Genomic DNA, 144,179 nt, shown 5'->3' on the forward strand with positions numbered 1-144,179 from the left:
CACCAGTTTTGAATAATTAGATTATTTAGTTTCCAATTAATTTTAAATTTGGCTTTACATGGACCCTTGTAAGTATACTTTTTAATGCATTATGACCTGAAAAAGTTGCATTTATTATTTCTGCTTTTCTACATTTATTTGCAATATTTCTGTGTCCTATTACATGGTTGGTCCTTGTATATGTACTAGGTACTGCTGATAAGAAAGTATATTGATTTTTACTTCTACTCAGTTTTCTCCAGATATCTATTAACTCTAATTTTTCTAGCTTTTCATTTACTTTCTTACTTTTTTCTTATTTATTTTTTGATTTGATTTATGTAATTCTGAAAGGGGAAGGTTGAGATCTCCCACTAATATGGTCTTACTATCTATTTCTTCTTTGAGCTCCTTTAATTTTATTTTAGAAAACTCAATGCTATGCCATTTGGTGCATAAATGTTTACTAACACTATGTAAAGTGATATTATATATTCCATTGGGAGAAAATGAAAATAGGAAAGTATATAAAGAATAAATATACATAATAAATACAAAATAAATAAAAGGTAATTAAAAGTTTATTTTTGGAATAAGGGCTCTGATAGTTGGTGGATTATAAGGATAACTAGCATTTATATAGCATTTCAATGTTTGTAATATATATATGTATATATATATACATATATATACACACACACACACATACATACAAAGCTACATGCATACATTTTTTTTTCATATTGTGAGGAACATGTCCTAAGATGGTAGTGGAGTCCTCTCATAAGCCCATATAATAGAGTAAAAAGAAAATAAATTTGAGTTATTTCATGTTCCTAGGTTAAACTCCTTTTCCTACATCCATGTCAGCAGGACATGATGAGGAACATATGATAGGTTACTCTTTTAAGAGGCTAACAGGTCAAGTTATTTTACTTTAGTGTGAATGATTGGGGTTGTAAATTGCCTTTAGTTCAGCTGGCTTCTGTGATGAGATTCTAACTCTAGGCCAGCCAGTGGTGAACAAGGGGAGGTACTGATTTGTGTTAATAAAATGGAGACTGTATGCTCCTATTCCTGGTCTTTGCTTGTTGGCTGTAACACCTTTAACATTGGCTCATGTGTACCCCCTCTTCCAAAGATTATATAAAATAGTCTTTGCCACATTAACACTGAGTTCAAGATTCTTTTGAGTAGGTGATCATTCCTCTCACATATAATTAAGGAAACTGAGGTTGAGAGGTTTTAAGTCACTTGCCCAGAATCATAAAGCTAGTAAGTGTGTGAAGTCAGATTAGAACATTTCTTATTATCAGATCTAACTTTCTATTTGTATCACTAATTGTCCTATTGGGAAGAAAGAAGAGAAAGGAAGGTATGGAAGATAAGAGATGATATAACATGATTGAAACAGAGAGAAGGCAGAATGAAAAGATCAGTAATGTATAATGAAACTGGAAAAATATGATGGCCAAATTGTGAAGTGTTTTACAAACCAAAGAGAAAGGCCCTTATTTTATCCTAGTGGCAATACTAAACCACTGGATTTTAATGAATAATGGAGTGACATGGTCATATCTATGTGTAGCAATACAACTTTGTAATCTGAGCAACAAAGGAGGGATAAAATTGAGATATGGAATACAATTAGAAGTATTTCACCAATAGATCAAGTGATAGATGAGGGGAATATAAATTAAAGTTGTCACTATGTGAATAATGAGAAGGGGTCAAATTTCAGAGATTTTGCAAAGCTAGAAATGACAAGATTTGGGAACTGAGTAAATATACTGTATGAAGTATATGGAGAAGCCAAGGGTAATCCTGAATTTATAAACCTGGCGCCCTTGTCATTTTTAGGGGATTTTAATAAAGGATGGTATTTAAAGGTCTGTTTTGGATATGTTTATTTTCAGATATCTATGGGATATAAAATTTAAAATATCCAAATGGGCAATTAATTTTGTAGCATTAAAGTTAAAAAATGTGATGGAATACTATTGTGCTATAAGGAATGATGAACTGTTTGATTTATATATAAACTGTTAAGATCCCATGTACTGATAGAGATTGAAATTAGGAGAATCAAGAGAACATTGTAAACAGAAACTGAAACACTGTAGAATGATCAAATGTAATAGACTTTGCTACCATGAAGATGGGATTAACTCTCCCATGCCTACTTTTAGATTTAATCACCAGAAGCATAAACACCCCCACTTTACACTTAAGTGGGGGAGGTCTGCAACCCATGTGCTAAAGTGGGTGATAACTTAGAAATGACTGACTGCCCCCTGGGCCGACCTAAGGAAATTTAAAAAGTACAATTGGTTCCCATAAAGTGGGGGTAGGCACAGGAAGTGATGAAAAGAAAGGTCTTTAAAATTAGTTGCAACTTCCTGTGAGTGGTTGTTCAAGCCCTTTGGAGGTTGTGAAGGCTGTGAAGGCTGGTGGAGGATCGTTTTGGTGAGACTACTCTTTACTTTGGATTGGTGAGTGGAAAAAGCTGATCTTCCTTTCTTACTTCCAGAGAGATTAACACCAGATAGGCCTCCCACTCAGAGGCAGCATGGGTGATAACTAATTGACCTCTGGGTCCTCCAGCTGGACTTCTGGTACCCTGTTGGAGCAAGCCAGGCACTGGAGCAGATAATCAGCTCATTAAGCTACATTTCTTATTCTACCTTCTTTCTCATTTCTCTATTTTTTACTCTTTCCCTCTATTTTATCAAGAAATACTGCTAAAAAGTCATTTGACTTGAGATATATTAATTTTAGTAATCACATTCCCATATATTTAGTCCAACCTTAATTTTTAACCCATACAATACTAGTAATAATGCAATTATCTAGAATAATCCCTAGAGATTTATGATAAAGAATTCTATCCAGGTCAAGAGAGAGAACTATGGGAATAGAAACACAGAAGAAAAATACATGATTTGTCACTTATGTATGGATATATGATTTGAGCTTTTTGTTTTAAAATATTATTACAAAAATGAATAATATGCAAATAGGTATCAAGTGATAACACATGTTTTAAAATAAATTTTAAAAATTATGTTCAAAATCTGTAGCTGGATTTATAGATAGATGAGTCATCTGACTAAAGATGATCATTAATCTCATAGGAATTGATGAGATTACCAAGAGGTAAACTATAGAGAGTTAAAAAAATAGATCTTAAGATGAACCTTTGGGGCATAGAGTGTGTGATTTGAATGTTACAAAAATAAATTTAAAAGTAGCAATCAGACAGGTCAGATGTTAGGTAGAGAGAGTGGCATCGTGAAATCTCAAAAAAGGCAGACTCGTTGGAAAGAGAGGGTATTAAGCAGTGTCAAAAGTAGCAGAGTGATAAGAAAAAATGAGAGCTGAAAAAAATCAGAAATGGCAATAAAGAGATTATTGTTAACTTTAGGGAAAGTAGGTTTATTTCAATTGATGAGGTCAGAAGCCAGATTGCAAATAGGTGGGAAGCAAGTGAGAGAAGAGTACGTGTGCTCTATGAGTGTGTAGGAGGATAAAAAAAAACCCTCAAAAACTTTATTCACCAGGGAACACTTATCTTTTTGAGAAATGGAAAGAGGTGACAGTCAAGGGCAATACCATTTTAGAATATGCATTCATTTGTAATACACTACAGAATAGGTGGCAGAAAATTATGAGCAGTAGCTCTTTCTAAAACAAGCAAAAAAAGTGGAACTGGTAACAAGTCTATAGAAATCTTGGCATAAGACCTAAATGTAACATCATCCCAAGAGAATTCATAGATGTAATTGGCAGGAGGACAAGTAGATGTAAATTGGAACAAATTTGTCAACGTTTCTATAATCTATTTTCATCATCAGTGACAGAGGAACCATCACATATGGACCCTAACACCTCATTCCTTTATATACCATATGAAGAAATAGCAGTGGCATTTAGGAATCAGAGTAAGGAAGATTCCCTGAACCAGATCAAATATACATTGAGGCAATCCATGCTGGAAGAAACAGTCTTCCAAAAATTGAAGGATAAACTGTACTCTATATGTCAAAAAAAGGGAAGATAGTAAAAGAAATAAAAAAAAGGTTGATATCATTGCTTAAAAAGCAACAAAGAAACTATCAATAACTATATATAGAACAACTTTTTTTGTCTTTCTTGGTTATTTATTAAAATAACTTACATGTGTACTGAAATTATACTTATCAAAATATAAATAGGGATCAGAGATAGTTCTTTAGGGTTTTATTGTAGTTTTTTTTTTTTTTTGTGGAGGATCTATAGGAAAACATGAACTAGAATTGCAAAGGACAAAGTGAGAATGTGTTTGCATCAAATGAAAATTGATTTGACCAGAGATTTTCTGAAAAGTTCTGTTCTGGTGTTAAAGTATAATAAATAATCTTAAAATATTAAGGTGTAATGCTATTTAAAATTTTTGAAGCATTATTTTATGACAATATGGAATTCATTTTTTTCAAGGGTTCAAGGTGTTGTTGACAATAAGATACAAATTAGTTGCTTTTCCCATGTTGCTGCTCCATATGTTATTTCCAATTTACTAAGAAATACTTCTGATTCATTGACTTCTATTTCACTATTATTAACATGAATTTGTATTATTCATCTTTATTTCTTATATTCTAAGACTTGTAAAATTTTCTAGATTTTTCAAGAAAAATAATTATTACACATTCTGGTGATTCGTGTGAGTACAAATAATGCTGCTACATAATATACTTGAATATAGTATGATATACTTGAAAGTATTGTGATTTTTGAATTCATATGCGAAAGACAAAAACAAAATATCATAAAGACAGTGACTTTTTCATGATTGTCATTGACAATAGGGGATACATATGAAAAATGCTGATTTGTCAAGTTAATAATCAGTGAATAAGAATCATGGCTTGCACCCTAAGACTTTTAGGGGTCTTGCCCCCATCCCACCCCCCAACTTAGTATCTTGCCCCAGAGGAACCCCTCCCCCCCCCAGACCATGTGCTGTGCCCTTCCCCAACACCAAGTGCTGGCTCTGTCCTGCCTCTCCTTTACTCCACATAGGGAAGGGAGGACGTGCTCTCATTGGACTAATGGACAGAGGGCTTGGCAAAGTGAGGAATGTCCTCAGCAAGAGTAGAGAGGGGGAGGGGAGTGGCCTAAGATCTCCACTCCCCTCCAGCTCTGCTGCCTGTGAGCTGTCCACCTTACCCTCTGTGCACTCCCATTGTGCTTCTGGGTAGAGGGACTGAGGATATGAAACAAAGCCATCAGACATGGTGGAGAGGGGAAGAGGAGCAGCTCTGGCAGAGTACCTCTGCCTTTCTAGTAACAAACTCTGGCATAGAGGGGTGACTTGTGTGCCCACAGAGTGTACTCTGCATACCATCTTTGGCACCTTGTCATAGGTTCGCCATCACTGCCCTAAGAATATGAGCCCATAGCCAGGGATAGATGACCTCTGAGCCCATTTGTTGGAAGCCTTAGCAATCTAATTAAAAGGCTTTAAAATTAAAAGGGAAGAGAAGATGCTAAATTGCCTATGTGTATCCACCAAGTAATATACTGTAGAGAATTACTACAATAAAGGAAGGAAACCATTTGGGTGAAGATCACTAGGGAAAATTTTTTTTCTCATAATTTCCCATGAGCCACCTGGAAAGAAAAAAAAAAACAATAGATGGTAGATGAAAAGTTCATGAAACAGACCACACCTGTCAGAGAAGGATGAGGTAAATAGTGGTGGGTGGTTTTAAGTTTTCAAACATCTGCCAGAACATTTTGTCTTTCCCAAACATAGCAGCTAATTCAGAACTTTATTTAACACTAAATTCATACTTGAACAGGAGGAGGAAAGAAATAGAAAAAAATCTGTAATGGGTCTAAATCTCACCTAAAAAGAGTAATTTATTGCTATGATTGGAATTATGGAAATTCTGAGAGGAAGTCAGTGCTCCCTTCCAAGTCTTATGATTGAAGAGAGAAAAGCTGAAGATTATGTGCCCTAAATGTTGGGAGAATATATTTCCTAGGAAAGAGAGAGAGTATCACTGTCTTTTGTATTTTTTGTATCCCCCCAGACTTACTACAATGAATGACACATAATAGGTACTTAACAAATGTTTATCATTTGAATGATCTCATAAAGTAAAATTCTATAGGCTGGTAAAGACAGAGCAAGACAAGAAGAAAGCTCCCAATAATGAAATTTTGAAGAAACAAAGAGAAACAGTTCAATTCTTTGCAGTGAGAGGATACTGCAAGGAGACCATGCCCAAACCATCAAGTATATTATACTCTATTCAAGTCTGTTATGTAGCAGCATTATTTGTATTCACATGAATCACCAGAATGTGTAATAATTATATTTCTTGAAAAGTCTTTAGAAAAATGTATAATTCTTGGAATATAAGAAATAAAAATTAATAATATAAATTCATGTTAATAATAGTGAAATAGAAGTCAATGAATCAGAAGCCAGAAGTATTTCTTAGTAAATTGGAAATAACATATCGAGCAGCAAAATGGGAAAAGCAAGTAATTCATGTAAAAGATTAAGGGAAGGTATATATGTTTATTTTTGCCCTATCTGTATATCATAGAATAGAATGGGAAAACAGAGACAAGGTTTGAAATCAGTTTATTCTTCCCAGTAAACCAGCTGAAGTCACAAAATTTTTTCTGCAGCTCTTGACTCTGGAATTCTTATTCATCAGCTGAGAGAGTCTGTAGTTACAATGACAATGACCACCAGTGGTTGCCACACTCACAATTTTGGTAACTTCAGTCAACTGCTAAAAGTGAAATGAAGCAGTACTGGTTGCATAACAATCATAAAGTTTGGTTCTGAGAGCAGTAGAAGGAAGGAAGAACAAAATAAAACTTCAAACATATATATCACCATGTATAGATCCCATTATTTCCTCCTCTGAAGCATATCTTTTTCTGTTATTATTTTCTTATGTTTTTATTATCTCATCCCTATCTCTTAATAATGATCTTCATGGACTGTAATCTTTCTCCCCACATAAGTTGACAACTCATCTCAACATTTATGAAGCTCTTATTATATCAGGTGTCCCAGAAGTCTTAGTATAGTTTTAAGCTTTAGTCATTATTGATATTTAATTTAATTATAAAAAATAATTAATAGTTACTTTGTAACTATTGAAATTGTTTTATTTTTTATGTATTTTTAAACTGTATTAATATAATTTATTTCTAGGGATCTCAGTTCCTCCTTCCCCTCCCCACACTACAGAACACATCATCTGGCAAATAGATATTTATATATAGATTATGTGTACATTCTCTGTCATAATTTGCTTATTGTATCTCCTTTTATGCCTAGATAATATATCCATGTTGATCTTTTCTTGGTGAATAATATAAGATATTGGTCTTTGCCTAGTTTTTGACAAACTTCTTTCCAGCTAACCCTGAAATTTTTACCAACTAGTTTGATATATCCTGGATCTATACTTTTGTCAAATACAAGGTTACCATAATCTTTTACTACTATTTGTTTGTTGTATCCCTATTCTACCTTTCTATTTCTTAGCCAGTGTCAGATATTTTCTATAATTGGTTCCTTATGATAGTTTAAAACCCTGCTAGATTTCCTTGTTTTAGACTTTATTATTATTATTATTTTCTTGATCCTTTATTCTTCCAAATGAATTCTGTTGTTATTTTTTCTAGCTCAATAACACAATTTTTTGGTAATGTAATTGTGATGGCATTGAATAAGTAGATTAATTTAGATAGGATTGCCATTTAAATTATATTGCCTCTCATCATCTATGGACAATTAATATTTCTCTAATTATTTAGATCTGATTTTATTTGTGAAAAAAGTATTTTATAATTATATGTCATGTGATTTCTGGGTTTGTTTAGCAGGTATGCTCCTAGATATTTTCTATCTGTGGTTATTTTAATTGGATTATCTCTATCTCTTCTTGCAGAACTTTGTTAGTAATCTATAAAAATGCAAATGATTTATTTGTGTCTATTTTATATTATCCAACTTTACTAATATTATTGATCCTTCCAATTGTAATAGTACGATAGAGAGAGGGTGCTTTAAAATGCTAGGAAAAGGAAACTTTACAGGAACAGGCTAAACAAGCTTAGTGGAGTCTGGACATGACCAAAAGTGAGTCAACCCCTCCAAACTTTCTTCTTTGACGTTTCATTTCTCCCTCCTATTACAAAACTTAGAAACAGTCTTCTGTATACTAAATAGCTAATTTATTTCTTGGGAAAGAAAGACAGGGAGAGAGAGGGGTAGAGGGAATAGATGGGAGGTCCCTTCATCTCTTTTCCCTTTTAACTGTTGAAGGTTTTTGTTACAAAGTCTCTTCAGAGAAATGGTTTGACTTTCCCCAAGAGAAAGTGAGTTTAAATCAGCAGAGGTCTTCAGCGGGCAAGACCTTCTGCTCAGCCTGGTAGAAAGGGTATTGAAAAAGCACTGGTCCTCCTTAGCTCTTGTCAGAGTCTCTGGTGAGAGAGTGAGTGAGTGAGTGAGTGAGTGGCCAGACTCTGCTCTGGCCAACAGTTTTCTCCTCCTTTGAATCTTCCAATAGGATTCTCGAATTCTCCCTAACCCCACTGGTTGAATGTTCCATCTGCCTGGCAGGGATCCATCTTCATTAAATTTCAGGTTTTACTCTGCTTTTGGCCCTTCCTCCTTGAATACACTACTAACTTTTTAATTGAATCTCTAGGATTTTCCACTTATACCATTATATCTAAAAAAAAAAATTATATTATTTCTTTGCTGATTCTGATTCTTTCAACTTAGTTTTCTTCTCTTATTGTTAATGCTAGCATTTCTAATGCTATGTTAAATAATATTGGTAATATTGGATGCCCATATTTCACTCCTGATCTTATTGCTAGGCCTTCTAGCTTATCCCCATTACAAATACTATTAACTAATGTTTTTTGGTATATACTTTGTGTCTTTTAAAGAAAATATCCATTTATACTTATACTTTCAAGTGTTTTTTTTTTTAATAGGAATGTTGTATTTTATAAAAAGCTTTTTTTTGCATCTATTGATATAATCATATGATTATTATTTTGGTATTAACATAATAAATTATATCAATAGTTTTCCTTACATTGTCATCCTTGCATGTGCATCTTGGCATAAATCTTGTTTGATAATAATATCTAACCTTTTTGATTGATTGTCATAGACTAATATTTCATTTAGGATTTTTACATCCCTATTTATTAATGAAATTTGTCTAAATTTTTTTTCTATTTTTTTCTTTTTCCTGATGTAGGTATCAATTCCATGAGGTTTTTCCCCAAATAGAAGTTTGGTAAAATACTTTGATGTTTCAAATAATTATTTATTATTAAAATTAATTGATTTCTAAATGTTTGGTAGACTCCACTTATGAATGCATCTGGTCCTAAGAGTTTTTTGTAGAAAGTTCATGTATGCTCTGTTCAATTTTATTTTCTAAATAGGATTATTCAGATATTCCTGTTTGTCCTCTGATAGTCTAGGCAGTTTAGATTTTTTGTAAGCATTCTCCTATTTCACTTACATTGTTAAATTTGTTTTCATATAATTTAGCAAAGTAACTGAATACTTACTTTAACTATCTTTATTGGTGACATATTCACCCTTTTCATCTTTACTCCTAGTGATTTGTTCTCTTTTCTCTTTTTAAAATCATACTACCCAATGGCTTAACTATTTTGTTGATTTTGTTGTTCATAAAACCAACTCTTGAATTTATTTATTAACTCAATATTTTTTCACATTCATTTTTATATCACCATTAACTTTTTCGACTTCTAATTTGGGGTTCAGTTGGGGATTTTTCATTTGTTCTCTAACTAGTTTTTAAAGTTGAATTCTCTATTTATTGAATCTGCTCTTTCTTTCTTTTATTATTATCATTCAGAGATATAAATTTTCTTCAATTATTGCTTTTACTATATCCCATTGGTTTTTGTATGTAATCTCATTATGATTATTCTTTTTAGTGAAATTATTTTAATGACTAATTCTTTGATCTATTCATTCTTAAAGATTGTTATTTATTTAGCCTTCTATTAATTTTAATTTTGTGTTTCCATGGTCCCTTGTTACAGACAATTTTTATTGCATGATGGTCTGAAGAGGATGCATTAAATATGTCTGCTTTTCTATATTTAATTAAAATGTATTTATGTCCTAATATATGTTCAATCTTTGTAAAGGTATCATGTCCTGCTGAAAAGATATTCTTTTCTATTCCCATCCATTAATTTCTCTGCAGATATCAATCATATTTAACTTACCTAAGATTTTATTCACATCCTTATTTTCTTTCTCTTTATTTTTTGTATAGATTTATCTAGTTTTGAGAGGGCAAAATTGAAGTCTCCCACTATTATTATTTTATCTATTTTCATTTGTAACTCATTTAGATATTCCTTTAAAACATAGATTCCCTAACACTTGGTGCATATAAGAATAATATTGATAATACTGCATTTTCTATAATAGATTTTAATATAAGATCATTTCCCTATTTATCTCTTTTGAATACATATGTGTGTATATACATATACATATATATATATATATATATATATATATATATATATATATATATATATATATATATGTATATATATAGCGCCGTTGCCTGGGGTGTGGCAGCTGCCACATGCTAGCAGCTACTGGGAGCCACAAGTGAGAGCGGGGTATCAGGTGGGGGTCATAGGCTGGAGAACTGCCCTAGGAGGGCACGACAAGCCCTCCATACCAGAGATACTACCCTTCCCTGAGCACCCCATACACCTTTCGACAGGCTGGCTAAACCTTGTGAGGGTAGCCATCGGGTCATGGACCCCTGGTGAACCAGGGCCTTGCTCACCCAGTATGTGAAGACTGCTTCGGCTGAACAGACGGAAGAAACCAATAAGAAGGTTCAACGGCTGAGAGGGCGACGCAGCAAAGCACTGTGGAGTGCTCAGGGCATGTTGGAGCACAAAAGACAACACAGCCATCCAATGCAGCTAAGGAAGTCTCCAGGTGTAACGACTTTTCGTGCCACTGGATCCAGGCTTCCAACTCCGAGAGAGTGGGACTGTCTCTGTGCATCGGCTTTTCCACTTAAATCTCTTTCACGCACAAGTATCTTTGTGCACACTCATCTATCCTGACCCTGTCCACCCTCTTCAAGACCTGCGGTGATGGGGGAGTGATGGTGCAACAGGTGGAGGTGACCACTGGCAGTTGTAGTCACGATCCTGCACGTAGGTGGCCCATGAACCAGTGGTTGCTCAGCTCTGTAGGGCAGCAGGGACATTCAGCAGCATCCTGGGCGACTGAGCATCCCTCTCTAGGACAGCACTGCTCACCCTAATCAGGGGAGGGGACTAGAAAAGGTGTCCCAAACATTGCCTGCCCTACAAACACGCCATCAGCATACCGCGGCTGGTGGGTCATCCCTTTAAGTGGTCGAAATCAAAGAAAAAAATACAAAGAAACTCCTACTAGGAGCCTGGAACATCAGGACATTACTTGACAGAAAGAATACCCCAAGACCTGAGAGAAGAACAGCTCTAATCAGTAAAGAACTGGCGCCATATAACATCGACATCGCAGCCTTAAGCGAAACACGCTTACGAGAAGAGAGATCACTCGGCGAACCCACCACTGGATACTCCTTCTTCTGGAAAGGTAGAGCCTCAAATGAAGGCAGAATCCACGGTGTTGGCCTGGCCATAAAGATCAGTTTGCTCAAACAGCTGCCAGACTTCCCTGTGGGCATCAGTGAGAGGCTCATGAAGATCCGTTTGCCTCTCAGCAAATACCGGTATGCCATAATCATCAGCGCATATGCCCCAACACTGACCAGCACAGAGGAGACCATCAAGCAGTTCTACTCTGACCTGAGTGCCATCCTGCACTCAGTGCCCACAAATGACAAGCTGATACTACTGGGAGACTTCAACACCCACGTTGGCCAGGACCATGAAAGATGGAAAGGAGTGCTCGGCAAACACGGCGTGGGCAAAATGAACAACAACAGCCTACTGCTACTCAGCAAATGCTCAGAGTTTGAACTCACCATCACGAACACTGTGTTCAGAATGGCGAACAAATATAAAACAATGTGGATGCACCCACAATCAAAACAGTGGCATCTCATTGACTACATCATTGTATGCCAGCAAGACATCCAGGATGTAAAGATCACCAGAGCCATGAGAGGAGCTGAATGCTGGACAGACCACCAATTGGTTAGAGCGACTCTTCAAATGCGCATTGCACCTCGTCATCCAAAATGTGCCCAGACAGTTCGTGCATGTTACAACATGAGTCGTCTTAGAGATCCATCTTATTTGCAAACATTCCAGTCCTGCCTGGACAACAAGCTGTCTGCCAAGGGACCACTCACTGGAAGCTCAACCGAGAATCGGAACCAGTTCAGAGATTCAGTGAAGGAAACATCAAAGGCAGTCCTAGGCCCCAAACAACGCAACCACCAGGACTGGTTCGACACTGCTATTGAAGACCTATTGGTCAAAAAGAACAAAGCCTTTATGGAGTGGCAAAATAACCCAAACTCTGCTCCTAAAAAGGACAGATTCAAGTCTCTCCAAGCCACAGCACAGCGTGAGATCAGGAAGATGCAAGACCGATGGTGGGAAAAAAGACAGAAGAAATCCAGCGTTTTGCTGATACGAAAAACTACAAACAATTTTTCAGTGCCCTGAAGACTGTCTATGGGCCATTAAAACCCACCACCACTCCCTTGCTATCCTCTGACGGTGACACTCTCATAAAAGATAAAAAAGGCATCAGCAACAGGTAGAAAGAACACTTCAGTCAGCTTCTCAACCGACCCTCTTCAGTCGACCAAAGCGCCCTTGACCAAATCCCCCAAAACCTCACCATTGAACAACTTGACATCCCTCCTTCAATAGAGGAAGTCCAAAAAGCCATTCAACAAATGAGTGCAGGCAAGGCACCCGGTAAAGACGGGATCCCAACCGAGGTGTACAAGGCCTTAAAGGGAAAGGCGCTCCAGGCATTCCACATAGTGCTGACCAGCATATGGGAAGAGGAAGACATGCCCCCAGAACTCAGAGATGCCTCCATCTTAGCCCTATACAAGAACAAAGGCGCACGAGCAGCCTGTGACAACTACAGAGGCATCTCACTACTCTCCACTGCTGGAAAGATCCTCACCCATGTTATACTCAACAGACTCCTGTCATCTGTTTCAGAGCAGAACCTGCCTGAATCACAATGTGGCTTCCGACCAGATCGCAGCACCATTGACATGGTCTTCACGGTGAGGCAAATGCAGGAAAAATGCCTTGAGCAGAACCTGAGTCTCTACATTGTCTTCATAGACCTGACAAAGGTGTTTGACACAGTGAACAGGGACGCATTGTGGGTGATCCTCAGCAAGCTCGGTTGCCCAGCAAAATTCGTCAAACTGATCCAGCTCTTTCATGTCAACATGACAGGGGAAGTCCTATCTGGTGGAGAGACTTCCAATCGCTTCAACATCTCCAATGGCATGAAACAAGGCTGGGCCCTCACTCCGGTACTATTCAACCTATTTTTCACCCAAGTATTACAACATACTGTGATGGATCTAGACCTGGGTGTCTACATCAAATACCGACTGAATGGCTCACTATTCGACCTTTGCCGCCTGACTGCAAAAACAAAGACAACAGAGAGACTCATCCTGGAAGCTCTCTTCGCAGATGACTGTGCTCTCATGGCCCACCAATAAAATCATCTTCAAACCATTGTGGACAGGTTCTCCATCACAACAAAACTGTTTGGCTTGACTATCAGCCTCAGCAAAACAGAGGTGCTGTTCCAACCCGCACCAGGGAGGCCAACGAGATCAATGCCAGGATCCAAAAGGCCAGCCAGGCACTCGGGCAGCTGTGCTGCAAAGTCCTCCAACACAGTGGTGTAAGCACTGGGACGAAGCTCAAAGTGTATAATGCAGTGGTCCTCAGCTCACTCCTGTAAGGTTGTGAGACATGGACACTGTACAGGAAGCACATGAAACAGCTGGAGCAATTCCACCAATGATCCCTCCGGTCAATCATGAGGATCCGATGGCAGGACCGAATCAGCAATCAGGAAGTCCTCGACAGAGTCAACTCCACCAGCATCGAAGTCCTGGTCCTCAAAGCCCAGCTACAATGGTCTGGACACGTTATCCGCATGGACCCACAGCGAATACCAAGAGAGGTATTCTATGGTGAGCTGTCAGCTGGACTCAGGAAACAAGGCCGACCAAAGAAAAGATTCAAGGATCAGCTAAAGTCCAACTTGAAGTGGGCTGGCATGACACCAAAGCAACTAGAACTCGCTGCCTCTGACAGAAGCAGCTGGCGAGCCCACATTCACCATGGCGCCACCACCTTTGAAGATGAGCGATGTCGACGTCTTGCTGCTGTGCGTGAACGCCGACACCAGGCCACAACTGCACCTCCCGTAACAACGGGCGTCCCATGCCCCATGTGCCACAAACTCTGCTCCTCAGCCTTTGGACTCCAAAGCCACATGAGGGTACACCGTAGATGAAACTGCACAGAGACAATCGTCATTCTCAGTCACCGAGAGACTTATATATATACATGTATATATATACATCATACATACATATCCACATACAGACACATATAAGTTTTCAACTTGTCAGGATGATACTCCTGTTTTTTTTTAGCAACTGGGGCATCTATATCCTGCTTCAGTCCTTTATTTTTGCTCTATGTATGTCTCTCATATTAAAGTGTTTCTTGTAAAGAACATGTTGTCAAACATTGGTTTTTGATTCATTCTACTCTCCATTTTTGCTTTATGGGTGAATTCATCCCATTCATGTTCAAAGTAATAATTTCTAGTTATGTGTTTCCCTCCATTCTGTTTTCCCTCATTGTCCTTCTCTTCCTTTGCTTTTGCCACACAATTCCATTTTTTTTTCTATTCCTAGATCCCCTCCCTTATCCTCTCCTTTGCCCTGTTAAATCTAAATCAACCCACCCTTTTAAGAGTCTTTCACTTATCCCTACTCCCTGCCTCTTACTTATTCTATCTCCCCCTCTAAAAGTCCTTTCCTTACACTCATTCTATTTAATTCTTGATATGAATTCACTTCTAAAAATGCCTCAATTATCTTGTGTCTTGTAAGGGGGAAAAGGGATTAATTTTAAATAGTTAGATTTTATATTTTAAGAGTGTGGTCATCAAGAAGTTAATTAATTCCAAAGAGATTTTATTTACAATTTCATTACAAAATGTAGAAAGAGTGAAGCAAGAAATCAGAGAGAGGATAAGGTAAGATATCTAGCCTCAGCACTAAGTAATTTATCTGTGCCCCACCCCCACCCCCACCCCCCATGCAGGGAGAGTTAGTTTTAGCTGGCCTCAGCAAAGCTGAGGACCTTGGGAAGCCTTTTTCAAGAGTAGGTCTTTCCTGAGGCTGGTGTCTTCAGAGAAAAACCAGCAGTTGAGAGTCAGCCTTTCATTCACCACGTGTCAGTCCAGACAGCAGATTCTTTATCAGCTTCACCAGGAAACAAGGTCTCAGGTCCAATAAGCACTCCAAGGAATGAAGAATTTTTTTTTCTCTCACAGGAAGTGATAGCTCCTTTTAAAGACTCTTCCTTAGCATCACTTCCTGTGTCTTCCCCTAATTTTATATCTATCAATCACAGTTGACACTCTATTCTAGGATTTCTCAGAAGGCAGTCAGTTGATTTTGATTCATCACCCACTATCACAAACTTGGATCACAACCCTCCCCCACTCAAATGTGAATGGGATGTTTTCCCCTTTGGTGATTAAATCTAAAAATGGGCTGATCTCCATACTCAACTTTTAAGTAGGGTGTTTACACTTTGGGGGATTAAAATCTAAAAATAGGCCTGGGTTACAATTTAATTCTTCACAATCAGGGGAGAGTTAAGTATTTTCATTTTCACAATCAGGGGAGAGTCAAATTTAATCTCCACAGCCTAGAGACTCTCCCTTATCCCTCAACCTTGCCCTCTCATTTCTTGATATGTACTCCTTTCTAAGCATTCTTCCATTTTCAAATCCGTTTCCCCCTTTTCTACTAAACTACACTCCTCTTACTTGCTAAATCCATCAGTCCCTTAAAGTGACTCAGTCTCCTTCTTATCTTATCCCTTCTCCTTCTTGTTATTCTGTATGATAAGAAGACTTTTAACCTTCTAGTTGTCTATGTTCCTTCTTTAACCCAGATCTGATGAGAATAAGCTTCTAATACTACCAGCTCTCCACCTTTTCCTCCCCTTCTCTGTGACAATTCATACACTCAGGCCTCTTTTAAGTGAGACAATTTTTTTAATTTTCATTACATTCAACTTGACCTCAAGTCTATGTAGATATGCTCTTTCAAAATATCCAAATAATGATGTCATTCTTAAGACTTATTGATAACATTTTCCCATATAACATGTAAACAATTTGACTTTGTCAGATTCCTTATAATTTGTCTTTCATGTTTATCTTCATATGATTCTTATTGATCAAATTTTCTACTGGGTTCTGGTATTTTCCTAAAGAATATTTGAAATTACTGTGATAGACTTAGCTACTCTTAGCAATATAACAATCCCAGAAAATTCTGGGGAACTTATGATGCAGAATGATACCTACTGCCAGACAAAGAGCTTTGGGGTTGTAATGCATGTGAATTTTCACTGTAGTTTATTTGGGTTTTGGTTTTTCATGATTATTCTCTTACAAAAATTATCAATGTAGAAATGTGTTTTACATGATAACACATGTATAACCTAAATTGAATTGCTTGTCAGCTCCAGGAGAGGGAGGAAAGAGAGGAAGGGAGGCCATTTGGATCATACAACTTAAAAAACCTTATGCAGAAGTTTGATATTTCATGTGATTGACAAAATAAAATATCTTTGTAATATAAAAGAATAGTTGAAACTCCTTTAGTTCTTTAAAAATCCATTTTTACACTATGTGATTATGCTCAGCATTCCTGGGATTGTTATTCTTGGTTGTAAATCCACTTTCTTTTCTCTTTGAAATATTGTGTTCTATGCCTTTCATTTTTTTAATGTTGAAACTGCTAAATCTTTTGCTATTCTGATTATAGCTCTGCAGTATTTAATTTTTTTCTTGTTTCTTGTAATATATTCAATTTAAATTGGGTTTACAAAATTTAGCAACAATTTTCCTGTAAATTTACATTCTGGGGTCTTCTTGAGGTGATGGCAGATGGATTTTTTCCAATTTCTTTTTTGCCCCTTAGTCCTAGAAATTCTGGACAATTATTTTTAAGGATTTCATTTAAAATTATTTTTATCATGAAAAAATATTGATTGGTGTTGTAAGAGCATACTCATACAGAACAAAAAATCCAAAATAAAACTGTGAAAATACTAATGCAAAAGATAGGATGCTTTCATCCATATCCATGCAAAACCAACAATACTTTTCTCTGGAGATGAATAGCATTATCTATCATGTCTTACAGAATTTTCCCAGATCATTGCATTACTGAGAATAGCCAAGTTTTAGCATTTGGTAATCATATGAAATTGCTGTTACTGTGTATAATGTTCTGGTTCTGCTTATTTCATTCTGCATCATTTCATGCAGATGTTTCCAACTTTTTTCTGAAATCATCTTGCTTATCATTTCTTATAGCACAATAGTATTCCATTACCAACATGTACCACAATTTCTTCAGTCATTTCCCAATTGATGGGCATTCCCATAATTTAAAAGTATTTTTTTTTTGCCACCACAGAAAGAGCTGTTATAAATATTTATATTCAAGTAGGTCCTTTCTCCTTTTTTTTTATCATCTCTTTGGGATACAGACCCAATAGTGGTATTTCAGAATCAAAAGGTGTGCATTGTTTTATAGCCCTTTGGGAATGGTTTTAAATTGTAGTCGACCCCTGGTGAACCAGGGCTTTGCTCACCCAGCATGTGAAGACTGCTTCGGCTGAACAGATGGAAGAAACCAATAAGAAGTTTCAACGGCTGAGAGGGCGACGCAGCAAAGCACTCTGTAGTGCTTAGGGCGTGATGGAGCACAAAAGACAACATGGCCATCCAATGCAGCTGAGGAAGTCTCCAGGTGTAATGAGTTTTCGTGCCAATGGACCCAGGCTTCCAATGCCAAGAGAGTGGGACTGTCTCTGTGCATCGACTTTTCCACTTAAATCTTCATGCACAGGTGTCTTTGTGCACAAAAACGCACAAAGACAATCGTCATCCTCGGTTCGAGAGACAACCAACAATACACAAATACATATTTGTACATGCACATGCACTTTTTATTGAATCTATACACTAAATGAGGAAATTCTTTTAAAAATATTTTATTTATCTACTATATTTTTCCATGATTATATGATTCATATTCTTTCCCTCCTCTCTTCCCTCCCCTCTCCCAGAGCTGATGAGCAATTCCACTGTATTACAAATATTAATAAAATGGAAATGGGTTTTGAACAATGATACATGTTCTATTCTATATCTTTCTCTATTCCCCTCACCTGTCTCCCAGCCAACTATTCACAAAAAAGCCCCAGGTGAGCTCTGCCCCTTTCTGTTATTGACATTCAGGACATTCACAGACATGAACCCTGGTGCAACTGTGGTATTTGAAAAATGTTGAAGGACAAGTTGGCTCTCCAGGAGGGGGAGGGAATAAGATCCTCCTCAACACAATAGAATTCCATCACCATCAGATACCACAATTTCTTCAGCCATTCCCCAATAGATGGACACCTACTCATTTTCCCATTTCTTGCCACCACACAGAAAGTAGCTATAAATATTTTTGTACAATAATTTTTTCCTTATTACCTCTTTGGGGTACAAACTCAGCAGTGGTATTGCTGGACCAAAGACCAAGAATTCTTTGAAAGTCCTTTGGGCATAGTTCTAAATTGCCTTCCAGAAGGGTTGGATCAATTCACAGCCCCACCAGTAATGAATTAGTCCCCCAATTTTGGCACAACCTTTCCTACATTTATTATTTTCCTTTACTGTCATATTGACCAATCTTCTAGGTGTAAGGTGGTACCTAAGAGTTATTTTGATTTTCATTTCTCTAATCAGGAGGGATTTAGAACACTTTTTCATGTGTTTATCAAGAGTTTTGATTTATTTGTCTGAAAACTGCCTATTCATATTCCTTGACCATTTATCAATTGAGGAATGGCTTGATTTTTTTGTACAATTGACATAGCTCCTTATAAATTTGAGAAATTAGACCTTTGTCAAAGGATTTTGTTATAAATATTTTCCTCAATTTGATGCTTCCCTTTTAATTTTGTTTGCATTGGTTTTGTTTGTACAAAACCTTTTTAATTCAATGTAATCAAAATTACTCAATTTACATTTTGTAATATTCTCTCTTGCTTGCTCTCAAATTCTTTCCTTTCCCATAGATCTGAGAGGTATACTATTCTATGTTCACCTAATTTATTTATAATTTCACTCTTTATATTTTATATTTAAATCCTTTACCCATTATGAATTTATCTTTGTATTAGGTGTGAGATGTTGATCTAAACCTAATTTTTCTCATAATGTTTTCCAATTTTCCCAGCAGTTTTTTTTCAAATAGTGAGTTCTTGTTCCAAAAGCTAGGATCTTTGGGTTTATTTTACACTATCTTGCTCAGGGCATTTACCCTAAGTCTATTCCATTGATCCAACCTTCTTTCTCTTAGCCAGTGACATGTTTTTTTGATGACCACCACTTTCTAGAACAGTTTAATATCTGGTACTGCTACATCTCCATTATTCACATTTTTTTATTAGTTCCCTAGATATTCTTGATCTTTTGTTCTTCCAGATGAACTTTGTTTTTTTTTTAATTGTATAAAAAATTTTTCTTTGTAGTTTGATAGGTATGGCACTGAATAAGTAGACTAATTTTGTTAGGATTGTCATTTTTATTATATTCACTCATCTTGAGCAATTAATGTTTTTTCCAATTATTTAGATCCAACTTAAGTTGTGTGAAAAGTGTTTTGTAATGGTGTTCATATAATTCCTATGTTTGTCTTGGCAAATAGACTTCTAAATATTTTATATTGTGTAAGATGATTTTAAATGGAGTTTCTCTTTCTAACTCATGACACTGTATTGGAAATATATAGAAATACTGATGGTTTATGTGTATTTATTTTATATCCTGCAACATTGCTAAAGTTGTTGATTATTTTTCATAGCTTTTTAATTGATTTATAGGATTCTTTTAGTACACTATCATCTCATCTGCAAAGAAATATTACTGAAGAAAATAATTTCTTTAAACTTAGAACTGTGCAAGTGGAAGCTAATTCCATGTAACATCAAGAAACAATAAAATAAAGTCACAGGAAGGTATGAAATAAGAGAAAATGTGAAATATATGTAAAAACTGAACTTAAAAATATATTGTGAAGAATAATTTAAGAATTATTGGCCTTCTTGAAGGCCTTGATCAAGAAAGATTCACTAGGCCTTATATTTCAAGAAATTATAAAAGGAAAACTGCCCTAATATCTTAGATCCAGAGGGTAAAATAAAAATGAAAATTGCCTGCCTCCTGAAAGATAACCCAAAATGAAAACTCTTGGGATTATAGCTAAATACCCCAGCTTCCAATTTGAGGAAAAATATATTACAAGAATCCAGAAAAAAATCATTTAAATGTTGTGGGTTTATATTCAGAATATCCCATAATTTAGTAACTTCTACTTTAAGGGAGTAGAGGGTTTGGAATATGATATCTCAGAAAGCAAAGAAGCTAGAATTAAAACCAATAATCACCTACCCAGAAAAACTGAGTATAATCCTTGAAAAGAAATGTGAATATTTAATGATGTAGAGAACTTTCAAGAATTCTGAATGAAAAGATCAAGGTTGAATAGAATATTTGACTTTAAAACAAAAACTCAATAGAGACATAAAAAGGTAAACATGAAAGGAAAACCATAATTGACTCAATAAGTTTAAATCATGGATGGGTGACACATGTAACTCCTAAGAAATTTGTTATTAGGGCAGTTAGAAGGAGTCTTCATTGAAGACATAGGTGTGAATCAGTTATGTTAGGATGATCTAAAAAAAATGAAGGGATGAGAAAGAATGCACTGAGAAAGTAGGAAATAGGGAGGAAGAATAGGGAAAGTAATATCACAAAAAGAATGCAAAGAAGAGCTCTTATGATGGAGAGAAATTGGGGGAAAGGTAGCAAGCAATGAGTAAGTGTTACTCTCATCAGAACTGGTTCAAAGAGAGAACACTATAGAAACTTTCAGCTGGAGAAAAAATCCATCTTACTCAACAGGGAAGTGAGAGGGGAAGAAGAGAAGAAAAGGAAGGAAAGTGGAGAAAGGAAAATAGTGTTTAAAAGCAAAACAAATTTTTGAGAAGAGACAAAGTTGAAAATAGATAAGGATAGATAGAAAAAACTGAATAGAGGGAAATTAACAGTAATCTTGAATGTGAATGTGAATGAAATGTACTCATGAATAAACTGGAATTGTATAGTAGAAACCAAAAATAGATTGATTACAAGAGACATAGTTGAAACAAAAACATATACATAGAGTTAAAATAAGGGCTGGGGCAAAATCTATTATGCCTCAGTTGAAGTAAATAATAAAAGCAAAGAAAGCAATCAAGGTCTCAGATGAAGAAAAAGCAAAAACAGACTTAATTAAAACTTAATTAAAAAATGAAAAAATCAATGAACCCACTGAAATCATAGACAGTGAAGTAATATTAAACTTTTCCCAGGCAGCTTTTCTGCTAAAAGATTCATTTTCCAAATACATAAAGGATGTATTGAAATTTATAAAAAAAGAATAGCAATTTTCAAATTGATAAATGTTCAAAGGGTATAAAAAGGAAGTTTTCAGAAGAAATCAAAGCTGTCATATTAAAAATTAAATCATTATCAAAATAAAACAACTCTGATAATGATTAATTGAGAATAATTTAATTATCAACAATTTAAAGATATAGAACAACTCCAAAAGACTCATGATGAAAAAGGATATTTACCACCAAAAATAAAAATAGGGTTCAAATGCAAATTGAAACACACCCCTCTTCATTTTATTTCCTCCAACAATTTTTTCCTTTAGTGTCTTGTTTCACAACATGATGGATATGGAAATATATGTTATATTATAAAATATGTACAACCTATATCATATTACCTGCCCTCTTGGAGAGGGGAAGGGTGAGAAAGAGGGAGAGAACATGGATTGAAAAATGCTAGTATTAAAAATTGTATCAACTTGTAATTTGAAAAAAAAATTTGATCTACCACTTCACATCTATAGGAAATAAAGTGCTGGAAGAAAGTTGGGAAAATAGGTACACTGCTAAACTGACCCAACCTTTCCAATTTGGAAATATGCATAAAGGACTCTAAAACTGTTCAAATACTCTGATAACAGCAATGCTGCTACTACTAGGCCTGAATCACAAAGAGATCAAAGAAAAAAGGGAAAAGGACCAAAATATACAAAAATATTTATAGGAATTATTTTTTATTGCCAAATAATGGAAATTTAAAAAATGTTTAAATTTGGAGAATGACAAACACTCTTCAGCATGTTATTGTGATGAAATACTATTATGTTATATAGATTGACAAGGTTGATGGTTTCAGAAAAATCTGGGAAGATGTATATGAGCTGATGCAAAGTGAAATGAGCAGAGATGGCAGCTGGGTAGTTCAGTGTATTAAGAGCCAAGCCTAGAGATGGGAGGTCCTAGGTTCAAATCTCATCTCAAACACTTCCTAGCTGTGCGACCTTATGCAAGTTACATTGCCTAGCCTTTGCTGCTCTTCTGCCTTGGAACCATACACAGTATTGATTCTAAGATGGAAGGTAAAGGTTTTTAAGAAAAAAAAGTGAAGTGAGCAGAAACAGGAGATCATTGTAAACAGTAGCAAAAAGATATGATAGATGATTGACTATGAATGATGTAGTTACTCTGAGCAATACAATGACTGAAGACAATTCCTAAATAATTTTTGTCTAAATTTTATTTTCCACCAATTACCTGTAAAGACAGTTACTAACATTTTAAAAATGATTTTGAGTCTCAACTCCTTTCCTCCTTCCTCTGACCCGCCTTCCCCACACCCATTGAAATGGTAAATGATCTGATATATATTGGCATGTTCAATCATATCAAACATTTCCCCATATAATTCTTATATGAAAGGATGCTTGAACAAAAAACAAATAAGAAAGGAAGTAAAAAAAATTTTTTTGCTTTGGTCTCCATTCAGAATCCACCAATTCTTTTTCTGGAAGCAGATGGGATTTTAAAAAAAATCATAAATCCATTGGGTTATTTTGAATTGTAGTATTGCTGAGAATAGAAAAGTTATTCACAATTGTTTATTGTACAGTATTCCTATCACTGTGTACAATTCTCTTCTGGTTCTAGTTACTCTGTTTCAGTTCTTGTACATCTTTCCAATTTTTTCTAACTTCTTCTGGCTCATCATTTCTTACAACACAATAGTATTTCATTAAATTCATATACTAGAACATACTCAGTCATTTCCCAATTGATGGGTATCTCTTCACTTTCCAATTCTTTGTCCCACAAAAACAGCTTTTTAATTATATATCTATATCTATCTATCTATATATGTATATGTATATATATATGACTTTCATTTTTTTTATCTCTTTGGGATGCAAATCTAGTAATGGTATTGTTGGGTCAATTGTTGGGCTGTTTTATAGTCCTTTGGGTATAGGTCCAATTGCCCTCCAGAAAGATGAATCAGTAAAAACTCCTCAAACAGTGCATTAGTGTCTCAATTTTCTCACATTCCTTCCAAGTTTTGTCCATTTCCTTTTATGTCATAATAGCCAGACGGATAGGAATGGGTTGGTACTTTATATTTGCTTTAATTTGCATTTCTCTAATGAATGAATTAATTCAATTTTTCCCCAATTATCTTTAAAATATTTTCCAACATTTTAAGAAAAAAAAATGGTCTCAAATTCTCTCCTTTCTTCTCACAAGTACCTAAGGTGGTAAATAGTTTCATATAGATTTTTACATGTGCAGTCACATAGTAATCCTTTTATGGAAGGAAACTTGAAACAAAAAAATAGGACAGTTGAAAAAAGTGGGGTTTTTTTGGTCTATATTTAGACTTCATCAGTGCCTTCTCTGGAAGTCGATGGCATTTTTTTATGAGCACTTTGGAAATGTTTTGGATTATTGTATTGCTGATAATAGCTATTATTCACAGTTGTTCAATTTATTATAATTCTGACATTGTTTACAAGCTTCTCCTGATTCTGTTCATGTCATTTGCTTCAGTTGGTGTCAGTCTCTTCGTGATTTTCTGAGGTCCTTCTGCTCATCATTTCTAAGAGCACAATAGAATATCATGATAATCCTATACCAGACCTTGTTCAGTCCTTCCCCAGTGAAAGACAGGAATACCAGGATGCAGGAAAATGGGATGTGTGGCAGAGAGAAAAAGCAGATTTGGCTGGAAAGGCAAGAACAGAATGCAGAATTCTGGGCTGGTACAGTTAACTGGCAGCTAGGAAGAGGAGGGGGAAGAGTTAGAGAGGAGTGAGCTGGCCACAGCTGTGGGCCTGGGCATCCTCCCTACTCCAGATCTCAAGCAGGACTTGGAGTCCTGCTTCAGCCAGCAATTCCTTCATCCCAGAGACATCTTTGCGATCCTGTGAAGGCTACAAAATACCATCTCGATTTCTTCCGTGGGCTTCTTTACCTCGGCTCTCATCAACCTGAACTTGTGGTGACCCCATCGGTCTGGTCCCTAGTTCCTTTTCTAGCTTCTATATTTGTTCTTCCTCCAAGACTTTTTTTGGTGGACACAGACTAGGCAGTTAGGTAGGTTTTGAAAGAGATGGAGAAGAAGACCAGGTGGCCCCAGCTCTGCTGGAGGCTGAAGCCATCCTTGCTAATCAGGGAGATCTGGGACAGATTTTAACAGCTTAGAGAACTTCCTAGGCCACCATCCTTCCCAAATTCCCAATTACCAACTTTAATAAATCTACCTTTCAGGGAAGTCAGATCACATTTGTTAGAGCTCCAGGCCAGAAGGTAGCCATCTTGTCCTTAGGCCAGGGAGGAGCAGCTAAAACAACTTGAGACTTAACAAACCTTAAGTAAGAGTAAAATGACCCTCTTACACCAATGGATGGGTCCTTCCTTTCCAGTTCTTTGCACCCACAAAAAGAGCTCTCTTTGGGATATAAACCTGGCAATGAAATTTCTGAGTCAAATTGTATGTGCTAATTTATAACTCTTTGGGCATATATCCAAATTTCTCTCCAGAAAGTTGAATCTATTCAAAACTCCCCAAACAGTGCATTAGTGTCTCAATTTTCCTACATTCCCTCCAAGTTTTGTTCATTTCCTTTCCTGTGATAATACCCAATCTGATAGGTGTGGGTGGTAACCAAGAGTTCTTTTAATTTACATTTATCTGATTAATAATAATTTAGAGAATCTTAAAATGACAGTAGAGAGCTTTAATTACCTTGCCTAAGAATTGTCTATTCATATCCTTGGATCAATTGGAGAGAATTCAAGACTCAAAATTCTTTTTATTTTCTTTTTTAAATTATTGCTAAGTTCAGTTTTTTAAAGTCCTGGGAATTGTTTTCAGTGTAATTGGGGGAAAAAAAACATGATAAAATTTAAAATTAAAAAAAAGGTAAATCCAAATGAGATCTCACACACTGGGTTTTGATCTGCACTATTGCAACTTTTCTCTATGTTCTATTTATTTATATATTATTTATTCTATTCTTGTAGGTCCTACACAGATATTCTACAGGATCCTACTTTGCATTAACATGTTTACTCTGATTTATATGTTCTGAAGCTTGGGGGTTGTTTCCTGTGATCTTGCTGCATGTTTAATGATAAATGTGTATGATATGTTTCAGATGCCCAAGTATTAAGGAACAACTAGTATCTTGAGAGGGTGCCAATTTCTTTTTAGGGCTGCTTTCATCTTTTTGTGTGCATGTGCCACCCAGCTGTCACCTGAGGCTCCAAGAAGATATATTATGAACAGCGACCACACCATGGTAAATCATCATGGATGGTGAGTTAAAACATATTAAGGGTCCCTCACAGGTCTCAAATCTATTAGATTATTTTCCCCAAGCATGTGAGGACTTCCTTGGGCAGAAGGGAACCTGATGAGATCAATAATGGCCTTAATGGCCATCAAGGCTGATGAAACAGGTACTGTGGAGTGCTTAGAGCCTGGTTGGATATTGAAGAAACCAAGTTCATCAGCTATCTTATGAGGTATCTCCAGTCATCTTGCCTTTTGTCTTGACCTGGAAGAGAACTTGGTGTAATTCTGGCTCATTTAAATCCAATTTATACTTGATTCAAAAGAAAAATAAATAAATAAAATAATATAAAAAAATAATATAAAAAAATAAGTAAATAAAAATTAAAAAAGGAACAATGTTTCCTTCCCTAAATATCTTTCTCATATTTCCTCCTTAGTCCTAGTATAGTTATCACATACAAAAGAAAAGCAGAAAGTCTCCAGAAAAGAATTTTACTTTTGGAAAGAGTGCTTAAACTCTCACTCTTAATTCTGATACTGATTGTCCTGTATAGAAAGAACTAGAATGTCAAAGTAGCAGAAAGAATCTGAATGTCATTCATCCTATTAACCAAAGTATCTATCTGAGCATACTCTAACACTTCCTCCTCATTTCCTTTACCTGAGTAGAACTACCTTCAGTTCATTTTTCTTTAGGTGTGGAATTGGGACTTTTCTTTTACAAAGAACTCATTCCCTCTTATTTTGTGGGGGTATGGCTTTCTTTCAAGCTTCAGGTGCTGAATGATAAGGCACCAAGGAAAGAAAAAAAAGGAAAATGTCTGCATTTTTCTCACTTGTAGCCTGGGATTATAAACTCACCATTTTAAAATAATGTAGCTGGTTGTTCAAATTTTTTCCAAGATTTTAGCAGTTCAAACAGACAACTTTACACAATGGTTTTAAATTGTTCCAAGCTCCTCGGTCAGTTGTCCACTGGTTGTCATCTCTAATCAAAGGAAAGAAGGGCTCCATGGATAGAGAATACTAAAAATGTGTGAATTTCAGGGGTGATATGATCTTGTAGGAAAAATGAGGTTCTAGAGAAAATGAAGTGCATTGAAGTTAAAAAGTTTGATTATTATGTGTCTAACAACTTAAATACCTCTTTAAAGATTTTCTACCCCATCTTATTGGTAAGGCTAATAATCTGGGGCTTTATTTGAAATTCCACTAGTTAGATACACTATTCCCCCTTTATCTGTTGTTACACTTCCCAAGGTTTGGGTGGCAGGATGGAACAAAGGCCTCCTCTCTCCAGGATGGAGGTCCACTGGAGGAGTACAAGTTAATTCTTCTGCTTTCACTTAGATAATTTTTTAAGGTTTTATAGGAGTGTGAAAGAAAATTTAAAACCTTCTTTGTTTATTTTAAGTTAATCAATCAAAAAGTTGAAGTACCCTTCCTTTCACACTTTTACTAGAAAAAGTTCACACCCCCAAAGATCACAAGCACTGCCCAGGAAAATTGAGAGGCTGTAATTGGCTCCTGTGAAGTGAGAGAGAGACAGGAAGTTATGAGGAGAAACTGCTTATAATAAGCCAGTTCAAGGACTCCTGGGAGCAATTTTAGGAGAAATTAGGCTGAAGGGGAAGCTTTTTCTGAGATTCATTCTGGGAGGCTCTTTACGAAAATACATTCAGCATTTGTGAGTCAGGCTAAAGAAGGCTTCTGTGCACAGATTCGGTGTTGTGAATCAAGCTGAAGAAAGAGGCTTATGCTGGTGAGACCCTTGTTGAAGAGGCTACTGGACTTCCAAGTGGAGATTAGACCTTTCAGGGAGCAAGCTGAATTTCTTTGGATAGGGTGGTACGCTAGGAAATATTTTTGACTTCCCTCATACATTTCCCTCCTTTTACTAGATTTATATTAAATTAAATTATTAAGAGCTACTAACAACATTTTTTAAGAATTGAATTTTATATATGGTGACCAAAATTCTTTTTTATTATTATTTTTGTCAAACCAAATTTTTAAGTTTATATTTGGCAACCAATTTTAATTATTACATTTGGTAGACCACAAAGGTTTGATGAATATCCTCAATTTTCTTCAATTTTCTTCACTTTTTATTATCCTTAAGTCAGGTCTTTAGTAGCTAATTTGAAATAGACAAAAAGGGAAGATTAGCCACAAGCTACAGCTATAAAGCCTATTGGAAATACCTAATTTTTTTCTGCACAGAACAGTAAGAAATATTTTTTTATTTCCCCTTTAACTGAACAATTGAATGCTTGCTGCTGCCTGGTAAACCAGGTTTTTTTTAATCAACAATCAGACCTCTCAGGGCTTTCACTTGGGGGGTTGCTTTCACCTCTCTTGTCTATCTGCCTCCTGGGCAGGATACTCTGCCCCCACAAGCTACTATCTTGCAGCCCAGAATTCCTGAGTATTAGAGGGAGTTAATAAGTTCAGCTCAGTTTTTTCTTATTAGAAAGTATTAATTATTGGGCTAAATTAACAAAGTTTAGCCTTATCTTGCTCCTGGAAGTCTATGTTTTCCTTTTTCTGAGCCTCCACATCCCTCTAGCATTAACTTAAGTGGGAGGTGGAACACTGGGGAGAGCAGTCAGAGAGAGCAGCAGTAACAATTACTAAAACTGTCCCTTAACTTTGAGAAGCTTTCAGAGCCTCCTAAGGGCAAAATCTCAACAACCCACAGCCTGTGCTCTGTACCCAAACCCTTTTGCCCTCCCAGGCTAGTTCAGTGAAGTGGCTCCCTGCTCATGTGGTCATTGAAACATGTGCTTGTGAAAGTATATGGCTGCTGGTGTTTTACCCATAGGGGGAAGGGAAAAGAAAAAAAAAAACTCTTCCAAACCTCTTAGAAAAAATTTAGGCTATACCTGGAAATTCATCTCCTTATAGTCCCTCACCATCTAAGCCTATTAAGAAAATAATTTCTGCCTCACCTAGTCTGATTCATCCCTCGACCTGTTCAATCCATTTCTCATCCAGTCCAACTCATTCCTTCCCCTGATAAACCCATTCCTCAATCCATCCCTCCTCCTGCTCAACCCATTCCTCCCCCTACTCAACCCATCCCTCCCCCTTTTCAAACTAACTTTCACTCCACCCAACCCTACCTGACCCATCTCCCCCCCTCCCCACTCCTATCACTTCTACACATCCCCTTACCCACTCTATTGCATCCCAAACAAAAAGCAAAACACCAGTAATTGAAAATAATTCCATTAAATTCCTCTTCCCCAAGGGAAATACTCACTCTTAATAGTGGAGATGTTGGGACCATTAGGCATCAAATATCTTTCATTCCACAAGATATTGAGAGATTCAGGATAAATCCTCCTTCCTTTGAAGATGATCCCATTGTGGCTATTAAAAAAAAAAAAAACCCAAACAAACCAACTTGAAAGTATTTACTGCACTCATGATCCCATGTGGATTGATGTGGAAAATTTGCTGCAAGCAAATTTGTTTCTCTTGTTAATAAGTCCCAGGGAAGGAGACCAACATCATTGGCCAAGTGAAGATCTAAAATGGATTTTGAATATAGAAGAAGAATACTTACAACTATGTCAGGCTATGGAGGCATTACTAAAAGCAACGAGAGCTTGCTCCGATAGGCCCGGTACATAGACTAAATTTGAAAATTTAAAGCAGAAAAATGATGAAAACTCCTCCCAGTTTATAGATAGACTTATGGATCTGGGAGGTAGATATACAGACCTGGATCTTTGTAGGGAAAGAGTTGTTAGACAAATAAGAAGACAGTTTGCAAAAAAATAAAAAAAAAACTGTTGTAAAGTAGTCAAACACTATTTTAAGGCTAACTGCCCAAACTGGGCTACTATGGATCTTGAGGAATTAAGAAGAGTAGCAGTTTATGTCTTTAATACTCATGAAAAGAAAGATGAAGATAATAGTGACTTAGTGGAAACATTAAGGAAGGAAATAAGAGCATTAATGGAAAAAAATTGAAAAAGAAAAAGGAAATGAAAGAGTGACCATAGCCCCTTTGCAGGAATCCACAAATCAACCATTAATGTGTTACTTCTGTGCAAAAAGGGATCATGTAATGATAAACTGTAGGAAGTGGAATCAGGTATACAAAAATGTAAATTTCAGGAATAATAATAACATTAGGAATAATTATTATTATTATGGAAATAATAATTGAAATGAGGTAAATCAATACTTCACACCAAAACACCCAAATGAGGTTCATCCACATGGTACTTAGTGCAGGAATCCCCCTCAGTATGGGAGACCGTAGAGGCATGACCAAAGGAATCTAGAAAAATCATGGTACTGTGATAAAAAGGATGGAAAGGTTTGCAATTTGCGAAACTGTGCAAAAACTGAAAAAATGCAAACCTAGGTATGATTGACAGTGGTGTGTGACCATGGGAGCCTGAGCTACAGGATCTGGGAAGATTCCATCTTGTCCAGCTGACTTTCTTCTGGTCTCCTGAGGAAGTTGAGAGGAAGGTATGAAGAGGATTTTCCTGTTGAACTGAGGAAGAATTCCTGTATCTAGATCCTGGCAGTATTCAGTCTCACTTGGACATCAAGACTTGCTTGAACGTCTAACAACAACAGATCCTGGCTCTAACAGTTTTTTTGGATTCCTGCTGAGTAAGATTTTGGAACTTGGTTAAGTTTTAGTTTAGTAACCTAGTTAGCATAGTTAAGTGAGTTTTTTTATTAAGAATAAGCATAAGTAAATCTCTAAGCCCTTATTCCTTTCCCTTCCAAAACAATAAAGTAGATTTTTATGTTCTTTTTTTCCTCTTGTCTTTTCCTTACCCAAAATCCTATCTAAACACTTTGGCTGAGTCAGCTAGGTTTGAAGAACCTGCATATTGTATTTATTTGTTGTATGATTGTATTTCTCAGTGTATTTAGCTAGCTAGGAGCTTAGGGGTTTACATAGAATTCTGAGGGTTGGCTTCCTGAAGGGGTTACTGAAGCTGCACCACAGACCCTGGCATCCATCTTGGGGCAGCCATCTTAAGAGAAAAAAAAACTGTTTTAATTGTTTGAAATTTATTTGTGTTGTCTTTAGTTTATGTACAATATACATTGTAGCAATAATACAATGGGATCTGGCATGTCTGTAGACATGTTTACAATGTACTGTTTTTGTTCTTTGATTATTTTCTGTATGTACCATATTTTGTGTTTCTGGTGTTCCCTAATAATTATCATTATGTATTTTCTATGGACTGTCGGAAACCCCTAATGGATGTTAAGCTATGTGACATCATGGCTTATGTACCTCTGGCTGTAATCTGTGCCTGTGTGGTCTATAAGTCTTGTGTCTCTGTGTGTCTATTTGTTAAGCATCTAAAATATCTGGTGACCTGATTTAGAAGGGATGACATGAAAATGATGGTTTTGCAAATGAAAATGCAAATGAAAAATTGATATCCTTGAGAACTTAGTAAATTTGAATATGACCCAAGGCTTTGCACAAGATACCAACAGAGTAAACAATAATGGGAAAAACTTAACTAGGCTAGATAAAGAGGAAGCAGCAGGAATAATTTCTTTGTGTCCACTTAGAGATATGCCAGTGGTAAAACAAAATGAAGTCCATGAAGTGAAAATACATGAGATTTTCCCCAGAAGACCTTGAGTCCATCAGGAAGAAAACACCACTTTTTAATGATGAACCTAATAGGGTGATTAAGGAGATGCATAGGGCAATTGATTTGTATGATCCAGACTACAATGATTTTGCCCTACTGATGAAGGAGGTCTTGACTAAGAGATAAAGAAAAGGAATCTCAATGAGTTTGGAGGTGAATTTTAAGCTTTCAGACTGTTCCCTCCCAATAGTGAAACACTTCTATAATACATTTTTTTTCAATTTGTACTCTCCTCCTGAAACTGGACCACAGATAATACTATTATGAAAGTCCATATACAAGTTGGACACTGTTTTAGCTGATATGTTGTCATGGAATGTTAAGTATACATTTTTGAATTTTTAATTGTATTATTGTTTTTCTTTATATTTTAATAGGATCTTACCTAGGCATACCCCAAAGCCTTAGACTATAGAAACCTGCCATTGATTGTTAAATATTATGTGACCTTGACTAATAATTGTGTCTGATTTCAGAAGAAGGGATCATCACAAAAGAGCCACTGCACAGTGCCAAGAAGCACAAGGTGAAAGAGACCCTGAATACATGCAGCATTGATGAGAATTTGCACCAAGACAGAGGACTTGTTTTGAGGTTTCAGGAAATGGCTATCTGACACCATCAGACGCTAGACTCCCTGTGCCAGATTTCTTACAAGTACCTTAGTTTGGCTGCCACTTTGACTCCCCTGTCCCTAAGAGTGAAGGAAAGATCAGACCAGGGAATCACATATTTTCCCTTTTACTTCAAAATCTAGTCCTAAGTCCTTTTTAAATTTCTCTCTGTTCTCTGTTGTCCTTTAAGTTCATCTCCAAAGAAGTCACTTGAAAATGTTTCAGAGGAATAACATTTATTCCTAAACACTCAATGTCACAGAGTACAACATGCAAATTAGGATTGTACTATTTTAACCTGCTATCATCAAGAGACAGAAAAAAATTATACTAATTTATAACATGTATATTTATATACATAATTCTATCTCAATCATAATATTGTTTCTTAACTCTTGAACTACTCTCCTGCAGATTTTAGCTAAAGAGAGTTATTTAATATTCTGCAGGTAAAATATTATTGGCTCTGTAATCATAATTTGTAGATTGAAATCCTAATTCCATCACTAAGAAACTCTGTGGTGTTAGGCAATTGATTTAATATTTTTGAGCCTCAGTGTCCTAATATGTCAAAGGAAAAAAGTGAGTTGTTTCACTTATTAAGATGTTAAGTTGTTAACTCAAGTGTCTCTCTCTGGGCAAGACTGGTAGGTCAGACTGGAATGCCTCAGACCTGACTTTGAGATAAACTCAATTTGAATTGTTTTGAATATAACAAAAGGGTTTATTTTGAAAGGATTAGAACAAGGAAGGGAAGGAGGGCCAAAGAAAATTCCCTAAACTATAATTCACTAGATCTCCCCAAAATACTATTAATCCCTCAGGGGATTCCCTTCTGACTTCAAGCTGCCTATCTCTACTCTGTCTTTCTCTGAACCCCAATATTCCTATCTAGCTTTCCTGTCTATTGTCTCTCCAAAATAGTTTGGTAGAGAAATATAGTTCAAGATGCTTTGATAGGGTGGTGACAAAATAGCAAAGTCACCCTCAGGGCTCCAGCCTAGAGGCTGAAGATTTCCCTTGATGAAAGACAGTTGGTAACTTCTCGGGTTGTCTTCTCCTCAGTAATTCAGTTATTAATTTTGTAGCAGTCCACCCCTAGCTATGGGCAAGGGGAACAGTTGATATGTACAGATTGTCTTAGAAGAGAGCATGCTCAGGCTTGAGCATGCTCAGTATTGCACATGGCTGGGAAAGCCTCTGACCCTTGACCCCAGCTTCCCCCAGGTTAGGCGGGAACACAGGTTTCTTTGTGCTCACCTGGTTAAGAGAAGCCACACCTATACCTTGTCATTAACCAATGAGAATCATCCCTATGTACTGTGTATATTTGCATATCAAAGAGATTAAATAGGGCCCAGACAGCTCCGCCTCGCTCTCTTCTGCTCTTCCTCCCTTCCAGCTCGCACTGATGGCTGTCCTTGCTGGAGCCTGGCCTTGGGCCAGGCTCCATCATTAATCTTTCTCTATCATCTCTCCGACCTGTGTGGTATTGAATCTGGATCTCTGGACTGGTAAAAGCCTTCGGAAGAGTCCCTTGATCAGAGCTTGGCTGTGGCTTATTGATAATTAATAAAGACTCATTCCTGCCACCTCATATCTCTACTTCGACTCCATCATCCCCCTCATGGTATATAAAACTTCTATCCTTTCTCTAGCTTCCTACCTTAAAGCTTCTCTCTCCCTCTGAGGAAGCTTTAAATTTGAAAATGGTATCAGGAGTACAAGGAGGCAGCAACAGATGTAATCTGGTGAATAAAATCTTTCTTATAGACCAAATGACGAATTGAGAGGAACCTCAGAGGCAGGGTTCAATGGCTTCCCACAGAAATTCAGTTAGTCCCCTCTGACAGAAGTGGTCTCTCAGCTCCAAAAATACAGGAACCAATGAAAAACTTCCAGTACACTGGCCCTTCTTATAAAAATCGCCAACATTGTTTGGAACTTTATCCTTGTGTTCTGTTCATGAGCTCCATGAGCCAACCTGAATTGCAAAAGCAAGATTCTGTGTCTTGCACACTTCTCTCTTCTTTTCTATATTTTAATACAAACTGTGGAAGAAAATACTTCCAGTATATATGTCACTTGAGTATGGAGAGGAAAGGCATTCACGCATATTAGAGTACCAAAGAACCATGAGTAATTATTAGAGAAAGTATATCTATTTAACATAATATTTCACAATTATATGGTAACTCAAGTTTCATAATGTACTTGTGAAGGTTCACAGTGTGAACAAGGTTCCCATGAAAACTTTTGGGAGATATGTAGGGTCAGTACCATTACTGACATTTTTAATAATTGAGTTAACAGACTCACAGGTAGTAGGAAAGGCAAAATGGTATAGAGAAGCATTAGTTAAGTACTGGCATGTGTGCCAGGCAGGCATGGGCAGAGCTGTTCTGTATCCCCCTCTTGCCAGTGCCCAAGAACATTTTTTTTGCATGCCTCACTCCTCTCTCCAACTGCCCAAAGCAAGCACTTCTTCCCTCTGTTCTCTGGGGTAATTTGAGAGGCTCACAGGCAGCTTGAAGTCACAATTTGGGACGGAGACTCAAAAACATTCACCAATGCTGCTAAAGAGGGTGGACTATTGGAACTGGAATTAAGAAGATCTAGGTTCAAAGCCCTTCTTTAATATGTAATACCTACGTGAAACTGGGCAAGTGAGTTACCTTCTCAGAGCAAATTTCTTTATCTTTAAAATGAGGATATTATTAGAACTTACCTCCCAGGCTTTGAAATAACATGTGTATGATATTATATATGTAATCTTTGGTTTGATATCACTATGGATAAATGGATTTACTTATTATTTGCTGTGTGCATTCATTGTGATACAGGCATTTGGTAGGAAGGGATCACACATTTGATATATAGTTTGGGGCACATTCCCTGTTAAGGAATAGCTAATGAATGCAGTTTAGAGTTAAAAATTATTTCCCTCTTAGACTAACAATATGGGGCAGAGCAATATTATTAGCAGATATAACTGTAGTCTTGTAGATCTTTTTATCTAAGGAAAACAGAGATGCCATCTGTCCTCTGGCAACAACCTTCTTGGAGGAACCAAAGTCTCTCTTGGAAAAGGATGGGGGAAGAAGATTCTAGAAATATCTTTTTATGCCTCCCTGCAATGTACATCTATTTAGCCCCATGTGAACACTAATAACATGTAGGTAGCACAGTATACCACTTACATATAAAAGTACACATTTGTTTATGCATGTGTATTTGCATTATGTTTATATGTAGAGATGTGTGTAGTGCTTTGCAAACCTCAAGAGTCTCTTTTCAAAAAGGCTATTGCCTTTTTGGTATGGAGACTCAAAAACATTCACCAATGCTGCTAAAGAGGGTGGACTATTGGACTATGTAATAGCTAACTATTAGACACATAATTTAATCCACAATTTTCCTAACAAGTCTAATTTATTTTCCAGTATACAATGTTGACTCTCAAATTCCATGGTTATTAAATCAGTAAAATATTCATTCCACAAGGAACCAGAAGCATTCTAAATAAAATATAATACATTAAAATGATATTTTTCTGTAAATAATGCAGGATTGATTTAAAATAGTTTAGCTTTGAGACATACATTACTTTTACCTTTTCTCCAAATAATTGGGGGTTTACTGCAGTCTGATGTGAATGGTACTGCAGCACAGAAAGTAATTGCATTATAGACAAATGAGAAGACTGACATTTAAGTCTGAGTGTTAAGTCAATTTGAACATAAAAATAGATAATATGCAAAGTAGAGTTTTAATTATTTTTCTATTTAGAATATTTTTCATGGTTACATTATTCATGATTTTCCCACCCCTCTTCCTTTTCCCCTCTCAGGGATGACATGAAATTCCACTGAGTTATACATGTATCATTGTTCAAAACCTATTTCCATGTTATTCATATTTGCAATAGAGTGATCTTTTAACATCAAAAATCTAATCATATCCCTACTGAACTAAGTGACTGATCATTTGTTTTTCTTCTGCATTTCTATTCCCACAGTTCTTTCTCCAGATATAGATAGCTTTCTTTCTCATAAGTTCTACTAGATTGTCTTGGGTCATTGCATTGCTGCTAGTAGAAAAGTCTATTCTATATTCTATTGTGCTATAATGAATCAGTCTCTGTGTGCAATGTTCTTCTGGTTCTGCTCCTTTCACACTGCATCAATTCTTGGAAGTCTTTCCAGGTCACATGGAATTCCTTCATTTCTTTATTCCTTTTGGCACAATAATAATCCATCACCAACGTATAACCTATATATTAGGTTATACCTATATATTAGGTTATAACCTATGCCCTAATACATGGTCAATTTTTGTGAATGTACCATGTGCTGCTGAAAAGAGGGTGTGTTCCTTTTTGTCCCTATTTATTTTTCTCCACATGTCTACTAACTCTAATTTTTCTAAGATTTCATTCACTTCTCTTACCTCTTTCTTATTTATTTTTGGGTTTGATTTATCTAGTTCAGATAGAGGAAGGTTCAGGTCTCCCACTAGTATAGTTTTTCTATCTATTTCGTCCTTGAGTTCCTCTAGTTTCTCCTTTAGAAATTTGGATGCTATGCCATTTGGTGCATACATGTTGAGTACTGATATTTCCTCATTTTCTATTCTGCCTTTTATCAGGATGTAATTACCTTCCGTATCTCTTTTAACTAGATTTATTTTTACTTTGGCTTTGTCAAATATCATGATTGCAACTCCTGCCTTCTTTTTATCAGTTGATACCCAATAGTTTTAGCTCCATCCTCTTACTTTGACACTACGTGTGTCTACCTTCTTCGTGTGTGTTTCTTGTAGACAGCATATGGTAGGATTTTGGTTTCTAATCCATTCTGCTATTCACTTGCGTTTTATGGGTGAGTGCATTGCATTCACATTCAGAGTTATGATTACTAGTTGTGTATTTCCCAGCATTTTGATTTCTACTCCTAGTTCTGCCTTTTCTTCTTTCACTATTTCCATCTACAACAATGTTTTGTTTTTAATCAGTCCCCCTAATTCCCACCCTTATTTACTTCCCTTTATACCCCCTTCCTTCTTATTCCCCTCTTATATTATTTACAGTCTTTTTACACTACCCCTCCACACTCTCCCTCCCTTATACTGCTTCCCTCCCGACCAATCCATTTCTTACCCTTCTACTTCCCTATAGGGCACAAATCATTTCTCTGCCCCAATGTATTTGCTTTTTCTTCCCTCATTGAGTCAATTACAATGCACATGAGTTGAGTATTTCCTATCTCCAACTTCTTTACCTACCCTTCCAGTTTTTTATTTTTTGCTCCCTCCTGCCATGAGCTTCTTTGTGACATATAAATTTACCCCCTTTTGTTTCTTTTCCCATTTCTTTTAGTATTAACTCCTTTTTAAGCTCTCGTTGTATATATATATATATATATATATATCTTGCTGCTGAGTATGAATGCCGACACCAGGCCACAACTGCACCTCCAGTAACAACTGGTGTTCTGGTGTTCCATGCCCCATGTGCTACAAACTTTGTGCCTCAGTCTTTGGACTCCAAAGCCATATGAGAGTACACTGTAGATGATAATGCACAAAGACAATAGTCATTCTCGGTCACCGAGAGACTACCACTAATCTATATACATATTTATATCTTGGCATTTCATCCAAAAAGTATGTCACTGTTCCCTCTAAGTGTAATTCTTCTAGCTGCCCAGGTGATAATAACAATTTTTAAGAGTTACCAATAACCTCTTTTCTTATAGGGATACATATAATTTTAACTTATTGGGTCTCTTAAAAAACGGTTTTTTTTGTTTTGATTTTCTTTTTTCCTTCTTTCTTAATTACCCTTTGATGATTCTCTTGAGTTCTGTGCTTGGGCATCAAACTTTCCTTTCAAGTCTGGTCTTTTCTTTACAAATGCTTGGAATTCTTCCATTTTGTTGAATGATCACACTTTCCCTGGTTAACAATAGAGTCAGTTTTGCTGGATAGTTGATTCTTGATTGTAGACCTAGTTCCCTTGCTTTCTGGAATATCATATTCCATGCCTTTTGGTCCTTCAATGTAGATGCAGCCAGATCCTGTGTTATCCTCACTTTGGTTCCATGGTATCTTGATGACTTCTTAGCAGCTTGTAATATTTTTTCCTTGGTCTGATAGTTCTTAAATTTGGCTATAATATTCCTGGGTATTGTCAGTTGGGGATTAAGTACAGGAGGTGATCTGTGGATTCTTTCAATCTCCACTTTTCTCTCTTGTTCTAGAATATCAGGACAGTTTTCTTGGATAATTTCCTGTAGTATGATGTCCAGGCTTTTTCTTTTGTCATGGTCTTCCGATAGACCAATGATTCTTAAGTTGTCTCTCCTGGAATAATGTTCTAAATCTTCTGTTTTGTGAATGAGATGCTTCATATTATCCTCAATTTTTTTTTCATTCTTTTGATTTTGTTTTATAGTGTCCTATTGCCTTGTGAAGTCTCTTGTTTCTAATTGTTGTATTCTGGTTCTTAAAGACTAGATTTCATCCTTGGCTTTTTGGCCACCTTTCTCCTTCTGGTCTGATTTTCCTTGGAGGCCATCTTTCATTTTCTTTGCCTCATCTTTCATTCTCTTTGCCTCATTTTCAAGCTGGTTGATTTTGGCTTTCAAGACACTATTTTCTGTTTCCAGATGACTTATCTTACTTTTTAAGTTCTTTTCCCAGTGGTTTTCATCCTCTCTTAATTGTGTTTTGAATTGTGTCTTGAGTTCTTCCAGAGCCTGTATCCAATTCACTGGGGTTTCTGTTTATTTTCTTGGTGTTCCCATATCCTTCCCTGTCCTGTTTTCTCTTTGTTCATTGACTGTATAAAAGCTGTCAATTGTAATTTATTTTTTCTTTTTCTGTTGTTTGCTCATATTTACCCCTTCTTTACTCCCTGTAGTTTCCTGAGCTCTTGTTTCTCTCATTTTTTTGTGGTTTTGGACTTTTCCTTCACCTTCACCCTTGGAGCTTTGTTAGCAAATCTTTCAGAGCAGTCTTTGGGGGAAGGATGTTGAAACTTGAGATTTGCTGCCCTCTCTAGGCTTTGATGGGATTAAGTACAGCAGTGTGTGTGTGTGTGTGTGTGTGTGTGTGTGTGTGTGTGTGTGTGGTGGGGGGTTGGAGTTTGAGCTTCCCTGCCCTCTGAAATCTTTGGTGGGATTAAGTCCAGCTGGGTTGCTGGATATGCCCTGAGACCAAAACCTCGTGAAGGGGGCTTCACAATATGGAGTTCCTCTGCTGCTCCAAGTAGGCTGCCTGCTCTATACTCCCTGTTTCTTTTCTAACTTCTTCCCCACTGCCTGTTTTGGAAGCTCTGAGCCTGGCACAGCTTTACCCACAAGGTACTTCCTCTATATCAGCACCTTTGCCCACCCAGAGGTTCCAACTGCCACTGGAAGCTTAGAGGTCTACATGGTGAAGAGGTCCTGGAACCTTCCTTCTTTCTTCCCCTTAAACTGGAGTGTTCTTGAATTTCGGTTTTGGGGGGCATACCTTTTAAGTTGAGCCCAGCAGGAGTGTTCCTTGGCTCTGTCTTGTTAGGTTTGATTTTCAGTCCACTAGGACCATTTAGAATGTAATAAGTAAAGAAGGGTTTTCAGAGGTCTGAACTTTCACTGCCTCTATGCTGCCATCTTGAATCTGCCTACTCCATAGCTTTTAAATGGTTTCTTTCTAGCAGTTTGAAGTATTTTTCCTTAGTTTGGTAGCTCTTGAATTTAGTTATTATATTCCTTGAAGTTGTCATTTGAGGGTTTCTTTCTGGAGGTAATCTGTGAATTCTTTTAATTTCAATTTTCTTTTTGTGTTCAAGGGTCTCTGAGTAATTATCTTTGATAATTTCTTGTAACATAATGTCCAAGGTTTTTTCTTCTTTATGGCCTTCAGGTAGTCTAATAATTCTCATATTGTCTCTCCTAGATCTATTTTCAAAGTCATTTTTTCCCCATATTTCATGTTTTCCCTTTTTTTTTCATTCCTTTGATTCTGCTTTGTAGTTTCTTGATTTCTCTTGAAATTAGTTTCTAGATGGTGTAAGGTTTGTATTAAATAGTTCAACAAAGTGAGGAGAGCAGTTTAGCAGAAACTTTGTTTAATTTAAGAAAGATATACAGATATAAAAGTAGAGATTATAAATCTTATACCACATAAATATGCCTAAAATTCCCAATACTACCTAAAATTTCCTAAAACTCTCTCTGACTTCTCAAAATAGATGCTTCTAACTGGCACACCAAGCCTAATCTACTATAGTCTCTCTATAAATTATTCACTAACTACCAACTCCCTAAAATAATATATAGCCACCATGCACTCCTTCAATCAGTTTTCTATATCAGCCCAACTGTCAGCAACCACTGCCAGAAACTCCTTGTCTCAGAGACTGACTTCTTGTGCTCTTGAGATCTTAGAGGTAAAATACCTCCAACTATCATTGGCTGCTTCCTTATCTCCTCAATCACCAACTGTTCCCCCAAATATCCTGTCAGAGGGAAGGCTACTTCCTCTACTCAGGTCCTGGTTTCTTTCATAATGGAATCTTCAGCTCTGACTCACTGACTCACTGAACCTGTCAGTTCTGATATACTTAGAAACCCTGCTCTCTAGACTCTTAAGGAGTCAGAGGGAGATATTTAGAAAATCCCTTTAATAATGATCAATCTCTTGATATCATTAGTTTCTAGATGGTCAATTCTGATTTTGAAGGCCTGAGTTTTCTGTCAGTTTTTTGTTTTCCTTTTTAAATTGGCCCATTTCTTTTTGCTATCATTTTAATTTCTCTTTCCCACTTTTCCTCTGCCCCTCTTAATTGTTTTTTCAAGTCCTATCTGAGTTCTTCCAGAGTCTGTGTCGAATCCATATTTTTCTTTTGGACTTTGTATGTGTTTCCTTTGATTTCACTGTCCTCTTCTGTGTCTTGTACCTTGTTCTTTCTCTCCATAAAAATTCTTTAGAGTTAGGTGCTTTTTTTGTTGTTTGCTAATTTTTTTATGTTTGTTCATTCATTGCCTACCTTTTCAGTTTTTCTTTTCTTGAAAGTTGTTTCACACTATCTCCTAGTTGGTTCTTTCACCCCTGTATTCATTTTGTGGTAATATTTTAATCTTGTCAGAGGAGATTCTCATGGTGGAATGGAGCAGCTCTGGAACACTTTGCCATATTGGCTATACCCCCAGATATTCAGTTTTTTAAATGAGATATTTTATAGCTTCTTCTATTATTTCATTCTTTTGATTCTGTTTTATTGTTTCTTGTTTCTCATGAAATCATTTGCTTCTCTCCCAACTCTAATTTCTAAAAGCTAAATTCCTTCCATGACCTTTTGATCCTCCTTTTCCATTTGTTTTATTCTACCTTTAATTGAATCCTTTTGTTCACCATATTATTTTGCCTCTTTTTGGCAATTTATCTTTTTAAGTTATTTTCTTTTTGTTTTACTTTCATCCCCCTCCCCATTTTTCTTTGACCTGTCTCATTTGATTTTTTAAAAATTCTTTTTTGAGTTCTTTCAGCTTTGGGACCAATTTCCATTTTTCTTTGAGGTTTTGTGTGTGGCTACTTGGATGTCATCATCTATTGATTCTATGCTTTGTTCTTTGTCTACATAGAAATTTTCTATGGTTAAGTGTTTCTTTTATTTTTTGTCTATTTTCCCAGCATTTTTTTTTGCTTTTGTTCTTGAGAATTCTGAAACCTACTGATTCTTTCTCCTATATTGGTGGCTTCCTGTGAGCTATTTTGCCCTTGGGCTAGTTCTTCATCTCAGAGTAGTCTTGAAAAGGCCAAGCACAATGAACTCCCAGTCCTCACTGCAGGGTGATACCAGGACTTGGGACATCAAGGAACTGATCTCGGTTTTGGAGTGCTGTGTTGTGTGTGTAGCCAGGGTCCTGAGTTTCTGAAGTTGAGCTATGCCCAGGCTTATAACCTGGTGCAGTAGGTGAAAATGGAGGTTGGTAGGTCCTTCTCTGTGTGTAGTCATGTTTCCATTTCCCCGTTATTACATGAAAATAAACTCTCTCTGCCTTCCTTTCAAGTTGTATTTCTCTAGAGAGTCCTCTCATTTCATCTTGTTATTTGTTTTTGATTTCTACCATTTTTTCTGCACTTTTAAAATGTTGCTTTGGAAGGATTGTCAGAGTGGTTTCAGTTTTTGATGCTACCAAGCTATTTTTGAAAGAACACTGTGCTTATGACTAACAATTTTTTTTCTTTTCAAAATTATTCTAGTTTTTACTTAACATGTTTTCAAAAGAAATATAGTTTATAAATAGTTTGAGTCCTGGGTAGTTAAATGTTAGTTTGCTATATTAATTTGTTTGCTAGATCTACAACTTACCTGCAATGTTCTGATTGCCCAAGTCATTCTACTTTTGTCTTCTTTCCTAGGTACTACTGCATTGTCCAAATTTATTGATGCCTTTTTGTCAGACCTCATCTATTCTGAAGATACAATAAGTAAACCATGAAATAAGTTAATTAAAGTGTCCTAAATGTGTCATTTATCTAGATAATTTTCTAGTTTTCTGACTTAAACCTAAATTGAGTAATAAATAGTTAGAGTTTTAGGCAATTCAAGCAAGAACTATGGTGAAAACTTTTTGAGACAATAGAAATATATTCACCCATTAGATAATATCACAATGTGGCTGCCTATTTTGTTTATGCATTAGACCAATTTCAAAAGAGGAGAAGACTGGGTTAAATAATGTGAAATTCTAGAAGCAGCTGGTGACATAACAGGACCCTGAATGGGCTAAGTTCGAACCTAACCCCTGAAACATCAAATACAAGGGCATGGGAGTTATTTCACTTCAATATGCCTCAGTTTCTACAAATACAAAATGGAGGTAATAGTGACACCTATCTTATAGGATCTTGGTGAATATCAAATGAATATATATTTTTAAAGATTTAGTACAGTATCTAGAACATAATAGACAGTAAGTACATGCTTATTCACTAATCCTTCCTTCTTCTGTAAAACTTGGCATTAAATTTACAAACATTTTCAGAAATGTTTCATAAATCTAATAAGTAACTAAAAATAGCCCTGATTCTTGATTCAACAAGAAGTGACATTAAAAGTAAATGTATTTGTTACTCTAGGCATAACTAGATTAATTTCCAATAAAGTAATCATAATGAACTTCAAACTAAAACCACATCCATAGGATTTGATGCTATTCTATGACTGACACATGAAAAAATCATATGCTGATCCTAGATGTGCTTGTTGGGGAGTGGCAGATTTTTAAGTATAATATTCATATTTCTGTCATTAGGAAGAAAATTACTAGAAGTTAGTGTGAAATTTTAGGCCTCAAAATATAACATCTTTATATTTAGATTTAGCTAGCTGAATATATCCTTCCAAAGGTCTTTCCCAACCTTTGTTTTGCTTTGTCTGCTGTGGAATATTTTTACCACAAGATGGCAATATTTTCTCATTTGGCTGCATACAACTCACAGAAGACTTGACATAGGTTAAACTATTAAAAACATTTGTGCCCCCTAGGGTAAAATAAAATATCTAATTTTGTTTTTTTCTAAAAAAATAATTAAAATATTATTAAATATACTCATAGGCATATTACTGTAAAAGTCATAGATGATGAGAGTTTAAAGAAAATAAAACTTAAGTCCTAACCAGAAGCTCTTCTGCTACTTCTATTATATTCAATGATTTTTTTTCTCCAAATATATAGTGCTCTTCCAGTCTTCTTATAAACCAATAGGTTTTTTTGTTTGTTTGTTTTTGGTATTTTGTTGTCAACATCAGAAATCCAATGTGGTATACTGAATTCCAGGAAGTCAAAAAGAATTAAATTTTATTCAGCATATCTGTAGAAAGTGATCTAAATCTTCATACTGTTTCCTATACTTTGGAGGGGTACCATATATTTGGGGAATAAGAAATGCACTTCAAATAGTCTTATTCATTTTGTTCAGCTCTTTGTCAATTAAACTATTGCATAGTTGTTAATGTGCTGTTTCTATTAAATAAAATCCTTTAATCCCCAACTTATGCTAAGAAATCAAATAATAATAATGTCTACTCCACCAAAGCCCCACAAGGAAAGAAAGAGAGTGGCTAGACATGGAACTCCCCCTAATTAATATCCTGTCTACGTCAGCATGTAAGGATAGGACAGAAGCAGGTGCTGGAAATCATAATTTTGTTGGGGATTGTAGTATTGCTGGGGATTGTAGTTTTGAGGGTAACAGATTCAAATTATACAATCCCCCCTGAGGCCCTTTGGAAGACTAGTCTCCCCAAATGGATCTTGTAAACATAACCAACTTATAAATTACAATAATTTGGGGATAAAAGGGAAAGAGGACAAAACCAATAATTACTAGGCACATTGACAAAAAGGTAATTGGGGGGAAGTCCCCTTTGACATTAGAGTATACATACAAAATAAGTGTGTTACGATTTCTCACAGTTCAATTTCATTACAATCCAAAGTTCATTCTGGATCTTTTTGTGCAGTGTGAGGTTTTTGCAGGCATCTTCATGGCACCTTCTCCAAGCAGTTCACTTCCTAGATTTTGAGAGTTAGCAAGTTTCTTAACTGTTATAAAACTAGAATTTTATGACAATTATATTATTCCTTTTGAGGAGGGTGTTGAAAAACATACATATCAACTCAGGACACATTGATTTTTCACTAAGAAGACAGTTTTATAAAAAAAACCCAGTAGTATGCCATGTATACTAAGTATACCAAGTATAAATGAATTCAAGAAAACCTTTTGGGTCTAAAACATCACCAAGAATCTAGATCATGCTGGTGAAGGTAAATTAAACTGAAGAGTTAAAAACCATCCAGAAGCTACTTAGGCTTCATGGGAATTGCTCCCTCTTGGGAGTCATTCAGGAGAACCACACCCTAGGAAAACCATCCCAGCTCCTCTGGTATGAGACTATAAAAGCCTTAAAAGTCATGTTTTATATGTCTCATCCATTACAGTTTTACAAATGCGGAGGTGGGGATTAGTGCTTTAACACTTAACTTTAGCTACTAAATTGACCCTTACCTCTTGTTACAAACAACTCAAAGGTGCTTTTATAATGGTATGTTCTCCAGTCCAGTCATATGTAATCAAGGAAGAATGACAAAAAGCAAAGAAAATATGAAAGGTAATGAAAATGGATCCAAGAGAAGTAGATGGAACCATCATGAACCAACAGGGGAAGAATTCCATGGAATTCTAAAGAGGATTCAAAAGGAAAAGCTGTTGGCCAGAGGGAGGACTGGGTACTCTTTGACTTCTCTCCTCACTTCTCTTCTGACTCTCTCACCAGAGACTGTCTAGAGCTATAGAGAGCAGAATTGGGTTTCCACATACCTTTCCTACCTGGCTTGTGCTGAAGAAGTGTTACTGCTTTGTTCTGAAGATCATCTTTTACCATCATTTCATTCTTGAAAAGATATTTGATCTCTCATTAAATATAGATATAGACAAAGTAGGGGTAGGGTCTATCCAACCTCTCTGTTCTGGCCTTTCCCCCCTTTTATCTCTTTGCCATAGAGATAAATTAGCCAATTAGTATATCAAACTAGCTTTGAATTTTGTAATAAGGAGGGAAGATTCAAAATCACCTAGAAGCAGAGTTGGGAGGGGTTTGACTCATTCTGGGTCAGGTCCAGACTCCATTAGGCTATGGTGAAGAAAGAGGAAGTGCTATACTCTAACCAGCCCTTACAACAGCTGGTTTTGTGTTTCATAGTGTTGGGAAGGATTCCTCTCTCAATCCCACCAATACACATATGATGAGGTACAAATAAAGAAAATATAACAGCACATATAGCTAATTGTCAAAACACAGTAACTTAAAGTGGCATAGTGTAACAGAACTTAACAAACAAAATAAAATCTTAAAACAAGCAATCAGCAAATACAATATATGTGACAGGATACAGGCACTGAATTCAAGTGTCCTTTTTTATGATTCTGATACAGAAACTTCCATAAAACAATGGAGTCTGAAAAGTCTTAAAAAACCACTTCCAGGCTCTTTAAGGTTCCTTCTCCTCCTCAGGACCATTATCCATTTAGATTCCTTTTCTCATACCTCTGGGATTTTCCATAGTGAGGGAGAATTCCTCAATGAACATAGTGTGGAGGAATCTCATATCAGATATATTGTAGAGACTGAGCAAACCAGAATGGCAAGGGGGTATGGGGAGACCAATTTCTCCCTTGAATCTCAGGATTATTCAAGCTAATTGCAAGGACCAGTGCACCCAGGAATAGTAGGAATAAAGGATACCCTACAACTAGGAGATTTTTGAGATAGGTAATGCACTACTGCCCTTTCACCAAGCGGGCCATGCTTGCAATTCTACTTCCTGTTTGGAAGAGTAACCTCCCTTCTATTTTCCATTTCCCTTAGGGGTAAAACCTTAGGGAGAAGCTTGCTTCCCCTACTATATGGATAGGGAGTTTAGAGGGGAGAAGCTCTCTTGCCTAAGGGAAACACACCTGGGCTTTCAAGCCAAACAGTGAGCAAACATTCAGCTGTTGGAAATGTAAGGGAAAGACGGATCTATACTTTCCAAGTCTCTGGACTTGGAAATCCAATGTATATACTGTCTACATCAGCATGTAATGACAGGAAGTGAATAGGGTGCTGGAAATCTTAGTCTTGCTCGGGATCAGAGTTTTTAGATTAATAGCTTCACATTACACACAAGCATTGCTGTGGAACAAGCCAGACATAAACAAAAAATTTAAAGTCCAAATATAATTCACAAGAGAAGCCCAAAAAGGTTTAAAAAATGAAGAGAAAATTTAAGGGAATCAAGGACAAAATGCAAGGAAAAAGGATTTCCATAATTTTCAAAAATTATTCTTAGTAGTAGAGAAGATAGAAGGAAATTACTCAGAAAGAGGGTGGAGAAGTAAGCTGATTATGATTATATGATGTATATGATGATATATGATGACATGATGTATATGCAAATGTGATGATATGGCATAATATGTATATATGATATGATATATATGCATATGAATAATAAGTAAAAATTAATCAAGGACTGAAAGAGAGGTTTGCACTGGAGTTAAGGGAAGGAAGAAATAGAATGGGGCAAATTATATGACATAAAGAGGCCTGAATAATCATTATAGAGAGGGGAAGATAAAGGTGGTGATGAGCAATGCTTAAACTTTACTCTCATTGTAACTGACTCAGAGAGGGGAAAACAAATATACTACATGGTATAATAACCAAATTAATATTCCTACCCAGATATATATTTTATAAAGTTTATTAGAAAGAGTAGACAATCATAGTTTTAAATCTCACCATTCCTCTTAGTAACCTGACCACAAGTTGCCTAGCCTGCCAGTCCCTTCCTCTTTCCCCCTTACTTGCTGCTTTTTTCCCACATTAGTTAAAAAAACCCAAATCCTCAAGCCCTGGTCAGTCACTGCCCCCTCACTTTTATCACTGTACAGCATGTATATGGATGCAAGCTGGCGTAACTGTGTTATATGAGCAATGTTGATGGACAGGTCAAGCTACTCAGGAGGGGGAGGCAATGAACTTCCTTGACATTGTGGGGTACAGAATTATATTGTACTCGACTCAGTGGGGTATAGCAATCTATCTTACCCCCACAGAGATGTAGAAGGGGAATAAGACATGGGAAGAGGGAGTTAATTGGAGGGAAAGAGAAGTTGAGGGAGCACATAAAGCAAAATACTGGTGAGGAGGAAGAGAGAGAAAGAGAATAGAGTAGGATTTAAAGTAGATAATATGATGAAGGGTAATACACAGTAAACATAATGATGAATTTGAATGGGATGAACTCAGCCATTAAACAGAAGCAGATAGCAGAGTGAATAAAAAACCAGAATCTCTACTGTGAATTGTTTACAAGAAACATATTTCAGGCAGAGTGATACACACAAATTCAAGGTAAAAAGCTGGAGCACAATTTATTTGGCATCATCTAAATTTTTTTTAAAAAAAGGAGTAACAATCAGAATACCAGACAAGGTTAAAGTAGAAATTGATCTGATTAAAAGGGATAAAGAAGGAAATTTCATTTTGGTAAAAGATTCTATAAACAATGAAGCAATTCCACTGGGTTATAAATGTATCATTGTTCAAAACCTATTTCCATGTTATTCATATTGCAATAGATTGATCTTTTAACATCAAAAACCTAATTATATCCCCATCAAACCCTTAAGTAGATCATATGTTTTATTTCTGCTTTTCTGCTCCCACAGTTCTTTCTCTGGATATGGATAGCATTCTATCTCATAAGTTCCTCTGGATTGTCCTGGATCATTGCATTGTTGCTAGTAGAAAAGTCTATTACATTTGATTGTGCAATGATGTATCAGTCTTTATGTGTAACATTCTCCTGGTTCTGCTCCTTTTGTTCTGCATCAATTCCTGTAGGTCTTTTCAGTTCACATGGAATTCCTCCACCTCATTATTCCTTTCAGCATAATAATATATTGTCACCATCAGATACCACAATTTTTTCAGATACTCCCCAATCGATGGACACCTATTCATTTTCCAATTTTTGTCACCACAAAGAGCTTGTCTATAAATATATTTTTTAGTATTTTCCCCTACTATCTCTTTGTGGTATAAACCTAGCAGTGGTATTGATGGATCAAAGGACAAACATTTTTAAAGCCATTTGCACATAATTTCAAATTACCATCCAGAATGGTTGGGCCAATTCACAACTCCACAAGCAGTGTATTAGTGACCCAATTTTGCCACATCCCCTCAAACATTTATCACTTTCCTTTGCTCCCATTTGGCCAATCTTCTAGGTGTGATATATTACCTAAGTGTTGTTTTGATTTGCATTTAAGGAGGGATTTAGAAAATGTTATCATGTGTTTATTGATAGTTTTGATTTCTTTACATGAAAACTGCCTATTCACGTCCCTTGACCATTTGTCAATTGGGGATTGGCTTAATTTTTTCCTAAAATTTACTTAGTTCCTTATATATTTAGGAAATTAAACTTTTGTCCCAGAGTTTTGTTATAAAAATGTATTCTGAATTTGTTGCTTTCCTTCTGATTTTGGCCAAATTCATTTTGGTTTTACAAAACCTTTTTTAATTTGATATAATCAAAGTCATTCATTTTATATTTTGTAGTGTAACCATGGAAAAAAATACTCTAATTAAGAAAAAGAAAAAGGAAGTTCTTGACTATTATATCCATTTAGAAAAAAAGAAAAGAAACTTCCCTGGCAAAGAGATCCAGGAGAGACAATAGTGAATTATTGAATGACTTAAAATCATGATTAAAAAAGGCAAGACAACCTATTACAAGAAATTATTAATCAAAAGTGCCTAGATAGTCTTGACCATGGCTTTAAATAGATATTGAAAGAAACATACTGTACTGAATCCCCCTATGACAAATTGTAAAAATGTTATAGCCATGTATAAAGGCTCCCAGGGGTAAAGGAAAAAAATACTTCAAGCAGACAGAAAAAACCACAATTCAAATAGCATGGAGTCCCAGTCAGTATTATATATCAGAATGCTGCTAGATCTGGCAGCATTTACTTTACTTCATTATTTCAAGGGAAAGTCTCATCATGATATAAAATATAAGATTTCCAAGATATCCTGATGGAAAGACCAGACTAAAACAGAAAATTGATGTCCAAATGTAAAATTCAAGAGAAGCATAAAAAGTAAATAAGGGGGGGGGGATCTCATGGCTTTAATAAAGTCAAATTGCTTATATTCCTATGTAGAAAGATGATATCTTTAACCCTTTAAAATTATCATTATCATAGTAGTTAGAAGAAGTATACATGGAAAGTGTGGTAGTAAGCTATTTAGGATTATACCTAAAAAAGGAAAAAGCTAGAGGTAAAAAAGAGGATTGCACTAAGAGTAATTGAAAGAGAGAACTAAATTGGGATAAATTATGTAACATAAAAAGGTATGGGGAGGAAAGATGAACTATTACAATGGAGGGGAAGATGAAGGTGGTGATGAGTAATACTAAAACCTTATTCTCAAAGGAATTGATTCAGAGAGGTAAGAACCTCCAGATTCATTTGCTATAGAATCTAATCTTGACCTATAGGGAAGTAGAAGAGGATTAAGGAGGGTGGTTGTGGGAAGGGGAGTAATATAAGGGATGGGGAATGGGGGAGTAATTAAAAGCAAAACACAGGAGGGAAGGAAAAAAGTAAAAGGAGAAAGGACAGGATTAAAAGAGGAAACATAGATTTTAACTATAACTGAATGTAAATAGGATGAACCCACACATAAAATGGAAGTCCATAGCAGACTGAATTAAAACCTGAAATCCCATCATGTGTTGTTTTTAAGATACACATTTGAGGCAGGTAGAACCACAGTAAAGAGAAGAGGCTGGAGCAAAATCTATTGGGCTTCAACTGAAAAATAAAGAAGTAGCATTCATGATTTCAGACAAAGCTAAAGCAAAAATAGATATGATTAAAAGAGTTAAGGAAGGTCATTTTATCTTGATAAAAGATAGTGTAGACAATGAAGTCATATCAATAATTAATATATATGTACATATATATGAACCAAATGATATTACATTCAAAATTTTAAAGAAGAAACTAAAGGAGTTTAAGGAGGAAATAGTAAAACTATACTAGTGGGGGACCTCAACCTTCCCCTATCAGATTTAGATAAATCTAACCACAAAAAGGAAAGAAATTGAATGAAATTTTAGAAAAGTTAGATTTAATAGATATCTGGAGAAAATTGAATAGGCATAAAAAGGAATATACCTTCTTTTCAGTAGCACATGTTATATATATACAAAAATTGAGCACATATTAGGGCATAAAAACTTTACAACCTGGGGGGGGAGGAGGAAAAGAAAATGATCTTTATTTCTAACGAATAATGTTTGAAAATGACCAAATAAAATAATATTTAAAAGGAAAAAAAAACAAAAAAACTTCACAACCAAATCCAGAAAAGCAGAAATAATAATTTCATCTTTTTCAGATCATACTGTAATAAAAAGTATAATCAATAAAGGTTCATTGAAAGGCAAATTAAAATTAATTGGAAACTAAGTAATCTAATTCTTAAAAACTGAAGGGCCAAAAAACAAATCATAGAAACAATCACTGATTTCATTTAAGAGAATGGCAATGACAATATATCAAAATTTATGGACTACAGACAAAGCAGTACTCTCAGTAAAATTTATATCCTGGAGTTTTTATATCAACAAAAAAGAGAAAAGGGAGACTAATGAATTAGGCGTGCAACTAAAAGAAACTAGAAAAAGAACAAATTAAAAATTCCCAGATAATGATGAAAATTGGGCATCCAAAAAATCAAAGGAGAAATTAATAAAATTGAAACTAAAAGAAGTATTGAACTTAAATTAATAAATAAGACTAAGAGCTGGTTCTATGGGGGAAAACACATAAAAATAGAGGATTGGTTAATTTGATATAAAAAAGAAAGAAGAAAATCAAATTAACAGTATCAAAAATGAAATGGATAATCTCACCTTTAATAAAGAGGAGAAATTAAAGCAATCATTAGAAGTAATTTTCCCCAATTATGAGACAAAAAATTTGACTATGTGAAATGGATGAATATTTATAGAACAAATTGCCTAGATGTGAGTCTGTGTACCTATTGCATGTGTGCCAGATGGGGCTGTCCCCTTCCCCCTCTGCACCTTGCCCAATGACATTTATTACATCTCCTGCCCCTCTGACCAGAAGCCTAATTGGAGCCCTTCTTCCCTTTCCTGTCTGTGGTAAACAGGAGGCTCACATAACATGTAAGAGTTGCAGTTTGGGTACTCAGTGTCTAAAAGGTTCTCCATAGCTGGTTCATATTAACAAAAGAGGAAATAGAATACTTAAAAAATCCCATTTCAGGAGAAGAAATTGAACAAGATTTCAATTGAACAACAAATATCCAAGAAAACTCTCCAGGGTCATTGGATTTACAAGTGAATTCTATTTAAAGAAAAATTAATACCCATCCTATACAAACTATTTGACAAAATAAGAAAAGAAGGAATCCTACCAAATTCTTTTTTTGACACAAATATATACTGTTTCCCAAGCCATGGAGACCAAAAATAAAGAAAGAAAATTATAGACCAATGTCCTCAATGAACATAGATACAAAAATCTTAAATGAAATAGTAGCAAAAAACTACAATTTATCAAAAGAATTCTTCAATATGACCAGATGGGATTTAAACCAGGAATGCAGGGCTGGTTTAATATTAGGACAACTATTGACATAATTAACCAAATCAATAATCAAATTAACAAAAATCACAGGATTATCTCAATAGATGCAGAAAAAGCCTTTAATAAAATACAACACCTATTCATTCCTATTGAAAACAATAAAAAGGATTGAAATAGAAGGGCCTTTCCTTAAAATAATAAGTACTATTTAAAACCCTCAACACGTATCATCTGAAGTGGGGATAAGTTAGAGGCCTTTTCAATAAGATCAGGAGTGAAGCTAGTATGCTCATTGTCACCACTATTATTTAATATTGTAGAAAAAATGGTAACTTTAGCAATTGAAAAGAAAAAGGAATTGAAGCAATTAAAATAAGCAATAAGGAAACTAAACTATCTCTTCTTGTGGATGACTTGATGGTATATTTAGAGAATCTTACAACATCACCTAAACAAACTAGTTGAAATAATAATTTCAGAAAAGTTGCAGGATACAAAAATAAACCCACATAAATCGTTATCATTTATATGTTTCTAAAAAACACAGCAGCAAGAGTTAGAAGGAGAAATTCTATTTTAAATCATTGTAGACAAAACAAAACACTTGGGAATCTATTCACCAAGACAAATACAGGATTTATCTGAACATAATAATAAACTGTTTTTTACACAAATAAAATGAGATCCAAACAATTGAAAAAATATTAATTGTTCATGGATAGACTGATCTAATATAATAAAAATCAGTTCTACCTAAATTAATTTACTTGTTCAATGTCATAGCAATTAAACTACTGAAAAACTTAGTAGAATTAGAAAAAAATGAATTCATCTAAAAGAAGAAAAGGTCAAGAATATCAAGAGAAATAATGAAAAAAAGTGAAGAATGGTGGTCTAACATAACCAGATCTTAAACTATAGTATAACAGTAATCATCAAAATAATCTGTTACTGGCTAAGAAATAGAAGGGTGGAATAGTTTAGGGATAAATGACCTCAGCAATTTAATGTTTGATAAACCAAACAATAGCAGCCTTTTTTTACATAAGAACTCACTTAACCACCTTACACCTAGCAGAGTGGCCAATATGATAATAAAGGAAAATAATAAATGTTGGAGAGGATGTGGCAAAATTGGGATACCAATGCATTGCTGGTGGAGTTGTGAATTGATACAACCATCCTGGAAAGCAATTTGGAATTATGCCCAAAGGGCTTTAAAAGAATGCATGTTTTTTGATCCAGTAGTTCTACTACTTGTGTTTGTATCCCAGAGATTAAAAAAAATGGAAAGGTTCTGTTTGTACAAAAATATTTATAGCTGAACTTTTTGTGGTGGCAAAAATTGGTAAATGAGGTGTCCCTCAATTGGGAAATACCTGAACAATTTGTGGTATGTGATAGTGATGGAATACTATTGTGCTAAAAGGAACGATGAACAGCTTGATTTCTATAAGAACTGGAAAGACCTACATGAACTGATGCAGAGTGAAATAAGTGGAATCAGGAGAACCTTATACACTGTAACTGAAACATTGTGGGATGATCAAATCTGTTACTGAAAGCAATGCAATGGTCCAGGACAATGCTGAAGGACTAATGAGAAATACTGTTATCCACATCTGGAGAAAGAACTGTGGGAGTAGAAATCCAGAAGAAAACATATGACTTCTTACTTGTTAATATGAGTATGTGATTTGGGGTTTGGTTTTAAAAGATCACTCTATTACAAAAATAAATAATATGGACATAGAATTTGATAATTTATGTTTAATCCAGTGAAATTGCTTGTCAGGTCTGGGAAGGGATGGAGATAATAAGAATCATGTAAGCATGGGAAAATTTTAAAAATTAAAACTAAATAATATTTACTGTTACTGAAAGCAATGCAATGGTCCAGGACAATGCTGAAGGACTAATGAGAAATACTGTTATCCACATCTGGAGAAAGAACTGTGGGAGTAGAAATCCAGAAGAAAACATATGACTTCTTACTTGTTAATATGAGTATGTGATTTGGGGTTTGGTTTTAAAAGATCACTCTATTACAAAAATAAATAATATGGACATAGAATTTGATAATTTATGTTTAACCCAGTGAAATTGCTTGTCAGGTCTGGGAAGGGATGGAGATAATAAGAATCATGTAAGCATGGGAAAATTTTAAAAATTAAAACTAAATAATATTTTTAAAACCTCACTATTTGACAAAAACTGCTGGGAAAAGTGGAAAACAGTATGGAAAAAATTAGGTTTAGATGAATATCTCACACCCTATATCAAGATAAGGTCAAGATGGATATATGATTTAATCATAAATTAATATTATAAATAATTTAGGGGAATATCAAATTCTTTACAAGTCAGATCTATATAGAGGAGAAAAAGTTATGTCAAAACAAGAGATAGAGAATATCACAAGATATAAAGGGAATAATTTTAATTATACTAATTTTTTAAATTGTACAAACAAAAGCAATGCAACCAAGATTAGAAGGGAAATTTTATAACAAATTTCTCTGATAAAGGTCTCATTTCTCAAATATAATAAGAACTAAGTCAAATTTGTAAGAATCCAAGTCATTTCACAATTGATAAAGTATCAAAGGATATGAATAGGGAATTTTGGGGACAGCTGGGTAGCTTGGTGGATTGAGAGTCAGGCCTAGAAATGGGAGGTCCTAGGTTCAAATCTAGCTTCAGACACTTTCCAGCTGTGTAAGCCTGGGCAAGTCACTTAACCCCCATTGCCTAGCCCTTACCACTCTTCTGCCTTGGAACCAATACATAGTATTGACTCCAAGATGGAAGGTAAGGGTTTAAAAAAAATGAATAGGGAGTTTTCAGATGAAGACAAACTCAGATGAAAAAATGTTTTGAGTGCCTCTTGATTAGAGAAATGCAAAATAAAAAACTCTGAGATACTACCTCACACCTATCAGACTGGCCAATTTGACAGTAAGGGAAAATGATACATGTTGGAGGGAATGTGGTAAAATTGGAACACTATGCATTGTCAGTGGAATTTTGAACTCATCCAACAATTTTGGAGGGTAATTTGAAATTATATGCTCAAAAAGTTATAAAAGAATGTATACCTTTTGATCCAGTAATCCAACTAATACATCTTTATCCCAAAGAGATAAAAAAATGTTAAGGACATGTTTATATAAAAATATTTATAGCTTTCCTTTTTTTGAAGCGGTGGCAAAGAATTGGAAGGGATGTCTCTCAAATATGGAAAGGCTTAACAAATTGTGGTATATAATGATGATATAATATTTTTGTGCTTTAACAAATGATGAACTGGATGATTTCAAAAAGAGCTGGAAAGACCTATGTGAAGTGATGTAGAGTGAAATAAGCAGAACCAAGAGAACATGATGCAGTCAGTTACTGCAATATTGTGTAATGATTTAAATGTTATAGACTTCTCTACTCACAGCAATACAATGATCCAACACAAATCTGGGAGGCTCACTAAAAAAAAAGCTATCTACCTGAAGAGAAAGAACTGCTGGAGTAGAAATACAGATGAAAACAGTTGATTTATCTCTTATTTATTTTGGTATATGTTTTGGGATTTTGGTTTTATAAGTTTATTTACTTATAAAATAAATAATATGGAAATATACTTTGCATGATAATATATGTGTAACCCAGATGGAATTGCTTGTCAACTCAAGGAGTGGGGAGGAAGAAGGGAGAGATATAAGATGGGTCATATAGCTTTGGAAAATTTATATAGAAATTTATTAAAATTTAAAAAATATAAAAATTTGCAAATTGTCCTAACCAACTTAAGACAATTGAAATGTATTAAATTGCACTATATATCTTAAAACTCAAACCACTTCCTTTAAAAAATGGAAAAAACTTGATACCAAGTTCCTCATTGCTTCTGTTTTAGTCCATTTCTCAAAATAAAAAAAAGTATTACCTTTACCCAAATATACATGCTTATTTTTTTAGCTTTAAGCATGGAGGGAAAAGAAAGCAAATGAATATACTGCTTTCTAAAATCTCCTAATTAGAAATATATTTTTTCAACAGAACACTTGGGGTGCACTGAAAAATCCAAATTGTTCCTAATCAGCACTTTCCCCCTTAATGAATAGGGCCAATGAGTTGATATTAAAATGTGCATTTATAAATAGGATTCTGCAGACATGTGACATCACACACCTGCCTGATAGCTTTAAATTGCAAATGCAGCTCTTTTTCTCTTTCTACATTTTGTATGTATTTATAGAAATTGATTGAATTGTTTTTTATATAAGATAAAACTTTTAATCATTTTTACCACTTTAAACTTTTTAGTACTCTGCCTTAACAGAAAAGGGAAAACTACTTCTAGGGTTCATAAATCAGTGTATTAAATTTGCCCTGAAACAATCTGATAAAGTATTATTCTTACACAGATGATGCAGTTCCAGACTGTAAAAAATGTATTTTACTTTTCTAAAAATGCCTTTAAATCCTTATTCCAAAGCGATCAATTTAAAAGCTATCTAAAGAAACTTAAGCTGGGTCTACCTGCAGCAAACATACTAATTCTGACCCACAAAATCTGGTCAGATTGATTTACTGTGACCTACCTAAGTGGTGTAGATCTGTGGCAGAGCAAGAGAAAGACTGGTTTTGTTCTTCCGATGCCATGAACTACTTGGGAAGAACAGCAACCAAATTTATTTTCTTTCTCTTCTATTTTAAAAATAATTTTTCTTGATGTATTCTAGTTCTTACATCACCAGTTATCCCCTACCCACTCTTTTCCTAGCCAACCACATTTATTTTCAATCATAATACTATTTCTACTCACTATGGAATTTAGGAGTGTATCTTTCAATAACAAAAATAAACTATTAACTCTGAATTTTAAAATCACTACCTCATTCAGCTCACCTGTTGTGTGAGGGAGAGGGCGATAGGAACTGTATAAGAATGTCTCATATCCAAATATAGGTAGCTCAGAAATTTAGAAGGTCAGGTATTCATGTAGTAAAAATCTTTTTATCCTAGTAACCACTACTGATACAACAGAAAACAAGAATCGTCGGTCATAATCTTAAGAGAAATAGATGGCAAGCATCACAGAATATAACAGCTCAATGGATTTTAATGTTCACCATACCAAACTACATTGTTTTATAAAGAAGGAAATATATACCACAAAATTCAGTGAAATGCCTAAGTGCATGTAGATAAAAGTAGCAAAGTGGAAACTGGACCATATATATTTCTTGATTTCTAATCAAATATACAATTTTTATATTCCTTTATTTTATCTAATTTTATTAAATTTTATTTTTTTCAATTACATTAGAAACAATTTTGACAACTTTTTTCTGACAGTTCACAATTCAGATTCTCTCCTTCCTCTCCCCCCCTCCCCACTTCTGAGGTGGTAAAAGTCTGATATACATTATATTGGTGCTTTCATGAAACACATATTTTCACATCCTCCCATATTCCCCTTATTGTGACAGGAGACATATTACACATACAATACAAATACACAATACATATTACACATACAATTCAAAACTCAGGAAGGGAACATAGTGAAGGATGGCAGGTTTTGACTTATTATCAGATTCCTGTAGTTCTTTCTTTGATTGTGTATCATGTTGTTTTTTTTTTTAATAAGTCCTTTGGGATTATCTTGGAATCTTATTCTGCTGATAACAACTTAGTCCTTCATAGATGATTGTTGTGCAATATTTCTGTTACTGTATACATAGTTTTCTTGGTTTTGCTCTTTGTACTTTGCATCAGTTTATGTATGACCAGGAGTTTTAAAAAATATTCTGTTCATCATTTCATATATATATATATATATATACCATTATAGTCAACTTACTTCTTGCTCTCTCTATATATATGCTCCTATTCATTGGGCTAATTGTGATAAATATCTTAAATACCTTCAGTACCTTAAGCACTGTAAATACTTTAGGTATATTAGGTACTTCAAGTATCATTGCTATCTTAAGCAGTTATCACTTTCTTACAAGTATAGTAATCAGTTTAACTACATTGGTTCACTGGATTACCTTAAAATATTTTAAATATTCTAGTTATCACTTTCACATGCAAGAAATGTAATCAGTTTAGACTCATTGTTTCCCTTGATTACTTTGAGTATATTAAGTACTTTAGGTATCCTTCATACCATAGAAATCTTTTTTTTTAATTAATTTATTTAGTCAATTTAGAACATTATTCCTTGTTTACAAGAATCACATTATTTCCCTCCCACCCCTCCACCACCCTTCCCACAGCCAACATGCAATTCCACTGGGTATCACATGTGTCCTTGTCCATGTTGTTGGTGTTTGCACTAGAATGTTCATTTAGAGTCTACATCCCCAATCATATCCCCCTCGACCCATGTAATCAAGCAGTTGTTTTTCTTTGGTGTTTCTGCTCCCACAGTTTTTCCTCTGAAAGTGAATAGTGTTCTTTCTCATAGATCCTTCCAGGTTGTTCAGGATCACTGCATTGCCACTAATGGAGAAATTAATTACATTTGATTGTATCACAGTGTATCAGTCTCTGTGTACAATGTTCTGGTTCTGCTCCTCTCACTCTGCATCATTTCCTGGAGGTTGTTCCAGTCTCCATGGAATTCCTCTACTTTGTTATTCCTTTTAGCACAATAGTATTCCATCACCCACATATACCATAATTTGTTCAGCCATTCCCCAATTGAAGGGCATCCCCTCATTTCCAATTTTTGGCCACCACAAAGAGCACAGTGATGAATATTCTTGTACAAGTCTTTTTCCTTATTATCTCTTTGAGGTACAAACCCAGCAGTGCTATGGTTGGATCAAAGGGCAGACAGTCTTTTATTGCCTTTTGGGCATAGTTCCAAATTGCCCTCAATAATGGTTGGATCAGTTCACAACTCTACCAGCAATGCATTCGTATCCCAATTTTGCCACATCCCCTCCAGCATTCATTACTTTCCTTTGCTGTCATGTTAGTCAATCTGCTAGGTGTGAGGTGATCAGAGATATTTTGATTTGCATCTCTCTGATTATAAGAGATTTAGAACACTTTTTCATGTGCTTATTAATAGTTTTGATTTCTTTAATGGAAAATTGCCTATTCATGTCCCTTGCCCATTTATCAGTTGGGCAATGGCTTGATTTTTTGTACAATTGATTTAACTCTATAAATTTGAGTAATTAGACCTTTGTCAGTAGTTTTTGTTATGAAGATTGTTTCCCAATTTGTTGCTTCTTTTCTAATTTTCAATGCATTAGTTTTGTTTGTACAAAACCTTTTTAATTTAACATAATCAAAATTATTTATTTTACATTTTGTGATTTTTTTTCTAGCTTGTGCTTGGTTTTAAAGTCTTTCCTTTCCTAGAGATCTGACATGTATACTATTCTGTGTTCACCGAATTTGCTTTTTGTTTCCTATATTCAGGTCTTTCACCCATTCTGAGTTTATCTTGGCATAGGGTGTGAGATATTGATCCAAACCTAATCTCTCTCATACTGTCTTCCAATTTTCCCAGCAATTTTTATCAAATAATTTTTTGTCATCATGCTCATGTAGTTCCTAAGTTTGTTTTGGCAGGTATGCTTCTATTCAATATGTGATCATTTTCAATGGAACATCTTTTTTCTATCTCTTTTTGCAGTAATTTGTTAGTAATCTATAAAAATAAAGATGATTTATGTATGTTTATTTTATATCCTCCTACTTTACTAAGGTTAATGATACTTTTAGCTATTTAGTTGAGTCTCTAGGATTTTCTACCAATACCACCCTGTCAGCAAAAAGAAATAATTTTATTACATCTTTGACCAATCTTATTCCTTCAATTTCTCCACTACTCACTTATTGCTATTACTAGTGTTTCTAACTCTATGTGAAAAACATTGGTAATAATAGGCATTCTTGTTTCACTGCTGATGTTATTGGGAAGGCTTTTGTTTATTCTCATCACAAATTATACATGTTCATGGCACATGCTTTGTGTCATTTTAATTAAGAAACCCTTTATATATGTTTTCCAATGTTTTGTTTTTAATAGGAATGAGTATTCCATTTTATCAAAGACTTTTTCTTCATATATAGGTATAAAAATATGGAATAATGTTTCTAAAAATGTAGATTGCCTAGACTATCATGTGATGAAATAGAAATTTTTCAGGCCATAAACGAACATCCTAAAAATATTAGGACTAAGTAGATTCACAAGTGATTTCTAACAAATATTTAAATATTAACTAATTCTAATATTAATTTATTTAATAATAGATAAAGGAGTTATACCAAACTCCTTTTATGAAACAATTATGGTACTGATACTTATATAAGGAAGAGCAAAATCAGAGAGAAAAAAATCAGATACCAAATTAATTGATTCATATGGATGCAAAATCCCTAAATAAAATAGTAGCTAGGAGACTACAACAATGAGCCAAAAGGTTATACATTTTCATCAAATGGGATTTGAACCAAGAATGCAGATATAGTTTAATGTAAGGAGCACTAGCAACATAATTTACCATATTAATAACAAAACTAATCAATTGTACTATTGACTCCACAGTCTAAAAAAATTTTTTTTTTTATAGTTTTTTCAGTGGACAGAAATGTAGTGCAGTGGTTTTGAAAAAAAAAAAGTCCAGAAATATACATTTGGTCTGGTTTCAGGCAGCCATTAAATTCTTTTATTTTTTAATTATTCAGTGCTGCAACTTCCATTATAATTCTTTATCCTACCTAGAGCTAAGTTGGGTGGCCAATTCTGACTTACTAAGAACAAACAACCACTTAGTGCTATCATATTCTACCAAGATACTGGATAATATAATTTTATTGTATATTAATTCATAGTCATTCAATATGAATTTACATATCAATATTGATTTGTATATTATACTTATAGGTATGTTTAAACATGTAGTATTTATGTATTTGTAGATAGGTATATAGATACATATGAAAATACTTATAAACCCTATCAAGTCTATCCATGGGCAGGGAAAAATACCTTATCAAAATAGGAATCATTCCAAACAACAAAGGCAATTATCACGGTTTTGTTGGTAGCAATAGATTTTTAATGTATGATAAATATATCTTGTGATTTCCTGTAATAGTTTTCCTCACTATTTTTAATACCAGATTTACTTTCTCAAAAGAAATTAAAAGCATTTGTTCAAGTTATTTCCTTTTGGGAAAAGTTCTATCATATTATAAATGGAATTTATATTTTCTCCAATTATTAAGACTATAGAGTAGTTTCCTTTTCCTTTCCTTTTCTTTCTTTTTTAAACCCTTACCTTCTGTCTTGGAGTCAATACTGTGTATTGGCTCCAAGGCAGAAGAGTGGTAAGGGCTAGGCAATGGGGGTCAAGTGACCTGCCCAGGGTCACACTACTGGGAAATGTCTGAGGCCAGATTTGAACCTAGGACCTCCTGTCTCTAGGCCTAGCTCTCAACACACTGAGCTACCCAGCTGCCCCCTCCTTTTCTTTTTGATGGGTTCTTCAATCTCATTATAGGAGCTAAGTGTTCTAATCATTTCCCTGTTTCAGATTCTTTTTTGAAGATTGTTGTTTTGCCTTCCTTAGATGTAAAGATTTCCATTATATTTAAAATTATTAACAGCCAATCTAAATGGAGAAAATGTGTTGAAAATTATTATTATTATCAACTATCATTAAGAATAACAATCATAATTTGCACTTGTAAAGTCATTTTCATACATGAAACTCAAAGAATGATAACATTTTAATAAAGTTTTACAGCACCCTAGAGAGTCAGGTAAATATCATCTCAATCTTACAAATGAAGGAAATGTAACTCAAACGGAATTCCTATCTTCACCCCAACCTTAATAGAGCTCTTTAGAACCCCCCTAAAGCAATGCAGACCTTCCAATTCACCTTTTAAACTGCAACTCAAAAGTGCCTGTGATTCAGACTCAAAAACCATTTCAGGAAGAGATTTTGAAGTCTTTCACATAGTGTTAGGAAAGTTGACGGGAAAGATCAGAGCCCTGAGATGAACTCTACAGGGGGCATGACAAAAGTGTAACTGGGAAAGAGGCACTTATATAACAGCTTTGAAGACTCATGAAACTGCATCAAACATAATGCTGAGGGGGAAGAAATGTCCATGAGTCTAAAACTTTGTGAAATGTCTTTTGTTTCCAAGTTAGGTGAATTGAAGTGGCATACATACACTGTTACTATATAGCAATATGAATAAAGGAATGTGGCTTCATTTTTAATTCATTCATATAATTTGTAATGTTGAATGAATCTCTGTTAATGGTAGTGTGGAATAAAAAAGTATTTTGTGCTGAAAGGCTAGTGGAATGTGATGGCCAATTTGATTCATTTAACATGGACCTTATTGCAAGGAGATTGAAATTTTTATAAATCCAAAAATTTGGGAAATGACTAATCAATATCAGAATAAAGGTCATTTAATTGAAAATTCTGTGATAGTCTTTGATTATCTGATGTTCAGTCTCAGCTCTCTTAATGACCACAGGACTTTCTCACTTAGACCTCCATCATTTCTAGCTCAAGTTAAAGAGTTAATAGAGTGTAAAGAATATTGAATTCCCAAAGCGGGTACCTTACTTCTGGACAAACCTCATTCAATTAGTAATTGAATCTCTTTAGGCCCAAGTTTGTTTATTTGTTTTAATGGTGACAATGAGGGTAGACATAATGTCTAGCAGGCTTTATAAATCTAAAATTATTTGTCCAAAGCCAGTCTCATCATCTGCCTCCTTAACATTCTGCATCTGGTTTGTTGTCCTACTAGTATCTCAATTTTGTAAACTTGGGTTCATTTTTATTTTTATTTTATTAAATTGTACAGAGAGTGATTCATGTCATATTTTGGTTCAATTCTCACTGGAGTGAGTAGAAGATCTGAGCATGTGCCATAATTTTGATGCTTAATAGAAAATCAGTGGCCTTTGTTATGAGGAAGAAATAACTTTAGTAGGAAAATGAAGGTTTGCAGAGGATAGATACATGAGACCTGTAAAGACAAATTCTGGAATGCTGGAAGGAAAGGTTAAGCTGGCACTGAGAGGCAGTTGGTTGTCTCTCTCTGAATGTAACCTGGGAAGAGTGACTGCCAGTCCTGAGGTTTCTGATCCTATCTGCTTCCTATCCTGCTTGCTGTCCATGTTATCCCATTACTGGGTTTCCTTGAGAGAATAACACTGTGATCCTGATGTTAGCCAGAAACAGCTATCTGCACTGTCAGTAAGCCAAGGTCTGGGTCCATTTGGACCTGGGACCTACCCTGCTGCTCCTGCCAAATCTGTCACAGGCCATCACCTCTAGTAATAGCTAAGAGAGGGATTTAGTGCAGAGTATCTAGAAACCCAGGGACTGGGTTTATAGATTAGAGAGGAGAGGGTGATAAATGTAGACCATTAAATCTCTGAAGACCCTCTGTGAGGATCTGTATTTTGTATTTTTGTATTTGTATTTTGTGGCTAGTGAACTAGTGACAGGCTTTTCCCTTACCCTTCAATATCTCTCTCTAGAAATAAACTACACCTTCCATTTTCTATATCCAACTCTTTGACTGAGTAAATCTGTATGCTAGTCTCAGATCAGGGTCTGGCCTAGTCAGGGCTGTTAGGCCCTTCAACTCACAGTTGGAAACCCTTATACTAGCCCAAAGTAATCTAGTAATATCCCATCTGAACCTCTCACAAAATCTCCCTATTATAGTTTGATGAAGCCAGATAGTGTTGAACCTTTTTGAAATCAGGGTTTTGGGGTTCAAACTTACTATGTCCAGGTTGTCAGTTGTAGCCCGCAGGGAAGTTTGAAACCAGTTGGGAGTAGGTTTGGTCAATCAGTTGGGAGGGGCTAACTGCTCAGAATCTTGGCAGGCTGCCAATGGAATTCTGAAGCTGGTTAGCAGTGCTGCTGGAGGACTGTCATTCAAGTCAGGAGGCTAGTGGAATTTTGGTAGTCTTTTTTTTTCCCCTCTGGGTCACTTTGAAATATTATAGTGGCATGGAATTTTTCTGAGCTATTGTATTTAAACCTACAGTTTCCAGGGTACTCCTGTTATATGGCCATAATGGTTACTTGGCTGTTCGAGGCTGTATATACCAAATTACTGTTGGTACCATATTTTCTCCTGCTGGTCATCCCAGGTTATTGTTATGAGGTGTTAGGATGGCATGCTATTACAACAGCCATGCAAATCATTTTAGAAAGGGTATATTCCTATATACATATAGGATTGGTTATTTTTGGCTGTCTTTAAAAATTCAAATGGGTTAAACTGGCTTTTATGTATAAGTTCAAAGCTCTTGCTTGTATGGTGTTTAGAGACCCTGAATTGAAGTTAATGGTTATTGTACTGCAGGCTAAATTGGATAAAATGGATCAATGTTGTTGTGGTGGTGTTAAAGATGACAAGGTTAATGAAAGTGATCAGCAATTTGAGGCAGGGGCTAAAACATACCAATATCCTTCTAGGTTTGATAGGGAAACTGAGGCATTAAATAACATGACTGCTTCATTCTTTCCTTTGTGTGAATTGACCTATATAACACCAGATGTAGTGGTTGTGCATATAAGAACACACAAACAGTTTATCTCAGCTGATTTAGATTCACTTAAATGGAGAGTATCTCATTTTTATGATGATTCTCATAAAGTCATCAAGGAATTCAAATGGGCTATTAAAATTTTTGATACTAATTTTGCTGATTTTTCTTTATTGATGGAAGAATTGCTCATTTAAAGGGAAAGAGAACTTCATTGAGAAAACACACAGAAATGCTGACTTAATCCCATAGCCTGTTACTTTCCAAGAACTTGAATTGAATTCAGTAGACAACTATAGGTTTCTGAACCAAGCTAGGGAATCCATTCTAGAGGCTATGAAAACCTACTAAAAATGACCTGAATCCTGGTCTAAATTTGAGAGACTAAGATGGGAAATTGAAGAGTCACCTGCAACATATTTAGAGAAATTAATGGATTCAGCTGAAATTCAATTAGGAATGGATATATTATCCGAGGATACTATTGCCCATATCAGGAGACAATTAATTAAGATTTCTTGCAGTGTGGTTAAGAATTTCTTTAAAATTAATTGCCCTGATTGGGAATGATTGGGTTTGGAAGATCTGAAAAGGAAGGCTTGTTATATCTATCATGCAGATAAAGATGAACATTATGAAGAAAAAGATGGGGTAATTGAAAATCTGAAAAAGCAGTTGCAGGAAGCCAATAAGAAAATTAAGGATAGTGAAATTAAATAAATAAAAGCTGTAGCTGCTTTGAGATCAGTGCATACTAAAATGTAGTTTTTCTAGACAGAGAAGATCAGAAGTTCCAAGATATTTCTTATATAATCACTTAGGACATTTTGTTAGAGATAGTCATTTTAGGGGGCAATTCTCTAGAAAAATAAAGAGAAATAATGGCTGGGGACAAAATTCATTTGGGTGGCAAAATAATAATAATGTCGATAGATATTCCCATGTTAAGGACAGGATAATTCCAATGGTTGCACTAGTTCTTGCTGCCAAGGAATGCAAGCTCCAGACCTGGCCACTATGCAAGATTCCATAAAATCAGGAGCTAGACCCAAGTTTTCCCAGGTAGCTGGTTGCCAGAAGGGGGATCAGAACAAAGGTGCCTGTTCATTATGAAGGTTTACCAGTGTTGGATAAATCACTTCAAAATGGGTTTATGGTTACAGATATTGCATGTGATGAGGATAATTTAAATGAATCAGTGAATAATGTAATTAAAACAACAGGAAATGTAATTAATGCTAGTGAATGTGGGGAACAACAACATCTTCATGTAATAATGTCTGACAATTTTGTGGATTGTGTAATAATGGATGATAATAGAAAATGTGAAATGGGTACAAAAATGTGATTGCATGTGTGAACAATGGAACTAATGCAGAAGCTGATGGGACCAATGAGAGTAGTGTTAAATCTGGGGAATGTGATACAGATATAAAATATATGACTGGAAAAGTCATGCAGTTTAAACAGATGTGTTTTGGGATGAACAGGAGGTGATTGAGCTTTGCACTGATGTGACTGTGTTAAATCCGGTGTTGGAAACATTACAATAACCAAATAGCACAAAACCACATGTTTCTGTGACTATTGGAGATCAGATTTATGATCTTTTGGTTGACACAGGTGCAAGCAAGTCTGCTACAGGAAGACCACAAAAAGTAGCCAAATTGCAACCAAAGATGGTTTCTTTGGGACCATTGTAGAACATGCTTTCCTCTGTATGCTAGATAGCCCAAGGAATCTCTTAGGAAGAGATCTTTTGTATAAACTGAGGGCAACAATCCACTTTATTCCAACTGGAGGGATTTCATTGCATCTTCCAGAGGAATCTTTAAAAGCCTTTCCAAAGATTTTCTTAGATTTAGTCAGTTCAGAGTGGGAATCAGGTTCAGTTTATCCAATAGCTGATAACATCCCTAAGGATCTCTAGTCTAAATCTTCTACAGATGTGGGATTTTTAAAATCAGCTACTCCAGTCAGGGTGAAGACCAAAGGAGGACCAGTTCCTTGTGTCCCTCAATATCCCCAGACAAAAGAAGCAATTGAGGGAATTAGGTTAATAATAGAATCCCTAATCCAACAAGAGATCATAATTCCTTGTTTCTCATAATTTAATACTCCTATACTTCCTATGGGAAAAAAGGCAAATTTAGATGAGATTGGCAGACCTGTGTATCATTTTATTCAAGATTTATGAGCTGTCAATGATTATGTTATCAAATCTCATCCTATTGTGCCAAGTCCAGTGACCATAATTTCTTTGATTCCAAGCCAGGGAAGATATTTCACTGTGGAAGACTTATGCTCAGCATTTTTTCTCTATTCCCATTCATGAGGATTCCCAAAAGATCTTTGTTTTTACACACTAGCCCTAGACTTGTTTGACTCAAGGGTTTTTATAACATTGAAAGAGAGAAAATTGGTGCATTTGGTGGAATATATCCTCATTGATTCCTCAAATACCAAAGTCTGTCTAAGAGATAGCAGAGTTCTTTTGTTGGAATTTTATAAGCATGGACATAAGATCGCCAAGGCAAAATTACAGTGGCACTATTGAATGTAATGCACTTTTCTACTAGTAGCAATGCAATGACCCAGGACAATTCAAGACTTAGGATAAAGAATGCTATCCACATCCAGAGAAAGAATTGTTGAATCAGATATGTATTAGAAAAACACATGGGGACTTCCGGGTAAACATGGTGGCAATCTGGATGCAAGACTCTTCCTCTCTTCAGCACCACTGATATAACTATCTCAAAAAAAAAAAACCAAACAAATTCATAAGAACGAAGTGAATCTACAGTCAGGCACAGCATTACAGGTATGTGGGATTTGGGCATTTCCAAGCTATAAGGCGTGAAAAAGATCCCATCAAAACCTGAGCTGATCTATCCTCCCCCAACCCACCTGCAGAGTGAGAGTCAGAGCCATCATGCCAGAATCAGCAAAGTGAGTGAGGAGCACCTCTAGGTCATTGGAAGCTGACTAAGACCACCAAAAACCTACCACAGAGAGCAGCTATTCCTGAAACACCAGCAGGCTGAAGAGCACAGACCATGGGCTCTTGCAAGAAGATAACACATAGAAGAGCAGCAACCAGCAGAAGCTGCAGAGATTTGAGAGCTTGCCTCAGGCAAAATCCTTGTTCCTTAACTCCATACACAGAAAGCCTGCCCATCTCAAAAAGATTTCTGACTAAAAAGGGAAGGAAAAACCTCCACAGTGAGGGAAAATTGTGCCCAGGAGCAACAACCTCCCTCCAAGAAAAAAAGAAAGAAGGGATTGAACCTCAAAAATTTTTATGGAGGGAAAATTCAAATAACCCCAAACCCTTCAAAAAAAATAGAAATTGTCCACAGCTCTAGAATAATTCAAATTGGAACTTATCAAAAAAGATGGAAGCCTTCTGACAAGAAAAGTGGGAAATAGTTTAAGGAGAAAATAAGAGTTTAAAGGACAAGAACTCCCAATTGGAGAAACAGCTGGAAGCCATGAAAAGCAGGATAGACCAAAATGAAAAGGAAAACCACTAGAAGTAGGCACCCAGAAGACAATGATCTTGCAAAACAGCAAGAATTAATATAGCAAAGTCAAAAGACTGACAAAATAGAAGAAAACCTAAAATATCTCACTGACAAGATGACAGATCAGGAAAACTGATCAAGGGGAGACAACTTGAGAATCACTGGTCTACCTGAAAAGCCAGAAATAAACAGAAATCTTGACATCATATTATAAGAAAACGTAAAAAAATATCTTTATTTCCTTGAACAAGGGGTCAAAATAGACATTGAAACAGTTCATAGAACACCCTATACTAAATCCTCCAAAGACAACTTCCAGGAATGTAATTGCCAAATTCCAGAGCTTTCAAGCTAAGGAGAAAATTCCACAAGAAGCCAAAAAGAGACAATTCAGATACCAAGGAGCACCAATCAAAAAGGGGGTTGACTTCTAGATCCCAGTGATTCAAGATTGCCTGATCCAAGGAACTGACATCTTTCCTTGGCAGTTGAGTAGTCCTAAGACCCTGAGAGGGACTGAAAGTTAATGTTCCTGGAGGAAGCAGAAGCATGAGAAATCTCTCAAGGATAGATTGGACCTTAAGAGCCCAGGGTTCCTCTGAGGGTAGCATCTTGCCATCTCACTGAGGCATTCCCTCTCTAGTCTCCTGTCCTCCATCTCCCAGAAAATGTTCTCTGGGGAGACATGCTCCCCTTTCAAGGAGACAGGACTTGGCTTATCTCCCCCTAGAATGAAGGGAGGAGAAGAATGATCTCTTCGCTCTCTCAACCCCATTCTCTCTTTCTCCCCATCATCACCATCTCTTCTCCAATCCTTTCATTACAAGACACACACACACACACACACACACACACACACACACACACACATATACTGTTGTCACCATTCTCCTTCACATATACATTTATATTTTTTCTAAATTCCTCATGTAAGTAACTTTTAATAAAATAAATAATATTCCATCATATTAGAATATCACAGTTTGTTCAAATTTTTAATTTGTTGCCAGGATTTTTATTGTTATAATAAAGAAACAAAAAATTAACAATGGTACTAATGATATGTTGGTAAGGGGCCTTTATTCTCTTTGAAGGCATGTGTTCCCAGAAGTGGGATCTCTGTATTAATTATTATAAATAGTCCAATGACTTTTGTGGTATAATTACAAATTATTTTTGTAAATGGTTAAACCAATTCTCAGCTCTACCAAAACTACATTTGTTTCTTTACCTTCCTGTAATTTTCTATTTTGTATAGTTTAGTTTTGTTTGAGTGGCTGAGGGGAAATCATAGAATTATTTTAATTTAGTTTTATCTTATTATTAGTTATTTGGTTGACTTTGTCATTTGCCCTTTGAATACTGTGGAAATTAAAATAGGAAGAAAAGAACCAATATGTACAGAAATATTTTTACAAGTACTTTTTGTAGTAACAAAGAACTAGGAATTAATTAAATGAGTATCCATTATTTATGTAAAATTATGGTATATGAACACAATGGAAAGTATATTGTGCTAATAAAGAATTATGAAAAGAACTGTTATCTTATGAAAACTGTAATGAGCTTTTCATTTATTTTCCTGATGTCCATATATCGGTGTGTAAGGGTTAAAATTAAATGATTGGATTAAATATATAAAAATGGGGTCACCGAAAAGATATTACTCAAGTCAGAATGACTTTTTATTGTAGTTTATTTATCAAAGGAGAAAGAGTAAAAGTAAGGGAAATGAATGAGAGAGTAAACAATTACTCCTGCCCCATCTCAACCAGACAGGGCTTCAGATTCCTCAGCAAATGGGGGCACAGAGGTAAATTAAACAAGGGTTCTAGCCACAAGACCTCCTTCAAGATGACGGGCCTCTCCAGAGGCTAGGACCTCCAGAAAAGTCAGGAAAATGAGCAAGCCTTTTCATTCACCCACATGGTAGTCCTAGAGGAAAATCCAAGAGCAGCCTGGGGTCCCAAGCCAGAACTCTTTCAAAGCCAAATGCAAAGGCAAAAAAAGCTGGTCACAGGAATTTACCACCATTTTTTTTTAATTTTATAGTATTTTATTTGTTCATTTCCATGCATTTTTCATTAAAGACAAAGATCATTTTCTTTTCCTCCCTCCCACCCCCCGTGGCCGACGCGTGATTCCACTGGTATCATATGTGTTCTTGACTTGAACCCATTGCCATGTTGTTAGTATTTGCATCAGAGTGTTCGCTCCGAGTCTTTCCTCTGTCATGTCCCCTCAGCCATTGTAGTCAGGCAGTTGCTTTTCCTCGGTGTTTCTATTCCCTCAGTTTGTCCTCTGCTTTTGGATAGTGTTTTTTTCTCCTTGATCCCTGCAGATTGTGCAGGGACATTACACCACCACTAATGGAGAAGTCCATTATATTCGATTATACCACAGTGTGTTTGTCTCTATGTACAATGTTCTCCTGGTTCTGCTCCTCTCGCTCTGCATCACTTCCTGGAGGTTGTTCCAGTTCACATGGAAATCCTCCACTTTATTATTCCTTTGAGCACAATAGTATTCCATCACCAACATATACCACAATTTGTTCAGCCATTCCCCAATTGATGGGCATCCCCTCATTTTCCAAGTTTTGGCCACCACAAAGAGCGTTTACCACCATTTTTTAAAGACAGTTCTTTTGAGTCACTTCCTGTGCCTTCCTTCCACTTTAAGGGGAGAAATTGCAGCTGTACCTTTCCTCGGACTGGGTAGTCAGTCATTTTTGATTTGTCACTCAATAGCACATGTGGGTCATAGACACCCCCCCCACAATCTTAAGTATTAAGTGGGGGTGTATATATTCCTGGTGGCAAAACTCTAAAAATAGATAGGGGAGAATTAATCGCACCTTCACATATGCCTGCTTGGGTCATTCTTAATTTTCTTATCCCTTTCATGATATAAAATTATTTGTTCCTTTGCTATTCACTTTAAGTCTTTTACAAAAGCTAATATTTAAGTATTTCAAAAGCTGATAGCCTTCTTCTATCTTCTTTACTATTTAGAAAGTAAAAGATCTCCTTCCTTCTTTCCTCCCTCCCTGTCTTTCCACTTCTTTATTTTTTGAGTGTTAAATGAGATTATTTTTTCAGGGCTCCTACTATCTTAGAGAGATTTTCATTTTTATGTTCTAAATTTTATATTTTGCTTCAGTTTTTAAAATGTGACACATTAAAGCAATTCTTATGTATTTCCCACACATGTTTCTTATTATAAATATATATTTTTTTCTCATTTGAACTATTTTTTGATCTTTACCTTCCATCTTAGAATTAATACTAGGTATTTGTTCCAAGGCAGAAGAGTGGTAAGGGCTAGGCAATGGGGGTCAAGTGATTTGCCCAGGGTCACACAGCTAGGAAGTATCTGAGGCCAGATTTGAAACCAGGACCTCCAATCTATGGATCTGGTTTTCAATCCACTGAGTCACCCAGCCCTCTTTTGAATTATTCTTGAGGGTGTTTTTATACTATTATTTTGGGGGAAGCTGCAGGATTCATAGTATTGCTTTTAATTTTATTTTGATGCTATTCACTTTCCTTTGAAATATAATACTTATTCCTTGAGTTATGATGGCCTTCTGTTGGAAACAAATTTTTATTTTCTTCTTTCTTTACTTTCTTCTTAACTATTTTACATTCCCTCCTTCAACTGCACTTTCACTCATGTCTTCTCCTGCACAGATTCTAACAGCCATCTCACATTAGCTTTCTCATTTTTAAAGCATGGGATTCAGCATAGGTATTTTTGATTTTTAAATGCCAATGGGATAGCTAAGTTTCTGGGTCCATTTTCCTTGAGCACAAAAATCATCTTTCCTTCTGTCTAGTTCTTCTGTACTTTTCCTAGTGGTACCTGATTTCATCACGTGGCAGGGCAGGATTTTAGGTTCTGCAGGTTTCCGACTAAATTATTTGTATAAGACAAAGTAGATGCTGCCACCATCAGACATTTAAATACGTAAATGTTATGTTGTTTGCCCTGGTTGTTTTCTACACATATGAAGGCTAAAAATGAATGACTAGGGCAGTGGGAGCTTTAGATAGTTTTACTCACTGCTCTTATTTTTAGAAAAATGGAGCTATTTGTAATTCATCATTTTGCTCATACAGGATTAAATATTATAGTTTTGATAATTTTCATTTTCTAATGTAGTTGGAATAGGAGGTAAACTGAAGCAATTACTCTGAACCTCTTGGATCACACCTTATTGTGATAGTACCGTGACAACAAAAGCTATTGAGTTCTAAGAAATGGCACACCCTGCCAAGTGCTGCAAAGAAGCACAAAGCTTCTAAAGTAAGATTGCTGTCATTTTATTATTTTGTTACTATATTGCTTAGTAGTATGGGGAGTTCACTTAGAGGTGATAATGGATCTCTTCATCTATCCATTGGCTTTATGGTATGGCATCTACTTCTGAGAAACTTTCTTATTTTCTCCAGATAAAAATAAACCTTCTTTCCCTGCCTGACATAACTCTTGTAGCAGTAGGAACGTTACCACACTCTCTCTCCCTATGGAATGGAATATTTTGGGTTTGTTTTTCTTAAAAGACATTGACGTTGTCCCAGAGAACTCATTATCCCATGGAACTAAGAACGAAACTATGAATATAACTTCCTGATTACCCGAGTACAAAAAACCATGAGGATATTCTGCTCAACCTTGAAGCTTTGGACTGCCATATCAACACCATGACCAGAATTGTATGTAGCCAACCCTGGGAAGCTATGTTCAATCAAATCTATTACATTCTCAATGAATGTCATTTACCTGATTTGAATGTCTTCCCCTTGTTTTGGCTAAACAAACCTCATTTGGCTAATACTTATAATTACCCTTCTACTGTATTGGAAGGTCCTTGAGGGCAAAATCATTGTGTATTATTTCATTTTTTAAATCCTCGATGCGTTACAAATATAAAGCCCTTAATACAGGTTGAATTGAATTACATGGAACGGAGTAAACGCTTTAAAAATTATATGTCATCAATCCTTCTGTTTATGAGCAAACATTACATAAGTGAGAATGTTTAACCGTTCAGGAATGTATGTGGTAGTGTGGGCCATGTGCTAAGTAAATAAACAGGCTGAGTAAAAGTGGAAAACAAGATTTTCTTCATTTCATTGAATTTTATTAAATGCTAAAACTACATAAATTAAATCAATTTTTATAACTTATGATTGATTTAAAATGTTCCTTGATTTTAACATAAGTGGATTTCTCTTGTAGATTTAAAAACTCTTATAAAGGATAGAGAACATTTATTTTGTTCTTTAATAATTGCAGAGTGCTTTACAACTATTTTTTACATTCCCAAAATGACCTAGGTGTGGTAGGCATTATTGTTAGATACAATTTATATATTAGGAAACTGAGGCAGCTAGATTTTAAATTATTTGCCCAGAGTTTGGGTCAAGATGTGAACTTGAATTTTCATAATTTCAGATCCAGTGATATATCCACTTTGTTACTTTTTGTTGTTTTTTGATATATTTACTGACTTTGTTTCCTTTAAAATCAAATGGTCTTATGTCTATACCATCAATGTTTTCAGAAATCCTTCCAGTCATAGAAGAAGAAAAAAGATATTTATAACATCATAAAAGTGATCCCATCATATGAGGTTTTATATTTTTAACTTTTATTTAGTTGACTATATTTATAAATATAACCTTTTAAAAATAATGTTTTGGTAACTAACCACTAATAGTTTAATTTTGCCCTGTGAAACAAACTAAAGATGGAAAAAACTTCCTGTGGTTCTTTTTGCTTATCACTTGCTTCTTTCACAAATGGATACATATTTTTGCATGTTTCTAAATTAGCCTAAGGTGACTCAGAAGAGTCTGGGTAAACTGGCCATTAGGGAAACTGAGAGTCGAGTTTATATTTAATTTTCAAAAAAAAGACACCTTAATTAAACTCTGTTTTTCCCTCCTTCAGTTTAATTCAGTTGTGGTATAGACCCACTCTACTCTTTTGCAAAAAAATATTTCTTGAGGTTTTATCATTTTCCCCTTTTGCTTTCAAAGAACTATAGAATAATAAAATTTAAATGTAGAGGAACAAGACTATCATTTCATAGATGAGGAACTTCACACACAAAAAGGTTAAATTACTTTTTCAAGGTCAGTAAGAGAGGACCAGGGCAATTTATATATTAGTCCTTCCTCATCTCTACCTTCTGTTTTTTCTGGCTTACTCCAAATCCTGCCTAAAATTCCATATTTTGCAAAGTCTTTCCCAATTCTCCTCCATTAATGTTAGTGTGCTCTCTCTGCTAATTATCTCTTTGTTGGATACTCTTTTGTTTGCTGTTCAGTTATGGCCAAATTTTTATGACCACATTTGGGGTTTTCTTGACCAAAATACTGGAGTTGTTTGCTATTTCCTTCTTTGGCCCATTTTACACATGAGGAAACTGAGGCAAATAGGGTTATATTACTTACCTAGGTTCAGATAGCTACTAAGTGTTTGAAGCCATATTTGCACTGATAAATTCACCAAATTTATTAGAATGAGAGTCATCATCCAATGATAAATGGGCAAAAGATATGAACAGATGATTTTTGGATGAAGAAAACAAAACCATATATAGGTGTATGAAAAAAAATTCTCTAAATCAGTACTGATTGGAGAAATGCAAGCCAAAGCAATGCTGAAATATCATCTCATACTCACCACATGTGCTGAAATGACAAAGGGGAAAAATGACAAATGTTGGAAGGGATATGGAAAATGGGGACACTTATACACTGTTGATGGAGCTGTGAACTGGTCCAACCATTTTGCAGGGCAATTTGAAATTGCACCAGAGAGTTGGGAAGCTGTATATGTCATTGGATCCAGCAGTGCCATTGCTGAGTCTCTTTTCTGGGTAGACAGGGGAAAAGGGAAAATATCCTCTATTTTCCAAGATATTTATGGAAGCTCCCTTAGTGGGGGCAAGGAACTGGAGATTGAAGGGATGTTTATCAATTTGGGAATGACTGGGTAAGTTGTGGTATGAAATTATGATATAATACTTTTGCACCATAAGAAACAATGAGCAGCTTAGTTTAAAAAAACTTGGAAGGAACCGCACAGGATAGAGAGCTGCAGAAAGTTTGGAGTCAGAAGCATAGCGCATTCAGCTACAAAATTAACATTGGAAGAATAAATTTTAAGTGTTACCTCTAGAAAGTGAATTGAAAAGTGGAAAAATGAAATATTTAATTTGTACACACACGTTTCTGTACCAGACTATGATCTGTGTGATGCAAGGAGGTGAGGAGGAACTGGGATGGTTGTGGATTAATTTTCTTAATTTTAAAAGATAAAAAAAAAACCCAAACCACAAATCTATAGCTGTACTAGACACTGGATATCTTTCCAATCCATTAGGCTGTGCTCCAAGCTCACTCATTTTGTGAATGTGCAAGTATAACCACATCCTTCTCTCAGTGTCATGAGAGTATGAATATTAAAATAATATCTCATAATTTTTCTTAGTTCATTTCTCTCTCATTCTACGGTATCCAAAGCTTTTGATTTCTCTTTTTAGTATGACCCCAAAGAACTACTTTCCTGAATATAAATTACATTAAATTATTACTATAATAAAAATGAAAGTAAGTTGGCTTTAAAATCCCAAATGATAAGCTGTCATTTACCCCAATTTTGACTCTCCTCATCTTTATCAGGCAATGCTGTGTTTTTTTGTTTTGTTTTGTTTTGTTTTGAGGAAAGGAGTGCCAAAAGACCACCTTAGGGAATGTATTACCAAAACATTCTGATTTCAAAATATCACGAGAGGAGTAAATCATTTAACCATATCAGCTAACTTAAAAATGTGGCAAGTCCTTCCCATTGTGAATGCCACATATGGCCCCAGCTATAGTCTTAGCTTTACATCACTTTGATCTTCCAGGGACATTTCTCTTTCCCCTTTCTCTCAATAGTCTATATGCCAGTTTCCTTCTAAGTATACATATTAATCACCTAATAAATTTCCTTCATTCCACATTGGACTTAACAAATTGCTATCTAAAATCTCAGAAGGACCAGAAAGCAAGAGAATTACCCAGTGGATCAGAGACTCAGGAATTCCTTGACTGCAAAAAGTTTATCCTCTCCAACTTTTTAAAGTCCTTAAGTTAAACAACATCGTGTGTGACCTCTTTCTCATTTTAAGTTGCATAGATTTAACCTCCTATTTTCTCTCCATGTATATGTAAAGGAAAAACAAGCAGGTGTTGATACAGAGACTATATACACAATAGCAAATATTTATTCTTATGCTTAAAATATCAAAATAAGTCCTTCAAATTAAATAAGAAACTTATATTTAAATTTCCAAACTGGGGGTAGCTATGTGGCTCAGTGGATTGAGAACCAGACCTAGATATGGGAGGTCCTGGATTCAAATCTGGCCTCAGACATTTCCTAGTTGTGTGACTCCAGGCAAGTCACTTAACTCCCATTGCCTCACCCTTACTGCTCTTCTGCCTTAGAACCAATACACAGTATAGATTCTAAAATGGAAGGTTAGGGTTTAAAAAACGAATTTACCAAACAAAGGAAGCAAAGTATTAGCTTTATTCATCATCAAGAGATGCAAAAGAAATATAATACCTCATAAGATATCTGATGAGATAATACTAATAAATACTCAACTAAGAAAACAATACATAAAAGTAATTTATCCAGTATTAAGTTGCTTTGTCACTAAATATTCAGGAAATGGAAATAATTTTGAATTGTAGAAGTTGGAAAAAGTACAATGGAGGGGGGGAAAGGGCTTAAATTGAGTTTGGACAAAGGAATGGAATCTAGATAGGCAGAGATGGAGACAGGCTATTTGAATGGGGGAAGTGGTGTGGGGTGAAAGCTTATAGAAATACGTGGTATGCAGAAAGGTTCAATATTAGGAAAATTATCAGTATGATTGACCAATGACAAAACCAACAGAAATCTAATCTCAATAGATGCAGAAAAAGCTTTTGACAAAAAGTAACACCAATTTATATATATGAATTAGAGAGCATAGGAATAAATAGAGAGCTTCCTTTAATATGAGTAGTATCTAAGACCATCAACAATCATTATCTTGTAATGGGGATAATCTAGAAGCCTTCTATGTAGGAAAAGAAGTGAACACGGATGTCCATTATCACCACTATTATTCAATATTGTACTCAAAATGCTAGTGATTGAAGTAAGTGAAGAAATATTTAAGGAATTAGAATAGACAATGAAGAAACAAAATTATCATTCTCCACAGATGATATAATGGTATATTTAGAGAATCCTAGAGAATCAACTACAATTAGTTGAAATAATGAACAACTTTAGCAAAGTTTCAGCATATAAAATAAACCCATGTAAGTCATTATAGTATAGTGGTAGTCTCTTGGTGACCGAGAATGACAATTGTCTTTGTGCATTATCATCTATTGATGTACCCTCATGTGGCTTTGAAGTCCAAAGGCTAAGGGGCAAAGTTTGTGGCACATGGGGAATGGAACACTAGTTGTTACAGGAGGTGCGGTTGTGACCTGGTGTCGGCTTTCACACGCAGCGGCAAGACGTCGACGCCGCTCATCTTCAAAGGTGATAGTGGCATGGTGAATGTGGGTTCGCCAGCTGCTTCTGACAGAGGCAGCAAGTTCGAGTTGCTTTGGTGTCATGCCAGCCCACTTCAAGTTGGACTTTAGCTGATCCTTGAATCTTTTCTTTGGTTGGCCTTGTTTCCTGAGTCCAGCTGACAGTTCACCATAGAATACCTGTCTTGGTATTCTCTGTGGGTCCATGCGGATGACGTGTCCAGACCATCGTAGCTGGCTTTTGAGGACCATTACTTTGATGCTGGTGGAGTTGGTTCTGTCGAGGATTTCCTGGTTGGTGATTCGGTCCTGCCATTGGATCCTCATGATTGACCGGAGGAAGCGTTGGTGGAATTGCTCCAGCTGTTTCATGTGCTTCCGATACAGTGTTCATGTCTCGCAGCCGTACAGGAGCGAGCTGAGGACCACTGCGTTGTACACTTTGAGCTTCATCGCAGTGCTTACACCTCTGTGTTGGAGGACTTTGGAGCGCAGCCGCCCAAGTGCCTGGTTGGCCTTTTGGATCCTGGCATTAATCTCGTGGTCTAGGGACCTGTCCTTGGCAATGGTGCTGTCCAGGTACTTGAAAGTGTTGACATTAGAAAGCTGCATACCATAGATTGTAATGCATGGCTGGTTAGGCGGCCTCCCTGGTACAGGTTGGAACAGCACCTCTGTTTTGCTGAGGTTGATAGTCAGGCCAAACAGTTTTGTTGCTGTAGAGAACCTGTCCACAATGGTTTGGAGATGATTTTCTTGGTGGGCCATGAGAGCACAGTCATCTGCAAAGAGAGCTTCTAGGATGAGTCTCTCTGTTGTCTTTGTTTTTGCAGTCAGGTGACGAAGGTCAAATAGTGAGCCATCCAGTCGGTATTTGATGTAGACGCCCAGGTCTAGATCCATCACAGCATGTCGTAATACCTGGGTGAAGAATAGGTTGAATAGTACCGGAGCGAGGACACAGCCTTGTTTCTCACCATTGGAGATGTAAAATAAACCCATGTAAGTCATTAGCATTTCTATATACTGCCAACAAACCCAGGAGCAAGAGATATAAACAGAAATTCCAATTAATTTAAGAGGAAATAAAATAAATTACTTGGGAGTCAACATTTCAAGAAACTGTATGAACTTGTTTACAAAATATTTTTCCCATAACTAAATATTTTACAACTGGTAAAATATTAGTTGCTCATAGGTAGATCAAACAAATTTGATAAATATGACAATTTTACCAAAATTAATCTACTTCTCCAGGGTCATGCAAACCAAAATCCCCCCAAAGTATTGCATATAGCTAGAAAAAATAATCACATAATTAATGTAGAAGAACAAAAGGTCAAGAATATTGATGGAATGAAAGAAAAAAATGTGAAGGGTTATGAACTAGGAGTACCAGATTTCAAGCTGTATTACAATGTAGTAATCATCAAAACAATTTGGTGCTGGCTAAGAAATAGAGTAGGGGATCATTGGAATTGCTTAAGTACACAAAACCCAGTGATAAATGTCCATAATGACTTAGTGTTTGGGAAGTCAAATGATCCAACCTTTTGGGACAAAAATTCACTGTTTGACAAAAATTGTTGGGATAGACTGACATCTCCATATACCAAGATAAGGGCAACTTAGGCACATGATCTAAATATAAAGGGTAATACTGTAAATAAATTAGAGGAACATAAAATAGCTTACATGTCAGATGTATGGATGAGAAAAGAACTTCAATCCAAACAAGAGATAGAGAGCAGAATAAAGTGTGAAATGGATAGTTTTTATTATATTAAGCTAAAAAGTGTTTGTACATACAAAACAAATGCAATCAACAGAGGGCAGGCAGAAATCTGGGATATTTATTTATTCATTTTTGCAGCATGTTTCTCTGGTAAAGCAATAATTTTTCAAATTCATAGAGAAAATCAAGTTTTTAAAGTCAAAGTCATTGTCCAATTTTTAAATGGTCAAAGGATAGGAAAGTTTTTATATGAAGAAATCAAAGACGTCTATCCTCACATGAAAAAAAATGTTACAAATAATTATAGAAACACAAACTAAAACAGTTCTGAGATACCACCTCATGCCTATCAGATTATCTAATATGATAGAAAGGAAATGATAAATGTTTGAAGTAATGTAGGGAAATCAAGACACTGATACACTGTTTTTAGAGTTGTGATCTTTTCCAACAAATCTGTAGAGCAGTTTGGAACTATGTTCAAGGAATTCTAAAACCATGCATACTCTATAATACTAGATCTGTATCCCCAAAAGAACCAAAAAAAGAAAAAGAAACTATTTTTAAAAATTATTGCAGCTCTTTTTGCAGTGGCAAAGTATTAGAAAGTGAGAAGTTGTCCATCAATTCAGGAATAGGTAAAAAAAAAGTTGTGGTATATGATAGTTATGGAATAGTATTATGATTTTAAAATGACAAACAGGATGATTTAAGAAATATATGGAAAGATTTATGTAAACTGATATGAAGTGAAAGGAAGAAACAGTAAGCAAAAAACATTGTTGTCAGTGACAGCAATGTTTCTTGATGAATAGCTGTTCATGACCTAGTTATTCTTAGCTGTCCAGGGATCTAATACAATTTGAGAGACTCATGAAAGAACTGATGGAGTATGAATGTAGGTTGAAACATACTCTATCTTCTTTTCTTCTTTTTCTTTCTTTTTATTTGAGATCTCTTCCATAAAATATAATGGAGGAAAATATTTTATATATTTAAAAAAGTAAATTCTATATCATATTGCTTACTATCCCAGGGAGAAGGAAGGGCAAGAAATGAGAGTCAAGAGAAGGAAGAGAATTCAGAACACAAAACTTTAAAAAAATAAAGTACTCTTTAAAAAAAGATTATACAAATAGAGAGACAAGAATCAGCACGTCCAAGGTAAATAATAGTTTACTGACTGGAACTCGGTTATGAGTATGGAAACTGAAAAATGAATTTGAATAGGTATTCTTAAGAATAAATAATGTATTAGGTCTCTACCTAATGGTCTAAGGAGTTTGGAAGATCTGAGTCCAAGACTCAGTTTAGCTACAATAATATCTACATGATCTTTGAGAAGTTTTTTGACTTCTTAAAGCTCTGGCTCCCATCCTAAGAATAAGAAAGTTGCAAAGTTGCTTCCAATGAAGTTGCAAATGGAAGTTTACTATTCTAATAAAATCATGTTTGGTAAAAAAACAAATACAAACAAACAAAAAACATTTTACCAAGGGTTGTTGAATCTAAACACAGAAGGTTGGATTTTATTTTTTAAATCATGGTAGTTTATAAACCTGTTGAATAATTTCTCTGCCATTTTATTATGTTTATTTATGTCTAATTTCCTCATTTTCTTTCATCTATTCTAAACTTAATTTCCTTTTCTTTATTCTTTGACACCAATCTCTGCTTATACCATAAAGGATCCTTTTTTGTTACAATACTTGAGAATTTTGAGTTTTGGAATTGGTATATACAATGCCTTTCCTGCCCAATCTTGTGGGAGAGATACTTTATAAAATCCAGGAAATACACATACTCTATTTGCATAATTTAAGTTGAATTATATTTTCAAATCTTAAAAACCATGTCTCATTAAAGAAGAGGGGGAAATGATTTCTCTATTTCAATATACAATACAACATCATCAAATTCATTTATTCTTCTACGTGTCTCACACATTGCCTCACTGCACTAATTAGTATTCCATATGGTGTTCATTTCTTTCCCCATTTCATTGCTTTATTTTTGGAATTTTAAAAAAAAGTGTTTTCATTACATTCTTAATCAATCCTCATGCTTTGTTTCTTTTATATTTTTTCTGCTGAAGCAGACATTCTAATAGTATCCACCTTTTCAAAGTTTAGATATTTCAATCCTATTAATTCAAATTCAGTAGAAATTATTAATCTGATGACTAATGCATTGCTCCAATTATGGCTACACAATTCTCTACTTTTATCTTGACAAAAGCTTCCCCCACACATAATAGTAGCAGGCTTCTATTTTTGTCACAATTTGTTAATAATAACATTTTATGTTATTGGAATACTGTTGAAATGTTAAATTGTAAAAAGCACATATGGTACCCATGCTGGTATATTATGGTCAGATATTCTAAGGGCCAAAGTGATAGTCCTTAAGGAATGAAAGAAACACTAAAGAGTATTTATCATGATCTCCATATTTCATTTTTCTCTGTCCATTGGAGACTTTAGATGGCCCTATTCCCTATCATAAATATATCAGAAAGAATATGATTACTCTGGAGCAAAGACCTTTGTCTTTCATCTGAGGACAAAAAAGTAAAAATGAGATTTAAGCATGCCCTTGAGATTTGAATAGATCTCTTTTCACTTTTCAGAGCGAGAATTAACTTCTTCCAAGTTAATTTGGGAGTACAGGTGTCAAGTGTATTAACTTTGGGGAATTGAATTGTCAGTCTGTGATAGGCACTTTGAGACATGGAAATCTTCTGTTCTAGGACCTATCTGCTTGTTCGTATAGATTATGATCAAGTCATTTGAGAGGCTGGATGGTATAGTGAGTAAGGTAATGGAATTGAAGTTTTGGCCTTTAATGAGCAGTGTGATCCTCAAAATTTTATGTAACTACTTTGTGCCTCATTTCCCTTATCTGTAAAATGAGAAGGCTGGATTCAGTGGCCTGTAAGGTTCCAGAAAAGACAATCTGTAATCAGCATGTAGAGAGTTAATACTGAACCCCAAACTGGATGGAAAGTGAGGACAATTTATAAAAGGGCAATACAGTGTTCTCAACTTATAGTATTTCTCCTTAAGTTTACTCTGGTTGAGTGATTATGTTTCCTGATCTCACAAAAGATCACAGACAGAAATTATTTAAAACATTTTCTATGACATTTAAGAGCAAGATGGGAGCAAAAATGGGAGGCCAAGTTGGGATATTTAGAGATGATTAGATGAAGCACTCTAGGAGAGTGCTTTAACATTTTTTCCACTTTTACATAATGATTAATAAAACTTGTGACTACAGATGACTTGATCATCTATGATTTATCCATTTAGAGGATTGAGATCACACTATTTCTGAAATGAACTGATATTGCAATCCAATATTTTTCTGTCTTATATATGAAATTATGAACTACTCTCCTTGCTGGTAGAGTACTTACTCTAGTCTCATTCCATTTATTCCTACTTGAAGTTACAGGTTGCCTCCTCAGAAGCATGTCTACTAAAATTCTCAGGGTTTTAGGGGCCTCCTGAACTCCTATTGATGTGATTTTAATTTTCTAATAGCAAGTAGATTCAACTAGGTTTTAACAAGGACATTTACTTAAACATAACAGGAAGAAAAGTAGTTATAAAACATTCCTACCATAAACCTGGATTACTCACCAAACACACCACATTCAAGCTTAAAGTACATTGGTAGTCTCAAATGAAACAATAAAACAGTAATCATGGAAACAATTGGCATTGTTTAAAAGATAGAGAGGTAGATCAGTGAAACTATGAGGTGTACAATGTACTGAAACAAATTAAGAGGTATCATAGTATTGATAAATGCAGAGATTCCACCTATTATGATAAGAATTTATCAAAAAATAGCAGGAAAGAAAGTTTTCCAGATACTGTATCATCTCAGACAGTATACAATATATCCCTTCCCTTTCTTTCCTTTCCCTTCCCTTAATATATACACACATACACATATATAGAGAGAGTAAGAATAATTTTAAAATTAATAATCATTAGAATTGACAATTTTATTAAAAAGACAATTCAAAATAAAAACAGCCACATGAAAAACCACCTTTCTTCATCATTAATTAAGGAAATAGAAAATGAAGATGTTCTAAGTTTCTTCCAAATACCTTTCAGATATGCAAAGTTGAAAAAAAGGGAAAATGGCAAATATTGGAAAGCATACCAGAAAAGCAGCACATTAGTATACTTTTGCTGGAAATATGACTTGGCCCAGACATTCTGTAAAATAATGTAGAATATATAAACCCAAAGTTACTAAACCACATATTCTTTCACTCATATGTTCCACCATAAGCAATAAATATTTTCTTCAATGAGATTCAAGAAAGAAGAAAAAATATTTATCTATCTTACTTTGTTATGAGGATCAAATGAAACATTTGTAATTTACTTAATACATTGCCTTACACAAAGTAGGCATTATAAAAATGCTTATTCCCTTTCCCTTCTTTTCACTTTATGTACAAAAATACTTATATCAATTCTTTTCATAATAGCAATGAGGGAGCCAAGATGGTGGAGTAATCCTCAGAAGCTCTGTGACACCATAAGAATTCCCTCTGACCAAGTTTAAAATATCTCCACAAAATGAATACAGGAGTGAAAGAACTAACAAGGAGATAGAATGAAATAACTTTCAAGAAAAGAAAAAATCCAAAAGGTAGGCAACAGACAACTGGGGCACTGGAATGAAAGGAGAACAAACCCAGAAAGAAGCTGTAGTGAAGAGTAAAGAGCACACCAAGAGCAAGCCACAACTCCTACCCCACATCTTCTGTCCAAGGTTCAGGAACCTATGCATAAGCCAACATCCAGACACTGAGACCATGCCTGAACAAATAGAGGTATGACTCGACCCATACCCCTTGAAATTTCAAGCATTTGGAGAAGTATGGAACCTCAGTCCAGGGAATTCTAGTCTGGGCTTTGGGCAAGAATTTAATTAGCACTTTGGTAGATGATAGTACTAAGTACTGATCTTTTTGCCTAAAATTCAGGGCAGAGCTCCAGGACAGGGCAATCAAGTGTGTACCTGACTGGATTAAGTACACAGTAAAACCAAAAAAAACTTGAGACTAAGGCTGAGGCTAGAATTTGACCAGCCCCTGATCTGATCAAGTTCAGAATGAGATCAAAAGCTTACACCTGAGCCTGAGGCAAGTCTTTAAGCCATCAGAATCTCAAAGGTCAATTGAATCAGCAGGGTGAGGGGGCTCTCAGAGCTCTCAGCCCTCAGACTATCACATTATCCCCCCCAAACCTACCTTTAATTTTATATTAAAAATGAGCAAACAACAAAGCACCTAACTTTTGTAGTAAGGAAAGAAAGAATGCAAAATGATTGACAGGGGCATGTGACACATGTGATATTAGTGGCTAGGTCAAGATTCCAAGGGGTTGTGGTCCCAAATGAAACCAGGTTTCTTACTGAAGCTTTTGGAGGTAGCTGTGATTTTCTACCTTTCTACAGGATATCTGGCCCTTTGTGAGATACCAGATTGAGGAGAGAGAGATTTGAACAGACTGCTGGCAGATAGATTGAAAACCGAAGAAGAACCATCAAATCTCTACTGGATCTACTTTGGACTTTACCTCTGGGATCTTGGCCCATTTTTGGCCTCAGTTTGTGAGGTTCTGTTTGGGGGTAACTTAACTTATTTAGCTTAGATAAGTTAGCCAATAGGATAGTATTAAGAAATTAGTTTGGGGATAAGATTAAGAAATTTCCCTTCTCCTTTGTTACCCTCATTCCTATCCCCTTTTCTTATCAATAAATTTAAAATATTTAGATGTTTACCTCTTGTCTCTTCCCCTTAAACACCACACTATAATACTTTAAAGAATATTTATGGAGCCAAAAAGAGAGGAACAGACAAAGAAGGGGGCAGTGAAAGCAAAGGTAACACATGCAAAGTCCAAAAGAAAAATATGGATTGGACACAGACACTGGAAGAATTCAAAAAGGATTTGAAAAACCAATTAGAAGAGGCAGAGGAAAACTGGAAAAGAGCAATGAAATTGATACAAGGAGAAATAAAAGGAATGCAAGAAGAAATGGTCTATTTGTAAAAGGAGAACCAAAAAAACTGAAAGAGGAAAATCAGCCCATAATAATCAGAACTGACCATCTAGCAACTAATGATTTCATGAGAAATCAGGAAACAATAAAGTAAAAGCAAAGGAATGAAAAAATATAGGAAAACATGGAATATATTATTGAAAAAACAACTAACCTAGAAAACAGATGTAGGAGAGACAATTTGAGAATTATTGGACTACCTGAAAATCATGATCAAGAAAAAAATCTTAATATCATATTACAAGAAATTATCAAAGATAACTGCCTAGAGATCCTTGAACAAGAAAAGAAAATTGAAATCAAAAGAAAGATTAACTCCAGAAAGAAATCCTCAAAAAACTACTTCCAGGAATATGATAACTAAAATCAAGAGCCAAGATGAAAATGCTTCAAGGAGTCAGAAAGAAATCATTCAAATACTATGGAGCTACAGTCAGGATCACAAAGAACCTAGCAACTTCTACATTAAAGGATCTAAAGGAATGGAATATGATATTCAGTAAGGCAAAAGATCTTTACAATCCAGAGTCACTTATCCCGCAAAAGTGAGTGTATTCTTTAAGGGTGGAAATGGTCATTCAATAAGATAAATGGTTTATAAGAATTCCTGAGGAATAAACCAAAACTAAACAAAAGATATGAAATCCAAAAGAGAGACACAAAAGAAATGCCAAAAGGTAAATAAGAAATAAAAACTTTAATACACATTAAGGTCAAAATTTCTATAAGTCTACATGAAAGAAGGATTTGTGTAATTCTTAAAAAATACACTTAGTAGTAAAGTAGATAGAAGGAATTTATTGAGAATGAAGGTGGAGAATTAAGCTGATTATGATATGATATATATGTAAATACAATAATATGGAATGATATGCATGTATGGTATGATCTGTATGCATATGAATGATATGTGAAAAAGCAATCAAGGGCTGAAAGAGAGAGTTTCACTAAGAGAAAATGGAAGGGAGAGCAGATGGGGTAAATTATTTAACATAAAGAGAGGTGAAAATCATTATAGAGAGGGGAGGATAAGGGTGGTGACAGTCAATGCTTAAACTTTACTCTCATCATAAAGGGCTCAGAGAAGGTAAACCAAGTATATTCATCAGGATATACAATTCTATTTTACAGTATTCAGTAGGGTATAGAATTCGATTTTATCTCACAGATAAGTAGAATGGAATAAAATGAAAGAGCAAAACACTGGTGAGAAGGAACACAGAGAAAGGGAACAGGGCAAGATTGAAAGGGGATAATGTTATGGAGGGCAATATGTTGTTAGTAATCATAAAGCTGAATTAATACCAGGATCCAAAAGGCCAGCCAGGCACTCGGGCGGCTGCACTCCAAAGTCCTCCAACACAGAGGTGTAAGCACTGCGATGAAGCTCAAAGTGTACAATGCAGTGGTCCCCAGCTTGCTCCTGTACAGTTGCGAGACATGAACACTGTATCGGAAGCACATGAAACAGCTGGAGCAATTCCACCAACGCTCCCTCAGGTCAATCATGAGGATCCGATGGCAGGACCGAATCACCCACCAGGAAGTCCTCGACAGAGCCAACTCCACCAGCATCGAAGTCCTGGTCCTCAAAAGCCAGCTACGATGGTCTGGACACGTCATCCGCATGGACCTACAGCGAATACCAAGACAGGTATTCTATGATGAACTGTCAGCTGGACTCAGGAAACAAGGCCGGCCAAAGAGAAGATTCAAGGATCAGCTAAAGTCCAACTTGAAGTGGGCTGGCATGACACCAAAGCAACTAGAACTCTCTGCCTCAGTCAGAAGCAGCTGGCGAACCCCCATTCACCATGCCGCCACCACCTTTGAAGATGAGCGACATCGACGTCTTGCCGCTGCGCGTGAACGCAGACACCAGGCCACAACCGCACCTCCTGAAACAACTGGCGTCCCATGCCCCATGTGCCACAAACTTTGCCCCTCAGCCTTTGGACTCCAAAGCCACAGGAGGGTACACTGTAGATGAAAACGCACAAAGACAATTGTCATTCTCAGACACCGAGAGACTACTACTAAGATGAATATGAATGGGATGAATGGATTTAATTTCTGGGTAACCTGGAAAGGTTATTGTGAAATGATATTGAATAAAATGAGCTAAATGAAGATAATGATTATATGCAATAACACTGTAAAGGAATAATTTTGAAAGACTCAAGAACTCTTTTGAACACAATGATTAACCATAATTCACATGTTGAGAATGAAGCATCTTCTTCCTAATAGAGAGATGATAGATACAATGTGCCAAATTAAACGTTGTGATAATAAATTTGGGAATTTATTTTGTTTACTTTAAATGTTACAAGACTTTTTATTTTATGGTGTATCCCTCCTGCCCAATGATGAGAAATGGAAGGAGAGAAAAGTAACTTTGTTTCCTGAAAAACAAAATATCATAAAAGAGATAAGTACAGTGTTAAGGGATACCCATATAAGGAAGGGCATATGTAACAACGGTGCTTTACAAATTAGGGTTTATATTGCCTTTCTTTGCTCTATATAGTTCTGTTAGTCTTTATAGTCTCTTCTTTCTTTGGAGATTTCCTCATGCAGTCTGTGACATAAAGGTAATTATACTGCTAGGAAGTAGGCAGAGGTATAGCTTCTTTTCGTTTATCTTCTTTGATTCTTCCTAGTTGTAGGTTGGGTCCTCAATTTCCTAATCTCTATCTCTGCAGGTAAAGCCTGTTTGCCTAATAATCAAAACAGCATTGAAGTGCATGTTTTTTTTTTTTCATTTTCCCCCCTGAAATATGTACTAACCAAACAAGGCACTTAACATACTTCCTGGGGACAAGTTCAGAATAATTTTTTCTTTCTTGCCTTTCTTTGGCATTAATAATCAAAACCTCAATATAATCTTCCCTTTAATTTTATGATCTTCAAGCTTGCCAAAATCTAAAAGGGGAACACGTTTACACTGGTTAATCCCTACCCTACCATTTAAAAAATAAAATTAAAAACCCACAGTATTTTGGACCATATGCTTAGCTTATGCTGAATTCACTTTGGGTCACCAGATAGACATTAACCAAGTGTATGCAAATCCTGCATAAAATGTCACAAAAAATCTTCTAAAATATTTGCTTTAATGTGAGAAAGAAAATTTATTAATCCTGGATTTACTGATAGAGAAAGGGACAGAAATAAGGTCAAATTAGTTTCCTAAAGATACATAAAATTGTTAAGATTATATATATGAAGATAGTAAAGTGAGTTTTCTAGTTTTCTTCTGTGGGTAACCAGTTCAGATTTAATCCATATTACAATTTATAGCTTACATATGAATTTTTTAAATCCTCCTATAGCACACTGGCTAAGTAAGTCATAGGACATTGGCTTGTACATATATTGTGCATACATTAATAAATTCACTTGGGTGTCTCAGTATTTGATAAATGTTATGGGACTGTGATTAATGTTTGTGTCTGATTCTAGGAAATGGGATTAAAAAGGAGTTCTGATTTCATCTATACAGTGCCATAGGATCACATACTTAACCTGAATACTGCCAAAAAGAGCACACAGGTCAAAAAGAAAGAAACCAATCCAGGTAGGATTGATGAACTTCTAAGCCAATACAAAAGGACTTGAACCTAATGTGAGACTCGAGGTTCTGATGCTTGACAAAGGACATAGAACTTCCTTTTATTCACACTCTTTGGGAAATACTCACATACAAGTACCAAAGTTTGGCTATCATCATGGCTCCCCCTATCCCTGAGAATGACAAAAAAATCAAACTAGGGAATGACACTTCCCTATCTCTCTCTCTCTCTCTCTCACACACACACACACACACACACACAAAACCAAAAAAAAAAAAAAACTAGTCTTTTTCTCTCTTACAGTATGGCAACTTCCTGTAGTCTTGGCTACAAATGGGTAAGTGAAATATTACTGCATTCTGTCTTACAGAGTTGTGGAACAGAAATTACTTTAATTGGACCCAAATACAAGGGCCCATTAGAAATTCATTGGACCCTAATACAAGGGCCTATTTTGAATTTATTCTTGTTTACTCAAAAATTTTATGTACATGGATTTTGATATTTTGATTCTGATTTTAAATTTTTTTCTTTCTTCCAAAAGTTTAATTTTTCTTCCATTATTTTTTCTTTTGTTGCTGTTTTTTGTTCTTATTTTCATAATTGACTCATACACCCCCATAACTCAACATTGCACCCTTAGCTGAACTGGGCATTTCTCAACATCCACTTCAGGTGGGATTGTATTTTAATAAAAATCCAAGATTTAAAAAATTTGTTTGAGAAAGATCATCAAGGAAAGAAGCTTGCTAACTCCAAAAATCCAAAGAATGAACTGTTGCAGAAAGATCTGAAAAACCTACAGTACATCAAGAAGATCCAAAATGAACTTTGGGTGTCATTGATTGAACTGAAGGTTGATTGAACATTTCATTTGAATTAGAATTAGAAATGAATTAGAAACTCATACCAAAAGGGAATTGCCCCTAATTGGTTTTTGTCAATGCACCAAGCAAAACATTGGCTTTTCCTTACTGTCTTCTATTCCCCTCTTCTCTCTAACTATAGTAATTTCCTATTAAAAGGTGAAATTTTGTATGCACTTTCAGTTAGAAGATTTAGAGTTGCAAGATGATTATGTTTAGTGATCAATTGAGGAAGCTAGTCCCCAGTCATCATCAGGGGGGATTGTGAATTTTAGATTTTCTCCACCCTACTTAGTCTTAGAATTCTAGCAACCAGGAATGTATACACACCTACTTAAGGATTAAGTGTTGAGGAGGATGGCCCATGACAAGCATGTGCTAGCAACTGACAAATAAGAAACAACTGACAGACCCCTTGGGCTGTCCTAAGTCAAGTTTAAGCTATCATTGGTACATGTGAGACACAGGAAGTGATGTAAAGAATGGTCTATATATTTTGTGTCACTTCTCTCTGGGCTCTCTCTCTCTCGCTCTTGCTCCTCAGAGGTTGGGGGACTGCAGGCGGCAGTTTGGCATTTGCAGCTTGCTGGTGAGGTGACTGGGAGAAACTCTGTAGCGTAGGTTAGGTAAAGAGGTCTTCCCTGAGTGACCTTGGTGAGGTGACTGATTCCTCCTTTCCTCTTTTCCTTGACCTCCAACTTCTATCTGACTTGCTAGAGCAGTCTTGTACCCTTTCCTCTCTCTTCTTCTTCTTAATTTATTCCTACTATTGTAATTAAACCTCTATTAAAATCCCAAACTGAATTGAATATTTTATTGGGATTGAATTTTAATCCCTGGCAGCCACTATTATAATATATTCAGTCAACAACCCTAAATTTTACCCTTAACAACTGGAAGAAAAAAAGGTTTATTCTCTGAAGATAATATACATATCCCAACTATTTGCACAGTCTCTAGGTTTGATTGGTATTGAAATGTCAAAACTCAAAATACCAAGCCAATAAATTGTCTCCCATAACCATGTAGTTCATGTTGTAAGGATTGAGGTCCAGTGCATAAAGGAAGTGTTTTTCACAGGGAATGGAAGAGATGAAGAGACAAAGGGAATAAGAAGGGCTGCTTAGGTAAAGAAGAAGGTACCCTCTGGGGCTGAGAGATGAACTTTGTAATTCCATCATACTCAATCCACAAGAGATGTACCACTGGATAATGTTCAATTAAGGATGACAAGGCCAGTCTTTCAATGAGTATACTTTTGTGGAATAATTAAGTTTACTTCTTTAAGGCTTGGCTGATATTTGAAACCCCAGAAGTCCCACTCATCTGTCAGTCTGCCTGTCCCTGTTGGCTTTAGTTTAGCCAAGACTAAATGACTACCCAAGCCTACCACCCTCTCTTTCTTTGTTCTTCCTTCAATATGAATCTGACTGTGAATTTCTATTCTATAAAGTGATTTAATAATTCTAGTAATAATAATAAAAGGTTTGTGGGAATAGGAGACCCTGAAGGTTGTCTTTGGTTCTTCTTCAGCTGAGCCAAAATGGCTTCTTGGGAAGATCAAGGGATGGAAAGGACTTCAGGGTGACCTGAAGAGTCATCCCTTTTAGCAGCAGTTGTTGTTTGGTTCTTCCTCTAGTTGATACTCTCAAACATTCAGGAATCTTCTCTCTTCTTCTGGGTAAGGGAAATGGGGGCAAAGCTATTTCACACTTTGGGATCTAGAGCTCAAGGTCCTAGCTCCTCTTTCAACAGTGTTCAGAGGGCAACTTTTCAGCAGTTTCTCCCACAAGCCTCTTCTCCCACTCCAACTGCCATTCCCCCTCCTGTCACATTCCAAATGATGGCTGCTCAATCTCAGTTTTCCTTTCCACAATGTCCATCCCCTGCTAGGGACATGATCCAACAGTTGCCTATCTCAGCATTTTCCCTCTAATTGTACTGTTCTATAATGCCTAATATCAATTTCTCACATCTGAATTTTTAAGGCAAATCTATGTCCTTCCACTTAACTGTTAATTTGTAGGCCTAGAAGTGATCTCAATCTATTCCTCAACACAAAACTTTAATTTACTCATATGAATAAGGAAGTTGAATAATTTTCCATGTAATTAAAAGCAAATAAAAAAAGGTTACCTTAAATATATATGTTACAGAACAACAGAGTTGGAAGGTACCATGGGTATCACTCTAATCCATATCTTCTGTTGAAGAATACCATAATGAGGAATTCAATACTTGTGGGAACACCTAATTTCATTTATGGATTACAGGAATCATTTGGAATTTTTTCTTAAATCTCCTTAATATCTCACTCCAGTCAATCTTAAAGTATTCATTACATTTTGCTTTCTGGAGCTAAAAAGGACTAATGCTTCCATACATGAATGACCCCAAATACTTGAAGACCACTATTATTCTCCATTCCCCATCATAGAACTTTACTTCTCATAAGAATCTTAAGGCTTGGATATTTGAATCATTTGTATTCCCATGTTAAAAACGATATTAATTGAAGCTCTAAGATATTAAAAATTTTGCCTAAATTCATACACATTGTTAAATGTCAGGATCAGGGTCTGAATATTGGTTTCTTGACTTAAAATCCAGCACTACACATATAAAGACGAAGGGCTTTGGAAATAAATTGTTAACAATCATCTCAATTTATGTCTGCCATGGTTGAAACATTTGCTATGTCTGAAAAAATTGTGACAAATATCCATCAGTTCATAGGTTTTTTATGTCATATAGCAACTTATGTAAAAGATGATAGTTGGTTTTATTTGCTATTGTAATTAATTGGGCTATTGAGAATTTTGGGGATTTTGAACTACTGTTCTTTATTAAAAAAAACTGTTACTTTGTGACATTCATTTGCTTGTATTCACAGTGGATCACGGCCAGGTATGAAGGAGAAATGGATCTCATTTTTGGTGAGACACCTTGTATTCTTCATTTTCTTAGCTGACACAGTGTGTCAATGATTATAAGTATATTTTTATTTTTAAACTCTTTTATTATATTTTTCTTGCATGTGCAAAATACTCTTTCAGTTTTATTTTTCTCTCCTTTTTATATTTGAAGCACAGGTCATCAGTATTAAGATTTTATTTAACTTTTTTTTTAATTTTTGCCGCAATATGTTTAAAATACATTTGCTGTAATGCCAATGCATGCCCCAAAAGCTTGAAACTATAAAAAATGATACCATTGTTTAAAAAGAAAATTTATGGGACTTTGCTTAATGATTCTGTCTGATTCCAGGACAAGAGAATACAAAAAAGGAGCAAAGACTTAATTTCAATAGTGCCAAAAGAGCACACAGGTCAAAAGAAGAAGAAGAAACAAATCCAGGAAGGATTGATGCACTTCTAAGCCAATACAAAGGACTTGAACCTTAGTGTGAGATTCGAGGTTGCGACTCTTGACATACATTAAGATGTAGGCCTTTCTTGTATCCACATGCTTTGTGAAAATACTTACAGACAAGTATCTCAAATTTGGCTCCTACCTGGCTCCTATAATCTAGTCCCTTTTTTGTCTTTCATAGCGTGGCAGCTTTCTGTAGTCCTGGCTACTGAATGGGTAAATGCTTAATTGCTTATATCATTTTAATTGGGTCCTGATTCAAGGACCTGTTATAGATTTATTTTTCCTTTATGTTTTCTTTAACTGAAAATTGCCTATTCGTGTCCCTTGCCCATTTATCAGTTGGAGAATGGCTTGATTTTTTTGTACAGTTGGTTTAGCTCTTTATAAATTTGAGTAATTAGACCTTTGTCAGAGGTTTTTGTAATGAACATTGTTTCCCAATGTGTTCCTTCCCTTCTAATTTTGGATGTATTAGTTTTGTTTGTACAAAAGCTTTTTAGTTTGATATAATCAAAATGATTGATTTTACATTTTGTGATTTTTTTCCTAGCTCTTGCTTGGTTTCAAAGTCTTTCCTTTCCCAAAGATCTGACAAGTATACTATTCTGTGTTCACCTAATTTGATTCCTTCTTTATATTCAGGTTATTCACCCATTCTGAGTTTATCTTGGTGTAGGGTGTGAGATAAAGATCCAAACCTAATCTCTCCCTTACTGTCTTCCAATTTTCCCAGAAGTCTTTATTAAATAGTGGATTTTGGTCCCAAAACCTGGGATCTTTTGGCTTATCATAGACTGTCTTGCTGAGGTCACTTACCCCCAGTCTATTCCACTGATCCTCCCTTCTGTCTCTTAGCCAGTACCAAACTGTTTTGATGACCACAGCTTTATAGTATAGTTTAAGATCTGGGACTACAAAGCCTCATTCCTTCACACTTTTTTTCATGATTTCCCTAGGTATCCTTGATATTTTGTTCTTCCAATTGAACTTTGTTATGTTTTTTTTCCTAATTCAGTAAAAAAGTATTTTGGTAGTTCAATGGGTATGGGACTGAATAAATAAATTTATTTGGGGGAGGAATGCCATTTTTATTATGTTAGCTCATCCTACCCATCAATGTTTTTCCAATTGTTTAGATCTCCTTTTAATTGTGTGGAGAGTATTTTGTAGTTGTGTTCATTTAGTCCCTTTGTTTGTCTTGGCAGATATATTCCTAAGTATTTTATATTATCTAGGGTGATTTTCAATGGACTTTCTCTTTATAATTCTTGCTGCTGAGATGTGCTGGAGATATATAGAAATGCTAATGACTTATTTGTATCCTGCAACTTTGCTAAAGTTGTAGATTATTTTGACTAGCTTTTTCATTGATTTTCTAGGACTCTTTAAGTAGAAAATCATATCATCTTCAAAGAGTGATAGCTTAGTCTCCTCATTGCCTATTTTAATACCTTCAATTTCTTTTTCTTCTCTAATTGCTACTGTTAGTGTTTCTGGTATAATGTTAAATAATAGAGGTGATAATGGGCATCCTTGTTTCATTCCTGATCTTATTGGGAAGGCTTCTAGTTTATTCCCATTGCAGGTGATGTTTGCTGATAGTTTTAGTTATATACTGTTTATTATTTTTAGGAAAGGCCCTTCTATTCCTATACTTTCTAGTGTTTTCAATAGGAATGTATTTTGTTAAAGGCTTTTTATACGTCTACTGAGATAATCATGTGATTTTTGTCAGTTTTCTTGTTAATATGGTCAATTATGTGGTTGATTTTCCTAATATTGTACCATCCTTGCATTCCTGGTATGAATCCTACCTGGTCATAGTGAATAACCCTTGTAATGACTTTCTGGAGTCATTTTGCTAGTATCTTATTTAAGATTTTTGCATCTATATTCATTAAGGAGATTGGTTTATAGTTTTTGTTTTCTGTTTTTGACCTGCCTGGCTTTGGAATCAGTACCATATTTGTTTCATAAAAGGAATTTGGTAGAACTCCCTCTTTGTTTATTATATCAAATAGTTTGTATAATATTGGGATTAGTTGTTCTTTGAATTCATTAGTGAATCCATCTGGACCTGGGGATTTTTTCCTTAGGGAATTCTTTGATGGCTTGTTCAATTTCTTTTTCTAATATGGGGTTGTTTAGGCAATCTATTTCTTCCTCTGTTAGTCTAGGCAATTTATGTTTTTGTAAATATCCATCCATATCACCTAGATTTCCGTATTTGTTACCATATAATTGGGTATAATAGTTTTTAATGATTGGCTTAATTTCCTCTTCATTTGAGGTGAGGGTTCCCTTTTCATCTTGAATACTGTCATTTTGGTTTTCTTCTTTCCTTTTTTTAATTAGACTGACCAGTACTTTGTCTATTTTATTTGTTTTTTCAAAGTACCAGCTTCTCATCTTATTTATTAAATCAATAGTTCTTTGAATTTCAATTTTATTAATTTCTGCTTTGATTTTTAGGATCTCAAATTTAGTCTTCATCTGTGGATTTTTAATTTGATCACTTTCTAGTTTTTTTAATTTGCATGCCCAATTCATTGACCTCTGCCCTCCCTAATTTATTAATATATGAACTCAAGTATATAAATTTCCCCCTGAGTACTGCTTTGGCTGTATCCCATAGGTTTTGAAAGGATGCCTCATCATTGTCATTTTCTTATGTGAAATTATTAACTGTTTCTATGATTTGTTCTTTAACTCACCAGTTTTGGAGAATTCTATTGTTTAATTTCTAATTAATTTTGATTTACCTCTCCATGTACACTTTCTAATTTTTATTTTCATTGCATTGTGAACTGAGAAGGTTGCATTCATTATTTCTGCTCTTTTGCACTTTTTTTTGCAGTGTTTTTATGCCCTAATACATGGTCAGTTTTTGTGAATATACCATGTGCTGCTGAAAAGAATGTGTATTGCTTTTTGTCCCTACTTATTTTTCTCCACATATATACTAACTCTATTTTTTCCAAGATTTCATTCACTTCTCTTACATCTTTCTTATTTATTTTTGGTTTGATTTGTCTCAGTCAGATAAAGGAAGGTGCAGGTCTTCCACTAGTATAGTTTTTCTATCTATTTCATCCTTGAGCTCCACTAGTTTCTCCTTTAGAAATTTGGATGCTATGCCATTTGGTGCATGCATATTGAGTACTGCTATTTCTTCATTGTCTATACTGCCTTTTATCAGGATGTAATTACCTTTCCTATCTGTTTTAACTAGATTTATTTTTACTTTGGCTTTGTCAGATATCATGATTGTGACTTCTGCCTTCTTTTTATCAGTTGATGCCCAATAGATTTGACTCCATCCTCTTATTTTTACCCTATGCGTATCTACCTTCCTCATATGTTTTTCTTGTAGACAGCATATGGTAGGGTTTTGGTTTCTAATCCACTCTGCTATTCACTTGCATTTTATGGGTGAGTTCATTCCATTCACATTCAGAGTTATGATTACCAGCTGTGTATTTCCCAGCATTTTGATTTCTACTCCTAGTCCTGCCTTTTTTTTTCACTATTTCCTTCTACACCAATGTTTGTTTTTAATCAGTCTCCCTAGTTACCACCCTTATTTTACTTCCCTTTACCCCCTCCCTTCTTATCCCCCCCTTATTTTCTTTGCAGTCTTTTTAAAACAACCCCCCACCATCTCCCTCCCTTGTACTGCTTCCCTACCCAATTGCCCATTTGTTACACTTCAACTTCCCTATAAGGCGCAAATCTATTCTCTGCCCCAATGGATTGGATTGTTCTTCCCTCTTTGGGTCAATTTCAGTACATGTAAGAGTTGAGTATTTCCTATTTCCAACCTCTTTACCCTTCTAGTGTATTGTTATTCTCCTCCCTCCCACCATGAGCCTCTTTGTGACATATAATTGACCCCCTTTTGTTTCTTCTACCATTGCTTTTAGTATTTTCCCATTTTTAGCTCTAGTTGTATATATATATGTCTTAGCATTTCATCCTATACAGTTTATCACTGTTCTCTCTAAGTGTAATTATACTAGCTGCCCAGGTGATAATAACAATTAAAGAGTTACCAATAACTTCTTTTCTTATAGGTATACTTATCATTTTAACTTATTGGGTCTCTTAAAAAGAGTTGGGTTTTTTTTTGTTGTTTTGGTTTTTTTCTTTTTTCCCTCTTTTTAATTATTGTTTGATGATTCTTTTCAGTTCTGTGTTTGGGCATCAAATTTTCTGTTCATGTCTGGTCTTTTCTTTACAAATGTTTGGAATTATTCTATTTTGTTGAATGACCACACTTTCCCCTGTAAGAATATAGTCAGTTTTGCTGAGTAGTTGATTCTTGCTTGTAGACCTAGTTCCCTTGCTTTCTGGAATATCATATTCCATGCCTTTCAGTCCTTCAGTGTAGATGCAGCCAGATCCTGTGTTATCCTCACTGTGGTTCCATGGTATCTGAATGACTTCTTCTTGGCAGCTTGCAATATTTTTTTCTTGTTCTGATAGTTCTTGAATTTGTCTATAATATTCCTGGGCATTGTCAGTTGGGGATTAAGTAAATGAGGTGATCTGTGGATTCTTTCAATTTCCCCTTTTCCCTCTTTCACGAGAATATTGGGGTAGTTTTTTTAGATAATTTCTTTTAGTATGATGTCCCGGCTTTTTCTTTTGTCATGGTCTTCTGGTAGACCAATGATCTTAAGTTGTCTCTCCTCAAGCGATTTTCTAAATCTTCTGTTTTGTGAATGAGATGCTTCATATTTTCCTCAATTTTTATATTCTTTTGGTTTTGTTTTATAGTGTCCTGCTGTCTTGTGAGGTCACTTAATTCTATTTGTTGTGTTCTAGTTCTTAAAAACTGGATTTTATCCCTGGCTTTTTGATCATCCTTCTCCTTCTGGTCTGATTTTCTTTGGAGATCATCTTTCATTCTCTTTACCTCATCTCTCATCTCATTTGCCTCATGTTTTGTCTTCGTTGCCTCATCTTTCATCTCCTTTGCCTTATTTTCAAGCTGGTTGCTTTTGTCTTTCAAGACACTATTTTCTGTTTCCAGATTACTTATCTTAGTTTTTAAGTTCTTTTCCCAGTTGTCTTCAGCTTCTCTTAATTGTGTTTTGAATTGTATTTTGAGTTCTTCCAAACCTGTGTCCAATTTGCTGGAGATTCTTTGTTTTTGCTTGATGTTCCTTGATTCTCATTTGTTTCATTTGCTCTTTGTTCATTGCCTATATAGAAGCTATTGATTGTAATTTCTGTTTTCTTTTTCTGTTGTTTGCTCATATTTACCCCCATTTTACTCCCCGCACTTGTCTGTGCTCTTTCTCCTCTCATTTTTTTGGTTTTTGGGTTTTCTTTCAGTTTCCCTTCTTGGAGATTTGTCACGAGATCTCTCAGTGCAGTCTGTGGGGGAGGGGTGTTGGAGCTTGAGCTTCCCTGTCTTCTGGAGGCTTTTGATGGGACTAAGTTCAGTTGTATTGGGCTGGATGTGACCTGAGGCTAAAACCTCCTGGAAGGTTGGAGCAATATGGAGGGTCTCCACCACTGTGACCAGGTTGCCTGCTCTGTGCTCCCTCACCAGCTCCTTCAACAGTGCCTATGCTTGAAGCTCTGAGCCTGGCACAGTCCTCCCCACAAGGTACTCCCTCAAGACCATCCCCTTTGCCTGTCCAGAGGTTCCTGCTGCCACTGGAAGCTTAGGGCTCTAGGTTGGGGGTGGGGTCCTGGGACTTTCCTTCCCCTTAAACCGAAGTGTTTTAAACTTCCAGCTTTTGGGGGGCATACCTTTTGAATTGAGTCCAGGAGGAGTGTTCCTTGGCTCTGTCTTGTTGTTAGGTTTGATTTTCAGTCCCCCAGGAGCATTCAGTTTATAATAGGTAAGGAAGGGTTTTCAGAAATCTGAACTTTTTCTGCCTCTATGCCACCATCTTAACTCCACCTCTACTAAACCAATTTCTAACTGTACCCCCAAAATTTCAGTTGATCCTTTGGTAACTCCTGAATTTATATTGAGACCTGCCCCCTGTTTCATCTCATTCAGGAGAACAGACTCTAAAAATGGCGCCCTGATTCCTTCCAGTCCCTCCTGTACTAATTTGCAGGTCTCAACTCCTGATTCCCCTTCTCTTCCTCCTCCTCCATCTTCTCCCCTATATCCTGCCTTGCCTCCTTCAGTACCACCACCTCCACCCTTCTCCCCTCCTCCCATCCTGATATCCATCCTCTCTTCTTACTCATCTTTCTCCCTCACCTGATACCTCACCCATTTCACTTTTTCCTTCTCCTCCCTCCACACTAAGTATATTGTATTCTATTTCTACCCAAACTACAGAGTGGGTACCAGATGCCAAATAAAAATGAAATAAAGGCATTTTCCTCTGAGGGAAGTGCCTGTACAGGGTTGGAGAAGAAATTTAATAAGAAAAACTCATATTCCCTTCTCTCCAGGAGGCCTTGATAGATGGATAGATCATACCCCTTCCTTTGATGTTGAAATTTTGCTGGTAATCAAGAGGTTTGAGAATATATTTAGGGCCTATAATCCAAGTTGGACTGATGTCATGGATTTCCTTTATGCTTTATTATTATTCTAATGATCATGTTTTGCATTCTCATTTCAAGGAATGGATGTATTTGCTGCATCAATAATGGCTTGCCTATCACCCTCAGAGAGTTTAGAATGAAAAATCTCTTAGTAGCACCTATCTCTACTATTGAATCTATTTCTAGTAATTAAAGTTTGAGTGGAGACATAAGAGTAAGAAGTAGGTGGGAGAACAGGGGGAGGAATTGGGAGAAAAATCTGGGCAAGTGAATAAGGGGTAGGAGTTGGCAGCAGAGTGGGGAGAGGGGCAAAGGCAAAAGAAGTAATAAATGGGAGTTTGGGGGTAGAAGAGGCAACAAAAGCAGAAACAGATAAAGTGGAAAAAGGAGGAATCAAGAGAAGCATCAGGAGTAGAAGCAGGATTGGGTGTAGATGGGGCTCTAGAGGTAGTATTTGTATATAATTTAAAGCATACCCCTCATTCTAGCAGACTCATCTCATTAGATAGGACACCATTGAGACATGTGATTGAATGGCTGCATGGAAATTCAGTTCCTGAATAGCAGAAGTCCCAGTAGGTGATGTTGTTGAAATTTAGGGCATTAGGAAATGTGCAGAAATAAAGACCAGCTTATTAGGGACTCAGAAAAGGAGAAAGTAGAGTAACTTTATAAGCCAGAGTACAACAGTGTTATTCTTTTTTCTTCTGGGAATGGAGCTCCTTTCTCTCCTCAGCAGGAACTTGGCCATTATCTAATCTAGCTGGACTATCTGGCCTGCCACTGCTTATCGCTACTTGCATTGGGATGGCATGGTTTGGTCCATGGCCTAGCTGGGAACCTGCAATTGAAGAAGCACCGTGGGGCTTGGAAACTTTTTAGTTAGGATGCCCTCTTTTTTTCTAACTTTTACTAATAAATAATTCTAATTTAATATATAATATCCAAGAAAATTTTAATCATTAGAGTAGGAAGTGGGGGAAGAGCATGAAAAGGAACAGGAATAGAAGTAGGATTGGGTAGGGAGGTATGGGTGGTTGAAGGAATGAGGGAATGATGAGGGAAATGGTAAGGGCAGGGGTGTTACAGGGCAAGTACTAGGACTAGTGGGAGTAGAGGGAAATAGGGTAAAGTCTGTGAAGGTTGCGGGACTGGGGATAGGATCAGTTGGGTGGGGATAAGGAGATGGTATCCATGGAGATGGATGGAGGAAGGATAGAGAAAAGAATGGAGGAGTCAGGTGCAGGAACTTGGAGGGAGAGAGAGAACAATGTGAAAAGGAAGGGGTGCTAAAAGAGTGCTGGCAGAGGAAGGAGTTGGTGGGGGGCTAGGGAAAGAGGGTGAGGGAAAAGTTGGTGCTGAAGAAGGGGTAGAAAGAGAAGGAGTCAGATTGGGCAGTTGGATAGAAATAAAAGAAACAGTGGGACGAGTAGGATTGGGGAGGTGGGGAGGTTAAAGGAAAGAGTGGGTGGGGAGATCATGGATCCACCATCATCAGAGAAGGAACTGCAGAAATCAGGGAATTATTTGGTGTGATCTGACATAAGAACTGAATCTTGGTGGAGGGTTCATTCAAAATTGCCCACAGACACCAATATTTCAATTCTTTGGAATTCTTATCTCCAATAACCAGTCTTAACTTTATTATTTTTTAAATAAAAAATGCTGAGTTGAGGCCACAGCAGCACACCGGCCAGAGTGATTTTCATGCAATACCAGTTGTCTCACTATCTGATTGCCTCCTCCCAGCTCCTATCTGAATCAAATAGGAGCTGTCTAAGCTGAACTGCATTTTTAATTCTATTCACACCCATGGTTCTTTTAAAAAGTGTTTCTCCTTGCATTCCAGACTCTGGGAATCCTTATTTTTTCAAGATTTAAAAAAATCTCTTTTTAGGGGTGCATATCATAGGGTCATGTGGTTCCCTTGACAGTCTATCCAGTGACTCTGTGCTCAGTTTGCTTAATAAATTAGGCTTAAAACCTACAGATTGTTTCTCCTTTACTCCTTAACTATTATTAAAATAATGTTTCTTCTTTAAAATATTTTAAAAGCTTACACTTTTTCTTACTCTTCCCTCTCTGACAACAGCAATAAAATGATTGACACACACTCACACATGTAAGCAAAATACACACATACACAAAAGGAAAAAAAATGACTGGGTTTCATGGCAAACCAAAAACATGTCCTCCTCTTCTGTGAGGGCCCCCCTAATCCTCAAGAATGAACTTTTCCCATGACAAATACTTCCTAAATAAATTGTAAATAAATCTCTTTTTTAAATTAATTTAATTCCTGGTGACTCTAATTTTAAATAATCCAGCCCAACTATTTTATAATAAACCCTTTCCCCCCCTTACACCCTGGAAAAGCTGTTGCTCTCCAGATTCACTCACAATGTGAACCTCAAAATGCTCTTTCTAACTTTGGAGTACTCCCTGTCAACTTCTCTCTTTTTATAGGCTGGTCACCATGGAATTTTCTATCCTGATTCACAAGAAATTCAGACTTAAAAATGATATTCTATATAAAAATTGCACCCAGAACTGCTAGAAAAGTCTCAGATTATCTAGAACTCGATGCTTCCAATTCCTTACCTGCTAGAGAAATCATTCCTTGTGGAGTCAAAAAAATCCACACCTCGACCCAATATTTTTGGACTTCAATATCTAGTAGGAAGAAAAGGAGGAACTCAAAGTTCCTTCAGGGTTGCCAAACTGTAGCAATTGAAATTCTTGGAGCCAGTATTTCTTAATTAAAAAAATATTATTTGACCTGTCAAGACATTCTAGTTGTGGTCAAACGTCTCATTCAATCATCATAAGACCAACAGAAACTCCTGTCGTAAGTATGTATGTGCATTTTTTTCTTAAACCTCATTATTTAGCTCCTCCCTTGAATATCTCAAGACATTTCCAATTGACAATTAGCTAATTAGGCAGGCCATCCTATCTATCTCTCTGCATTCCCACAGCTGGACAAGTTACACGCACCAGAAAAGTATCGTTGTAAAACTTTACTGTTACCCAGGATTTGTGAAAGGACCACATTCTTCAGGACAAAAAGAATTTAAAAATCTATAGATTGAATCGAATTAGGTCTCAGACCTGGCTCTGAAATTGCCTCTAATACATAGGAACCGACTTAGGGCTTTTTAAAGCCAAGATCTTGATTTAAAAATAATACATTACATGAAAAATAAATTCTCACTTTGTCTCCACCTGAAAGGAGTTTCATGTACCTTTGGTGTCCTTTATTTCTATGTTTAAAACAAGTCTGGATTTCACTTGGGAAGAAATTGAATAGACCTTCACTCTCCTTCTCCAGGCTACTTAAAGCTTCCTTCAGACTAACACCTGAAAGACGTTTCCCTCAAGCCAGTGGAACGCAGCTTTCTATTGATGACACAATGCTGACCAGTCCACATGAGAGGAGTATACCTGGAGCCCTGTGACATTCAAGGTATGGGAAAACAACTCTGAGAAGATCTAGGGTCCAGCTACTCAATCAAGTTTTATGTAATACCGTAGAAGGGGGAAAATTCAAATGATTCAAGTTCAGAAAAATTACTAATACATACTTCCCCGTGACCCAAGAAAGAGGCACGGAGACTTAAAGACCAAATTGGCCCCATTGCTAAGTACCATGTAATAGCCAGAATAAACCATTGTCAGACATTTGGAACTACAAGATCCCCAGAGTTTCACTCACTATATTACCTTTGAAAAGCAGTTGCTCAGCTCTTATTGAGTCCTATTTTGGGTCGGGTGATAGATGCTCCCTCTAGCAAGATTAGTAGAGAAAAAAGGGGGTTCCATTGGTAAATGGAAATTATACATTAGAAGACATGTTTGCCTGGGACCTTCTGATTTTAGTATCAAACAGCTGGTAAAAATGGTAAGGATTGAAGAATACAGTTCAGGTGCTGGAACCCTAACTTCCCTATTGACCCAGCAGGCTCCAATCTTAAAGGACTTCCTGAGAAATGCTATTTGGTGTGGTTGGCTGATGGTTACATTCACGAAAAGTGAGGCAGACACAACTAAATTTCAATAACCACTTATCTGGTCACAGAAGACACCCGAGTAAGGTGCTCATATTTGCCTCAGCGCCAGACAGCATGGTTAGTCTGTGGGAAAAAACTTTTGTTTTAATTAATTTAAGTCAATTTAGAACATTATTCCTTTGTTACAAGAATCATATTGTTTCCCTCCCCTCCCTCCCGCACCCTTCCCATAGCCCATGTGCAATTTCATTGTCCTTGATTAGAACCTATTTCCATGTTGTTCTGTGGGAAAATCTTAAGGGATGGGGTAGAGAAGAAAATGAACTATACAAGTTCTTAGACAATGGCCTAAGTGGTTTAGCTAAGTGGTTCAGAGTCTTAGAGGACATATTTCTGAGCAATCAAAGGCTTTTTCCTGTGGAGTTGGGACCAATGGAGAAATGTTTGTGATGCTCCTACTACATAGTTGTTTATTAGTCATGTCAGAATATATTGGAGACATGCCAAAAAAGCAGATTATAGCAGTTATAAGTATAGCAGAGGGAGGACTCACAAGTGGGTCTAATGTCAATTTGGACACTTAGTCAGTGATATCATTCCATGCTGCACATATGATCGTATGAGCCTTCTCACTAAGGAAAAAGAAGCTATTCTTGACCCAAGTGGTCCTCAATTTGTTCTCAATTGACTAATGGAACTCTTTCATGAAAGGGTCAGAGAGTTGCCTACACAGATGAATGATTGCATTGTTATTCACCTGATTGTCCACATCATATGTCCAAACTTCATGACAAATTGATACCACTCTGGAAAGAGAAATGCTCTCTTGTTTCGTGGTTTCTTGAATCAGGTCTTCAGAATTACTTGATAATAATGGACTGTTTTAGACATAGTTCCGACTTATTCTTTTTGACTTTTCTTCAGTCTCAAAGTTCTAGCTCTCTCAGGGAGCTCTACATACCCTGCAAAAGTAGTTTGTATTCCCTTCTTTTTGAAGATTTCCCTTGCTTTGGGGTAGTTCTGGTAGCTCCTTCGCAGAAAAGACTTGGGAACAAAGGCGTTGGATTGTTGAGAGGCATCTTGCTTTATAATAGCATGAGGAAAGTGAAATTGTTTCTATATAATTATGGTCAGTCTTAATTTAACTGGAAGAAAGGAAATTCCTCAGCTGAACTGGCAGTAACTCAGAGGCACTGGATGAGGTCTACAGAGAGTATTTATGCAGCCTTATGGAAGAAAGAGTCAGCCATCTAATAAAGCCTTTTAAGGGGACAAAGATTTTATCATCGCCCTGGATTAGATGTCAGGAAGAAGGAAGTTTTGAAAGGTGTGCCAGGGAATACTGAGTGAGTACTGGTACAGAGGGAGGCTTGGTATCAATTTATATCCTGAGATAATTTCTGTGCAAGAGACTTATGACCACCTTACTCCAAATGACTGATGCAGAAAGAAGAATCATGAACTCTATCAGAAGTGTCTGTACAGAGGACCTAAAGTGTCTGAAGTTGCTCCTATTCATCATCAGCACCTCATGTCAGAAAATCTATGACTACATGAGGTGCCATAAGTTCTGTAGTTCTTATGTTCTTAGTTCTGTTTCTGGTTCACTATCACCACTTTGTTTTAGGAGACATACTACGAACTTCAAAGACATGACAATCACTCATCACAAGGATGACTGAGATTTTGAAAGGTCTTTCTGAAGGAGGAAGGAAAACCTTTAGACTTCTTCCACATTTTTTGGTTATTTCCTTCCCTCCCCCCCTTCTCTCCCTTTATACTACTCCTAATAGAAGGAATGTATAGTTATTTAAAGAGTGGAAGATTCTTGAAATATCATTAGGACTATGCCACCATGGAGCAGCATATAAGATTGTATTTTCTTGATGTTATTTCTGTTACCCTAATACAACTTGCTCCTTAATCAAACAACCTCACCATACACAGAAACACACACACACACACACACACACACACACACACACACACACACACACACACAAAACTTCTTTTGGCATTAGTTTCTCTTGAATCTTTCCTGGTGAATGTTCCTCCAACTCTGAAACCTAATTGGTCCCAGTTTCTCTGAGGGAGCTTTCTGGACTAATGTCAATAAAAAGACCAATCCATTTGCATTCCATCTCTCTTTGCTTAAGATGAGGCATGTCAATATACCCTGATGACTGACTGAAAAAAATGTATTTCCAGTTAGAAACAACGTAATGGTGGTGGTGGTGGTGTGTGTGTGTGTGTTGGGGGAGCAGAATACTGAGAAGTTAAATGATACTCTATCCTTGTTTCATTTCCTTGCTTGTTGGGGTGAAGTACACCTCCTTTTTTTTAAATGCTCGGTAACTCATAAGTGACTCATTTCTTCCCAACATCCAATCTGAATTAAGAAGGGCACTGGCTTTAGAGCCATGTCTACAGTGCTTTAATTTACTCTCTATCCTTTTTTCTCTTGCTGATTTCAGCTTCTATCTGTTCAATTATTCTCTAAGTAGATTACTCTCAATTCTATACATCAAATTCTAATCTTTTTCTTGAACTCCATTCCTTAATTTCCAAATACTTGTTCAACATCTTGCCCCTTAAATATTCTATTATCAACTCAACCTCAACATCTTTCAAACAAAACTATCTATTTCCCTATAACCTCTTCCTTAAATTGTCCCAATTCTACTGAAGTTATTTAAAATGCTCCAAATCACCCAGATTAGCAACTCTCCTCTCCTTTATCCTCACACATCTTACCAAATGTTGTATCTCCCCTCAAAAAACAAAACCAAAAAAAAAACCCAACAACACTTACTTTTGCCTCTTTTCCCCTCCATTCAAACAGCTACTAACCCAATTCATGTCCTTATCACTTCTCTTCACTGAACTACTTTAATAGTCATGCTGCCAAATTAATATTCACAAAATACAGTTCTACAATGTTCAAAACACTTCAGCTACTCAGAATTCTTCAGTAGTTTCCTTGGACATCCAGGATAAAACATAAATGCTTTGGCCAGTGTTTTAAAGCCTTTAACAATTTAGGAGCCATTTATCTTATTTCACATAGCACTCATGTATTCATTCACTTGTATCTCTAAAAATTGTTGATTCCTTGAAGATAGAGCTATTTCAATCCCTGAGAAAAGATTAGTTTATGTTTATCAGTGTACTCTCTTTTTGTATGTTTACTTATCTGCCTACTTGTTGCATTATCCAATAGAGAGCAGAGCAGGCTCCTGAAAAGAGGTGTGTGTGTGTGTGTGTGTGTGTGTGTGTGTGTGTGTGTGTGTGTGTCCCTGGTGTCTAGCACAGTGCTCTGCACATAGTAGCTATTTAATAACTGTTGCTGTTTGATTTAATTTAAATAATTGGGGACACCTCAATATGCATTTGCAGTCCCTTTACAGATTAGATAAAAATGGGTTCATGGGATGCTCAGGGAGGTCTCTGGTATGAGGGCCTGAAGAGCCCTTTTCAGGACTGATCATTGGTATTTAGTGTCTACCTTTTACCACTCTCTCTTCTGTGACTCCAAGAAGGGATAGCACCCCAAGTGGCCATACTCAAGTAAAACTATTTCTGAAGATGGGTTGAGGTTGAAGATAACTACTGACAGGTCTCAGAACTTGGGGATATCTAACCCAAGCATGTTACTTCCAAAGGTGAACTATTTGCTCCAGTGGTCATGAAGGTAGCAGAATCAGGCATTGTGGAATGCCTAGACCTTTGTAAGATACCAATAATATAACTAATTAGGGAAAATAGATAAAGTTTACACACACACACACACACACACACACACAAACACACACACAGTGTTCTGACTTATTTGTTTTAATTAGGTGATACAAATGTTAATACTATGAATATAATCACTGGAAGGACAATTTTCAAAGTTCTTTTACTTATGAAATAGTGAAATTTTATCCATTTGTTCATTGACTCAAAATAACTTGTTAGGCTTTTAGAAGAGATGCTTGCTTGAAATTTTAAAATTTTATACTCTGTGTTTAAGGCTTAATATTAAAAGATAAAACCTGTAACTTCCCAAAGAACTAGGAAAATATTCTTCTGTTATCCTACTAAGGAAACCAAGAAAACTGACCTATTAGAAGGGTAAAACAAAAGCAAAAACAAACAAAAACCAAAACAAAACTGCAGACCATGATATAAATAATAATCTCTGTACCATGATATAAATAATAACCTCCATAGTATTCTCAGTTGGCTTATGGCCAACATATGAAGCTATGGTTACTGCATAGTTTTGACCCTCTCTGTTCTCTTGTGTCATGTATATATCCTTTGGCAAGTGTGGTTTGCTGAACACTTTTGTGGGCTGACTAATATCTTTTTGGTGTAAAACAATGAATAATTTTGGAAATGAAAAATGGTTCTTATAACTGTGTACTTTACAACTTTTGAACCCTCTTGTTTTGGGCACGCCTGAGTCAAAAGTTATAGGGTCATGAAACTTTTGAACATTTGGCATCTTCCTTGAATTCTTAGAGGCAAGAATTGAAATTGAAGGCAAGGTAAAATCCAACTGTAAGCCATGGTTGCTTTTGAAATAAAATGATTTTGATTTGCTGCAGACTTTTTTCTCAAAATCTCATCTTTCTGATACTTAATAATGTGAGAATTTTACTAAAGTCAATTTGCAAAGGAGAATTAATTTCTATATATTTTCCCAACTCCGAAAAGTTTTCTTAAAGTTTCAACTTTCATCACCAATTTTCATTGTCAGACAGAGGTCATTGTTATGAATGTTTTGTTTTTTTTTGGCATAGGACCTCCCAATTAGGTGAACTTATTGAATTCAACTAATTGATTGTGTGTTTGCTGAGTGAAATTGAATTTCACTAAATCGTCCATGTTAAGATAATAGACGAGTTCAATTTATTTCTGCTGATCTTTTAGGCTATGTAAATGGATGAATCTTATGGTTCAACTGTACTAGAAGCCTTAAAGTAGGTAGTCACTAAAAAAACCACTTATAGAAAATTTATTAAAGAAATCTTAATGAAATATTTCCTTCATTTCACTAGTTCTACATGCATTACTAACTATATTAATAAATGATATTGTTAAAATAGTAAGTTAATCCAGATGTGCAAAGATCATGTGATAAAGTGGATTTTGGAATAATAATCTTGAATCCAATCTCAGTCCAAACATTTGCTTCCTATATAATTTTAGAAACATGACCAAGAAGTTTTCAATTTTCCCATTTGTAAAATGAGAGAATTAGACTAGTGTGATAAGAAATTTAAAGGAAGAAAATCAAGTTGGCAGTAAAAGGGAAAGGAATTGGATGCACTGATACAGTCAGGTGTAACCCTGGTTAGGACGCTGAAAGGAGAGGTCTGAGATTTCCAACCATCAAACTGGAGGAATCAGTTGAAGGCTTGAGAGCTGAAGCCAACTCTGAGACCCATCTCTGAGCTTCTGGAGATCTTTAAACTTCCCAAGAAACCCATTCCTGGTCTGTTCCTGTCATCACAAAAGCTGCTGCTTGATGTCTGTTGATCTCAGACTAGGTTCTGCCCTGGTCAGAGTTAACTGTTGGCCTTCATCCTACAGGGTAAACATCTTGTGACTATCCTAATTTAATCCATCATATCCCATCCCCAACAGCACCCTATTACAGTTTGGTCTAAACCTAGTAAAAACAGGTTTTGTTGTTAAATTTACTGTGAGTATTGAGTTTCAGTTAAGGCCTGAGGGAAACTTTGAAGCCTGTTGGCAGTACTTTGGAAGCCTGGTAGTAGGGTGTACCAACCGCTGAGAACTCTGTGCAGGCAGACAGTGTAGAATTCTGCTGCAGGAGCTGTCATTCAAGACAGCAGTTGAATAGAACTTTTGGAAGCCATTTTTTTTCCCTCTCAAGACACTTTTTATTTTCAAAGTGTCTGGGAACTTTCCAGAACATTTGGTATATAAGATTTTGTTTCCAGACTATGCTTACTTAACTACTGTCATGGTTATGTGGATGTTAAAGGTTTTTTATACTAATTTGTTGCTACTCCCATACTTTTTCCTGGTTGTCATCCCAGTATGGTGCAATAAGGTATTAGGTTGGAATGCTTTGAAACCTGTTATGAAACTAACTTTACAGAAACTATGATCATATATAACAATAGCATTATTGATTGTTGGTTGCCTTTATGGGTTTAAATGATTTTTTTTTGGCTGTCATAAACAAGATCAAAGTTACTGTGTCTATACTGTTTAGGAATCAGGGATTGAAACATGGTGTTATTGTTACAAACTAACTAGACAACATGGAAAAATGTTATAGTGCTGCTCTTAATATTACAAATGTTAATGCTACTGGTCAGCAAGCAGAGGAGGGTGCTGAAACATAAAAACTCTCTCAGCTTGAAAGGGAAACTGAGGCACTAAACACTAAACCTGGTTCTTTGTTTTCTTTACAGGATTTAGCCTATGTTACTCAGGAAATAGGAGTGGAGCATTTGGGAACACACAAACAATTTTCATCTGCAGATTTAGATTCCATAAAATGAAGAACATCCCTTTTTTGATGAACTCCATAGGGTAATTAAGGAGTTTAAGTGTGCAATTAAGACCTCTGACCCAGACTTTGCAGATTTCTTTCTTCTAATGGAGGAATTACTAACTAGCAGAGAAAGGGAGCAGTTTGTAGAAGAGACACATTAAAATCCTGCATTAACATCATGGCCTGAAGTTTTTCAAGAAATATAATTGAATTCCATAGATACTTATGGGTTTCTGAGACAAGTTAGGGAATCTATCTTAGAGGCTATGAAGGCAAATGCAAAGAGACCTGATCAGTGGTGTAAATTTGAGTGGATAAGACAGGAGACTGGAGAGTCACCTGCAACATTTTTAGATTAATTGATTGATGCAGCTGAAATCCAATTGGGGCTTGATATTTTAGCAAAGGAAACTATTGCTCATATGAGATTGTTTGTGAGAAAAGCCTGTAGTGTGGTGGAAAAAAAATGTTTAAGAACAATTGTCCTGATTGGGAAACATTAAGTTTGGAAGATCTAAAGAAGAAAGCTTGCTATGTTTATTTAACTGATAAAGAAAGATATGCAGATGAAAAAGATGGGGTAATTGAAGATTTAAAGAAACAGTTGCAGGAAGCTAATAAGAAAATAAGGCAGTGAAATTAAGGAGATAAAAGCAGTAGCTGCTTTAAGATCTGTACAGTCTAAAGCTCAATATGTGACTAGGAAAAGAAGGTCAAAAACTCCGAGATGTTATTTATGCAACCAATTAGAAGATTTTGTTAGGGATTGTCGCTTTAGGGGACACTTCTCTAGACAAATAAAAACAATAGATTTAATAATGGCTGGAGAAAAAATTCTTTTGGATGGAATGATAATAATAATAATGGAAACATATATCAACAATATCAAAGACAGGGTAATGCTAATGGTTGTCCTAATGCTTGTTGTCAGGGAATGCAAGCTCCTTACCTAACAGCAATGCAGGATTGGATAAAATCTGGAGCTTAGCCTAAATTCAGCTAAGTAGATGGTTGCCAGGAGGGGGATCAGAACAAGGGTGTCTTTTCCTTATGAAGGTTTACCCAGAGTTCTCAAGTGTTGGGTACATCATTGGAAAATGGATTTATGGCTATGGATTTTGGATTTGTTAAAGATGATGTAAATGAATCAGTGAATAATGTAATAAATACAAAAGAAAATAAAATGTAATTCATGCTAGTGAATGTGGGGAAAAAGAAAATTTTGATGTAATAATGTCTGAAAATTCTAAGGATTGTGTAATAATTGAGAATGTAAAATGGATAAAGAAAATGTGATTGTAAATGTGAACAATGGAATTAATGTAGAAGTTGAGGGGACCAATGAGACTAGTGTTAAATCTGGGAATGTGATACAGGTGCAAAATGCTGACAAAGTCATGCAATTCAAACAGATGTGTGTTTAGATGACAGGAGTTGACTGAGCTTTGCACTGATGTCACTATGTTAGATCTGGTGTTGGGAACATTCCAACCACCAAATAGCACGGAAGCATATTTGTGACTATTGGAGACCAGATCTGTGATCTTCTGATTGACACAGGTGCAAGCAAGTCAGTGTTACAAACTACTCTGGTAATTATAGAGCTTTGGTACAATGAAAGTTGTGGGAGTTGCTGGAAGATGACAAAAGAATAGCCAAATTGCAAACAAAGATGGTTTCTTTGGGTCCATTATCTATAGAGCATGCTTTTCTTTGAGTGTCAGGTTGCCCAATGAATCTCTTAGGAAGATACATTTTATGTAAACTGAGGGCAACGATCCACTGTACTTCAACTGGAGACATTTCATCGCATCTTCCAGGAGAATCTTTGAAATCCTTTCCAATGCTATACTTTTTTTCAATTTAGAAAATTTTATTTAATTAATTTAGAATCTTTTCCCATGGTTACAAGATTCACGTTCTTCCTCCCGCCAAACCCCCTTCCCATAGCCAATGCACAATTCTACTGGGTTTTACATGTGTCATTGATCAAGACCTATTTCCCTATTATCGATATTTGCACATTTAGAGTATACATTCCCAATCATATTCCCATTAACCCATGTGATCAAGTAGTTGTTTTTCTGGATTTTCTGGATTTTCCTGGATTCTGTTCCAATTCACATGGAATTCATCCAATTCATTATTCCTTTGAGCACAATAGTAATCCATTACCAACATAAACCACAATTTGTTCAGTCACTCTGTAATAGGAGGACATTCCCTCATTTTCCAATTTTTTGCCTCTACAAAGAGTTCAGCTATAAATATTTTTGTACAAGTCTTTTCCCTTATGATCTCTTTGGGGTATAAACCCAGCAGGCAGTCTTTTAGTGCCCTTTGAGTATAGTTCCAAATTGCCATCCAGAATGGTTGGATAAATTCACAATTCCACCAGCAATGTATTAATGTCCCAATTTTGTCACATCCCCTCCAACATTTATTACTTTCCTTTTCTGTTATGTTAGCCATTTGGCTATGTGTGACATGGTACCTCAGAGTTGTTTTGATTTGCATTTCTCTGATTAAAAGATATTTGCAACACTTTTGCATGTGCTTACTGATAGTTTTGATTTCTTTATTTGAAAAATTTCTATTCATGTCCCTTGACCATTAATCAATTGGTGAATGGCTTTATTTTTTTACAATTGATTTTGCTCCTTATAAATTTGAGTAATTATACCTCTGTCAGAGACTTTTGTTATGAAGATATTTTCCCAATTTGATGCTTCCCTTCTAATTTTGGTTGTACAAAACCTTTTTAATTTGATGTAATCAAAATCATTCATTTTATATTTGATAATGTTCTCTACCTCCTGCTTGGTCTTAAAATCTTTCCTTTCCTAAAGATCTAAAAGGTATTCTATTCTTTATTCATCTAATTTACCTATAGTTCCTTTCTTTATATTCAAGTCATTCACCCATTCTGAATTTATCTTAGTGTAGGGTGTGAGATGTTGATCCAAACCTAATCTCTCCCATACTATTTTCTAATTTCCCAGCAGTTTTTGTCAAATATTGAATTTTTGTCCCCAAAGCTGGGATTTTGGGATTTATCATAGACCATCTCCCTAAGTTCACTAACTCCATCTATTCCACTGATCCTCCCTTCCATCTCATAGCCAGTACCATATTGTTGTGATGGCCATTGCTTTATAGTACAGTTTAAGATCTGGTACTACTAGGCTACCTGCCTTCACATTTTTTTCATTATTTTTCCCTTGATACTCTTGATCTTTTGTTTTTTCAAAATGAACTTTGTTATGTTTTTTTTCTAATTCTATAAAAAAGTTTCTTGATAGTTTGATATATATGGCACTAAATAAGTAATTAGTAGGATTGCCATTTTTATTATGTTAGTTCATCCTACCCATGAGCAATTAATGTTTTTCCAATTATTTAGAACTAATTTTAATTATGCACAATGTATTTTTGTAGTTGTGTTCATATAGTTCCTGTGTTTGTCTTGGCAGATAGGTTCCTAAGTATTTTGTATTGTCTAGGGTAGTTTTAAATAGAATTTCTCTTTCTAACTCTTACTGCTGGGATATGTTGGAAATATATAAAAATGCTGATGATTTATGTGGGTTTATTTTGTAGCTTGAAACTTTGCTAAAGTTATTGATGATTTCCACTAGCTTTTTAGTTGATTCTCTAGGATTCTTTAAGTTGATCATCATATCATATTCAAAGAGTGATAGCTTGGTATCCTCATTACCTATTTTAATACCTAATACCTGATAGAAAAATGTCATTCCCTGGTATGAGTCCACCTTCACTCAGGGATAGGGGGAGCCAGGACGATAGCCAAACTTTGGTACTTGTCTGATAGTGTTTCACAAGAAGTGTGGTACAAGGAGCCCTACATCTTAATATATATGTCAAGTACCTGTGAAGATGTGATTAACTCTCTCCTGCTCATTTTTAGATTTAATCACCAGAAGTGTATACATCCCATTTACACTTGAGTGGGGGAGGTTTGTGACCCACATATGTGAAAGAGGGTGGCGAATCAGAAACCACTATATACTATAATTTGTCCATGTAAAAAAGTAAAGGAAGGCACAGAAAGTGAGGCAAAAAAGTGTCTTTAAAAGGAGTTACAACTTTTCTTTGGACTTCTGAGTTTGATTTGGAAGCTGGTGAAGAATCTGCTTACTGGTCCTGAGACCTTGGTCGTGTTTAGACCATTCTTAAATCTCTCCCTTTGAAATTCCACATGGGTGGATGAAAAAGACTGACTGCTTTCCTGGATTTTTTGAAGGGACTAGACTCAGGAGAGGCCTCCCCTCTTGAGAAAAGCTTCGTGAGGGAAGCTCTTGCTTTATTTATCCCAGGGCTCTCAGCTCAAGGATGAGGCCCCTTTAACTTAGGACTAATTAGCACTGCCTAGATTGATCCAGGGACCAGAGTGAAATACTTTGTGTGTTAGTTTAGATATCTTACCCTATCTTCTCTCAGATTTTCTTACTTTCACTCTTTCTATATTTTATAAATAAATTGCTAAAAATCATTTGAATGTATTAAATTCCTGGTGACCATACTCTTAAATAATCTAGTCCAACCACTTACATTCTGCCCCTCACATGCTACAACCTCGAATGTCACATTAGGTTCAAGTCCTTTCGTATTGGCATAGAAGTTCATCAATCCTACCTGGACTGGTCTGGTCCTTTTTGACCTTGTGCTCCTTGGCACTGATTAATGGCTCTTTTGTTCCCTTCTCCTGAAATCAGACACAACCATTAGTCACAGTCCCATAGCATTTATTAATAAATGGCAGGTTTCCATGGTCTAAAGCTTTTAGGCATGTATTAATATTATGGTAAATATACATTTTAACTTATATTACTGCCGAATAAAAAAATTAATATCGATTGCTTGTATCTTAAGTACAAGAAATGAGAAAAGGGGAAAATAAAATATTCTAATCAAATCAAATAAAAGCAATAACAAAAAAATTTAAATTCAGGAATTCAATGTGTTACCAAAACCAATATCTACTTGTCTATAGATTATTATCTCCAATGCATGTGATAGGATATAGTCAATCAGTTTTGATAGAAAATGTACTCTTTACATGTGAACAATGAATCCAAATTTTATAAATGTTGGATTAGTTAACAATATTTGGAATGGCCCTTCCTAGGAAGGTTGAGTTGCTCCAGTATGCTGGAAGTTCTCTATATACACCTTGTCTCCTGAGTTCGAGTCATGAAGTGAAAAGTCTAGTGGTCCAGCTTGTACTACAGCTCCAGATTCATGGAGTTCACACAGTTTGTGCTGTAATTCCTGTATATAGGAAGCAATAGTAGTATCTCCCCTGAATAGTGATGTATATGGAGGGGAGAAAGGCTTAGCCTGTATAGATGGATGTCCAAAAATCATCTCAAATGGTGAGATGTGTATATCTCCCCAGGGCCTGCTGCTAAGATAAAATAGTGCCAGAGGGAGAATTTCAGGCCATTTTAAATGCATAATTTGTGCATAATTTGACAATCATAGTTTTAAGATTTTTGTTCATTCTTTCAGCTTGGCCTGAGCTCTGGGGATGATATGGTATATGGAATTTGGCAGTTATCCCCAAACAAGAATATCTGAGATAAAACTGCATTAGTAAAATAATTTCCCCTGTCTGAATCAATATGTGCAGGCAGGCCGAAGCAAGGAAAAATCTCTTTTAAAAGCACCTTAACAACAAAAGTCACTATGGCTCAGGTAGTAGGAAATGCTTCTGACCATCTAGTCAGTTGATTCACTATGACTATATAAAATGTATAATGTCCGGCTTTTGGCATTGTTATGAAATCAATTTGCAGGTGCTCAAAAGGTGTTTAAGCCAGAGGACACCCACCAAAAGTCCTGCCACAAAAGATGTGTCAGTTATATGCTTGGGGTAGAGCAAGCTATACACACTTTAGAGGCTATAGTAGTTTTACCAGGGGCTATCCATATTCTTTTGACAGAGTCAACAATGCCCTAAGTGCCAAAGTGACCATTTTTATGCACCAAATGGCAAATTTGTTGATAAAAACTTCTAGGGATCAGGTATTTCCCTTCAGATGACACCTATACTCCATTAATCTGTTTTGGTTAAATTTTTGCTTCTATTTCTCTACTTCCTTTTCATAATAGGAAAGTGATAAATTTAAGTTATCAGTGGTTGTTAATGTTAAAATTAATTCAGACCCTTCTATGGCCACTAGCTTTGTCATGGTATCTGCCCTGTGATTTCCCCTAGAGACAGGGTCAGTGCCACCTGTATGGGTAGAGCAATGAACTACAGCTAGGGCTTCAGGTAGGTGGAGAGCAGAAATAACTTCATTAATAATTTTTACATTACCTATAGATTTTCCAGCTGAGGTTAAAAATCCTCTCTGAGGCCATAACATACCAACATACCCAATGAATGACAAATTCCAAATGCATTTCTAGGATCTCTATAAATTGTTGCCTTTTTATCTTTGTTAATTACACAGACATGTTTCAAAGCTATGAGTTCTACACCTTGAGCACTTATATTTGAGGGCAGTGAAGCCAACCACACAGTGGCAAATTCTGTGACTACAGTAGCTCCAGTGTAGCATATACCATCCCACATGAAAGAAGAGCCATAAGTAAATAGAACTAGATATGGGTTGTCTAAGGAAATGTCCAAGAGATTGTTTCAAGGTTTTTTAGCCACAGACACCTAGTGTTTCAAAACTGTGTAACAGTTCTCCTGAAGTTGGTAAATCTGGAACCAGTGGTAGTGTTAAGTGTTGTACAGTTTTTTAAAGTGATATTTTCATTGTTTAACAAGGTTATTTCATACCTTGTAATTTGCTGATCAGAAAAATGCCTTTGTTCCGTGCCAAAGCAATAATGCTTCTACCTCATGTGGGCACATAATTTTTAATGGGCATCACAATACTAGATAAACAGTTTATGTTACTAACAAAGCTGTGGCAGCTATGCCTCTAAGGCATGTTGGTGCTCCTGAAGCTACTGGGTCCAAATGGGCCAAATAATAAGCAACCAGACACTCAGGAGGTCCAAAAGTTTGAGTTAAAACACCTGAAGTTAACCTTCTCTACTCATGTGCATACAAAGTAAATGGCTTGTTGTAATCTGGGATGTCTAGAGCAGTGGCAAACAGGATAGCCTGTTGTAGATTTGACAGAGCTGATAGGTGTTCTGGCTTTAATTTAAGTGGTTCAGGGGCTGAATATCCTGTTAGAGCTATAAGGGGCTTAGTAATTTCCCTATAGCAAGGGATACATTTTATACAAAATCCTGTTGCTCCTAAAATTTCTCTTACCTATTTATTAGTGGTAGGAGTGCTCAATTTTTGAATATTTTCAATGTTCTTAGGAAAAATAGAATGGGCATAAGCATTTAAAATGAACCTTAAATATTCTACTTTAGGGAGATACCACTAAAGCTTTTCCATTGAGATCTTGTGGCCTCTTTTATGTAATTCTAAAAGGAGATGTTGACTATCTTCTTGACATGCTATGGCATTTGGTGAGACCAAGAGCAAATCATCCACATATTTAATTAACTTACTGTTTTTAAATTTTATGTTATCTGTGTCTTGGCTAAAAGTTTGTGCAAACAGCCTAGGGCTTTCCACATACCCGTGTGGCAAATGATACCAAGTCCACAATGAACCTTTCCAAGTAACGGCAAACATATTTCTGTAATCCTCATGAATAGGAATTGAAAAAAAGGCTGAGCACAAGTCCACTACAGTAAAGTAAGTGGCTATACTGGGAAGAGAGGAAATTACTGAGTTTGGGTTTGAAACCACAGGATGTCTTTTTGTGACATGATTACTTACAGTCCTTAAATCTTAGACAAATTGATATTGGGCTTTTCCATTTGGGCCTATTTTCACCTTTTTAACTGATAAAATAGAGATATTATATTCTGATTTGCATGGAATTATTATTCCTTGCTCAATTAATTAATTTATTACTGGGGTGATTCCCTCAATTCCTCTTTTGATAGAAGGTACTGAGGAATGGAGGGAGTTGGCCCATCTCTTGACTTAATCTGAACAGGAACAACTGATTTAAGTAGGCCTACATCAGAAGAAGATGTGGCCCAAAGAGACTCAGGTATATTAGCAGGTATTTCGAAGGTGGGAGAATTTTTCACCCCCTGTCTCTCTGAGAGAAGTACAGGGAGCATATTTAAAGATTCCTCAGTTATTTCTAATAAAATAGAACTGACTAGAGCATGGATAATTGTGCTCTTAGTTTACATAATAGATCCCTTCCCAGCAAATTTGTGGGGAATCTGGGCATTAAAAAAGAATGTTCTATAATTAGGGGTCCCACACATATCATACAAGGAGAAAGTTTTCTGACCTTTGAGGTGTTCCTGATACACCTACTACATTTAGAGATCCAATAGAGTTAAGGTTTGCATCTGGTTTGTTCACCAGGACTGATCTAGATGCTACAGTGTATAAAATACAGTCTTAGTATGAATTTCCCACTTTTAGGGTTGCATGAGATTAATTATTATGTGGTGGGAATGTTAAGGGATAATTGGCATTAAAATATCAGGGTCTGGAAAATCAAAGGTTTCATTTTTTGATTCCAAGGCCCTTACCCCCAATTACACCTTCATTATAATTCCTGGGCATTTTTCTGGGATTCCCCATGCTAATGGGGATTTTCACCATGGGTATAGTGTGGAGAAGCTCCACTTTTTATATTGTTATTGGACATTTTGTTGGGTATTATCATTTGTTTCATTTGGAGTATTATTTCCATTATTGGTTTTATTATAATTTTGATTATTGTTATATCTGTTATTTCTCCTAAAATTCACATTATTGAATACTTGATTCCAGTTTTTGCTGTTTAACATTAAGTGACCATGTTTTCCACATAAATAACCTTTTGGTTATTTATGCTTATTTGTTTATTTTTTGTTTATTTGGTTTATTTGTGAATTCCTGCAAAGGGGCTGGGAACTTTAAATTACTCCACTTAGATCTTACTTTATGGGAAGATAAAGTTGTAAACTCCTGATTGAACAATGAAGATACTTAGCTCTCACCTTATAGTAAAGCTAGAATTTTAAGCTAAGTCTATTTTTAGATCTTTATTCAAAAAGGTGTTAAGTAACTCTAAAGGTTAAATTAATCACAAAAAGGTTAAGTAACTAACAAAAGGCAAACAAACTTAACAAAGAAGTGTTAAGTAACTCTAAAGATATAATCTAATCTAAGAAGATGAGAACTAAACAATGGGCATTTAGAGGAGGGGATGCAAGGGTGAAAGGTCTATATATTGGCTCTCTTCCTCTCTCCAGTACCTTTGGCAGTGGAGAGTTGGCTGGTAGCAGCGTACTGGGCCTTTCGGCATCTTAGCATGGCTACAAGTTATTGTCCAGTTTGGTGGTGAGTTTCTGGCTGAGTTTTCCTCCTTTACTTTCTAATTTTATCCTCTTAGAAGCCTCTAATCTTCTTCAGAGACCTAGAGGCAGAGATTTTAAAACTCCCTCTGACACAGGCCAGGCAGGAGAAATCCTATATCTTCTTCCCTCCATCTCCTTAAATTCCTTCCCTCTAATTTAATTAAATTACCATAAATTTCCAGACTGACTTGGGTATTTTATTTGGGATTTTCCACGGCGAACCAATTAAATCTAGATTTTAAGTCACAATCCCAAAAATTACCTTTACAGGGCTATGGTATCTCCCTGATTTTTTTAGTTTTTCTTTTAATATTTCATTTTATTTCTTTAAGGCCTCCATTGATTCACTGTTTTCTTCCTGCTTTTTGTGCATGGCCCTTAAAAACATAGCCTGCTACCCTCCTCAATTCCTTGAGAACCATAGAGTCCCAATTTGTGCAGCTGGTTTGAAAGTAGTCTTTGACTACTTTACAACAATTTCTAATGAATTACCTACATATTTGTCTAATATCCTAATAATCAAGGTCCATATAAATGTTTCCCACATCAATTATTCTGTCCATAAACTGGGAGGGAGTTTCATCAATTTCTTGTTTGGTCCTTTCAAATTTTGACCATGAATCATCAGGCCTATAGGAGCAAGCTCTCTTGGCTGTCAATAATGCTCCTCTGGCCTGGCATAGTTTTGTGTAATCTGACTCAATATTGGGTTTCCAATCTAGATTTTCAGTCGGCCAACCCTTGCCTCTGATTAGCAAGAGAGATGATTTTATTTTTCTCTCTGTCAGAAACACTTCTAATAGATTTTTCAATATCCATCCAATTGGGATCAAACTTTTTGAATATGTTCTCTAATTTTTTAATAATTAAGAACAGTTCTTCCTCAAGGAAGCGATATCTTTGAGTCTATTTAAATCTTGGGGGTTGAAGGGTGAATGGTGTATTATAGACAGCAAATCTCCATTTTTATTGAAGGTGGGCACTTCCCTTAATGGGGATAAGCTTTTAGCTGAATTATATTGTGTTCCTGCATTTAGGCTCCATATTTTGCTTTCAATGGATTAGGTAAAAGGAGGGGGAACAGTAGGTAAGTTAAGGGAGAGGGGTTGTGGGCAGGGAGGGTCAGAAAGATGAGAGGTAGGAGCAAGATGGGAAATTAATTGGGCAGGGGAAAGGGGATGTGGCAAAGGAGAAAGGGTTAGAGGCTAAGGGAGGACTGGGTTGGGTAGGGGGAAAGGGGCTACGGGAGGGAAGGGGGGATTAGAGGCAGCATTGCTGGGGGAGGAGTAGGTTGGATAAGGGTGGAGGAACTGGGGTAGAGGAGTGATGATAGGAGGAAGCAGGAGCTGGGGAAGGAGTAGCTTGGGGAGGGGAGTAGAGGGGTTGAGTAGGAGGAGAAGAATTGTGTAGGGCAGGGTGAGACAGAGACAGAATCATCTCTGACAATGAGAAATTATGGAGAGATAAATCTATCTTGGTCTGGGTGCTTTAAAGCTCTTTTCAATGTTTTTTCATAAAAGCCTCTATCTCCCCTAACCTCTCCTCTGTATTTTCCAGGTAATTATAAATATAACTTGAGTTAATCTTAAGCTGAGCTTTATTTCCAAAATTTGTTGAGTAGTAGAAAAGGCAATTGGTTGAGTCAGACAGGAAATGAGTTGTGCTCATTTGTGCAGAGATGAATCTCTTATTTGCCTTTCTAGCATACTTAGGATATTTGTCAAGTCTTTCTGAGAAAGAAAGAGATAAAATTTTATGCTCCACATCCCACAATTACAATCATACCCAGGAACAATGCTGAGTATATCCATTATAATAAGTTCTCTGGGCTGCCAATTTAAAAAAGAAAAGAAATAATGTTTGTCCAAATTGGGTTATGCTGTTGAAAACCCATTTGTTTAGTAAGCTGTTTACTGGCGCTAACCACATTAAAAATATATTAAATTGTTTGTAATTTTGCTTTTGGCCAGTAGATGGAGCTACTGGCTAGGATTTTTTTTCCTTTGGCTAGGTGTTCGGGTGTGGTCCTTTTGTGGATTGGACCTTAATAGCATTTAAATTTCTGTGTGTAAGGCAGCTGGAAAAACAAAGGCTTTAGCCCAAGGCTGAGTATTGGAGAGGCTAAGTTTAGGAGGGGCAACAAGAGACAGCAGAAGCTTTTTGCAGCTTGTAGTTTAGTTAAATAGTTTGAGAGAGTTTTCTCTCCTTCCCCTTCAGGCTAAAAATGCTAGATCCCTGGGCAAAAGTTCTGCTTTTCCTAGCTGGTCTCACCAAGTTTTTACTTCTCACATAAATGTAAAAACTAGAGATGCATGGGGCTTGCAAAAAACTGAAGTAGACTTCCAGGATCAGAACAAGGATAAATCTTTATTACAACCACTTTCTCTAATGAAAACCTTTTCGAGACAGAGTTCCCTCCCCCTAGGTAAACCCTGAAGGTGACTAATTGGGTTATTTGTTCCCGCAGTTGAGGGGGAGTGGAGTTTCTCCAGGTGAGGTCTCAAGGCCCTTCTGCTAAGATTAAAAATGACTATGTTTTATTCATTTTAAGGAGAAAAAAGAAAAAAAAAAGGTTGAACTTACCTCATCTAGCTGCTTTTGAATTGTAGACTCCACTTATTTAAAAGACTGACTTGAGGAGGTAGTAAAGAGAGAAAGAAGGGTCAAGAAAATTGAGGGAGATTGAGGGTACTCATTATAACCTTCATGGATTAGCCAGACAGTAAGGGGTAAAAATTATGGTTGGACTGAATATTTAAGAGTGTGGTCACCAGGAATTTAATTGCTTAATTCCAAATGAATTACTCAAGTCAGAATGACTTTATGGTATATTATTTGAAAATAGGGAGAGTGAAAGTAAGGAAATGGAGAGAGAGAGAGAGATAACTCCTGGGGGGGGGGGTAATCAAACCAGGCAGGGCTTCAGAGGCCCCAGCAAAAGGGGGCACAGAGGATTAATTAAACAAGGCTTCCAGCTACAAGGCCTCCTCCAAGATGAGGGGCCTCTCCAGAGGCTAGCCTCCGGAAAAGCCAAAGAAAGGGAGTCTGCCCCTTTCACTCACACACTTGTTAGTCCAAAGGGAAGCAGTCTGGTGTCTCTAGTCAGAGATTCTTCAGGGTCAAGTTCACAGGTGAAGAACCCCTCACAGGAAATTAACACCAAATTTAAAGACAGTTTTTTTCATCACTTCCTGTTCAAAGGAACAGTTTTCTGTGTATCTGATTAAAGGAGGTTAGAAAGGTAATTACATCCTGATAAATGGTAGTATAGACAATGAGGAAATATAAGTACTCAACATATATGCACTAAATGTTAAAACATCCAGATTTTTAAAGAAACTATTGGAGCTTAAGAAGAAAATACATAGTAAAACTATTCTAGTTAAAGACCTCAGCCTTCTTTTATGAGATCTGGATAAATCAAACCAAAAAAATAAATAATAATGAAGTAAGAGATGTGAATGAAATCTTGGAAAATTAGAGTTAATCGATATATGGAGAAAAGTGAATGGGGATAAAAAGACCATGCCTTCTTTTCAGCAGCACATAGTACATTTGCAAAGCTTGGCCATATATTAGGGCATAAAAACCTTGCAACAAATGCAAGAAAGCAGAAATAATAAATGCAACTTTTCAGATCATAATTATTCTGATCAAAACCAATGAAGAACAAATTGGAAATCCTAAAAACAAAGGGAGAAATTAATAAAATTCAAAGTAAAAGAGTTATTGAAATAATAAATAAGATGAGGAGCTCGTATTTTGAAAAAAAATAAAGTATTGGTTAATAAAATTAAGAAAAATAATCAAATTAACAGTATCAAAAATGAAAAGGGTGATCTCACCAATAATGAAGGGAAAATTAAGGCAATTATTAAGAGCTTTTTCTCCCAGTTATGCAACAATAAATATGGAAACCTAGGTGAAATGGATGAAATTTATAAAAATATAAATTTCCTAGATTAATAGAAGGGGAAATAGAATACTTAATATCTCATATCAAAAAAGAAATTAAACAGGCCATCAAAGAACTCCCTAAGAAAAAATCCTAGGGCCATATGGATTCTCAAGTGAATTCTATCATACATTAAAAGAATAATTAATCCCAATAATATACAAACTCTCTGAGAAAATAGGCAAAAAAAGTAGTCTTACCAAATTCTTTTTATGAAGCATTGTATTGATTCCCAGGCCAGGAAGACTAAAAACAGAGAATGAACACTCTAGACCAATATCCTTAATGAACATAGATGCAAAAATATTAACTAAAATATTATCTAAAAGGCTATAGCAAGTTATCACAAGTATTATTCACCATGTCCAGATGGGATTTATACCAGGAATGCAAAAATACTTTAATATTAGGAAAAACATCTGCATAATTGACCATATCAACAACGAAACTAATAAAAAATCAGATGATTATCTCAATAGATGCAGAAAAAGTCTTTGCCAAAAATACAACACTCATACCTAATGAAAATGCTAGAAAATATAGGAATAAAAGGGTTTCTCCTCCAAATAATAATCAATGTTTATTTAAAACCATCAAAAGTATCATCTGCAATGAGGATAAATTAGAATCATCATTCCCAATAAGATTCAGAAGTGAAGCAAGTGAAGCAATAGCATCACCACTATTATTTAATATTGTATTAGAAATGCTATGGTAGCAATTAGAGAAGAAAAAGTAATTGAAGGGATTAAAGGAGGCTGTAAGGAGACAACTATCACTCTTTGCAGATCATATGATGGTATATTTGGAGAATTCTAGAAAATCAACTAAAAAGGTAGTAGAAATAATCAATAACTTTAGGGAGTTGCAGGGTACAAGATAAACCCACATAAATCATAATCTTTCATATATGTCTTCAACAAAACCCAACAGCAGGAGTTAGAAAGAGAAACTCCATTTAAAACCACTCTAGATGACATAAAATACCTGGGAGTCTATTTTCCAAGACAAATTCAGTAATTATATGAACATAACTACAAACAGCTTTTCACACAACTAAAACTAGATCTAAACAACTGGAAAACATTAATTGTTCATGTATAGGATGAGCTAATGTAATATAAATGAAAATTCTACCTAAATTAATTTACTTTTTCAGTGCTATACATATCAAACTATGAAAATACCTTTTATAGAATTAGGGAAAAGTGCAACAAGTTCACCTGGAAAAACAAAAGATCAAGAATATTAAGGGAACTAATGAAAAAAATGTGGAGGATGGAGGCCTAGTGTTACCAGATTTCAAACGATTCTATGAAGCAGTGATCATTAAAACAATCTGATACTGGCTTAGATATTGAAGAGTAGATCAATAGAATAGACTTGGGGTAAACGACAGTGGTAAGATAGTGTTTGATAAATCCAAAGAAACCAGTTTTGGGGGCAAGAATCCATTATTTGATGAAAACTGATAAGAGAAACAGGAAAAAAAATATGGGAGAAACTAGGTTTAGATCAACATCTTACACCCTATACCAATATTAACTCAGTGTGTAAATAACTTAAATATAAACAGGGAAGTCATAAAAAAATAGGTGAATATAGAATAGTATACTTGTCAGATCTCTAGGAAAGGAAGGAATTTAAGACAAATCAGGAGATAGAGAACAATAAAAAATACTTGTACATTAATTGATTGGAGAGTGTTTAGATTTTTTCTTATTTTTCTTATTCTTTTCAATTTTTAATTTTATTTGGTCAATTTCAAAAATTATTCCTTGGTTACAAAAATAATAATCTACTCTTCCCTCCCCTCCCCCTGCCCTTCCCATAGCCAACGTGCAATTCCACTGGGTATTACATGTATCCTTGATCAGAACCTATTTGCATGCTGTTGATATTTGCACTAGGATGTTCCTTTAGGGTCTATATCACCAGTAACATCCCCCTCGACCCAGGTAATCAAGCATTTATTTTTCTTCTGTGTTTCTACTCCCACAGTTTTTCCTCTGAATGTGAATAGAGTTCTTTCTCATAGATCCCTCTGGGTTATTCAGGTTCACTGCAGTGCCACTAATAGAGAAGTCCATTACATTCGATTGTACCACAGTGTATCAGTCTCTGTGTACAATGTTCTCCTGGTTCTGCTCTTTTTGATTTGCATCACTTCCTGGAGGTTGTTCCAGTTCACATGGAATTCCTCCACATTATTATTCCTTTGAGCACAATAGTATTCCATCAACATATACCACAATTTGTTCAGCAATTCCCCAATTGAAGGGCATCCCCTCATTTTCCAATTTTTTGCCACCACAAAGAGTGCAGCTATGAATATTCTTGTACATATCCTTTTCCTTATTACCTCTTTGTGGTATAAACCCAGCATTGCTATGGCTGGATCAAAGGGCAGACATTCTTTTAGCACCCTTTGGGCATAGTTCTAAATTGCCCTCCAAAATAGTTGAAAAATTAACAACTTCCCCAGCAATGAACTAATTTTCTGACTTTGCCACCCCCCCCAACATTCATTATTTTCTGTTTCTGTTAGGTTAGCCAATCTGCTAGGTGTGAGGTGATACCTAAGAGTTGTTTTGATTTGCATCTCTCTGATTATAAGAGATTTAGAACCCTTTTTCATGTGCTTATTAATAGTTTTGATTTATTTGATTGAAACTTGCCTATTCATGTCCCTTGCCCATTTATCAATTGGAGAATGGCTTGATTATGTGTACAATTGATTTAGCTCTTTGTAAATTTGAGTAATTAGACCTTTGTCAGAGATTTTTGTTATGAAGATTGTTTCTCAATTTATTTTTTCCCTTTTGATTTTGGTTATATTGGTTTTGTTTGTACAAAACCTTTTTAATTTGATGTAATCAAAAATTTTTTTTAATTTTACATTTTGTGACTTTTTCTAAGTCTTCCTTGTTTTTAAAATCTTTCCTTTCCCAAAGGTCTGACATGTACTATTCTGTGTTCACATAATTTACTTATAGTTTCCTTTTTTATGTTCAAGTCATTCACCCATTCTGAGTTTATCTTGGTGTAGGGTGTGAGGTGTTGATCCAAACCTAATCTCTCCCTCACTCTCTTCCAATTTTCCCAGCAGTTTATATCAAATAGTGGATTTTTGTCCCAAAAGCTGGGATCTCTGGGCTTGCTGAGGTCACTTACCCCAAGTCTATTCCACTGATCCTCCTTTCTATCTCTTAGCCAGTACCATATTGTTTTGATGACCACTACTTTTAGTATAGTTTGTGATCTGGTACTGCAAGGCCACCTTCCTTTGCATTTTTTTTCACTATTTACCTGGATATCTTTGATCTTTTGTTCTTCCAAATGAACTTTGTTATGGTTTTTTTCTAATTCAGTAAAAAAGTTTTTTGGTAGTTTGATTGGCATGGCACTAAATAAGTAAATGAGTTTGGGTAGGAATCTCATTTTTATTATACTTGCTCATCCTACTCATGAGCAGTCAATATTTTTCCAGTTGTTTAGATCTAATTTTATTTGTGTGGAAAATGTTTTGTAATTGTGTTCATATAGTTCCTGTGTTTGTCTTGGCAGATAGATTCCTAAGTATTTTATATTGTCTAGGGTGATTTTAAATGGAATTTCTCTTTCTAATTCTTGTTGCTGAAATGTATTGGAAATATATAGAAAGGCTGATGACTTATGTGGGTTTATTTTGCAGCCTGAAACTTTGCTAAAGTTATTTATTATTTCCATTAGCTTTTTAGTTGATTCTCTAGGATTCTTTAAGTAGACCATCATATCATCTTCAAAGAGTGATAGCTTTGTCTCTTCATTGCCAATTTTAATACTTTCAATTTCTTTTCCTTCTCTAATTGCTAATGCTAGTACAATACATAGTAATTTCTAGTACAATGTTAAATAATAGAGGTGATAATGGGCATCCTTGTTTCACTCCTGATCTTATTGGGAAGGCTTCTAATTTATCCCCATTGCAGATGAGGCTTGTTGATGGTTTTAGATATGTATTATTTATTATTTTTGGGAAAGACCCTTCTATTACTATACTTTCTAGAGTTTTCAATAGGAATGGGTATTGTATTTTGTCAAAAGCTTTTTCTGCATCTATTGAGATGATCATGTGATATTTTTTTGGTTGGTTTTATTGTTGATATGGCCTATTATGTGGATGGTTTTCCTAATATTGAATCATCCTTGCATTCCTGGTATAAATCCCACCTGATCATAGTGAATAACTCTCATGATGACTTGCTGGAGTCTTTTTGCTAGTATTCTATTTAAGATTTTTACATCTATGTTCATTAAGGAGATTGGTCTATAGTTGTCTTTCTTCATTTTTGACCTGACTGGCTTTGGAATCAGTACCATGTTTGAGTCATAAAAGGAATTTGTGGAGCTATTTCTTTCCTTATTATGTCAAATAGTTTGTATAGTATTGGGATTAGCTGTTCTTTGAATGTTTGATAGAATTCACTTGTGAATCCATCAGGCCCTGGGGATTTTTTCTTAGGGAATTCTTTGATGGCCTTTTGGCTTTCATTTTCTGATATGGGATAATTTAAGAATTCTATTTCTTCTTCTGTTAATCTAGGCAATTTAAACTTTTTGTAAATATTCATCCATATCACCTAGATTGGCATATTTATTGCCATATAATTGGGCAAAATAGTTTTTAATGATTGCCTTTATTTCTTCTTCATTGGAGGTGAGTTCTCCCTTTTCATCTGTGATACCGTTAATTTGGTTTTCTTCTTTCCTTTTTTCCATTAGATTGACCAGTACGTTGTCTATTTTGTTTCTTTTATCAAAATACCAGCTTCTAGTCTTATTTATTAGTTCAATAGTTCTGTCACTTTTGATTTTATTAATTTCTCCCTTAATTTTTGGATCTCTAATTTACTTTTCTTCTGGTGATTTTTAATTTGTTCGCTTTCAAGTTTTTTGATTTACATGTCCAATTCATTGACCTCTGACCTCCCTAATTTGTTAATATATGTACTCAGGGATATAAATTTTCCCCTGAGTACTTCTTTGGGTACATCTCATAGATTTTGAAAGGATGTCTCATCATTGTCATTTTCTTCAATGAAATTATTAATTGTTTCTATGATTTGTTCTTGAACCTATTTTGGAGAATCTTACTGTTTAATTATCCAATTATTTTTAGATTTGGCTCTCCATGTACCATTACTGATTATTATTTTTATTTCATTATGATTTGAAAAGGTTGCATTCATTATTTCTGCTCTTTTACACTTGTTTGCCTTGTTTTTATGACCCAGTCCACGGTCAATCTTTGTGAATGTACCATGTGCTGCTGAAAAGGAGGTGTGTTCCTTTTTGTCCCTATTTATTTTTCTTCATATATTTATTAACTCTAATTTTTCTAAGATTTCATTCACTTTTCTTAACTCTTTCTTATTTATTTTTTATTTAATTTATCTAAATTTGATTGTCTTAAGTTCAGGTCTCCCACTAGTATAGTTTTACTATCTATTTCCTCATTCAATTCCACTAGTTTCACCTTTAGAAATTTGGATGCTATACGGTTTGCTGCATACATGGTGATTACTGATATTTCCTCATTGTCTATACTTATACTCTTTTTTATCAGGATGTATTTACCTTCACTATCCCTTTTAATCAGATCTATTTTTACTTTGGATTTCTCAGATAACATGATTGCAACTACTGCCTTCTTTCTATCAGTTGAGGCCCAATAGGCTTTGCTGCAACTTTTAATTCTAACCTTTTGAGTATTTACCCTCTTCAGGTGTGTTTCTTGTAGATAACTTAGGGTAGGATTCTGGATTGCAATCCACTCTCCTATTTGTTTTTGTTTTATGGTTGAGTTCATCCCATTCACATTCAAAGTTATGATTGTCACTTGTGTATTACCCAGCATTTTGATATCCTCACCTAGTTTTGTCCTTTCTTCTTTTACTATATCCTTTTAAACCAGTGGTTTACTTTTAATCAATTCCCCTAATCCCCTCCCTTAATATCCTTCCCTTTCTAGTCCCTCCGTTTTTGTACCCTTCATGTTTTTTTTAGCATCTGTTAAGTTCCCTACCCCCTCTCTTTCCCTCCGTTTTTGTACTCCCTTCCTCCAATCCCCCTTAGTTTTCTCTTCTTACTTTCCCTGTAGGATAAGTTAGAATTCAAGACCCCAATGGGTCTAGATGCTCTTCCCTCTCAGAATTTATATCACTGAGAGTATGGTTATTAGCACTCTCTTCCTCTCCTTCTTCTAAGAGTATTCTTCCCCTCCCCTTCCCATGTGTATCTTTATGTGATAAAGATTATTCTATTTATTTTATTTCAAGTTTCTCTTGGTGCCATCTTTGATTCCCCCTTCCCTTTTTCTTTTTTTCAATATCATCTTATAGCACTTAATACCTCAATCTCTTCCTGTGAATGATTCTTCTAATTACCATCATAGTGAATATAATTTTTGAGAGTTACAAACATTTTACCCATATATTAATATATATATATATATATAATTTGATCCAATTGTGGTCCTTGAAGAAGAGATTTTTCAATTAAAAAAAACATTTTCCCCCTTTTCCCTCTCTTTCTTATTTACCTTTTCATGTTCCTCTTGATCTTTGTGTTTGGATATCAAGCTTTCCACTTAGTTCTTGTCTTTTTTTTTATAAATACTTGGGAATCTTCTATTTTGTTGAATGCTCTTATTTGCCCCTGGAAGTATATTGTCAGTTTTGATGGATAGGTGATCCTTGATTGAATATCCAATTCTCTTGCCTTTCTGAATATCATGTCCCAGGCCTTGCTGTCCTTTAGTGTGGAAGCCGCCAGGTTTTGTGTGATCCTGATTGGTGCTCCTTGGTATCTGAATTGTCTCTTTTTGGCTTCTTGTAGAATTTTCTCCTTAGCTTGAAAGCTCTGGAATTTGGCAATTACATTCCTGGGAGTTGTCTTTTGAGGATTTAGTATAGGGTGTTCTATGAACTGTTTCAATGTCTATTTTGCCCCCTTGTTCAAGGAAATCAGGGTAGGTTTTTTTTTATGTTTTCTTATAGTATGATGTCAAGATTTCTGCTTGTTTCTGAACTTTCAGGTTGACCAGTGATTCTCAAATTGTCTCTCCTTGATCTGTTTTCCTGATCTGCCATCTTGTCAGTGAGATATTTTAGGTTTTCTTCTATTTTGTCAGTCTTTTGACTTTGCTTTATTAATTCTTGCTGTTTGGGAAGATCATTGTCTTCCAGTTGCCTAATTCTTGTCTTGAAAGACTGGTTTTCCTTTTCAGTTTGGTCTATCCTGTTTTTCATAGCTTCTAGCTGTTTCTCCAATTGGGACTGCTTGTCCTTTAAACTGTTATTTTCCCTTTGAACTATTTCCTACTTTTCTTGCCAGAAGGCTTCCATATTATTGATAAGCTCCAATTTTAATTCTTCAAGAATTTGTGTACAATTTCCATTTGGGGGGGAAGGTTTTGGGTTTATTTGAATTTCTTCCTCTATTTCCTCTGTAGCCTGGGTTTTTTCTCCACAAAAATTCTCCAGGGTCAATGCCTTTTTTTTTTTCTTGGAGGGAGATTGTTGCTGCTGGGCACAATTTTCCATCATCGTGGGGTGTTTTCCTTCCCTTTTTAGTCAGAAATCTGAGTGAGATGGGCAGGCTCTCTGTTTATGGACAAGCTCTTGAATCTCCACAGCTTCCATTGTTTTCAGTCCTTCTCTGTGATATCTTCCCACCAGTGCCCAGGGTCTAAGCTCTTCAGCTTGCTGAGGTTTCTGGTATAGCTGCTCTCAGGGGTAAGTCTTTGGTGGTCTTATTCAGCTTCCAAGGACCTAGAGGTGCCCTTTACTCACTCTAGAGGTGCCCCTCACTCACTCACTGATTCTGCTACATGCTGTCTTTGACTCTGGCTCTGTAGGTGGGGTGGGGGAGGGTACATCAGTTCATGATTTTGGTGGGAGCTTTTTCACCCCCTTATAGTGTGGAAATGCCCAGAGTCCCTTTGTTCATATGAATTTGGGTTTTTTGGTCTTTTGAAGTAGTCTATATTTGTGGGTGCTGAGGAGAGGACGAGTCTTGTGTCTAGACTGCCATCATGTTTTCCCGGAAGTCTATATTTTTTTGTGTTAATCCAGAAGAAGAAATATATTTGCCAGTGTTCAGATGTTTCAGAAATGCACAACTCAATGTATAAAATGTATTTTAGCAGCATTAGACCTGATTAAAGCTAGAATGGGGAAATGTTTTATAAAGCAGTGACCTTTTTGTTAACTGAAATGTTCAAATATGTGCCAGTTTACCACTGAATTCCCCCATGGTAAAAGTGATTTATCATAGCCTTAGGTAAGTCATTTAACTTCTTGACTTTAGGTTTGGTCTGTGAAATGGTAAGGATGATTTGAAACAATCACTTTTAACTTAAAATTCTGTGACATTCTTGAAGAGGTTTTTTTTAATATCTCAGCTTGGTTAATATGAAGTTTAGCAAGAATTCTAAGTTTCAGCTCAAGTCTCTTGTTTAGATGATCACCACTCATTCACTCAGGTTTCCTGCTGAACTTGGAACTGTGTAAATATCAGTCTCTGGCTCTTGTGGTTGTATACAAACTGCTGTGACTTCCTGATTCAAAAATTCATTTCCAGTTCAATTCAATGGCCATCTGTAGCCAGCCTCTGAGACATAAATGAATTTGGAAATATTTTTCAAGTAATCAAGAATCACAGAGCATTGAGAGCTAAGACAATTGACAAATGAGAGAGGGAAGCACCAGCAAGACTTCAAGGTCCTTAAATAAGAGCTCTACAGCCAGTATGATAATGATCATTCATCCTAACTCAGTGTTGTTCCATCAGAATCTTGCAAGTTATGTGTAAGGAATTAAAATATCCATTTTCAAAAGTTAGATGTCTATCAAGTGCTGTGAAAAGAATTTGGGACTAAATCTTAAGATAGAGGATTTCTTCTCTTGACCCTACCATTATATAGTTGTAGGATTTTATAAAAATTATATATATATATTTCTATATTTGTATCTAGATCTATATGTAGATTGATATAATAACCCTGGGCCATAGTTTCCTCCTCTGTAAAATAAAGGAACTGGATTATGTGAATTTGAGAAGGCATTGAGATTTCATAACTTGTGTCACAATGTTGGAGGGAATGTGAAAAAGAAATTATAGAAGGGAAAAATCACCAGTGAGCACTGGTAATCCACACAGTCAATATTTTTTCTTGTACAAAGCAAAGTTGCTAGTATTAAGAAGAAATTAGCTTCCTGTGTGCCATACAATGACAGTGTGGATTAGAAGTGTCATTAGGAAAAAAATGTTATTTTATCAAGTATGGGAAAATTATATTAATTGCTAGCAATTATTACACTTTAATGTAGGCAAAGTACTTTACAAATATTATTGAATATCATTCTCACAGCAATCTTATAAAGTAAGATAGAGGCATAGTGACTTGTCCAGGCTATACAGCTAATGAAAGTTCAGTTCAAATCTAAACTTAAACTTTATATTCTCCAGGTTCAGCATTCTATCCTATGTGATACCTAAAATAGAAAAGTGGTAGTGTTTTGTGACTCAAAACCAAGGGATCTTGAGGTATAGAATAAAATGATATTAAAAGTAAGGAGGAAAATATCTTCTCAGGGTATATATTTGGGACATGGCAAAGAGTGTTTAGAGACTTATGAAACTTGAACACTACTATATGCTTTTCTTTATTCCTGATTTGTGAGTAGGCAAAAGATAAAATTAGATGGTACCTAAGAATCATTAACAAAAATATTGTCTTAAGATTTTTTAAGTGTCACATTGATGTTTTTTCACTGTTTCAATTTTTAAGTAGGAAATTCATGGAAAAAAAACTTATTTGTTCATGGACATGGTGTCTGACAATGGGTTCCATATTTCTGGACTATAGCTTAAATTATAGGACCAAAGGTTTTTCTGGCTAATTTGTTGAAAGTGCAAATATTTTCATGAAGTTGGAAGAATCTGACCAAGAGTGAGAAGACTGGGCACATATACCTTTGCTAAAGAAGATATCACCAAGACTAGCAATATGATTTAAGTAGAGCATAGGAATTTTTTTCTCTATAATGGAGTATTAAATCGTAGGAGGCAATTATCAAGAAAACATCCACAAAAGAAACATAAAAATTAAAAGGACTATAACAGTTCATATACCAAATGTGTAAAATTTATGTGATAAGAATACTGATCTTAAGTTATTAATAAAACAAGATAAATTTCAATTTAACTTAGTAGTTGACACTTATGACTAGAATAGGTCTATGACTCACATAATTTGACATACTGCCTTGTACAAAGAGAGGTCCTTAATAATGCTTGTTAACTATGGGAAATTTCCACATACTTAAAATGGATACAATATATTTATTTTTGGTAGAACAACTTAATGTATTGTAAGATATACTCATGTGCAGGAATTCAGAAACCAGAAAAAAAAAACATGGTGGAGAGGATTTGGGAGAGAATTAATGGAGAGAGAAAAAGGAGCAATAGGGGTCTATCGAGTTGAGTACAAAAAACATCATAATCCTGGAAAAGAACATGATATAGGAGGAAAATACACCTTAACTAGTAAGACATCTCTTTCATAAAGTAAAGCAATAGATACTTTAAAAATATTTTTCAGGAAATGTAGAAAATATTTTTAAATTATCTATTGCTTTACTTTATGAAAGAGATGTCTCAACATTTTTTTTAACATTTAAAATTGAGATTTTATCCTTCTCCTACCCCCAAGGATATAGGTTATTTTCCATACTTTTGTGTAATATATAGAAATATGTAATTCCACATGGATTATGCCATATCAGAACAAACATATCACACATAAAATAAATATCTCATGAAGAAATAATGGAAGATGCCATGCTTTGATCTGCACTGAGAGTCAAACAGTTTCAGTTTCTTCTTTGGCTGTAGATAGAAGACTTGCTTTTATGACAATGTTTTAGTTCCTCATAGTTGGTCATCTTATAATATTTCTATTACTATATACATTGTTCTCACTGTTTTGCTCATTTCACTTTGCATCAGCTAAATTAAGTCTTTCTAGGTTTTTCTGAACTCATCCTGTTCATCATTCTTCACGGCACAATAGTATTCCATTACAACCATATATCACAACTTGTTCATCCCTTTCCCGAATGATGGTCAATACCTCTGTTTCCAAATGTTTGCCACTACAAAAAGAACTACTAGAAATCTTTTGATACCGGTAGATCCTTTTTGTTTATCTCTGGTCTCTTTGGGGTACAGACCCAGTAGTGGTATTTCTGGGTCAAAATATCTGCATAATTGTGTGGCCCTTTGGACCTGGTTCCATATTGTTCTCTAGAGTGGTTGCATTAGTTCACAGTTCCACCAGGAGTATGTGTCCCAATTTTCCAACATCCATTTGAAATTTATCATTTTCCTTTATGGTAATGTTAGCTAATCTGATTGATTTGAGTTGGTATCTCAGAATTGTTTTAATCTGCATTTCTCTCAGCATAGGGGGTTTGTAGCATTTTTTCATATGACTGAATAGTTTTAATTTTTTTCTCTGAGAATTAACTGTTTATAAGTTTTTAACATTTTTCATTTGGGGAATTCTTTGCTTTCATATACATTTGAGTCAATTCTCTTTATATTTGAGGAATGAGGCTTTTGTTAGAGAGATTTTCTATAATTTCCCCCCAAAATTTCTTGTTTCTCTTCTAATGTTGGTTATAGTGGTTTTATTTGTACAACCCTTTTATAATTTAATGTAATCAAAACAATTTTATTTTTCATAGTGTTCTTTATATCTTGTTTGGTCAAAAATACTTCCCTTATATGTTTGACAAATAAACAGATAGAGATTATGTCTTGTACAATATTAAATAATAATGGGATGATAATGGGCAATATTGCCTAAAACTGATTTTATTGGGAATTGTTTTTGTCTACCCCCATTACAAAAAATGCCTGCTGATGGTTTCAGATAGATTCTCTTTATGACTCTAAGGGATGTTATCTCTATTCCAGTGTTTTCTGATTTTTTTTTTAATATATTTTATTTGATCATTTCCAAGCATTATTCGTTAAAGACATAGATCATTTTCTTTTCCTCCCCCCCACCCCCCATAGCCGACGCGTAAGTCCACTGGGCATTAGATGTTTTCTTGATTTGAACCCATTGCTTTGTTGATAGTATTTGCATTAGAGTGTTCATTTAAAGTCTATCCTCTGTCATGTCCCCTCAACCTCTGTATTCAGGCAGTTGCTTTTTCTCGGTGTTTCCACTCCCATAGTTTATCCTTTGCTTATGAATGGTGTTTTTTTTCTCCTGGATCCCTGAAAGTTGTTCAGGGACATTACACCGCCCCTAATGGAGAAGTCCATTACGTTCGATTATACCACAGTGTATTAGTCTCTGTGTACAATGTTCTCCTGGTTCTGCTCCTCTCGCTCTGCATCACTTCCTGGAGGTTGTTCCAGTCTCCATGGAACTTCTCCACTTTATTATTCCTTTGAGCACAATAGTATTCCATCACCAACATATACCACAGTTTGTTCAGCCATTCCCCAATTGATGGGCATCCCCTCGTTTTCCAGTTTTGGGCCACCACAAAGAGCGCAGCTATGAATATTTTTGTACAAGTCTTTGTGTCCATTATCTCTTTGGGATACAGACCCAGCAGTGCTATGGCTGGGTCAAAGGGTAGATATTCTTTTGTCGCCCTTTGGGCATAGTTCCAAATTGCCCTCCAGAATGGTTGGATCAGTTCACAACTCCACCAGCAATGAATTAATGTCCCTACTTTGCCACATCCCCTCCAGCATTCATTACTTTCCTTTGCTGTTATGTTAGCCAATCTGCTAGGTGTGAGGTGATACCTCAGAGTTGTTTTGATTTGCATCTCTCTGATTATAAGAGATGTGGAACACTTCTTCATGTGCGTGTTAATAGTTTTGATTTCTTTATCTGAGAACTGCCTATCCATTTCCCTTGCCCATTTATCAATTGGAGAATGGCTTGATTTTTTGTACAATTGATTTAGCTCATTATAAATATGAGTAATTAAACCTTTGTCAGAGGTTTCTATGAAGATTTTTTCCCAATTTGTTGTTTCCCTTCTGATTTTAGTTATATTGGTTTTGTTTGTACAAAAGCTTTTTAGTTTGATGTAGTCAAAATTATTTATTTTACATTTTGTGATTCTTTCTATATCTTGCTTGGTTTTAAAGCCTTTCCCCTCCCAAAGGTCTGACATGTATACTATTCTGTGTTTACCCAATTTACTTATGGTTTCCTTCTTTATGTTTAAGTCACTCACCCATTTTGAATTTATCTTGGTGTAGGGTGTGAGGTGTTGATCTATTCCTAGTCTCTCCCACACTGTCTTCCAATTTTCCCAGCAGTTTTTATCGAATAGTGGATTTTTGTCCCAAAAGCTGGGATCTTTGGGTTTATCGTATACTGTCTTGCTGAGGTCGTTTTCCCCCAGTCTATTCCACTGATCTTCCTTTCTGTTTCTTAGCCAGTACCAAATTGTTTTGATGACTGCTGCTTTGTAATATAGTTTGAGGTCTGGGACTGCAAGGCCCCCATCATATGTGTTTTTTTTCATTATTTCCCTGGATATCCTTGATCTTTTGTTCTTCCAAATGAACTTTGTTATGGTTTTTTCTAAATCAGTGAAGAAGTATTTTGGTAGTTCAATGGGTATGGCACTAAATAGATAAATAAGTTTGGGTAGGATGGTCATTTTTATTATATTGGCTCGTCCTATCCATGAGCAGTTAATGTTTTTCCAATTGTTCAAGTCTAGTTTTAGTTGTGTGGCGAGTGTTTTGTAGTTGTGTTCATATAGTTCCTGTGTTTGTCTTGGGAGATAGATTCCTAGGTATTTTATTTTGTCTAAGGTGATTTTGAATGGGATTTCTCTTTCTAGTTCTTGCTGCTGAGCTGTGTTGGAGATATATAGAAAAGCTGATGATTTATGTGGGTTTATTTTGTATCCTGCAACTTTGCTAAAGTTGTTGATTATTTCAATTAGCTTTTTGGTTGAATCTCTAGGATTCTTTAAGTAGACCATCATGTCATCCGCAAAGAGTGATAACTTGGTCTCCTCCTTGCCTATTCTGATGCCTTCAATTTCTTTATCTTCTCTAATTGCTACTGCTAGTGTTTCTAGTACAATGTCAAATAGTAGAGGTGATAATGGGCATCCTTGTTTCACTCCTGATCTTATTGGGAATGCATCTAGTTTATCCCCATTGCAGATGATATAAGCTGTTGGTTTTAGATATATACTGTTTATTATTTTTAGGAATGACCCTTCTATTCCTATGCTTTCTAGTGTTTTTAATAGGAATGGGTGTTGTATTTTATCAAAGGCTTTTTCTGCATCTATTGAGATAATCATGTGGTTCTTGCTAGTTTGCTTGTTGATGTGGTCAATTATGTGGATGGTTTTCCTAATGTTGAACCAGCCCTGCATCCCTGGTATGAATCCTACTTGATCATGGTGAATGATCCTTCTGATCACTTGCTGGAGTCTTTTTGCTAGTATCCTATTTAAAATTTTTGCATCTATATTCATTAGGGAGATTGGTCTATAGTTTTCTTTCTCTGTTTTTGACCTGCCTGGTTTTGGAATCAGTACCATGTTTGTGTCGTAAAAGGAGTTTGGTAGAACTCCCTCTTTGCTTATTATGTCAAATAGTTTGTATAGTATTGGGGTTAATTGTTCTCTGAATGTTTGATAGAATTCACAGGTGAATCCATCAGGCCCTGGGGATTTTTTCTTAGGAAGTTCTTTGATGGCTTGATGGATTTCAATTTCTGATATGGGATTATTTAAGAATTCTATTTCCTCTTCTGTTAGTCTAGGCAGTTTGTATTTTTGTATATATTCATCCATTTCTCCTAAATTGGTGTATTTATTGCCATATAATTGGGCAAAGTAATTTCTAATGATTGCCTTAATTTCCTCCTCATTGGAGGTGCTGTCCCCCTTTTCATCTTTAATGCTGTGAATTTGCTTTTCTTCCTTCCTTTTTTTAATTAGATTGACCAGTACTTTGTCTATTTTGTTTGTTTTTTCAAAGTACCAGCTTCTTGTCTTATTTATTAAATCAATAGTTCTATCACTTTCGATTTTATTAATTTCTCCCTTAATTTTTAGGATTTCTAATTTGGTTTTCTGCTGGGGGTTTTTAATTTGATCGCTTTCGAGTTTTTTCAATTGCATTTCCAATTGATTGATCTCTGCTCTCCCTTGTTTGTTAATATGAGCTTTCAGGGATATGAATTTGCCTCTGATTACCGCTTTGGCTGCATCCCAAAAGGTTTGAAAGGATGTTTCGCCATTGTCATTTTCCTTGATGAAATTATTAATTGTTTCTATGATTTCTTCTTTAGCTAAACGGTTTTGGAGTATCATATTGTTTAATTTCCAATTGGTTTTAGATTTGGTTTTCCATGTACCATTACTAATCATTATTTTTATTGCCTTGTGATCTGAGAAGGCTGCATTCATTATTTCTGCTTTTTTGCATTTGTGTGCTATGTTTCTGTGACCTAATGTATGGTCAATTTTTGTGAATGTGCCATGTGGTGCTGAGAAGAAGGTGTATTCCTTTTTATCCCTATTTATTTTTCTCCATATGTCTATTAATTCTAATTTTTCTAAGATTTCATTCACTTCTTTTACCTCTTTCTTATTTATTTTTTGATTTGATTTATCTAAATTTGATAATGGTTGGTTTAAGTCTCCCACTAGTATGGTTTTATTGTCTATTTCTTCCTTCAATTCTCCTAGTTTCTCCATTAGAAATTTGGGTGCTATATTATTTGGTGCATACATGTTGATTAATGATATTTCCTCATTGTCTAGAGTCCCTTTTAACAAAATATAATTACCTTCCCTATCCCTTTTGATCAGGTCTATTTTTGCATTGGCTTTATCAGATATCATGATTACCACTCCTGCCTTCTTTCTATCAGTTGAGGCCCAGAAGGTCTTACTCCATCCTTTAATTCTGACCTTGTGGGTGTCAACCCGCCTCATGTGTGTTTCTTGAAGACAACATATGGTAGGGTTTTGGATTCTAATCCATTCAGCTATTCGTCTACGTTTTATGGGTGAGTTCATCCCATTCACGTTCAAAGTTATGATTGTCATTTGTGGACTCCCTGGCATTTTGATTGCCTTCCCTAATTCTAACCTTTTCTTCTTCAGCTCTACCTTTTAGTCCAGTGATTTACTTTGAATCAGTCCCCCTTGTCCCCTCCCTTGATGTTTCCCTTTTTAGTCCCTCCCTTTTTGTTCCCTCCCCCTCCCCCCTCTCTTTCCCTCCCTTTTTGTTCTCCCTCTCCCCCTCCCCCCCTTGGTTTTCCCTTCTCCTTACCCTTGTTGGGTAAGATAGAATTCAAGATCCCAATGGATCTGGATGTTTTTCCCTCTCAGAGTTGATTTCCCTGAGATTGAGGTTTAAGTAACCCCCCCCCTCTTCCTCTCCTTCTTATAGGAGTTTTCTTCCCCTCCCCTTCCCCTGTGAATCTTTGTGTGAGAACCATTATTCTATTTGGTCTTTCTTTACCCCCTATTTATACATTACATTTTCCCCACATATTAGTATACATAGGTTGATATAAATGTAGTCCTTATAGAAGAGAGTTTGAGTAAAAGAAGATAACATTTTTCCCCTTTCCTTAATATTTACCTTTTCAGGTATTCCTTGCTCTTTGATTTTCGGTATCAAACTTTCCACAGAGCTCTGGTCTTTTCTTTGCAAAAAGTTGGAAGTCTTCTATTTTGTTGAATGCCCATACTTTCCCTTGGAAGTATATAGTCAGTTTTGCTGGGTAGCTGATTCTTGGTTGGAGACCCAGCTCTCTTGCCTTTCTGAAGATCATGTTCCATGCCTTACGATCATTCAGCGTAGAACTTGCAAGGTCTTGTGTGACCCTGATTGGCATTCCTTTATATCTAAATTGTCTTTTTCTGGCTTCCTGTAGGATTTTTTCTTTTGTTTGATAGCTTTGGAATTTGGCAATTACATTCCTGGGAGTTGTCTTTTGGGGGTTTAGTGTAGAAGGTGTTCTGTGAGCTCTGTCAGTGGCTGTATTGCCCCCTTGTTCTAGAATCTCTGGGCAATTTTCTTTGATTATATCTTGTATCACCATGTCCAGTTTGGTGTTTATTTCTGGCTTTTCTGGGAGTCCAATTATTCTTAAATTTTCTCTTCTCCCCCTGTTTTCCAGATCTATCACCTTGTCGGTGAGATATTTTATGTTCTCTTCTAATTTCTTGGTGTTTTGGCTTTGCTTTATTAGTTCTTGCTTTAAAGCCTGGTTTTCTTTTACAGTTTGGTCAAACTGGTTTTGTAGATGCGTGAATTTCTTTTGCATCATTTCCCACTTTTCCTCCCAGAGGGCTTCCATCTTTTTGGTCCTTTCTGATTCAAATTCTTCATGGGTTTGTGGAGAGTTTCTATTTCCTTTGGAAGATTTTGGAGAATTTTCTTGTATATCTTCTTCTATCTGCTCTGTATTTTGTATTTTGGCTCCATAGAATGTGTCCAGAGTCGCCCCTTTCTTCTTATTTTTCTTGGTATTTTGGGGCTTCTGTGCTTCTGTGGAATTTGTCATCTCTGAACGTGGAGGATTGGCTTTTCTTGTCTTTGTCTGGTGATCAGTGGCTTTAGTCCTGGGCAGATGTTGGTTCTATGAGCGTTCCCTGGGTTAAACTGAATATGCCTCACTGGAACTGGAATGGAAGGGTCGGACCACGAGGCCACACTCTCCCCCTGGCTCGATTTCCAGAAGTTGCCTTCAGAATCCCTGGCCGTGAGGCTGTTTCGTTGGCCTGCGGGGGGATGGGCTGCCGCTTCCCCAAGCTCCGAGAGCACAGACTTTCACTGAGACTTGGATAGCAGGATCCAGCCCGTGAGGCTGTCTTGCCCGCCCTGAGGGTTGCTGTTGTTTTGACCAGCTCTCTGCAGCGGAGGCCCCAGGCAGTAACTTTCACCCGGACCTACCGGCTCTTTGCAGCGGAAGCCCCAGGCAGTAACTTTCACCCGGACTGGGACTTGGGTAGAAGACCCTGAGGGTTGTTGTTCCTCAGACCCTGCTCTCTGAGCCCGGCGCGGCTGCCGCTTCCGGGAGCCTTGGACTCTGCGCTCCTACCCCTGAGGTCCGAGGGATCTCGGGTTCTGGCTTTTAAGGGGAGCCGTACCTTTTGAACCGGGTCCAGGTCCAGGAGGAGGGTTCCCAGGGTCTGTGCTGTTGATCGTTTTGAATTTCGGCGCCTTAGGAGCTTCTAGTTTGAGATCGGTCGGGAAGGGTTTTCCGGAGATCTGAACTTCAGCTTTCTCTAAGCCGCCATCTTAACCGGAAGTCCTGATTTTTTTTAAAGAATAAATTTTGTATTTTGTTAAATGATTTTTCTGCACCAATTGAAATAATCATGTTTAATTTATGTTTAATTTGTTATTGCTATAGTTAATTATGTTGATAGTTTCCCTGATATCAAACCATCCCTGCATTCCTGGTATAAAACTCAACTGATTATGGTGAGGCTTTTTTAGATATCATACTATAATCTCCTTGCTAGCATTTGATTTAAAATGTTTGCATCGTTGTTCATTAAGGAAATGTTTCTATAGTTTACTTTCTCTGTTTTTGCTCTTCCAGGTTTAGGTATCAGGAACATGTTTGTGTCATAAAAACAGTTTGGAAGAATTCCTTCTTTCTCTGTTTTTCTAAATAGTGTATGTAATATTGAAGTTAGTTGTTCGTTGAATTTTTGGTAGAATTCAGTTGCAAAATCATATGGTCTTTTTTTCTTGGGAAGTTCTTTGGTGGTTCAATTTATTTTTTAGATGATAGGGTTTTTAAAGTATTAGTAGTAGTCTCTCGGTAACCGAGGATGACAATTGTCTTTGTGTGCTTTCATCTGTGATGTAGATGAGTGTTCACAAAAACACTTGTGTGTGAAGGAGATTTAAGTGGAAAAGTCGATGCACAGAGACAGTCCCACTCTCTCGGTGTTGGAAGCCTGGGTCCATTGGCACGAAAAACCATTACATCTGGAGACTTCCTCAGCTGCATTGGATGGCCGTGTTGTCCTTTGTGCTCCAACATGCCCTAAGCACTCCACAGTGCTTTGCTGCATTGCCCTCTCAGCCGTTGAACCTTCTTATTGGTTTCTTCTGTATGTTCAGCCAAAGCAGTCTTCACATGCTGGGTGAGCAAAGCCCTGGTTCACCAGGGGTTGACGACGACCTGATGGCTACCCTCACAAGGTTTAGCCGGCCTGTCAAAGCCATTGCCCGGGGTGTGGCCGCTGCTGCATGCTAGCAGCTACGAGGAGCCACAAGTGAGAGCTGGGTGTCAGGTGAGGGTCAGAGGTTGGAGAGCTGCCCTAGGAGGGCACGACAAGCCCTCCATACCAGAGATACTACTCCTCCCTGAGCACCCCATACAACCCAAAAAGTATTAGTAATAATGGTAAATTCACTATTCTTTGATGTTACTATAGTGAAGTCCAAAAGGAAGCTTGTAGCAAAGGAAACAGAATGTGGAAGAGATAGGAACCTAGATGATCTCATTCCTACTCTTTCACCTCCCCTGAATGAGACTGTTAAGGAGTGCTGCACAGGTAATAGAGGGCCTCTCGATGTGAGAGGGTGATTGAGTTGAAGGAATATCTCCCCTATCAGATGGACCAGGGGGTAGCCCCAGATCTACTGGCACGAAGAGGACCTGAGGAGAAATCTCCCTGATGTCCTTGACTCAGCAGGGGAGGGG

At 35.8% G+C, this 144,179-nt stretch overlaps 1 long non-coding RNA gene across 1 annotated transcript; it reads right to left on the reverse strand.

Moving 5' to 3' along the window:
- Positions 1 to 28,046: 28,046 nt before the first annotated feature.
- LOC103092275 (uncharacterized) lies at positions 28,047 to 64,549 on the reverse strand. The gene is made up of 4 exons (XR_001623967.2): positions 64,410 to 64,549; positions 42,724 to 42,827; positions 29,361 to 29,470; positions 28,047 to 28,232 (listed from the first exon to the last, which is right to left on the reverse strand). It is a non-coding gene; the product is annotated as an uncharacterized LOC103092275 (long non-coding RNA).
- Between the last annotated feature and the right edge of the window lie 79,630 nt (positions 64,550 to 144,179).

Source organism: Monodelphis domestica, chromosome 8, assembly GCF_027887165.1.
Source record: "Monodelphis domestica isolate mMonDom1 chromosome 8, mMonDom1.pri, whole genome shotgun sequence".
Classification (NCBI taxonomy): domain Eukaryota; kingdom Metazoa; phylum Chordata; class Mammalia; order Didelphimorphia; family Didelphidae; genus Monodelphis; species Monodelphis domestica.